Genomic DNA, 116,092 nt, shown 5'->3' with positions numbered 1-116,092 from the left:
GTGCTAATGACATCTGAGCAAGGGCAGCCTCCAGGTGGCTCCTCACCAGGGTCCTTAGCAGGATCAATGCTTGAGCAGCACAAACTCACATAGCCCAGTAAAGAACTATCCTCATCTATCGCAGAGATAGCACAGAAAGGTTAATTAACTTCCCCCAAGCCACACAGATAGAATACAGAGTCAAGATTTGAACCCATGTTGTTGGAAACCAAAACCAGCCTCTTAAAAGGAAGATTATAATGTCTGCCCCATAAGAAATTATTCGTAAAGAAAATAGAACTGTGGGCCTCCATCAGAAAGGTGAGCTGACAGAAGGTGAGTGGAAGTAATTCTGACTGTGGGTTGCCCCATAGCTACTCCAGGGAAGAATGAGTTTAGGTGGACCAGGGGAGCCTCCTCCCCCAATCTCCATCTCATTTTCTGGGAATGTAGGGAAGGGAGGGTAGCTGCCCACTGTCCAGTAGAATGCTGACTTGGAGAACCTAGAGGAACAAGAAAGACAGTTCTGGAAATAAGCTAGTCATAGGCAAGAGTGGTCAGTAGAGGGGACCCTAGAGAAAGGATATGGAGCTAAGTTATGGGTCCCCAAAGCACTGGGTATTTGGGATGTGAGTCAATTTAGGAATGTGCTTCCATTCACACTGACCCATATAGAATTAATGTTTGGGCCCTCTAGGTCTGTTTCTTCACTCATGGAGTAGAGAAGGAAAACCCTGATTGGGAGAAAGCATCCTGATCAAGGTCGTGGGACTGACCTGACGAGCTCTGAGCTCAGGCAGAAACCTACCATGGAGGGTAATGTGTTGACAGGTCCATCACTTGGCCCACAAGGACCCTTCCACAATAAAGTGAACTCCTGGTCCCTGTCAGGAACCAGCAAGGGCCCCACAGCTGACCAGGGGAAGCTATGCCCCCTTGCTTGCTCTGTGAAAATCCACCAGTCTCTCACCATTCCTTCGACTAGGTCAGAGATGTCCCTGATGACTGGAGCCCCTGCTCCTGCAGGACCCTGTCTCCCAGGCTTGCCTGACCATTCATTGAAAACAACCCCCCAGCCACCCTTCCCCCTCCAGGCGGCAGCTTTTCTGCAGGCCCTGGTCTCTCTGGCCTGGCCTGCTGCCCACTAGCCGGCTGCACTGTCCCCTGAGCCTCCCTCCGTGAGAAAGTTCCTCTGGGAGGATTTGGCATCTTTTGTTCTCGGCTGCACTTGCTGTCGTGAGCTGAGTGCTCAAGCAGTCTTTCCCAGTGGCGACCAAGGCTAAGACAGCCTGCTTAGTCTAGGACCCATGGGGTCATGGTAGAGTAGGGCCTGGGAGGGGGATGGCAGGCTGCAGCTCCGCCCTTGGGAACTAGGATGCCCCACACCTCCTCTGCCTCTGCCTCCCCACCCCCAGCTGACAGTAGCTGAGAGCACAGTGATAAGTGCTTTGCTGAGGCCACCAGGCTCCATATGTTCTGGAGTCTGGAGTTCCCTATCTAATTGTGAGCCCTGACCATGAGGTCCCAGGATCATGGCTCTCAGGTGAATGCCCCAAACATTTGGATCAGGAGTAAAGCGTTTCCTTGCTGGCAACCTCTGGAGTGGACCAATTCCATATGGGCACAGGTCAGATGTGAGCAGGCCATAGCACATCGGTACTTCAGGCCAGTGCTGTCATGTCCCTGTGACTCTCATGCCACTAGCCATGTCTTCCTTGTAAACCCACCAGAGTGCCCACCTTTCAGACAAGCAGACAGCAAGCTGAGGACTGGCTAAGTGTCCAGATGTGAGGACACTTGGAGATGTGGGGGTTATTCATTCCTTTACTATATATATTTTATTAGGTTTTGCCTATATGTATGCCTGTGTGAGGGTGCTGGATCCTGGGGTTACAGACAGTTGTGAGCTGTCATGTAGGTGCTGGGAATTGAACCCGGGTCCTCTGGAAGATCGGTCAGTGCTCTAAATCACTGGACCATCTCTCCAGCCCCTCTTTGCTATATTTTATCAACTGCTTATAGAGGTAGGCAAGTGCTCTACCACTGGGCTACACTCCCAGCCTGAGATTATAAAAGTATTGAGGTTACATGAGAATATGCTGACCTTTTTAGGGAAGACCTAGCACAGGAATTTTACTTAGTAACTGGTATGGATATGGACATCCCAGCCACATTCACTGCTTAACAAACATCCTGGAGCTTAGCAACTGTAACAGTGGCAACATCTCTTGTGTTCTCAAATCTGCTTGGTTATAGTGTGTGTGAGGGGGGAGCACTCCACTTATGCCACATGGCATTTTTGGGGGTAATATGAAGGCTAGAGGCTGGAATTGTCTGAGAGATTGCTCATTCACCTGTCTGGGAATCAGTGCTGATTCTCAGTGAGCTGAGATCTTAGCTGGGGCACCCACACATAGGTCCTCTAAACGGCCAGATCTCCCCACTTCCTAAAGCTGTTTTCCAAGCATCCCAGAAGAGCATCAGGAAGGAGCTGTGTCAGCTTTTATGATGGAGCCCTGACAACCAGGTCACATCCTGACCTAGTCACTGTGTCCTGACACTGAACAGCAAGATCCCAGAAAAGAATATGAGGCTGGACATACTGCTTTGGCTATTTTATTCCTTTACATTTGTTTGTTTAGTGTGTGTGTGTGGTGTGTTTGTGTGTGTGTGTGTGTGTGTGTGTGTGTGTGTGTGTGTGTGTGTGTGTGCACGTGCATGTGAAGGCCAGATACCAACACTGGGTGTCTTCCTCAATAGCTCCAAATAATAATAATAATAGTAAGTAAGTAATAATAATAATAGTAAGTAATAATAATATTATTATATTTTTGTTCAAGACAAAGTTTCTCTGCATAACAGCTCTGGCTGCTCTGGAACTCACTTTGTAGATGAGACTGGCCTCCAACTCATAGAGATCCATCTGCCTCCACCTCACCCATGCTGGGATTAAAGGTGTGTACCACCACTACCCTGCTCAACTTATTTTTTCAAACAGTTTCTCACTGAACCTGGAGCTCAACAGTTCAGCTACACTGGCTGGCCAGAAACTCCAAGAACCCACCTGTCTGCACCTGCCAAGTGCTGACTTTTTATGTGGATGCTGGAAACTCAAAGCCAGGTATTGTAACACCAGAACGGCAAGCCCTTTAGCAACAAAGCCATCTCTGTCCCAGATGGCGGACTTTTAAAATAGATGATTGTGTGGCAATTGGTTACCTAGATAGAGAAGACAGAAAATTAAAGCTCCACCTTGATGTGTGTAGAACTGTTTTCCAGGTGGGGTAAGACAGAAACACAAAGGATGCATCTGCAAAGGTTCAGGGTGATGAAGGTACCTGACAAAGAACAGATACCCACAAGGCATGGACTACAGACAGAGGAAGCCATGCAGGAAAAACGCCCAGTGACAGAAGGAAGTTCAGAGCCAATCAGCACTTGGGAAGATAGCTGTCCTCGTTGTCCATGGTGGCAACCACATGGCACACACCAGCAGCAGAGGCACAAGGAGGAGCAAGGGTCTCAAAGCCACCCTCAGCTACTGTGACACAAATTAATAAATGACCCAGAGACTGATATTGGGGTTCAAACTTCAAGCTGAATATCAGAAAAGCAAAGCAGCCGGCCACTAATTCTTACCTCTACCTCAGGCTGAAAGGGCTGACCCACACAGGAGCTCTTCACCAAGTCTCAAACTGCTGCCTCTCCTCAGCGTGGTTGGAGAACGAATGCCTCCTACTGAATACTGAAGACCCTGCTCCTGTCTTATATACCTTTCTACTGCTGGGATTAAAGGTGTGTGACTTTGTGGTTGACTTTGCTTTTGGAGTCCTCAGGCAAGCTTTAATAAATCATAAATAAAAATCACTATAGGCTATACAATGAACTCCAGGCCAGCCTGGGCTACAAGAGACCCTGTCTCAAAAACACAAACAAACAAACTCATACCAAAGTATGATTCTACTTAAGCCTTGCTTTGTGGACCAATAGGTTTATTGGACTTATTTACAGGAGGGGTTGCTGATGGGAGTGTGGGTAACCACCCCAAACAGCTGTATTACAGAAAAGTCCACATTCCAGCGTGGTTGAGGACTTCCCGACCACTGTCTACATGGAGTCCCTTCATCAGGTAACCTTTCATCTCCATGCACTCAGCACCCCAGATACCATGAGCATCAGGTGAAGAGTGACAACCTCTCCACTATCATTTTTTGTAGGGAAAGTCAACAGGCCCAATACTGGGGGCCTCTTGCCAGTACTCACAGCTGCTCCAAAGATGGGAATTGCTGTCATGCTTGAAAGACTGTGTTCCAAAGCAGCAAGGAAATGCCTCAAAGGGACCATAATTTGCCTAATGGGGAGTGTAGTTGGCACAATTGCCTGGGAAAGCATCGTGCCATGATCTAGTGACACGAACTCATGCACATGCCGTGAGCAGCAATTGCAGCAGTGAGCATGTGTAAGCAGCAGCTTTCCATGCATCAAGACATGTGCTACCTGTGGATGGGAAAGTGGCGCAGAGTAAAAGTTCTCAGCTGCAAAATGGATAAACCCCCTGTGCTCACTTCCTACTGTGAGCGTCTCCCAGCAGCAATAAAGCCACACCAGCCACATGCTCCCTCTGTGGCTATCATACACAATGCCAGGTAAAAAGTGGCCCCAGAAGGGCAAAGGATTCAGGGGTTAAGTTCAACCTTAGATGAAACTAAACAAGATATTGTCGAGGAATACTCTCAGTATGCTTGAGGCTGTGTCATGGTGGGATGCAGGGCTCTTACTTCCTGTGGTGTCAGATGGAACCCAGGGCCCTGCTCTCATGCTAGGACAGTGCTCTGCCACTAAGGCACACCCTAACCAAAGCTAAGAAATGAAAATTTTTCTGAGTCTTAACTGATGTACTTGTTCTTAAAAATAATAATTTCTGGCACTGGAGAGATGGTCCTGTGGATGGGAGTACTGGTCACATGAGCATGAAGGCCTTAATTGTGTTCAGTAACCATGGTAAAAGCTCGTGTGTGGAGACAGGATTGTCACTGGGGTTCATTAGACCACCAGCACAGCTCTAGGTTCAGTGAAAGACCCTGTGTCAAGGCAGAGAGTAAAAGCAAAGGACATCCTATATGCCTCTGTCCTTGAGTGCATAGACACACACACACCACACACAAATTCCTATCCTTTGAAATGTATGTGTGTATATTTACATATTCTATAGATTCATATATTTCGTAATAAAAATGGAGTAAAAGTTTGAAAAAAAAATGGCAAGGGGACTGTTTAACCTCAAGAAAAACAAGGAAATTTTCTAAGAACATTCCAGAAGGCATGATGGCTGCTGAGGTGGACAGTGTCAGGAGGCTGATGAGTGGAAACAGGGTTGACCAGAAGAGCTTTACCCTTGCCTCCCGAGGCAGGAGCTAAACCAGGTAAACCCAGGAACCAAAGTGTAAGCACCCTCTGAAAAATGAGGAAATACTCCAAAAGAAACAGCCAAAAGAAAGTGAAGCTTGGTGGCACACACCTGGTACCCCAGCTGTCAGGAAACTGAATGGCTGTGAGTTTGAGGCCAGCCTGAGCTCCAGGGATGTGGGGGAAGAATGTGTTCCAGAAGCTACAGGAGACTAAGCTCTGAGACCATGGCCAGAAGAGAACCTCACAGGAAGATGGCAGTGATGAGGCCACCTGTGGGATCATGGCTACCCTCTGCTCAGGAGTGGGTTCTCAGAGCAGAAGCAGCAGCTGGTGAAGGGGGTGGCCACTTGTACCTCGATCATTTCTGTATCACTGGGACTGTCATGCAAAACTCTGCCCTCACCTCATAGGAAGTAGACAGTTTATTCTGGAGCCGAACATGAGCAGCCATGGCCCTGGAATCCAGACTCAGGTTCCCCTAGTGCCACAGTCCAGTGCAGTAAAAGTCTCGTCAAGTTTAGCAACAGAACAAGGAAAGTTTTAAGTCAAGGTGTTTTTCAGTGCTTTGGTAGTAGAAACACTAGGTAGATGGGTTAAACCAAAGGGCTGCTCTGGAACTCAGAGGCTGAATGATGATGTTCTCAGCTTTTGGGTCACTGGAAGCTAGCGTGGTTTGTTAGTATATACAAAAAGGTCTAACATGGTAGTCACAAGTTAGGTTAGACAGGACATAGGCAAGGAATGACTTAAGGGGACTAAAGACAGCCCAAGTCATTTTGGCTCTGGACCTGTAATGTTCCAATCCTCCACATCTATGTAATTCTAACCAGCCATCAGCCTTATAGGATCTTAGAGGTGTGATATCCCACCCCCCATCCCAGCCTACAGAAGTCTGAATGTAAATGTGAGCCAGGGCTCTTCCCCTATAATGAGAAGGATGACTAACGTATTTGCCATCACAGAGTCTTCATCCAGTAGCTGATGGAAGCAGAAGCAGAGATTCACAGATAAGTGCTGAGATGAACTCCTGGAATCCAACTGCAGAGAGGGAGGAGTGATGAACAAAGGGGTCAAGACCATTTTGGGAAACCTATAGAAACAGCTGACCTGAACAAGGGGGAGCTCATGGACCCCGGGCTGACAGCTGGGAAACCAGCATAGAACTAAACCAGGCCCCCTGAATGTGACGTTAGTTGGGAGGACTGAGCAGTCTATGGGGCCTCTGGTAATGGATCACTATTTATCCCTAGTATATGAATGGACTTTGGGAGCCCATTCCACATGGAGGGATACTCCATCAGCCTAGACACACAGGGAAGGGCGTAGTCCCTGCCCCAAATGATGTGATAGACTTTGATAATCCCCCATGGAAGGGATCACTCTTCCTGGGGAGTAGGAGGAGGATGGGATGGGGGTGTTTGTGGGGGGCATGGAGGATAGAAGGGAGAGGGAACTGGAATTGATATGTAAAATAAGATTGTTTCTAATTTAAATTTAAAAAATAAAATATTTGTTTAAAAGAAAATGAGAGCCTGGATGATACCGAGAATAAACTGGGGTCTGATGATGGCCAGGTGTGACTGGGCCGGGATGTAGCTGGCTTCTGAGTTTAGAATTCCCTGGAAGTTTGGAAGCAGGCAGGATGGAAGAGGGTGTTAGGGGAGGGTTGGTGGGGTATGGGTAGGAGTAGCTCTGGGGCTCTCAGCCTTGCCACATCTCTGCACATTTCCTCAGCTAACCGAGAAGGTGCAGTCTGGACACTGGCCTGGGAACTTTGCTGCTGGTCCCACCTGTACCCCTTCCTCCAGGGACTCTGGGGCAAGCAGAGCAAGGTCAGCGCACTCTGTTTGCATCGTCTTCCTGACGTGGGTCTCTAGCTCCTGTCTTTGCAACTTGTTTACAAGACTACGTCACTGGGAACCTTTCACCTGGTGGGTACAAAAGGTTCCTTTTTTGTAAATCCCTTTTGGGCAGGGATTTACACACACCACCAGGACCCAGGACTCTAACTAACACAGGGCGACACCCGGTGGTGAGTGTAGACATTGCTCATCTGTGGGTCTAGTCTGCAGCAGATATCATTCCTCACACCAGCATGTAAGCCTCACCTATCCACACAAGACAAATCCACAGTCACCTATCCACCTTTCCATACTCCACTCACCCATCCACAAGTCATCCATCTACCTAGAAACACGTAACTCCCTTCACATCTACCCATCCATTCATACCTCCACCTGGATTTTCACCTTTCATGTAGATATTTATCTCCCTAAGGGTTAATAGGGAAGGGGGAGGGGAGGAGGGGCAGTACGAAGGGTGCTTCATCCAAAGCCGACATGTACATGGCCAGACTTGGTGATTCACGGCTTCAATTCTAGTCCGAGGAGGGGGATGACAAGATTCCTGGCCTGATCTACCCAAGAAATTCCAGACCAGCCTGGGCTATATAGTAAAACTCAATCTGAAAATAACCAGATAAGGAAATATTAATCCTCGGTAGCTTTGGCCATCTTGACAGAGTCCTTCAGCCTGCCGTGTCCATATCCTGGATCCCACACTGAGACACACTGTGCTCATTGTTACCTGGTGGCTCCTGTCCTTATGAGAACCACCACAAAGGCCCTGGCTTTGCATTCACACTGAGACACATCAGCCTGGACTTTGGGAGTCAGGGATGGCCAGATTGAGCCACTGAAGCCTTAGGATGGGAAGGAGCAAAAAGAAGAATTTGGACTGGACAAAGCCTTATACTTAGAGCCCAGAGTGTGGAGGGGATAAGGGTGGACAACGCAGATCCTTGAGACCCCCTCAGCTACCACATGGGGCTTGGGCACCAAGGGGCAATGGGTCACTGAGTAACTTGCTACTTGTTTATTTCATGACAGAAGAATGAATTTCTATAGCTTCATTGTAAGAAAAAATACAAATGGGGAAAATATGATTATGAGCCCACCACACAGAAATACTGTCCTTTGTATATACATGTGCAGGGTGATTCTTTCACTTGCCCAAGGCAGAGCCTGAGCTATGCTCCCCTGGGCCACTGTTGGCATGGGTCTTGAACAAGACCTCTGCTCCCAGGCTCACAGATCATATGTCTACTGTGTAGCAGACATCCTGCAGCTGATCAAATCACCATGAACTCGGGTGCCCAGGCCCTTCACCAGCATCCCCAGGGTCAAGTCCTCCAGGCTCACTTTTGTCCTTCTATGCCATTTCCAGTATGGGAAAGCTGGAAATATTATGATGATGATGATGATGATGATGAGGCTAAGGAAATGTGCTGGGAAGTGGTCTGTTGTGGTCTCCACTGTATAAGGTGATATTTCCTTATCAGAATCATTGTCAGCAGAGACAATTCTTGAATCAAAATGTTAAGATACCCTCAGTGATCAGCCTTGTTGAGATTATGCCACCCTGCCCTGTGGGGAGGCCATCTGGTAGTGGCTCTCTCTCTCTCTTCCCCAGGCACAGCACAGGGCCTTCCACCAACCTCCCATCAGATCCCCTAAACCTTCTCCATACAAGGCAGGATGACACACCCACCTTTCCTTCCTCCTGTCCTCCTCCTTCTTACCCACCCCCCTTCTCTTCCTGAGTTGGTCTCATCAGCCCACCACTGTGCAACATCCTCACTTCACCACGTTGCACCTCAAAGCGTGGTTCTCTGGCCTCTGAAGTAGTTACTGGCTTGACTTAGAGAACCCAGTCTGGTCCAGAGCTCAGAGAAAAACATGTGTCTCAGGCCCACTTCTGTCAGCAACACCCACAAGGCAGCAAAATAGTGCCATGGCCAAGACCATTGAGATAGTGGTTGCCATTCATCTTTTCCCCCATTCATTCTACCCTCAGGAGACCCCAAGCCTACCCTCTAAGGTAGGTGACCTTCCTAGTGTCTCTCACTGAATGCCTCAGCATCTGCAGGCAGTTTGCCTTTGTTCACATTCCAAGACCTCAATGCCACTTGAGGTGTACTCTCTCTATCAGGGAGTTGTACAAGTTACCCCATCTAGTTCCAGAACATTTTCATCACTCTAAAAACTACCCTATCTCCATTAGCAAATAGAACATAGTAAACGCTGTCCTTATGTGTTCAGAGATCATGGAGGGATCAACACGGGGTGAATCTAGGCTCAACCCTCACATCAGAGCCAGTGAGCCCACCACATTCCTCACCTCCACACATTCCCACTGGTCCCCTATGGCATCATGCCTTCCTTGCCCCCAGCCCACCCATTCTTCCAAGTGAGTACCAACTACCCCTCTCCCTCCCAACTGCCCACCATCATCTAAGTCACCAGTGGCCAATTGCTTTCTGCCATATTCTCCATCCTTGTCTTGCCCTCCACTCCAATCTATCCTCTTCCTGAAGCTGGAGATGAAATTGCATCTGACAGTGGCCTTGTCAATCTATGCTCCATGGAGAGCAGGCAGGGAAAGCCCACCTTCTGATTGCCTCTGGACCACACCCAGTGTGATCTGGGGGGCACCTGCCTTCCCATCATCACTGCCCTCAGGACCATGTTCCCTATCTCGGCTAGGGTTTCTACTGCTGTGAAGAGACATCATGACCATGGCCACTCAGGAAACATTTAACTGGGGTTGACTTACAGTTTCAGAGGTTTAGTTCATCACTGTCATGGCGGGAAGCATGGTAGCATGTAGGATGACATGGTGCTGGAGCTGAGAGTTCTACATCTGGATCAGCAGACAGCAGGAAGAGAGAGACACACTGGGCCTGGGTTGGGCTTCTGAAACCCCAAAGCCACCTCCAGTGACACACCTCCTCTCACAAGGCTACACATATTCCAACAAGGTCACACTTCCTAATAGTGCCACTCCTTGTGAGCCTATGCAGGCCATTTTTTCCAAACCATCACATTCCCCAACATCCAGCAAACCTTCCCTAGGCATGTGTGTTCATTGGAGTTGGTCTTACTCTACCCTGCTCCTCATTCTCCTCAACTGCTCCTTCAGCCTGTTCAGAGACCATTTATCCTTAAACTGGTCATAATGGTGCTATCCCAGGCTGCCCCATCTTGGATGCCCAAAGACAGCAGAATCTCATTCTAGGTTCAGAGACCCACTTTGAGGCTGTGACCCCTTGAGCACAGCAGCTCTGAAGCTTGGGATGTGAATGGCAAAACTCAGCTGGTTTCCCGGAGTTCATTGGAATGATCTGCCTGAACTGGCATTAGTCAGTTAGGCTTGGAAAGCAAGCAGGGTATGCACCATAGGGCATCACAGCATGGGGATAGGGACACTTGGGGGAGGTGGGGTAGGGTGTCTTCAGGTTTTTTTCAGGCCCTGAACAGCTTTCCTCTGAAACACAGAGGTGTGGTATTCTTTTGCTGCAGCTATTGCCTATGAAACACAAACACTCAGTGATCACATGGAGTTTATTGAAAGAGGGGAGAGAAGGGGGGGGGGTAGCTGGTGGCCAACCGATAGCAGGGGAGAGAGAGAGAGAAGAGAGAAAGAGAAAGAACAAGAGAGAGAGGGAGAGAGAGAGGAAAGGAGGGAGAGAGGGAGAGAGAGAGAGGGAGGCGCACTTGGCGCTCTTGTTTTAAAAGGGAAATTTGCAAACTTGTGCATGCTTAACTGAGTCCCCTGGCAGCCAGGTAAACCTTGAGCAGCCAGGTAAGTCATGACTTAGATAAGACATGGCCATGAGTGTCCCGCCCATCATCAGGGGGCGGGGTCAGCAGACTGCTGGTTCCCAAAAAGGTGTGTGTATGTGGTCTTCAACAGAATGCAGATGGCTTAGACAGCAGTCATGCCTCCCATGTGGAGCCCCAGTTTGCCACAAAGGGCAGCCTTACTCCAGAGCATATGACCTCTGAGCAGGAAGAAACTCCACACAAGCATTCTGGGGCTTGACATTTGACCTTGGGAAGTCCTGAGAATGTTCTATTTGTTCCATTAAGCTTCCAGACATCTAGGAGGTAGGCTGAGAACAGCACATCTGTTCTCAGGATTAGAGTCACCTGGGTCCATAGGTCAGGCCTGTAAGGCTGACAACCATAGGTGGGTCAGGGGAGGAAAGCTGTCTGAGCAATGAACAGGCTCATCTTCAACTGGAAGCCCCAATGTGTTCCCTTCACAGCTGGAGAGCTGGCCTCTTAGGCTTGGGAAAGAGGCACAGGTCCCTGGCTAATAGGCTGGGCTAGAGTCCCAGTCAGCTGTGTACTTGGGCTACTTCATGTCTCAGATTCTTAGCTACCTCATTGAAATAACTGCAGCTAAACCGGATGCCCTGCAGGCTTACATAGGGACCTCCTTTAACCAGATATATCCCTCTGACCATGGTGTCACATTGTACTGTCAGATAAGCTGTACTTGAGGTCCTGTTAGATAACGTCTTTGTCCTAACCACAGTTTTTCTTTATAATATTCCCATTTTAGAGATGAGAAAACTGGGCCAGAACTTACCCCAGGCTGCACAGTCATGTAGAGTAGCTTGGAATCAGTCCTGAAGAATGTCATAGTTTTCTCCCCTGGCCATCAAGCTATTCTGCCTCATCCAAACTCCCTCATCAAAGACAGGGAGTTTAACACAGGGTGTCACTTTCACACTGGAGGGAGGCTGCAGAAACTGAATGGGAGTGGCTGAACTGTGGAAGACTCAGAGCAGCTGAGGCTGGAGAAACCAGAAATGCCACAAGATACAGAGTGAAGGGACATGGCTGACTCTCCTTCCCCTATCCACTGGACCCAGCAGGTCACCAGCAGGCAGGAAGGCGATGGGCCAGAGCTAGGTGTGGGCCTTCTCCACCTGCTGGGAGGGTCAGTCTGAGAGGCCCACTCCGAAGTGCTCAAAGGATACCTATGCCTGGTATCCTGGCCCTCTGGGGTGGTGGCAGAGGGACATGCCTGGGGGTTTTCCATGACTTCTTCCCTGGTTAACTGATTCTGAGTGATTCCTCCTGTCTGTCCTCAGGACCCCAGATGGTACACTTTTCACGTAGGGAGATAGGCCTAAAGGAAGAGTGCTAGCTTTTTGAAAACACTTTACTGTTCTCAAACTTTAGACATACACAGCTTTGAAAAGAACTTTGTAAGGGTGTCCAGGCCCCCACACAGAGGGCTTTGTAAGGACAACTGCGGTGTCTTCTCACACTTCTGCCCAGCCTTCCATCACGGGCTTAGTCCATCTAATTTTTGAATTAAGCCCTTTGTCAGCTAATCTTGGGCTTATGTTAAAAATTCCAAAGGCTCGTGTCACCAAGGCTGCTGACCTGAGTTTGAGCCCAGGTACCCCCAGGGTGGAAGGAGAAAGCCGACTCTAAGTTATCCTTTGACCTCTAAACTTGTGCCTCCCCACACTATCAGGCCCCATCTTCTAAGTGATTTTCCTTCTAACCTTCCAAACAACCAAGAGCCATAGAAGAGCACTTACCATTACCAAGTGCAGTTTCAGGCTTCCGGGATCTCCAGTCATTTGTTTTGAATAAGGAATACTATCACAAGAGGAACTGGTGGGAGTTAGGGTGTGTCTGGTTAACTGCCCTTGTGGGCATTGATACCAAACCAGCTCTGTTTCATAGCAAAAAAGAATTTACTCTGCAGCCAAATATCAGTGGCTATTTATTCCCCCACCCCCAATACAGACTCAGGTTACAACCAAGGGAGTTGGGCTCTGCTGTAAGCTTCAGATGCTATCCGAGGACATTCTTAGCCTTTGGGTTGGTGGAAGTTAGGGGTCTGAACATTCCAAAAAGTATTACTTAACAGTAACAAGAATGTTTCAACAATCACAAATGTGATCAATAAATGGCTGTTTCCTTGGGTAGGGGCACACACCTTTAATCCCAGCACTTGGGAGGCAGAGGCAGGCAGATCTCTGAGTTCTAGGCTAGCTTGGTCTAAAAAGCAAGTTCTAGGACAGGTAGGGTTGCACAGAGAAACCCTGTCTTGAAAAACAAAACAAAAACAAAAACAGAAGTGAGTTTTGAGGGTTAATATTGCTTAAGACAATTTGTCTCTAGCCCTACAGCATTCCAACTCTCCACAGTCACTGAGGTTTCTCAGTCACTGCAGCTTGTGGAATGCTTAACACAGATGTGGCTTTCTTCTATTCACACTGGTTCCTCATGAGAAGGGGTGGTGGTTCAGAACCAAACATGGGAATCAGGGTGGTGGTGAGCACTAATTGGTGGGCTTGCGATGAGCGTATTGAAGAGTTCCTGGTGTGTGTGAGGAGACCCTGTGAGGGCTCTGTGTGTGAGGAGGAGACCCTGTGAGGGCTCTGTGTGTGAGGAGACCCTGTGAGGGTTCTGTGTGTGAGGAGACCCTGTGAGGGCTCTGTGTGTGAGGAGACCCTGTGAGGGTTCTGTGTGTGAGGATGAGACCCTGTGAGGGCTCTGTGTGTGAGGATGAGACCCTGTGAGGGTTCTGTGTGTGAGGATGAGACCCTGTGAGGGCTCTGTGTGTGAGGAGACCCTGTGAGGGTTCTGTGTGTGAGGATGAGACCCTGTGAGGGCTCTGTGTGTGAGGAGACCCTGTGAGGGCTCTGTGTGTGAGGAGACCCTGTGAGGGCTCTGTGTGTGAGGAGACCCTGTGAGGGCTCTGTGTGTGAGGAGACCCTGTGAGGGCTCTGTGTGTGAGGAGACCCTGTGAGGGCTCTGTGTGTGAGGAGACCCTGTGAGGGCTCTGTGTGTGAGGAGACCCTGTGAGGGCTCTGTGTGTGAGGAGACCCTGTGAGGGCTCTGTGTGTGAGGATGAGACCCTGTGAGGGTTCTGTGTGTGAGGATGAGACCCTGTGAGGGTTCTGTGTGTGAGGAGACCCTGTGAGGGCTCTGTGTGTGAGGATGAGACCCTGTGAGGGCTCTGTGTGTGAGGAGACCCTGTGAGGGTTCTGTGTGTGAGGATGAGACCCTGTGAGGGTTCTGTGTGTGAGGATGAGACCCTGTGAGGGCTCTGTGTGTGAGGAGACCCTGTGAGGGCTCTGTGTGTGAGGAGACCCTGTGAGGGTTCTGTGTGTGAGGATGAGACCCTGTGAGGGCTCTGTGTGTGAGGAGACCCTGTGAGGGCTCTGTGTGTGAGGAGACCCTGTGAGGGTTCTGTGTGTGAGGAGACCCTGTGAGGGCTCTGTGTGTGAGGAGACCCTGTGAGGGCTCTGTGTGTGAGGATGAGACCCTGTGAGGGTTCTGTGTGTGAGGATGAGACCCTGTGAGGGCTCTGTGTGTGAGGAGACCCTGTGAGGGCTCTGTGTGTGAGGAGACCCTGTGAGGGCTCTGTGTGTGAGGATGAGACCCTGTGAGGGCTCTGTGTGTGAGGAGACCCTGTGAGGGTTCTGTGTGTGAGGAGACCCTGTGAGTGCTCTGTGTATGAGGAGACCCTGTGAGGGCTCTGTGTGTGAGGAGACCCTGTGAGGGCTCTGTGTGTGAGGAGACCCTGTGAGGGCTCTGTGTGTGAGGAGACCCTGTGAGGGTTCTCGGGAGACTCAGGACAAGTGTGCTGACGCCAGGACTGGCAGCATCCTCCTTTGTTTTCTTCTCTGCGGGTCGCTTATTCTCCTAGATTCCTAAAAGCCAGGTGGTATAAAAGACAACCCATTCCTGAAATATTTGTTTGAGTGGCTGAATTAATATGCACATCTCTTGGTTTGCTGACCCTCAAATCTGGTGTTTTTTTTTTTTTTTTTTTTTTTTTTTTTGTGGGTTGTTCACCTATTCTGACAGAGCGAAGGGAAACTGAGGTCAGAATGTTGGAGATTCTAGACCACAGTGCAAGGGCCTCCTACACCAGGGTACAGGGAGCCACTTGATTCCAAAGCATATTTAATACTCACTGGATAAAAACCCAGCTATGCACAAACCACATGCAGGGCCCACAACACTTCCTGCCTGGCTTCCCCCATGGCAGGACTGCCCTGCAGGGTAGTTCCCTCTGGTGATTCAAGGAGCCCCTACCCAACCAACTCTAGGGGCTGCCTCTGCAATCCTTCCCAGGCCTTCCTGCCTAGGATCTGTCTCTCTACCCAATGGGTGGTGCCAGTGACGTTGAGTAGAGCCAGGAACTAAGGGAGATTATCATTGGCACATTCCTGGCCTATAGATTTAGAAGACTCTAAACTCTCGCCCCAACTCCAAAAAGCCCTAAATATTCTAAGAGCTAGGCTGTTGGCTGTGCCCCAGCTGCAGCAAACGCTTTACGGGTGGGTAGGAGAAACTGGAGGTGGGAGGGATTGCTGCTCTGGACGAACACACCCTGTGTCCGGATTGTAACAACCCAGACTTGGCTCCACTCCTGGCTGGTGTCTTTTGCTCTTTAGCTGTTACAATCCTGCACAGGACTCTGTGCCTGCTGGCCCAGTGTGCCCGGGCCCGCCTCCGGAGCTTTGTGACATCACAGCTCTTGTGAGAATGGTTGCCTTGGCGTTGTAAACTCAGTTCAGGACCAGAAGACTCGAACTGCAGACTGAGGCTTCGGAGCGAGCTGGGTGCGCATGGCTGGTGGGTGCGCGCGGGGTCGGGCCAGAGGGTCCAGGAGGGGTGGCCATGGGCGGGGGCCCAAGATCCAGCACCCTAGCTGGGCCCCTTGCAAGACTGTGCCCCTCTTTGCTCCTTCCCATTTCCTTTAAGACAGGCCTAATTTAAGCACCCACCTGTTCCCTTGTGCATTCTTGCCCCAGGGCATGGTGTGGCAGGGGGACCTCAGGGTCTTAGGAGGTTGGATTCCCTAGTGGGGTTTCCTCTTCTAAAGGGGCTGAGGCAGGGATGGCTCAAACTGCAAGCAACCCTGAGCTCTACTTCCAGTCCTTCCAGAAGATTGTTTGGAACACTGGCTGAGCCTCTGCAAACAGGAGCACTTTCCTGTTTGAAGGATGCCCAGGACACGATCAGGAACTCTGACAGGTGGAATATAGGCCTTGTTTTCATGCAGCTTGCGTTCTGGGAGAAATGCGCAGTAAAAGCCTTTTAAGTGGTAACTATTTGACCCCATAAAAAGAGCTGCACTGGTGCAGGAAGGTCTCCCAGGGTAACACCCTAGCCTGGATTTAAAGGGAGAAGACTCTACCCCACCCCACCCCCAACCTCAGCTAGGTAAGAGGTGGCGGAGAGGGCCCAGGGTGACCAAAGCTGGTGTGTTCCAAGAACAGGAAGATCCTGGCAGCTGAACTTTGCCCGGGAAGGGGACAGTGGATCCCACCAAACCTGGATACAGGGTTGTGTTAGGATAGGCAGTGTTAGCCCACACGGTGGAATTGCAAGCTGCTATCAGCCACTCAGGGTCAAGAAGGGATGTGGGTTTGGGAGACCACCTATTCAAGTACTGTGTCACTCCCCAGGAGAGAATCTCCTTCAGCTAAGGACAAGCTTTGCACACCAGTTGGTCCTCAGCCATGATGTCCAAGGCACATTCCTCTATGTTCGCTGTGAAAGTGGTCCATGACAGTAAGTACTGAGCTGGGTGGGGGCTTCCAGGGGTCAGAAGGAAACCTGGAGCCTGGGACAGTTAGGTGTGTGCTCACTCAAGGGTTTAAGTAGTTCTAAATCCACTCCAAGTATGAGTTCCTTATGGCTGCTGTGATGCAGATCACCAGGGACTGCATACTGTAAACCGTAGAAGCCTATTGCACAGCTTTCTTGGTCATGAGTGACAGGAAAGTATACAGGGCTGGTGCCTTCTGATGTTTGGGGAGTGTCTGCCCCAGTCCTCTCTGACCTTGGCTTTAAGGGTACCTACTACCCATTCTGCCTTCACACTTCCATAGTGTGTGTCTATGCCCCAGTGTCCCTTTTATTAGTACAGTGGACTTAGGCTTATGTTAGATGTTCTCAACTTCAGCAAACATCTGCAATGACATTACTTACAAACAAGGCCACACTCTGAAGTGCTGTGGACACAGGGACTTCAGTGCATGGACTTGAAAGAACACATTGCAGGTGGTGCAGGTCAGGAGAGATGCCACCATAGAAGCAAACATCTCTGCTTTTTTTTCTGCTGTGGGTGCTAGGCTGAGCCTGGAGGAGGGCGGCTGGCTGGTCCCAGTATGGGTGAAATGTCCCTTCCCAGGTCAAATGACATGCCTGCTATCAGGTGCTCACATTGGTGGCATCAGGTGAGGCTGTGAGGTGTACAGTGCTGCCATCCCTGTGTTTGTTAAGAGTTGTTTTTCCCTGCTTGTCTTGTTCCTGAGCTGTGCCAGCCCCCAATAACACACAGAGACACTGTATTAGAATTCTGTTGGCCTGTTATTAGTGTTTCTTATTGGCTAGCTCTGTCTTAAATATTAACCCATTTCTATCAATCTAAGTATTTCCACATGGTCTCATCTTACCAGAGAGAGGGCCCAGACCTCTGTTCTCTCCAGTCTTTACATCTTGACTCCTCCCTACTACTTCCTTGAATCCCTCTTGTCTCCTAGTCCTGCCTATCTTGCTTTCCTATTGGCCAACAGTGCTTTATTCATTAACCAATAAGAGAAACATATTTACAGAATGACATCTCCCATCATCTCCTCTTTTCTGTCTAAAATAAGAACAGTTTTAACCTGGGTATAGCAAAATATATCACACAACAGTTATCAAATAAGAATCACAGTTAACAATATTTAGTTCATTAACATTTAACAAGATTTAAAGAAAATATTTTATCATCTATCTTATCTTTGTGAATCTGAAGTTCTATATGTAACTTATCTTTAATCCTAACTAAGGAAAACTATAACCATAACTATCTTCAACTCCTTCAAAGACCACAGAAGAATAATATATAAATTCTAGAAATGACAGAGACAACTTGCCTGATCAGTCACCCGAAGTTCTTCTGTAATGTTCCATCTTCAACCTAAAGGCCATAGTGTGTCTGGAAGACTTCTCAGCAAAGCAGGAAACTTTAAACTGTCCAACTGTATCTGCAGTTTGTCAGTCACTTTTCTCTGTGTCCTGCAAACTGTCTGGCAGACTCTTCCATGAAGCAGGAACCCTGTAGCAATGTCCATCTTGAATCAGCAGTCACTTTCCTGTGGGTCCTGCATGTCCAATTTATATAGCATAAAGTCAAACAGTCCAGACAAGAGCAGTATCTTGCCCAGATGGCTAGTCTTGCCATATTGAAAGCAAACTCCATAACGACTTTCTTCAAGGTCCATCTTCCTTTCTGATGCAGGTGATATTGCCAGGAGCAGTTGCGCTTCAATGTCAAGAAAATCCCTAAACCATTTTAAATGTCATATTCTGTAGGTCTTTGAAAGGTTTGAAGAATGCCTATTAATCTTAAATACATCTCTGTATATCTAGAAATCCTAACTAACTTAACTATAAGTTTTGACTATCATAGGTAACTATCTAAAATCTGTACTAAATTATACAGTATATTTCTAAATGAGCTATATAAACAAAATACCTAAACAAGAGGAGAAATATACATATCACAGAATTGACCTTAAATTTGTATCAATAAATGAAAATCCATTCCAAAACAAAGTATTCATATCTATATCCCCTTTTTACCTTTAAAGAGATTGGTTGTGATCATTAACCATTTATAACCAACCCCATATAAATGAAAACAAACATTTATAGACAAAATTTGGGCTATGTTGACCCTGTTGCAAAAATCTATCTTAAAAAAGGTAGAGACATTTCATACTTTTGAGCAGATTCAAAATCCCACAGTGTGAGTGGAATGTGCTTTATCGCCAGCTGTCAACAATGGACACTTTATGTATTTCCAAAAAACAAAATGTTATGCATACTTGCTCCCACAAGGATACTTAGCCCTTCCCCCACATTCACTGTCTCTCTCCTCTCTCTTGTCTGAGTGTATTTAAAAATAAAGGCTGAAATAGATGGTATCCCCTCTCAACACAGAAGAGTACAGGAAAACTGCTACCATAAGAAGATGGGAGGGTGTAACCAATCCCCTGTAGAGGGACTCAGAGTGGAGCTGTTTAATGGGGGGGAGGGGAGACACCCTGTAGCACTGAGGCAAAACAGCAGGTGGTAGCCTAAGAAACTTGAGGGTTAGTGAGTGTTTGGGAAAACCAGGCCGGCCAGCCAAACTTGGGATTGGCTTGCCAGCTGTGAGGTCAGAGGGAGCCCAGAGCTGGCCACAGTTTCCTGTAGAGCCTGGGGCTGAAGGACCAGCCTAGTGACTCACAGGACCTCGGCAGTCAGCCTCGGCATAGGTCCCATTCAGGGATATACGGCTGAGGATACCTGACCCTCATGATTGAGGACTTTTACCAAATGGTCAAATTTATTTTTCTGGAAGCCAGGTTGTGGTACAGGCTCATATCTCCTGTAAAGTGTCTCACTCATGGACACCAGGTTGGTATCAGATGGGCAGGCCTTCCCTTTTGGGCAGGGCTGGGGACAATAGCTTCGTGAAGCAGTTCAGAGGAACCTGGTTTTCAGAGAGCTCACTGCATCTTGGGAGCTGCAACATGGCTGTCTCAGAAGGTTTGCTCTGTGATAAGTACCATGACCAAAAGCAAGTCGGGGAGGAAAGGGTTTGTTCCTCTTACAGTTTATAGTTCATCTCCCAGGTAAGTCTGGGCAGAACTCCTGCAGGGCAGGCACCTGGAGGCAGGAATGGATACAGAGGCTTGCCCTTCGTGGCTTGTTCAACCTGCTTTTGTATAGCACCCAGGAACACCTTCCCAGAATGTTATCACTCACAATGATCTGGGCCCTTCCACATCAATAACTAAGAAAATGCCTGATCTCATGGAAGCAATTTCTCAATTGAGGTTCCCTTTTCTCAAGATGTGTCAAGTTGACATAAAATTAGCCAGCTTGCTAACCATCTAAAGCCAGCCCTGTAGCTACCATAGACAAAACTGGCCATCCGCATGTGTAGATCACAATACACTTCTGTCCACATATCCTGTGTACTTCTGTCCACATATCCTGTGCACAGTGGGCAACTGTGAGACCACAGCTGTTTCGTTCATCTGTACTAGGCACCTGCCGGTATCAGCCACTGTGCTAGTGATAGAGGGGAGATGAGACATAGGAGGCACCTCTTAGTTTTGGGGAGGCAGCAATAAGCAGCTCTCCCTCTTTGGGGACCTATTCCTGCTCCACCAATTCTTTTCTATTCCTTATATAGGACAGGAAACCATTCTCCCAATGTCTATTGGATGGTGATGGTGGTGGCACATATCTTTGATCCCAGCACTTGGGAGGCAAAGGCAGGTGGATCTCTGTGAGTTGGAGGACAACCTGATCTACAGAGCAAGTTCCAGGATAGCCAAGGCAACACAGAGAAATCATAAATATAATCATTTCCCTTCCTTTCCTCCCTCCAGTCCCTCCCACGTGCCCCCCATTTCCTCTAATAACAGTGACCTCTTTTTCTTTTACACACACACACACACACACACACACACACACACACACACAAACACACACACACCTTGCTCAGTCTATCTAGTGTGGCTTGTATGTGATTTCAGGGCTGACCACATGATATTGAATAACCAATTAGGAGCTCATTCCTGGTGAAGACTATTTCTCCAGCTCTCGGCATTCCTTAGTTGCCTGTAGTTCTTTGTGTAGGGTTGAGGCCTGGTGAGATTTCCAGCCCTGACGCTTCCATCTTAGCACAGCCACTGGTGGTGTCATTGTTCAGATGTCACTTGTAGGATGTGCAAGCTCGCAGCACCTTTCTCAATATCCGACCCTCAGAGCCCGCCTGCCCCTCCTGCTCTAGGGTCCCTCAGCCTTGAGAGTGCAGTAGTTGTGTTGCAGATGTGTTTAGAGCTGGCCACCCCACTCTCACTTGTTCTCTGCATATGGACTGGCTGTGGTTTCCTGTGGCAAAGAGAAATAAAGACTTTGATGAGGGTGAACCCTGTATTTAGAGTGTGTCTGTTCTTAGGAATTATACTGTTTTAGTGAAGTGTTGGCAGTGGGCTCTCCTCTAAGATCCGTGGTCTCACTAGATGTTTTAGCTAGGGTCACTATTGCTGTGATGAAACACCATGACCAAAGCAACTAGGGAGAAGGGTTTCACTCACAGTTCCATATAATAGTTCATCATCAAAAGTACCAAGGGCAGGAATTCTTAAAGGGCAGGAACCTGGAGGCAGGAGCTGATGCAGAGGCTTCTGGGGAGTGCTGTTCACTGGCTTGCTCTTCATGGAGCTTTCTTACAGAAACCAGGACCATCAGCCTAGGGATAGCACCCCATCAATCACTAATTAAGAAAAAGCCCTACAGGCTTGCCTACAACCTGACTTTATAGAGGTATTTTCTTAATTGAGCCTTCCTCCTTTCTGATTATTCTAGCTTGTGCCAAGGGGACATAAAACTAGCCAGCACAGTTTGAGATTTATAAGAGATGGGGATGAGTGGCAATAAGAGGGACTGAAAGGCGATGAACTTGGATACATGCCCCAGAGGGTTTAAAGGCAGGAATGGGGTTTTAAAAGAAATCACATGGTGTGTGTGTGTGTGTGTGTGTGTGTGTGTGTGTGTGTGTGTGTATTTCTATGTATGAATCATGGTGTGTATGAAGGTCAGATTTCTCCTTCCATTGTGTGGATTCTGGGGATCAAACTCGGGTCATCAGGCCTCCTAGCAAGCATCTAACTGACCTACCTCACCAAGCCTTTGGGACACTTGCCCTAGTTCCCACTTGTGGTACCTTCTTCCTTTGAGACCTTTAGGAATATGGCCATCTATTCACTTTTTGAAGGATTCCTCCATGAGCATCCCATTTTAAAACTCTGAACTCTAGTCAGATGTGTACAGCTTTCCAGGACATAGCATGATGAAGAGGGTGGCTGAGCACTCAACTAAAACTTGGTAAGCAGAGGCAGATGGATCTCTGTGAGTTTCAGGACACCCTGGTCTACAGAGCCAGTTCTGGGATAGCCAAAACTATAGAGAGAAACCCTGAGTTAACCCTCCCCACAGAGAATAAGACCACTACCATAGTTTAAAGACAAACTTGAAGCAAGCTTTAATTAAAATCTGGCCAGGTGAGTGTGCTCTGGCCAGGTCCATACCCAGGTTCCCAGAAAATGGCCCAGAATCAAGTATGGCAAGTGTTTAAGAAGGAAAATCCGTTATTCATTGTGTTTCCCATCAGGTCCAATCAGGAGGCAAGCACACATCCTGATCTATTTCCTGCCTATGAATCACATGTGATCAGGTATATCTGGTACAGATGAGTCAAAAAAAATAATAAAAGGCTTGTTTTGGGGAATGAAAAACAAATGGCTTATTATCTCCCATAAACAACAGCCTCCAGAATTTTAGGAGCCATCTGTCCTTGGGCAAGGGGCTTGCAGATCAGAGGCATTTTTGTTTCATGGAGCTCTAAGGCATAGTAACTAAAACTTAAAATATAACTTTGGCTCCCATATTCCTTCTTTGAGTGGTATCCCAGTCAACCTGTTTATATTGGGATCAAATAACCATCAGCTTAATGGTACCCAGACAGGAATTATCATTTAGCCAAGGCATCAATGATGCAAGAGCCAATAGCAATTATCAGAAGGAGAATGGCTAAAGGTCCTGTGATGGCTGGCAGAACCACTATTTAAAGGGATAGAAATGAGAATGGGGACCAGTTCATTTCAAGGTTTCATTTTTTGAAAATTTCCCCAAGTACAGCCAGATTATTTCTAATGATTCCTAAATGGTTAAAATAAAAATAACTATTTTCTTTTAAAGCTATACCATAATCTCTGTTTTATATAGAGCAGGCTGAGTGCCCCATCTTACTATTGAACTATTTCAGCTAATGAATATTCCTGTTGATAGATCTGGCTCCACTTGGTTTTAACAGGTGCCTTTCCTGGTCTGCCAATAGACAATATTGTGCCCCCCATGTCAGGAAGTTTCCTTCCAACCTAATTGTTCAGCCTATTGGGGAGAATGGGTGATGCACTCTCTTCTGTGTAACTTCCTGCTGAAAGTAGGGTGGTGTTGTTAGGGCCCAGGAAGGCTGGAATGTTCCTGCAATATTAAAAATAAAGTACTTTTGTTTTAACTTGAAGAGGACGAAAACAGAGCATAACCACAATCTGCATAAGACAAAACCAAGGTCCAATATCTGGGATTCATTCCATTCCAATCTTGAGAGGCTTGGATCACCTCTTTGGCCCAACCCTTGACAGCATATACATACCCTGTCTGCTCCATTTCACTGTGGCTGTTGCTGCTGGTGACTGTCACTTGGCACCAGAGTTTCCAAAACTGCTAAGGTCACCCATTGCAACTGGGAGCTCTTTAGGAACTCTAGCTCTGTGACACATTGGCAAAACTTAGCTGTTCCTCATGATCAGTGACCAGAAAGCTTAGAGATAAATTCTGATCCTTGGCCATAAATGCAGCCATGCCGGACCTGGTGAATGGCTGCTGTCAGCAACAAAGACAGTAAAAATATCTGACCCATTTCTAGCTCAACTCTATGCCTGCAACAAAAGTTATGGACACACCAGAAAATACAGACAAAACTTTCCAACGAAACAGGGAGACAAACTCAAGAAACAGACAGACAAAACTTTCCAGTGAGACAAACAATTCAATAAAACTTATGTACACACCAAAAAAACACAGACAGACAAAACTTTCCAATAAAACAAGCACATACACCTTTCTGGAGAAATAGACAAAATTTTCCAACAAGACAAAACTTTTCCCAGGGAACAAAACTCTTCAACCAGAACAAGATGGGTGGTGACATCTTGCTATATGCCCTGGATGGGAGAATATTGGAGTCCTGTCGAACCCACTCCACATTCCAGAATAGGATCTCACAAAACAACCAAACTATGACTCCATAGATGCTTGTTGCTTTTCTCAGCATGGCAGAACTGAAGCCTTGGAACATCTCCAAGGCACATGGCTCCTTAAGTGGCCCTTCAGTTGTGGAATTCCAGCTTTAGAATTTAGGTGCGTGATCTGAATCTTGCTGGGGCCTCCAGAAAATATTAATCCTGCTGATCAGGAATAAGATCACTACCACAATTTAAAGTCAAATTTGAAGCAAGCTGTAATTAAATACTGGCCAGGTAGATGGGTTATGGCCAGGTCCATACCCAGGTTCCCAGCAAATGGCCCAGAATTAAGTATGGCAAGGGCTTAAGAAGAAAAACCCATAATTCATTGCATTTCCCATCAAGTTCAATCAGGAGCAAGCATACATCCTGACCTATTTCCTGCCTATGTACCTCCCACCCACATGTGATCAAGTACATCTGGTGCAGATGGGTCAAACAAACTTGTTTAGAAGAGTGAAAACATGTAGCTTGTTATCTTACACAAACAATAGCCCCGAGCAGTTCAGGAGCCATCTGTCCTTGGGCAAGGGGCTTGCAGATCAGAGGCATTTTTGTTTCATGAAGCTCTAAGGCATAATAACTAAAACTTAAAATGTAACTTTGGCTCTCACACCTATATCACACACACACACACACACACACACACACACACACACACACACACACACACGTTGTCAATTCCAGGGAGGCTGGTAGCTTGACAGCCTCTGGCAGGATGGCTTAAGTTCCTGATGGAGTGTTATGTGTCAGGGAGGCCAAAGTGTCCTCATCTTCTAGAAGCCTGGGCCAGGTTAATTGCTGACAGAACATCCAATGGCTGAGGGGTTTTACAGGGCAGGTCACTTCCTCAGCTCCACTGGCTCTGTGACTCTCCCTAGACATTGTTGATGTGACACTTTGAAATCTTTGGTAGGGTATTAAAAGTCAGAATTTAGAAAGAACCCCTAAAACTTAACCACAAACCACAAAGAATCCATCCTCAAGTGGGCAAATGAGAGCCACTAAGACATTCACAACAGAGAAGCTAAAGTCAAACTCAATGGGACGCCACTTCACATGCATTAGGCTACTTGCCAATAAATGACAAACGCAGAAGACTGGTGGTGTTGCCAAGGATGACGACTGGGAGTAGTGAAGATATAGCTACAAGAAAGCAGTCTGACAGCTCTTCAAAAGAGCTCAAAATCAAATAACATCTCAAAGCAATTCTAGTCCTAGATACTTCACAAGGGAGATGAGTGAATGAAACAGGGCATGTAATGGTGACAAAGACAGGGAGGCCAGGGTCCTAGTGTCTGACCCTACCCTCATCCCATGTGCTCCAATGACTCAGTTTATCCTGAGTGTTGGACACTTGTTCTGTCTGCACATTACTTCACTATGAGCTGATTGCAGGCATGTTCAGATAACATACAAAATCTGAGCACCAAAGGCTGAGGCACAGCCCAGATTTTGCTGTTATCTAGGGTACCACAACACATCCTATGCATGTGCATTCATGCCCCCCCACACACATGTTCTCATACCCCTGGGATCAACCAAAACAGGGATTGCATGTCAAGGACAAGGCCATTATCTGATAGTATCTTATTACTAAAATTCCTTTCTCAAGAGAGACAAACAATGTTTACTCCCCACTCTCAAGGTCACCAACATCAAACTGTTATGATTCCACAAAAGTTCGCTTGGAACCAGTGAGTTTATGGGTCTTCCTTATAGTTCAGTGGTTCTCAACTTGTGGGTCTTGACCCCCTTGGGGTTATTGAAGACCATAGGAAAATAGATATTTACATTGCAGTTCATAATAGTAGCAAAATTACTGTCATGAAGTAGCAACAACAACAAAAAATTGTGATTGTGGGTCATCACCACATGAGGGACTGTATTAAAGGGTCACAGCATTAGAGAGGATGAAAACCCGTGATAGAGCATGGGCGAGGGTTACTTACAGGAGTGTGGGTCGTTTCTCCAAAGGCCACATGAGAAAGTCTTTACTCAGAAGAGATGATGGCTTTCCTATAGTCACATAGATGAGGCCCTCTCTCCCAAGACCCAAGACTATATACCATTAGGGCAGATTATATAAAGCTGGTAGGGAGGGGTGCCTGGATACTCTGGAGGAGGTCTCATGGCGTTTCCCCTCCCCTTTCTAATATGTTCCAACAGGCTCAGCTATGATGGTCTTTTGACTCAGGATAGTTTTGTACAGCATGTCAGGAGAGGCCCCTACATGATGCCCAAGTTGGTCTGCACTGGTGGACAGCCTGGGATGCAAGGGCTGGGGTGCATCCCGGGAGCACAGGAGTAAGTGGCATCAGCTCCATGAAGAGCTGGTGGCAGCCTGGTCCCTCCCTGAAGCAGCTTTGTGACCCCTCATACCCTCTGGATAGCAAACTGTCTCTGGTCCCATAAGTTTCTTGGCCATGTAGTGGAGAGGGCACCCCAGGAAAATCAGTCACACCTTTTGCTGGTGGAAGGGTGATGATTGAAGTAGGACCCTCCTGATTTTTTTATCTTTGCAAGCTCAGCTACAGAAAGAGAAGGCACAGGCAAGGCATGCAGCCCAGGACACAGCTCAAAGACTAGAGAGGGAAGGATTCAGGTGCTGCAGCTCTCACCCTCAACCATTAGTGTTTGGTGGTTCCTAGAAACTCCTTGTTGCCTGGCTGCAGTTTCTCTTCCCTCTGTTTCAGCCTTTCCCCTGCTTCTATTGTCTGTCGAGGTCTCTGTCCACCCTGCCCAACTTGGAGCTCCTCTCCCCACCTCCAGCCCCCACCCCCACCCCCCCAGCCTTCTGTTACTATTGTGCCAAGCCCAGACACAGGGCACATCCTTGTGTCTAAATCCAGAAAGGGCCTCGTTTGCACAAAAGACTGTGGTGGTTGCACCAATAACTGCTTCCTCTTGACCACCAGTGACTGAGTGAGCAGATCCACAGCAGTGGGTCCTCAGAGCACAGGAGTGTGCAGAGGACAGCCTGGGGCTTTGCAGTGGCGGCAGTGTAAGGGACCTGGCCAATAGTGTTAACTTTGGTGAACCAGAGAACCTATTACAAAGCTGGGAAATGATGAAAGACTGAAGATACTCCCAGGGTCCATGGAGGGGCTGGTTCAGCTAGGTGTGTGTGAGCCACGTGAATGAGCCATGAACTTTAGACATTAACTTGCAGGAAAAGACACATAAAATAGACATTCTTAACCAATTGAGTGCAAGTGCAACTACCCCACTGCTGACCCCATCATCCAGCTCTACTCTTCCTCGTCCAAGACAAATCTGTCTCCCCATTTCCAAGTATCAACGTGAAATGCCTGCTTATGGAAGGAGACTTATGTAGGCGGACTTTTTTTCTCCCTCCAGCCAGTTCCCAAATAACCATCTGAGACTTATTAATTATAAATGCTTGGCCGATAGCTCAGGCTTGTTACTAGTTAATTTTAAAAAATATTTAAAAGTTTTTTTTTCATTTTACATATCAACTACAGTTCCCTCTTCCTCCCCTCCTCCCCCACCCAATCCCCATCCACTCCTCAGTAACAGTAAGACCTTTCACAGGGAATCAACAAAGTCTGCCATATCAAGTTGAGTCAGGACCAAGCTCCTCCCCTTTGTAGTGAGGCAGAGCAAAGTATCCCTCCATAGGGAATGGGCTCTAAAATGTCAGTTCATGCACTAGGGACAAATCCTGGTCCCACTGCCAGTGGTCCCACAGACTGCTCAAGCCACATAACTGTCACCCACATTCAGAGAGCCTAGTTTGGTCCTATGCAGGTTCCCTAGCTATCAGCCCAGAGTTAGTGAGCTCCCACTAGCTCAGGTCAGCTGTCTCTGTGGGTTTCCCCATTATGATCTTGACCCCTTTGCTCATATAATTCCTCTCTTTGGTCTCCAGGAGCTTGGTCCAGTGCTTAGCTGTGGATCTCTTTATCTGCTTTCATCAGTTACTGGATGAGCTATGATGACAATTAGGGTATTCATCAATCTGATTACAAGGGAAGGTCAGTTCAGGCACCCTCTCCACTATTGCTAGGAGTCTTAACTGCTGTTGTCCTTGTGAATTCCTGGGAGTTTCCCTAGTACCAGATTTCTCCTTAACCCCATAATGGCTCCCCCTATCAAGGGTTCTCCTTCCTTGTTACCTAGCTTCTCAAGGGTTATGGATTGTAGCCTGGTTGTCCTTTTCTTTATATCTAATATCCACTAAATATTGTGTTTGTCTTTCTGGGTCTTGGTTACTTCAGTTAGGATGATTTTTTTTCCTAGTTCTGTCCATTTGCCCCAAAATCAAAATGTTTTTTTGCCGTCCCCCTCCTGGCTGAGGAATCCTCCATTGTGTAAATGTACCACATTTTCTCTATGTATTCTTCAGGTGAGGGACATCTAGGTCCTTTACTCACTAACTCATCAGCTACTGCCTCCAGGTTCCTGCCTTGTTCAAGTTCCTGTGCTGACTTTCTTCCTTGATGGACTATGATGTGGAGCTGTGAGTGAAATGAACCTTTTCTTCCAAAGTTACTTTGGTCATGGTGTTTCATCACAGCAAAAGAAACATGACATCCAAATTCTACCATGAAAGCAGTTACATGAACATTTTTGTTTAAGATAGGGTTTTAACTGGCTAGTTTCTCTCTTTGTAGATCAGTCTGGCTCTGAACTGCCTGCCCTTGCCTCCCAAGTGATGGGGACAACAGTGTGTGCCACCATCCCCAGCTCACATGAACATTCTATAGCAAAATGAATCAGAAATCAGTGCAAGGAATAATAACTTGGAAGAGTGTGTAGGGGGTTGCAGTTGTGGGCAGACGAGGAAGTCTGCTATGGGAGTTGGCTGTCTTACATCGTTGTTCACCTTGAGTTGGTGGGTGCTAGAATGTTCCTTAGAAACAAAGATTCAACACAGTTGCTATCCATCTGGAGTACTGATGACAGTTCTGAAGCGATACTGGCACCTGACCTGAATTCATGCCATCCATCATGGAGGCTGGCTACATTTATGACAAGCTTTTCCATTTAGCATCAGGTCCTCAAGATTCAGCTATGCTGCACACACACACACACACACACACACACACACACACACACACACACACACACACACACAGTGAAAAAGCAAGAGGGGTCTGTGCATGCAAAAATATATTTTGCTTTTAAAAATATTTCTTTTATTTATGTATAAATGTTTTTGTCACATGCTTGCAGGTGTCTGGGAGGCCAGAAGAGGGTTTCCCTTAGAGCTGGAGTTACAGGTGGCAAAGGGCAGGGATCTCTGAAATCCTTAAAACATTTTTTTTTAATTCTTTGAGAGGTTTTTTTTTGTTTTGTTTTGGTGTTTTGAGACAGGGTTTCTTTGTATTGTTTTGGAGCCTGTCCTGGAACTCACTCTGTAGATCAGGCTAGCCTCAAATTCAGTGAGATCTGCCTGCCTCTGCCTCCTGAGTGCTGGGATCAAAGGTGTTTGCCACCACCTCCCAGCTAATTCTTTGAGAATTTATGAAGATGTATTTTGATCGTACTCATCTCTGATGTACCCTTCCCTTCTCCTCTCAAAATCATGTACTCTGGAACTGAAAGACCCACGGAGGGCATGGACCCTCACACCCCAACTCTGGAAAGGTGCCCCCCCCAAATCACTCATGAGAAGCGGTCTTGATGCAAAAGCATGAGGTCTTTTATATTCCAGTGCACTGGGGTCCACAGCCATATTCCACATGGAAGTAGGGGACTGGGACCCTGGGTACAGGGTTTAGACAGTTTTTAGAGGGTTACAACAAAGCCCGCACATCATAAGCCAATTATCATAGTGCGGACCAATCAATTTGAACTATCCAAGCCCGCGCTTAGCCCAGGAAGTCTGCTTTCGCTAGGGCTTCTGGGTGGTGGGACAAAGCTCATTTCCTGTTCATTCATTCACAGGTGCTGTTGTAAACAGCCCTGTCGTGTAACAGTCAAGAATGTGACCTTTTGCCTACTCACTGCTAGGGGGCAGAGTCTAGGGAGTGTTAGGCTAAATTTTTTCATCCTTACAGAACATCTTTAAAAACAATTATTTATGTGTTTGGGTATTTTGTGCCCTCAGTGGAACACTAGTGTTACCTAGTTACACCTAGATAAACTAGAGATACAGAACTTGTGAGGCTGAGGCAAGAGGATAATAGGTCTGATGCCATCCTAGGACAGAGACTTTCTCAAGGTGAAAAACATCCTCTGTTGAGCATAAAGAATGGGTGAGGATGGTTCTCATACCACAAAATTGAAAACTTTTGACAATACATGTACCTTTTTAAAAAATTAAGAATGGAGATTTGAAGTACAATTTTGACTTGGTTTTGGTTCTGATCTATTTATTAGACTTTGTTGTGTTTGTGTTTAATTTCTAGTATCTTCTAATTTTTATGATGGGATAATTAAATTTCAGTACCAGGGAAGTTTCGCATAGACTCTAGGGAACAGGATAACTCAGCAGGAGGAAGCTCTGGGAAGCCTAGAATGCCTCACTTCCCAGCTGCCCTACCCTTTGCTTCAGGTTGAGTCTTCCTGAAGACATGCTTTCTGGGCCTCCAGGGCTCTGCTCACCTTTACCCTTCCACCTAGGACTTCCTCCATCCCCGGGGCCCACTGGGGACCACAGCCATCCCTGACTTACTGGCACAGTTCAGTTCTGCTCTCTTCTGGTTCCCCTGCTGGATGGAGTCCTGACTGTCTTGGGAAGGGCCACAAGGCTCTTTCCTGTGGGTGTCAGGTGATAAGGTCAGTAAAGCAGCTGGACTCAATGCCTAAAGTCATCGGAAGAAAGAGGAACCTGCCTCAGGGACCTACCTGGCTGGCCCTTAGATTTCTTGATCACAGGTTAGCAGAACCCTTTTCAGGTGGAAGAGGGTGGGGCTACCCAAGGAATGGGATATTGACATTTCCAATCTGCCATGGGATGAGTCGGGCCTGTTGCTTACAGGGAGATATTAAGGAAGCTAAGGGAAGGGAAGGCTTGAAGCAGCTGCCTCCTTCCACTTCTCAGGGAAGGGATGCTCATGGCCATTTCCTCACACAGTCAAGTCAGCATCCTCATCTCACTTGTAGACCTGGAGGCTCTGAGAGGAGGCTAAGTTGGCACCCTGTGTGTCTGAAGCCCAGCACAATCCTTGCTGTGTGTTCACAGCTCTCAGGGTGGGACAGGTTATTGCTTTTGTGTCTCACCAGGAAGCAGCCTGGAGTTCATAAACAACAGCTCCTCTTCCTTCCTTGAAGACAATAAGAAACATCCAAAGAAAGGTACAGGTAGTTTCCTAAACAGGGTAGGGGCAAAGCCTGGCTCCTTTCCTATGGGTGTGTCCAGCTGGCCTGCAGGGTGGAGAGGTTGTTTCTCTTCCTGTTGGACAGAACTCAACAGAAACACAAGGGGGTTGTAGGGAAAATCCCGAGAAGGCATCTGGGTGACCAGGTCCTAAGTCTTTCTGTCTCACCAGAATTTTCAAATGCAAGATTGTCTGGTGGTCATGGAAGAGCTGGTGTGCTCATCTGTGTCTCATTCAAGGCAGGAAGAAAGGAACCCAAGCAAGCCTGGTGCTCAGGGCACCTTCTCCACTCTTGTTCAGACCAGGTCCCCACCCCAAGGAACAGTGCTGCCCATGGTGGGCTGAGTCTGCCCACATCAACATAATCAAGACAGTCCCCTATAAACACTATAAACACCACCCTCTCATTACCTCAGCCATGAAGGAAAGGGCCATCCCAGGAGCCCATCCGACAGTTCTGGCTCACAGTCCATTGACCAAAACTCTGTGTGGTCATAAATGTGGACCAGAGGTCTTTTAAAGCAGACATAGCTACCCTTCCTCTCCCAGAGCTCTCTAATAGCCGTTACCACACTATCCCCTTGCCTTCCAGAGCTGTCCTAGGGTTTCATGTGATGGGGACCCTGTGTGCTGTTCACACCCTTAACACTAGTTGTCCATGCTAGGACCTGTATCAGTGTAGTACGGAAAGGCATGACCTGAGGTTCACAGAGTAGACCAGCATGAGCCCTAACTCAGAGCCTGCTCCTAGATCCCTAGATGGATTTCTGTCTGTCTCTTTGGGGCCTCCAGGAGTTGGCCTGGCCTGCACCCCACTTCTCCTGTTCAGTACCATCACTTTTGGGGAGGAGGCTCTGACTTCCCTCAGGTGTGAAAGGAGCCTGGCTGGGATTTTCACACCAGGATGGATGCAGATGGATGGGACAGATGCCAATCCCTCCCCAGATTAACCCACAGAGGAAAGTTTATGGGACTTAAGGACCCAGGAGAAGACTTCAAGTGTGGCTAGATAGAGCACTCCAGGGACCCTTGAGACATAGGCTAATTTTTCCTTTTCCAGGGCATGTGTCTATATCTGACCCCTCAAGTAATCCTTTCCACATGTCAGGGGATGTGGATTTCTTCTTGTACAGAGAGCAGGAGCGGAGTAAAGCCATTGCAGTAAGTATCTGGGCCTGGGACAGCCTCTCTTGAGAAGCTTTCCTGCTCTGTTCCTGTCTCAGCTAAATGTTTCCCTCAACTCACTTTCCATCCTGCAGTCATTGGCTCACTTTTCCTACAAACTCCAGTGCAGACCCTGCCTGGCTCTCACTACTGTCCCATGACTCCATTGTCATTGTCTCTGGGCCTTAGTCTGATGGCTTCCGCAGCTGCTGTGGCAATCTACCTCTTCCACTCTCCTGATCGGAATGCTGTTCTCTCCCAGAATTATTCTTGTCCTTCAAGGCCTGTCTCACACCTCACAGGACCTCTCCCCTGGTTGGAATCCCACAGAGAGTGCTCCAAAACCCTGTTTTTTACCTGCACCCCAGCTTGTTGCCTCTTGTTTTAGCCATGTGACCTGGAGCCAGGGCAGCACTGGATCTCGCAGCCCTGGCATAGAACAGCAGAACAAGCCCAGACAATGCAGTCTGCTGCACCCTCCCCCGCCTGCTGCACCCCTCCCCCGCCTACTGCACCCCTCCCCCGCCTGCTGCACCCCTCCCCCGCCTGCTGCACCCCTCCCCAACCTGCTGCACCCCTCCCCAACCTGCTGCACCCTTCTCCTACCTGCTGCACCCCTCCTTTCTTCTGGCCTGACCTGGCCCCATGGCAGCATCAGAGAAGCACTGGGTGAAAGACATCCTTCAGCCTCTGGACCCATGCCCAGGTCCAGAATGATACCTGATAGCTTGGGGCTCTATGCTCAGCCATAGAGAAGGGATGAAGAACCTTCTCTCTGGACTTCACCTGGGGCCTTCCTCTTCTTGAATGCAGTACTTAGCATTTCTATATCCAAGCCTGGCAGTACCTTCTGCAATATGTCCACTACAATTGCATGATGCCCTTTTGCCTTGAGACATCTCTAACTTCCTCCTTGAAGATGTCCAATTTATACCTTCTCCTCCCAGCCACTCTTCCCTACCTAGAGAGTCCCCACATATACATTCTACCCGGAGAGTCCCTACACATATTCTCCCTACACAGTGGGTCCCAGCAGAAAACAAACTGATGAGGAGACCAGTGCAAGGCCACAATGCTAGACAGCACTTGGGTTTGACAGATGCTATAGTCAGGGAGTGTCCCCCCTCCCCTGTCATCCTGGGATGGATCAGTATATCACTGTGAGTAGCACAGAGGTGCAGAGCAGTGGGGACAGCCAGCCACCAGTAATCTTCCAGCCAGGTGATAGGTCATCTTGCAGAAGGAACTGCTAATCTTTTGGAAATAGGATCAAGTTCCCTAAGCCTTTTTGCCAGTTTTAGCAAATCAAATTCTTGGTCTCAGTTAAAGGGGGCTTTGGGTAAAGGGACAGATGGTCATCTTTTACCATGCTGATATTGTTTGTTATCTGGCTGCATATTGAACTGGCACCTGTGTTTGGTATGACTGCCCCTCCCAGGTCCCACCCTCAGGTGGTCATTGTCCTGTTCAACCCTAGAGGTTGTGTGCAAAAGCCCAGTCTCTCTAAGAGCACCAACAGAGTGCTCAGCACAGGTTGTGTGTGCATGTGTGTTTGTGTATGTGTGTCTTCCATATGTGTGGGCCTGACTGGTGACATGCATCTGACAAGAGTCCAGATACCATTGACTGCCTGCCTCCCCTCAACTCCCCCAGGAACGTGAACAAAAGAAGATGCTGAGGGTGCACCAGAAGATGACCTATTCATCCAAGGTGTCTGCCAAGCACACTAGCCTGCGCCGGGAGCTACAGCTAGAAGAGGAAATGGAAGATCAGGAGCTGATAGCCGAGGCCCGGCAGCTGCACACCTTCCGCAACAACACTGCCTGGAAGCTGGCCATGACCCAAGGTACATACAGCACCTTTACCTTGTGCAGAAGCAGGAACAAGAGATGATTAAGAAAGGCCCTCTATGTGTCTGATACCACATACCTTGAAGAGCTCTGTCTTGTTGGGCCACAGTTCCAGGACATGCTGATCATATGGAGACTGCATGGTATGCAGAGGCAGAGGCAAGTTCAGCATGCAGAAGCGTAGGCCCACCCAACAATCAGCTAGTCACAGTCAATAGGCAGTTCAGCTACAGTGAGGAGGCCATATCTGAAATTTGCCTTCTAGATGTTGATCATCTTGGTCACATTGCAGCATTTGATAGGTCATGGCCAGCAATGGACTCCTCTGTGCCAACCTCATGAGTTGTGTGTGTGTGTGTGGGTGGTACTAAAATGAGAGGTCCAAGCTAGACAGTCACCAACCATGAGGAGCCTAGCAGTCACCTCCCAGCATCCCAGGGAACAACTTCCTGGAGCCCCCTTGATATCAGAACCCTCAGTGATGCTCAAATTGTATTTATGCTCCCTTGTATTCTCTAAGTCATCCATAGACTGTACATTGTGGATTCTATGTAGACAGTTGTTTGTAGTGACAAAGGAATACTGTTTGCCTATAATGCAAATGTGATTCTCTTCCACATATTTCTGATCTGATGGTTGAATCCAAGGGAACAGACCCCACAGATACTCCAGCCTCTCTCCCCTACTCACCTTCTGGGTCTTATTGCAGAAAAGAATGTGGAGCCTGAGACATTGAATGACTACATGAAACAGAAGCGAAGCATGTTCCTCCTCCAGGTGGGAATGGTTATATGCAGTTGGTCTGTAGCTTGGCTCTCGCCCAGCCATGTGCCTTCATGCCTGCTCTGCTGGCCCACAGTATGCCGTGGCAATGAAGCGCAATGAAATCCAGCGGCTAGAAATGCTGGCGACCCGGGAGGAGAACAGGCTGGAGAGGGCTGAGAAGTTCCTGGAGAAGGATGCAACATTGTTTGACGAGTTCCTCAGGGAGAATGACCGTAGCTCAGTACAGGCCATGAAACTGTGAGCCTTCAGGCCCTTGTGACCTTGCCAATAAAAACCCATACTCTGGACCAGGTTCAGTCCAAACTTACCCAGACCTGGAACCTTGAGCCCTAGCCAGGCCCTGATCTCAACCTATAGTCATGACCCCTGGCTACCCCACTAGCTACCCACCTGGCCTGTGCCCAAGGCCCAGGCCAGCCTTCATCCATTTCTGATTGATCTTTAATGATCCATGATTGGACTCCTGGTTCCCCCTTTCCCAGGGCGGAGAAAGAGACCAAGATCAAGATGGAGAAGATTATTGAGATCCGGGACCTCACGGCCCAGATCATGAATATCAAAAGGTAGAGTACAGGTAGAATCCTGTCGCTTCACTGGAGCCAAGGGCCACTTAGGACCACCAAGCCTCTCAAGGACGGAACCCCTATGGGAGGCTGTGGTCTGTTTTATGGGTGTTGATGAATCTGAGACTCAGTGACTTTCCTGAGGCCACATCATCAGGACACAGGACCATTGTGGCCCAGGCTGAGAGCAGCAGGCAGACCCCATGGATAAGGACCCTGTAGATCACAGAGGGTCACAACTCAGGAAATCCTGAGTGTTCAAGTCCCTGCAGGGCAAGGTCCTTTCCTAGCTGCTCCCAGCTAGGGCTTGGTGGTGGACACTGTCTAACTTTCTGCATCCCTCCCTGGGCCTAGCGAAATCTCTAAATTTGAAGACACTTTGCAACATTACAAGATCTACAAGGACTTCCTGTATAAGCTGTCACCCAAGGAGTGGCTGGATGAGCAGGAGGAGAAGCGCCTGGCTCTCAGAAAGGCCAAGGAGCCTGGGGAGTTCATCAAGGACAGCAGCATGGCCACCTTACTAGGGGACAGAGGTGGGGCCAAGAGAAGGGTGGGCCCTGATAGTGGTTCAGAGAGCCTGTGCCCAGCTTGAAGGGACCCTGTATGTATGGCACCCGATCTGGTCCTTTCTTTCATGGCCAGCTCCACACATAGAAGTACCCACTTTGAACACCCAGGAGCTCAGCCTGAGCCTTCCCACAGAGGGACATTGGGCTTTCCAGTTGGATCAAGGGCTCTCCTCTCAAGCATCCCTCCCCCCTCCTCCTGGGCTGAGAATTACCACACAGTGGGTACAGCAGTGGTCATATGGGATTCTCTTTTGCTTCCTGTAGGGTCTGGCAACAAGAGCAAGACAGCTTTGCTGTGGAAAGGTATGGCTGCCCCAGGCAGAGGGGACCCACACCTTATGCCAGGGACACACAAACTTTCTCTCTCCCTCCCAGAGGTTCAGAGCTTGAAGAAGCCCTCAAAGGTTTCACGGTTTGGGCAGGCCCCATCCAGCACTCAGAGCCTCCCGCAGGTTGGTCAGGCCAGCCAGCCCAGTCTGTACAGCGAGCTGGACTCCAGGATGTGAGTGGTCTCCAGGGTCTACGGGGAAGCAAAAGCCACTAAAGGAGACAGCCAGGCTGGCAGGGTCACAGGGGAAGGCTAGGAATCTCATGTGGCTCTGGAGCAGGGTGAGAGATGGAAACCAGCTGAGGGTCTGGTTTTTGCCCTGATGTGTGTGACTGAGGTAGTCAGTAGCCCCAGAGCGACAACATAATAAGGAGTGGGGGGGGGGGCTGGAGGGGCTGTTCCTCACTGGCAGACTTGTACAGGGGCAGCCTTTCCTGTCTGTAGGCTATCCTGGGAGGGTCAGCAAGGCCCCACATGTCAGAGCCCCAGAATATTGGGGGGATAAACCCTACAGGCTCACTGCTGGGCCAAGTAGTATCTGTGTTTTAGTGACATTTTCCTGATGACAAATTCCTGTCTTGGCACTGGGTGGCCTGGTTTTCTCATCTTTCTATTGGCTAGTTAGTTCCCTCTGTCAGTCCTCTGTTGGCTTTTCATACACCTTGGTGGTATCCTGACATAACATTTTCAGTATTGCTTTTTGAGAAAAATTTTAATAATGGCGTGTTACCAATCTTTCCACTTATGGCAGGTGCATCTCATACTCTTTCTTGAGAGATCTCTGCTGGCCCTGAAGCACTCTGCTTTTGTGCTGCAAGTGTCAGTGCATTGGTGTGGATGTGGGTATCTGGGATGAGAAATGGGTAGCAATCCCAATCTCTGCTGTCTCTTCCCATGCCCCATCTTTTGTCTTCCCCTGCTCCAGGACCATCTGGACCCCTCCTTGGTTCTGCACACTGTACCCCTTTTCCCAATGTCTGCATAGTATACCCTCAGCTGCTCAACTCCCCAATTATGCTTTTTTGGGCTGTGGGAAACTCCTGTTTTCCCTGCTTGCAAACATCTTTTCTTCTTGTGCATGGTGGTTTTGTGCATCTTGGACTAGCCACCGTCAGTGACATGGATGCATGTTGAGTGGTCATGCTGGCTGGGAGTCTGGTGCAGAGGCTCCAAGAGGTCAGAGTACAATGCCAGCTACCTACCAAGGTCATTTCAGCTCTGAAATCTGTGTTGGGAGAGCTGAGGACACAGCTCCTGACCACACTGGCCTGGCATTGAACCCTGGTCCCTCTCCTTGTCAGCAAGGACAATGCTTCCTCCTTTGACCTCTTACCTGACAAGTTTATATTACTCAGGGTGTATGGTCTATAATCTAGGCACACAGACTGAATGAACACCTACTGATCACAAATCCTAAAGGAATGTAAAGAACTTTTCTGATATACATACACTTTCACCATTAAAAGAAAAGTCAAATTTGCATGAGATGGGTGTGCTTGTTTATAATTACATGAATAATTACATATCTTGGCTGGATAGTTAATACTGCCTGATGCAGAGCGTCTTCAGTATTTTTCAGCTTATCAATTTTTGATTTTATAGTCATTAATGCTGAGAGTACCATTTTGCATAAGCATAGAATGTCAGAGGCATGCTTAGGGCCATCCCAAAGATATAATTTGATGCATGCTGAGGAATGATTATAGGAAAACACTTTTTGCTTTCTGTAATTAAAACATTATGTTTCTATAAGAGCAGAAGCTTTGGATGCACAGTAAAAACCCTGCAGTTTGCAATGTAGTCTTGAGCCTGGACCTCAGATCTGAGCCAAGGTGTTCCAGGCAGCATTATTGGTGGTATACGGTTTAACAGCATGCACAGTGCAAAGTGCACTTGTGTTTGCTCAGAACCAAGTCTGCAGTGAATTCACAATACAACATGGGTGAGCACTGTCCCAAACACCTCAGATTAGTTATACTTTGTTTGTTTGACTTTTAATTAATTTCTGGTCATTGCATGTTAGGAGACTTTTCACTGGTGCTCATTTCCCCCCCTAAATTCTCACATTTAGCTATACAACCCCACATAGGGTTGGGACCCACAGTTTAAGAAGCTGGGAGCCAGCAAGGTGGTGGCACATGCCTTTAATCCCAGCACTCAGGAGGCAGAAGCAGGTGGATCTCGGTGAGTTAGAGGTCAGCCTGGTCTACAGAGAAAATTCCAGGATAGCCAGGACTACACAGAGAAACCCTGCCTCGAAACACAAAACAAAACAAAAAGCTGGGAGTTGGTGAACACAATTGGATGGATTGTGAGCTGCTCAAGGTTACAAGTGAGAAGACCATATCCCTTTGAAGGGTGGATTAAAGGCAGCAGGCTCAGCAGGCTCCCGAAGTACCTTGAGTCAGTGGCTGAGCTGTGCTACCTCCATATTCTGTAACAAGGCCCCAGAAGGTGCAGGCATGAGGCACAGGCAACTTTCTCTGCTCGTAGAGTGCTATTGCACCAGTGTATCTCCATTTCCACCTCAGATTCCTGGGCATCTGGCAGGAAGCTGGCCCCACCTGTCAACTATGTAACACAGCTGGACCTCCTGAGCACAGCCCAGCTGTAGTGGGTGGGGACCACTGGGAAGGGCTGGGAAGCATGTGGAGAAGGGCTCCAACATGTGCTGAGGCCATGCAGCCTCTTTGTACCCCTATGAGCTGTCTCAGGACAGTCGCTGCCCTGTGTGGTGCTGCTTGGAGTCAGCTTGGAAGAGCTTGGTATGTCCAATGGCTGTGAGTGGGGCATATAACCAGACCCAACCCAGGTGACTTCAGAGGGGCTCTCAGTGAATGAATGGTGAGTAGGAAGGTAGGTACAATGGAAGTGAGGGCCTGCACCCAGAGAGAGGGCTGACAAATCAGGTAGAGTAACCTAATGAACCAGGAGAAGGTGGTCTTATTTTAATTGGAGACTGATCACTGAATTTTGAGTGTTTCCTGGATGTGGGACCTTGATGGGGCCTGGTGTTACATCTGGCCAATATGGGGTGGGGAGGGGACACTCCATCCATGTCTTTAGTCCTTTGACCACCCCCACCCTCATCCAGCCATTTGTGGCCTAGACTGGTTCAGGAGCTCTGACCCCACTGTCTGTCCTCAGGTCAAGCTCTACGGTGCCGTCACAAGAAGACACTGACAGCGATGGGGAGGTCTGTGGCTGGGCTCTCTCCCCTCTTATCCCCTCATCTATCAAGTATTCGACACTGCCCACCAGGCCCTGTCCTATACAGCACCCTCTGCCCACCCCTCACAGGATCTGGCACTGTACTTCACTGAGCCCCAGCAGCTCTTGGATGTTTTCACACAACTAGAGGAACAGAACCTGTCGCTGATTCAGAACACACAGGAGATGGAGGAGACCTTGGATGATCTGAATGTCACTCTGAAAAACACTCAGATCCGCATGTAGGTTGCCATGCTGACCCCCTTGGCACTCCAGCCCATTGCACTATCAGCTGTCCCCTTCTGGGTAAATACCAGGACCTTGGAGCCTCCTTCAATCAGAAGGCAGCACTGAAGACCTCCCATTCAGCCCTTCTACCATTAACCCAGGCCCTGGGAAGCCTGCCCTGCCAGGTGGAAGGCCACCATACCAAAGGGCATGGTTTGGAAGGTGCTGGAAGCTGGTCTTCAAGACACTTCAGTTATGGGGAAGTATTAGAGGTCCTCACAACACATCCCTGGCCCCCCAGACTGTGAGGAAAGGAAGACCTGCCTTGTGGGGATCTGCTGCATTCCGGTGGGCACCAAACAGCAGAGGTGCAGCTGTATGGGAAGGCACAGGGCTGCCTGAGAGGCTAGGGCCAGTCTGGGATGGTTGGGGCCTGAGAAGACAGGCTGTCAAAGCCTGGCTAGCACAGCAAAGGACCAGGGGACTCTGGGAATACCCAAAGGAAAGCCAGGGCCCTAGATATAGTCCTCAAGGCAGCAGGGGAGGCAGGAGCCTCATTCTCACCTGGAGCTCACTGGATGCTCAGACCCATAATCCCTGCAATAAGGTGTGGCCACCAGCCATCCCATCCCAGTTTCTTCTGCTGGTCTATTCCAGAGCCCAAGAGGGCTGAGTAGGGAAGACTGGGTACTGGGTGGAGGGCATTGTTTAGGCTCATCCTCCAAGTCCCTAAACTCTGAGCAACTTTTCTGGGTGGGCCCAAGGCCTGCAAGGATCAGGCTGGGCCTGCCCACGGGAGCTTATATTGGATGGCAGTGGATGGCAGACAGACACATATATTGACTGGTAGGAAATGGACATGCTAGGAAGAAGAGAAGGTGAGTAATGTGAGGGGCAGGTGACATCAGTGAGAGGGGCAGGAAAGAAAGCAGTGTGTGGCCCAGGACTCGGCCGGGAAACAGGGATGAGCCAGCTACCCAGAGGCCCAGGGAAGACAGACAGCTCAGACAACAGAAGCAGCCAGGGCATAGGCCTTGAGCCAGCTGAGACTCAGTGTCCAGATAGGGAACCATGTTTCTTATAACTCACCTTACTGATCCAGCATGGCTACCTCCAGAATGAAGTGGAACTACCAGATGTTAAGCAAAACTGTTTTCTGGAAGCCTGGTAAGGGCTGGAGGCACAAGGATACTGTGGAGAGAAGCCAGGAACCTCTCAGAATCCTAGAGGACCTGCTCTCCCTCAGCAAGCCATCCATGCACCTAGCTGGACACAGGTGACAGGCAACAGCTGTCCCCAGGAATACCCACATGTGGTTTCCTAGTCAAAGCCCATGAACTCAGCTATCCTTTCCTAGGAAAAGAAAATCAGAAAACAGCTTGTGAGAAAGAGAAAATGATTAAAGGAATTGAATGGATAATACATTTAGCAAAAGAGCCTTAGATCCAGCTGGATGACAGATAACTCTACAGAACATTTAAAGGGTCAAGGGGATGGCTTAGTAAAGTGGCACCTTGCAAGGAGGAGGACCTGTGTTTGATTCCCAGAACTCTCTCCCTCCTCCCCATATATGTATGTACATTGGCTATATATATATGCTGTTTATGCTAGGCATCATGGTTTGCATTTATAACTATGGTTTTGGGAAGGAAAGGGCAGGGGATTTCTGGGACTTGCTGGCCAGCAGGCCTAGCTCATTGACAAGCCCCAGGCAGTGAGAGACCCCTGTCTCAAATAGACAAACACAGCATACAGTCACACATTTAAGGGAGAAATGACGACACTCCTCAGCCATCTCCAAAAGACAGAAGAGGAGGGATGGTCCAGCATGGCCTTGATGCCCAGCCAGCCAGCCAGCTCAGGAGAGAGGGGTCCAAAACAGGGTGTTTTATCACTGTAGATACAAAGACCTCAAGGAGAGGAAAACAAGTTGGAACTCCAATCCTGTGTAAAATGACAACGTGGGTCACAAATTAGGAATAGAAAGGAACATCACAAGATCCAAATAGCTAATGATGCTGAGGGCAAGACACTAATTAGTGGTTTTTCCACTGGCATCAGGTGCCAAGGGTGGGAGACTGGAGTCCCACCGCTGTGGGCAGAGCCTCCACTCTCTAGGCCTGTGTCCTCAGGACAGGGCTCTGCCTACTGGGTCTTGCCTAGTGAGAGCCCGGGTGCTGAGGGAACCATCTGACCCTGCAGGGACAGGGAGGTCAACATGCTGAAGCAGTGGATCTCCACCATAATGATGTCAATCTCCAAGGAGGAGGAGTCAGCCGCAGAGCTGCAGCTCAAAGCCCGAGTCTTCCACTTCGGGGAGTATAAGGGTGACCAGCAGGTAGGGCCAAGAGCTCAGCACACAAACACAGGCATCTGATTTCCTCACTCAGCTTTTAGTTCTTCCCAGTACTTCCCGGTGCCTTGTGTGACAGACTCCAGGCCAGTGGCCTGCCTGGTCCAGCTACTGGGCACTGGCCAGGCCTTTTCATCTGCTGCTGATCATTAATACCTACTCAACAACCACACAGCAGTTGCTGCCTGCTTTCTGAGTGTCAGGTAGACTCAGAGAGGGGTGAAGTCATCTATCCTGGGTCTCACAGAATGTGGTCCCTCAAACAGGGGACTGGGCTTCAATGGGCTTGCTAGGGAAGCTGGGGGAAGGGCTGGGACATGAGATGTCAGGCTTGACCATAGGAGCACCAGGGCTATTCTGGCTAAGAAAATCAGGTACCATTGCTCCACCCCAATCTCTTAAGTCCACACTGTGGTTGGTCCATTCTGGCTGGTAAGGTGTAGGCAGGTGATCATGTAAGGGTGAGCAGGGGCCTGCTGCCATGCCACACCACTGGCCGACTGTCCCCAGGACATGCTGCTGGAGAGCCTGAACCACAAGGTCCTGGATGTGTACCGGAAGTGTGTGGGCACACAGCAGGAGGCCAACCTGGGCACAGTGCAGATGCTGACTGTGGTGGAGCACCAGCTGGACGAGCTGCTAGAGAATCTGGAGCGGGTACCCCAGGTCAAGATTGAGCAGGCTGAGAAGGCTAAGGAGAGGGAGCGGCGCATGAGGTGAGTCACCGTGCCCAACCTCCTGTGACTGTAGCCCTGGCTTGTGTGCAAAGCACTCTAGTCAGTATCCAGCCTCATGAGTCTCCTGACCAGAGATAGGCTTAGGACTCTGTGATGTGAGGTCAGGCCTCTGTGGGTTCTAGAGGACAGGGGTCATGGGACACAACTATCTGCCAAGTCTGTCTGTCCTAAGCATGGGGCTATCTCCTCTGAGGCCCCAGCACCTGCTCTAAGACTAATGTCCTAGCTGGATGCCAGGGTGTAGGACTGTGGGTACAGAGATTGAAGACACAAGTGTGGATCCAGAAAGGCATGCTTCCTGGGGGGGGGGTCTGAACCTTAGGTCACCCTCAAGGCCAGCAGGGTGTCTACATAGCCCTATCTGCCTTTCCCTGTAAGTTTTGGAAGGGCAGAGGGGGCATTTTCTACATGTGGGAGGGCATGAGCTGACCTGGAGCCTGGGTGGGAAAAGGAGAGATTCCTTCTCAGGCTCTGGTCCCTGTAAACCACCTCTTGTCTCCAGGATTCGTGAAGAGAAGGTCAGGATGCAGAAGGAGCTACAGGAGGAGCGACTGCAACGGGCTCGAGCCAGGGCCCAAGCTGAAATAAAAAAGAAGGTGAGGGGTGGGCTCAGGGCCACTCCAGGGTGCACCTCCTAAGCTCTCTAGCCTGAGCTCCAAGGCTTCCGTGAAGGCAAATCACTGTGCTGAAGAAGCAGACAGTTGCTTGCAGTGCCAAGCTGGAGTGGAGCAGTCTCCAAAGCCAGGCACTTCTAGTGCCCCTGCCCTAGAGCTGTCCTTTGAGATGTGCTATTCACAACACACCCACCAAGTGCAGTCAGCCACAGAACTCACACCAATACCCAGTCTCAGGATCCTGTTGTTTTGTCCAGCCACCAAATAGCCCCCCCTAGGTCAGACAACTGTCTGTTGTTAGGTCTGTGTCTTCTGGGTCTCAAGCCCTCACCTCACAGAAAATGGACTGTGACAGCCATGTGCCTTTTGAATATGACAGAATAAAGTCTAGCCCTGAAAGCAGGCCTGGAGCCAAGCACGGCTCCTGAGAGACAGAGAAGCTAGGTGTCTATGATACATGGCTGGCCATTTGACTGCTTGGGAAAGGAGCTCTGTTGATAATAAGACACTTCTAAATAGCCCAGTACCTAGTCCAGAAACAAAGCTGACACATAATGGCTTTCAGAAGATGCAGCTCATTAGGAGAAAGGGCTTCCAGGCCATGATCTGGACTTAGATGGCAGGCAGAGCATTAGACACAAACAGGACAATATATGGAGGTCTAAACCTAACAGGGTTTTAGTGGGGAGGGGAGGCTTTTCTTTCTTGGAGTGGAGCTTCATTAAGAGGAGGGGTTGAGGGGCAGAGTTGAAGGGAGAGAGAACCTCCCTAAGCAAATCCAAGAACAAAGGAAATAGCTAAGTTTGGGGGGGGGGGAGCTGGCAGAAAGTTTTGTATCACACGATTTAGTTCAACATGTTGTCTGTGACAAAGAGCATGCAGGAGCTAGGTATTGGTTAGGACTATCAGTCAAGGACTGTTGTTGGACACAGAACAGACAGCTTAAATCTGTCACGAAAAGATCAATTAAGAATGATCACTGACTTTCAGAGGCCTATGTCTAATGTGTTCTGTCACATTGCAGGGTCTCCTGTAGAAACTCTGAGCTGGGAAATATTTTAGCTCTTGCCCTTCAAAAAATGTGCTCCGTGGAGCTGAAATGGTGACTGCTAGGCTGATCTATACTCCAGGTCCCTTTAGTCAGTACCACCCTTGAGTGGCTGATCTGCCTGACCAGGCTTTGCTGGCCACTTCTTAACCCTTATAGCAGGAAATGTGGACAGCATGGCATCTACATAGCCAGCACTGGCTTATCATGTTTATTGCCCCTACAGAGAGGCAGGAGATTGATATGCCGCTCCCGTCCACCAGTCATCAAAATAAAGGAGGAGTCTGAGCACACGATGATGGACAAAGACAAGGAGGAGATGCTCTTCTTCTTCACTTAGCAACAGAATGGCTGAGGGCTCAGGAAGAGGTCAGTAGTTAGTCAAGATAGACACTGTGAGCATCTCATGCTCTCCTGTCAGCCTCCTTACTCACAGGAAATAAATCATGTCTCTTGGGAGTCTGAATAACCTTTCGAAGGAAGCCTCTTGGAATCCCTCTTTTGTCATTTCACAAAAAGCATGTGTTTGAGGGTCAAAACACCATACTGGTTGTCATCAGAAATAGCTGCTAGGAGAGAAACTCAAGGGTGTTGTTGGCCCTTGAAGACAAAAGAACTGGTAGCCAGCTGGGTAGAAGGGGCAAGAATCTCAACAGCATGAATATACCTTGAATGAAACCAGGGCAAAACCTTTGGTACATGACATACAAACACTTTTATTCATTTGTACTAAGAGTTGGGCCCATGGCAGCAGGAAGCTCCAGTGCTCAGAACGTGACAGCCCATCCTATCACTTGGCAGACACACACTGGAGGCTGTGGGAGAAGGAAACTTCTCTGTGAAGTGGGCTCTTCAGGCGGATGACAGTGGCACCAAGCTGCCCATGGAGTGGGGAGAGCCCTGATGACAAGTGGGCAAGTTCAGCTCTGAAACTTTGGCCTGTGATGCAGGAGAGACCTTGGAAAGGAACTTCTCAAATAGGATTTATAATCCCCTTGTAGGGAGCAGCACCTAGGCAGATGACACCACAGAGCCATCCAGAGAGGACTCATGCACAAACTCAGGGCCCTCCCCGAATCCAAGAAACAAAGAAACTCAGGTGGGGCAGAACCAAAACACTATCTGAATAAGCATACACTCCAAAAGGCCCAAGAAAAATGTATTTCTGAGTGACCCTGTATCCAGTCTTAACTAACAAATAAATATGTGCAAGGCAACCATCTTTTCTGGGAAGACAGAATCACTCTGTGAAAACACACAAGGCCAAGGCCACATAATATACTTATCTTTAACCTCAACCGTAGAACATGCCTATCATTCCTGCCCTACACATAACATACAGCATTCAGAACCTCACTATGGAGATTGAAGATGAGTTACATTTACCAAGAATCCTAAATACAGAATTTAGAAAAATGACTTTAAAAGTCTCAACTCTTCATTGCCAAACTATGAGCCACATTTTCAGTCTAGGAAGAGGGCCTTCTAGAAGGCCACTAGTGGGTGCCAGGCCACCCCAATCATCTTTCAGACTAGCTGCCTGTGTAACCTGAATTTCGCTTCACCATGGCATACAGTGTAGTGAAACCAACACATCCACTAACACCATTCCAGGAGGTGAGATGCAGTCTGTCACACAAGCTCTCAGAAAAGAACCAGATTTCTAGATGCTAACACACTGCAATCAAAGGCCCTGTCCAGACTTAATACAGCGATGACCTGAGCAGGGAGCCATGCACAACCCACTTCCTGCAGGGATCTTTTAATGTAACAAGTGCTACCCAGCTCAGATCCAAGGGGACCTGCAAAGGACTGGAATGCACCCACATGACATGGATATGGTGCCTATCTCACAGAGGGCACACTGTGGAAGAAGTGTCAAAGAGCACAGCCCAAATTAGCTCTTGCTGGAATAGAATGAAAAACACTTTGAATAAATGTACACCAAAGTCTCAAAAAACTAGGCTCAACTGCTGAGTAGAAGTCAAGTAAGGTCTCCCTGCCCACACCACAGTCATCTGAGGTCTTGAAATGCAGCCTGGAACATGTTTCTTGTTTGCTCAGCTGCTGTCACTGAAGGTCCTGCAGGTTGATAGTGCTTCCTGGTGCCTGTGCAGCCTCTAGTCCAGCAGAACCTCCAGATGCTGGAAGCACCTCCTGCAAAACCAAGCAGAAAAGTGAGGAGGGGTGGAGTGCAAACAGAAGGGGAAGGCACAGCAGAGACCTATTTCACATCCTATGCCCCTTTAGAGAACAATGTGCTAGGTATGGTGGCTCATTCTTTTGATCCCAGCACAGGAAGACAGAGATAGGCAGATTTCTGTGAGTTCCAGGCCAGTCAGTCAGTCGGGGCTACATAGGGAGACCCTGTCTCAAGAAAAAAGAAAAAAAAAAAAAAAAAAAAAAAAAAAAAGGAACCATTGTTTTTCAAGATTTTCCCCCTAGGTCCTAGGTGTAAACACATTCAAGCACCCATGTACTTTACTGTAAAAAACAAAACAAAACCCAAGACCATCTCTTCTTTTACCCCACCAGGGAGATGGCCATGGTAGTGCCCATCACTCTCTTGCTAGGGTTAAGCACGCCTACTTTGGTATTGCAGACCCCATGCTGAAGTGGGCAGGTCTCAGGTCACCAGTAGTTTGTAACTCACCTTCCCTCCCTCATTGCCTCTTGCTCTATTCCTCACCACCCCATATCTTCCCTCCTTTTCTGTGTTTTTTTATAGACAGATTCTTGCTATGTGGTCCAAGTGGCCTCAAATTTGCAGTTCTCCAAACTCTGTCTCCTGATAACTGGGTGTCACCTATGTCTGTCACATCTGGCTCAGATTTCCTTTCTTTAGGAACAGTCTTCTGAGGGGCTTAGGACAGCAGAATTGACATTTCTGAGGTAGGCTGGCAGCCTGACAAGTGACTTTCTTTCACACCTAGAGCTACATTGGTGGCTACCTACTCTGAGCTTAACCACTCACCTACACAGCTATTGAATTCATCTGGGTACAGATCATTCATGGAGAATTTAGAACTGGAGTGTGCAGTGGTCACAGGCACACTAGGTTTCATCCGGTCTACAAGCAGACACTGCAGTGTCAACCAAAACTTATTTAAAGCTGTTACCCTGACTAACTTTTCAAAAAGTACATGGTAGCTCGCCTGATCACCAACCCAATGTGCCTCCAGGGCAGGTCTATGGCAGCTGCTAACCCACGCCATAGCCTTCTGACATGGGAAACCTGTGATGAAATTTAATGAGAGGAGCAAGAGCAGTAGGCACCCAGACCTGGAGGACGTAGACAGGCAGATCCACGGTGAAATAGGGGTGGAAGGCAGAGCGCTGCGGGCTGAGGGCCAGTGGCAAGCCTCCTTCACCTGAGGTGTCATCCTAGGGAGACAACATCAAGAACCATCACACACTGGTAATCAGGAAGCAGGGGCACTGGCCCCTCCATCTCTCTCACTTCAAACCCAGCTCAAGATTCTGCTTAGTCTGGAATCTTTTGCTGCCTGACTCCCTATGTTTACTATTTCAACACTCAAAAACTGTCCTGAGTCCCAACAGCACCTTTCTTCCTACACTGTCCTAAATTCTGCATGGATGCCCTAGTACTTTCTCAAGCCCTCGGGGAGGCCTTCTCTCTGCTCCTATGGGCTGAACAAGAGGCCCAAGAGCAGACAGCTCCCCGAGAAGAGGAGGCTGCCAGGTCCCAGAAGCAAGCCGGGGAATAATGGTTTATCCTTCTCATGTGCACAATCAGTTACAGCTGCCTACCACCCCCAAATTGAGCACGCTGTGCTTATGCACTTCATCCTTCCACTGCCCCAAGGGCCTTCTAAGTGCTACTGTTTCCATCTCATGACGACAAAACTGAAGCTGTAGGCTAAAGCCACTTGCCCGAGACAACACTAGCTGTCAACGGACAGGTGAAAGATTTATATCCAGGTGCATGTTCTTTCCAGTGGCCTCTTTTTCTGCCTGTGGTGGCAGCTTTCTGGAGTGCCTTCTGCAAGCTGACCTGCACACTGTGGCTGTGCTTCTTTGGGACAAACCCCCCCACTTCTTTCACTGTCCCTATCTCTAGGGAGTCCTTGATCTCTTCCACAGTTTCAAACTGTTCTACCATTGGGTCAAAGAAGGAAGAAGGAGCATGATTTTAAGACCATTTTACACATAAGTCCAAGTCTCCGCCCATCAAACCCTCAACATCTTTTTTGGTCTAGAACCCTTTCACTGCCTATTTCCCAGGTCAGCCTTTGCCAACCTCACGCCCTCATTTATCTGCGTGCAGGCCCTTTGCAAGCCTTCTATCCTGGTCCCACCTCTTTCCTTCATGGTGAACCTTGCCTGTCTCTAAGTTCTCTGAAGTAACAGGGACAGCTCCACCCTCAGTCTCTGACATCTAGGTTTGCACTGGCATCTTGAAGTTTTATCTGTAGCCCTGAGTGGTATGCAACATGTAGGTGTGTGTGTGACTGGGTCAGAATACAGTCAGATTCCCTCAGCTTCCAAACCCCTTCTTTCCCCATTCTACCTCCTCAGAGGTCATCCTGGGAGTGCAGGTATGTATGGGATTGCTGAGGGACTTAGAAGTGAGCTCCCATAGATGGTTGTCAAATATAGGTCTGCCGAGCCTCCAAACAGGTGGCAGAACCCAAAGAGAAAGCAGAAAATTCAGGAGGCCCCACCACTTTCACATGAGAGCCTGCAGCAGCTGGTGTGCGGGAGTGGTGCCCAGAAGCTTGGGCAGATCAGTCTAAGGAGAGCTTATGGGAGAGTCTGGGTAGAGGTGGGGCAGCATGGATAAAACAGCAGCTGTGAGGCTTACACAGGGTCAGTCTGGGAGTCTCAGATGCCTCTAGCCTGCACATAATGGTCCCAAGCAGGCCTTGGCAGGACGGGGCACAAGCCATGTGCACCTCCAAGGGATGTGGGGAAGATGGACCAGGTTGAGGGGACTAGACACAGGGTAACACAGTGCCACAAACCTGATACGTCAGTCCTAACAAAGGCAAGGGCTTGCACAGATGCAGTGAGACAGGCTGGGAAGAAGAGAGAGGCTGGGGTTATTAAGATGGCTGGGACAGGATATGGGACTTGGGGCAGTTTACTGAGAGGGCAGTGGCCACCCCTCCACCATCCTGCCCCTGCAGACCTCAATATCTGCATGGTTCCTACCTGCAGAACAGGGATCTGGACACACTGCAGCCCAGCTGCAGGGGCTGGTGCTGGCAGACTGCCACTGGGCACCATAAGGTTTCCACAAAAACAACTGTGTTGGTCTGAGTGGACATGAGCAGGGTTGACCACATCACCTTTCAGTTTTCCATGAGCAGACTCAGAGGCTCCTAAAACAAAGCAGATAAAAACAGCACATTTAACACATGCTTCCCTGGCTGGGCTCTGGCCCTGACTGAGGACTCGTGAGGAAGAACCTTCAGGGTTCCCATTATCCAATACAGCAATACAGCTTCACTGACTTGAAAATTGTTTCAAAGGAATTTTCATGAGGCAAGAGGTAAAACAGACAAACTCACCAGATTTTTAGTGGAAAACTTACCAAACCTATTGTAATATTTCTGCCTGGCAGAACCTGAATCAAGGTACTCCTTCTCTGAGGTCCAAGTCCCTAAACTCCCACAGCTCCTGGCAGGTAAAGGACTCAAAAGCTTTAGTACTCTGCACACAAAGGTGTGTCATAGTAGCTAGCTTTGCCAACCAGCCCAGCCTTCTAGTTGCTCCAAGTTTTCTTTTTCTTTTCTTTTCTAACATGGAAGCTTGGTAGTAGTGGCACACACCTTTAATCTTAGAACTTAGGAGGCAGAGGCAGGTGGACTTCTGTGAGTTTGAGGACAGCCTGGTCTACAAAGTAAGTTCCAGGACAGCCAGAGTTGTTACAGAGAAACCCTGGCTTGAAAAGCCAAACCAAACCAAACCAAACTAACCCAACCCAACCCAACCCAAAAAGCCCATGGCCCTATGCAAGGCCCATGCTCCTATGGACCTGCTTACCTCACTCTGGAAGGTCACCAGCATCTTATGAAAGGGGTATCCTGAGTGTGCTGTGTTCATGTTTGTGGCTGGTATGCCACCTGGAGCCACAGGCACAGGGCTTCACTTTGCTTCTCCCACAGCATGCTTTCTTGGTGGGGCAGGCAGGACTAAGGAATCCTTTTTTCCTTCCTTTTTTTTTTTTTTTTTTTTTTTTTTTGAGACAGGGTTTCTCCACCTGTCCCAGTACTTGCTGTGTAGACCAGGCTGGCCTTGAACTCACATAGATCCGTCTGCTCTGCTTCCCAATTGCTGGGATTAAAGGTGCTTGACACCACTGCCCATTGAGAAACCCTTTTTTAAATAAAGTGCAATATTAACCAGGCTGATGGACAAGGTAAAGAGAGTCAATTTTGGAAGAAACTATCCCTCATTGCAGGGTAAGGTGGTTCCACTACAATTTTAACTTATCTGCTAGGGTCTCTGTCCAAAGTCCCTAATGGTTTATGTACACTTTTCCTGCCTATATTTTCTCTCTGATCTTAGCAAGTCAGGGATGGGGCTGGGCCCATCTCAGCAAAAAGCTTCCTATCACCACTTCTTTAACATGTACACTATCTCACTCAGCATAGAACTATACACAAGAACTATACACAACTTCTATGCTTTTAAGTTTCTTACTAACATAGCATGCTTCCTTGACATAAAAATATGGACATGGCTGAGTGTGTGTACTCTACACTGCATGCATTAAGGTTCGCTTGGCTGTTTTTCAGTGCAGTAGTTGCAAGGGAAAGAGTGTAAGGAATCCATGTTTCCAGCCAATCCTAGTGATGCTGGACACACACCTTGTTAAGCCAGGTGCTCACACTGGCTTACCCTTTCCTTTGCCCACCTATCTGTCTTCATTATTTATCCTTCCCAATGAACTTAAAATTGACAGGTGGATTTTTAACTTTTTGGTTGTTGGATTTTGAGATTTTTAAAGAAACTGAATAAAATATACCAATCAATATGACTTGAATGATTCCTGCCAAAAATCTGGCAGGCTTTACCCTGCTTGAGCTTATTACTATTGGCCCTGGAATAGCTAGCTTCTGTTTTTATTGTTACAATCTTATTGTTTTTCCACTATCCTCTTCCTGTTTAACAGAAAAGCAATGAGCTGAGTGATCCATCACAGTGCCACTAATTTTCACACGCTTCTTCAGACTACTCATGCTTTGCATTAAAGCCTATATGGGCTTTCCAAGTTCAGTGTCAACATCATGCTACCAATCACCATATCTCCCTTCACCAATAATGATAACCATTATTATTAGGAGGACCTCTTGGGCTGTCAGCTGATTAAGGCCTGAAAGACTATGACTGCTACCAATTGCTTTTCCAGTCTTTGATGTGGCCAATCATGCTGGCAGTTGCCTAACTAACCAGGAGTCCCTTGAAGCTCTAGGTGAGCCTTACCTACTCCCCACAGTCCACTTCACCTGAGGGAGGGCAGAGAGAAATCCTGGGGCCAGTCTACCTTACGTTCTAGTCCTAGTATTGATCTTTGTTAGCTATTACTGTTCCATGTTCCAAAATCATCCTCCAGAAATGGGGTAACAGGCCCTATACCTCTGAGTTTTAGAGAGGGCTAGGGTTGGCTAATAGACATGACACAATGGCTCAGAACCAGGCCAAGTGCACAGAAAGCCTTAGATATTATACCTCTGTCAGGCTTAATATGAGAGGTATTTTATATGTGCAACAAATATAACTATTTGAAATGTATTCCTTGGCTAATGATCTGTGTATATTTTATTACTCATTTAGCAGGTATTTCCTGCATCTTCATCATGTACTACAGTGACATGTCCCCTAGAGCTCTCAATGAATGGCTCACAAACCTATCATCAAAATGCAATGGTAGCTGACAGTGCTTCATATTAGACACAGAATATAAGAGCAGGATAGTCTGGGATCAGCCTGAGCTACATAATGAGACCCTTTACAAAATATGCTGCTCCCACCACTCCAGCAGTGTGGAGACAACAACGAGGACAAAGACGACTTTGAAGAATGATCACAACTGAAGGCAGCATTTCAGGCAGCCACTTGAGCTCAGTAGCACTAATTACTGAGAAGCAAACATCCAGAGTGATAATAGCAGCAATGGACTATCTCCTACCAAAGGGACCAGGAAAACTGGTGTCACCAGAGTCTAGAAGAGAAACAGGTCAGAGACAGACAATGGAGATAGCTCCTGCCATACAACAGAGGTTTGACTGGTTCCCAACCTCATGTTTGTGATCTCAGGATCAGGTTCCAGGTGCTACTCAGGGAGCCTGGGTAGTAGTCTCTAAGGACATGAAGGTCAAAGGTCTTGACTACAAGGCCTGGGCATAAGTGAGCACTCTGTCAGTGAGGTCAGTGGCTGTTGCACCACACAACCAGAGCCCTATTTTGCTCCAGCAAAAAAGTTAAAATGGATGTGAACAGAATATACATTTAAACCTATTCCAGCACCTTTCAGTCTGTGCTCAACTGTTTTACAATAATTCCTGTAGAAATATCACACTCATCCTATGAAGCCAGGACTCCTCACACAGAAAGAAACTATCTCAGATGGTGCGCCCCAACCACACCTACCTTTGGAACTATGCAGAGTTGGCAAGGGGCACCCCTTGGCTCTATCAATTGTCTCCCTGATAAGATAATGTATGTGGCAAAGATGGTGCTGTTTTTAGGTTAAGGTTGGTAATCTGTCATCAAGGGCTGCTTTCATCCCCAATCACTAAGAGCACGAAAGGGAGACGAGAACAAAGTGATCCTGCAGAGGACATTTGAACTGGGGTACAGACTGTCCCAGCAGGGAATCAGCCTAAACTAAAAAAGCACAAACATGAATAGAAATGAAAATGACAGACTAATGAAGCTAAAGGAGATTCCTGCAGTCAGGACTATGGGCTCACCTCTAGCACTGTGGAAGAGTTCAGTGCTACTTACTGTCTTTCCCTGTCTTAAAAAAATCTACCATGAAGCCACCCACCAAAACAAAAGTTGTACTCAGGAGAGTGAAAGCATTCACACTTATAACAGAGATGACCAGAGCCCACCCAAGATAATTTATAGCCAGGGTTCTATAGAGAGCAACCATTCCACAGCCCTCAAAGGCCACTGACTGAAGGAGCTTTACCAACCTTGGACACACAGTCTAGGTACAGCTGGAGTAGAGGCTCCTGGGCGAATGGACAGACTATATGGTGACAGTGTAAAGTTCACACTCTGCTTTGATTCCCAAAAGCCACCTCAACCATAGGCCTGTATGATCTAAGTGTATGTGTGTGCGTGGCCCTTAAGGTGGGATAAAGTTCCTAGAGCTAAATGACATCCCCATGAAATACAAACCCAATTAGTGCTTTATACTTAAATTTCCAGGGAATTGTATAGATGTCACCAAATTCTCTCCTAGAAAGAGAAGTAATAGTAATGTGACTCCTGTGGCTGACAGCAAACCTCTTCAAGGAGGTTTCTACGCATGATGACAGCCAAAGGAAGAGTGAAGGAAATCTGTGGTATATATGCCCAAAGATACTTGTTTTAAAGTGAAGAAATTACTATGAAGATGAGATTACTGACTCAAGTAACTCAGCCAGTAACTCACTTGAGCATTTTAGCTACATGCACACACCACAGCCACATAGTTCTCTGGCCATAGGTTAGGCTTTGCTGGGGGGGTACCAAAACAATGGAGTGGAAAGCACATGCCCCCCTTAGCTTCTTTCTCCTGCCTCTCTGGGAATGGAATCACACATCTCCATGTACTAGTGACACTAGAGAGTCCAGGAAAGCTTTACAAGCTACCCAGGAAAAATGGCTACTCTACTGCTTGCTATTTTAATGTGACAGTTTTAACTTCAGTTTTAAAAATTACAAAATTGATGTATTCTCAAAAACAAAATATAGAAATGACCACAATAAAATATTCACAATCTTCACACCTACGATTGGGGGGAGACTATCCATGCATGGGCATGTCTTACCTAACTTCTATGTAAGTATATACACAATCGTGTCTATCCACACACCTACCGTTTCTTACAGACTGACTTACCAAAAACATTCGCAAAGTGTACAGCTTTTTTGATATACATTTGAGTTATAAATATTCTATAAACAATTCTGGTAGAACAGTAGCTGGCAGACGGTTCCTTTACACAGACTCCGGGTTATCTTCACAAGCTAAACACAGTAAGGGGCAGCTGCACATGGAATCATTGCCCAGTTTTGGGTTTTTCTTCTTGGAACCATCACCTAATGACTCTGTAGACACATGAGGTCCTACCCAGCTGCTGGTAGTCTTCTGCAAACACTTACTCATGGTGGTGCTCATCTGCCTCCTCACCTTCAGTTCCCATCAGATGTGGCCTCTGGTCAAATCTGCTGCAAGGTTTGCTTACCAAGCTCTGTTCATTGGGTCTCCTGCCAGCACATGTATAACATGTGAAGGATTTACTTCCTGCCTGGCCTGCCAAGGTGACTGTGAAAACCAAACAAGTTCTTCTATTACAGCAGGTAGAACAGAGTGTAGTTAAGTGCTGGCTGTTAGAGCTTTTCAAAAGCCCTAAACCATTTGAAATCCACAAAGGACAGCATTGGGTCACCTCTGCCACCATGCAAGGATGGACCAGGCCCTAGCTGTTTCTGTGTCCTGTGCTCTGGCTTGTGACTCTGACCATGATACACCAGCATTCTTTTCCTGCTGGGCCATTGTGGTGAACATGTGACAGGCTTGAGCATCTATAGTGTAGTCTCTAGACATTTCCTAAAGTTTTCTTGAGCATTCTCACCTGGGGGTTCATTCTGTCTTCAAACCTTCTTGGACTTTCAAGTGAAAAAGTGTCACCATTTTGTGGAGCCTGTAACATTCCTTTTCCTCACACCCAATTCTAAGGGCCCCTACTTCAAGACAAGGCCCAAATCCCTCTCACTATTTAGCTACCACTGACCCCAGACACTCTTGCTTCAGCAGGATGGCCATAGAAGTCCCTAGCTGTTCTTGTTTCCTCCCATTCATGACATCAAGAGCAGATGGAATGGCCTTTTAAGATATCATGTCCCTGTTTTTCCCTCTCAGTGAAGACCCGAGGTGTGAACATGGCTTTCAAGGAGTAACAGCTGGGTCACCTTAGTGCCTCTGTTCTCCCTCTGCCCAGTTAAACCCCAGTGAGGTCAGCCTGATTTCTCTTTGGACAGGACAACCACATTGCAGACTCAGGCTCTTCCTAGACTGTCAACCACCTGTTTCCATCCCTGTGGTTTTATTTTTCCTGATGCCTTCCTGCCTCCCCTATTGAGAACTACAACCCTTTTCTGATCCCTTCCTGGTTCATTAATTTCATTGATTTATTCAGGCTTTGTTCATCAGGTACTTCCATTCCACTCAATAGACTAGGTATCTGCTGTTCACCTTTCCCTGGTGTATGGGAGGGAAGAGGCCACATGACTAGGGAGAAAACCTTCTCTGCCTTTCAGCTAACTTCTGTTGTCTTTTCCATGTAGGAGAATTCCTGCCTGCTTGTGAAATTTCCTCCTGTGGAGCTGCTGTGATCCTGCAAGCATATTTCCTTACTGCCTATTGCTGCCCTTTAGAGAACTCCAGAGGGCAGATATTTCTTTATTAACTAGACACTAAATATCTCCTTTTACTAATTTTTTAGCTGAATGTCTTGGGCTTCACCAACAGTGAAGTCATCTATAAATTACCACATCTCCTCCAAAGGATCCACCTTAGTTCTATTTTTGGTTTATTTCCAAGGCAAGACCCTCCAGAAGAACATGAACACCTATGACAAGAACAGGAATAGGAGTGAGTCCCAAATGATCTGGGCACACCTGTAGGATGCCCTTGGAGCACAGCAGTGAGTGGGTGCTGGCTGCTGGTCTCAAACTCACCAGTGAGCTGGGCTCTGAACCCCTATCCCCACTTGAGTACTGGTTATGACAGGTGTGACCTACACTCAACAAAACTCATTATGAAATTTCTATGTTTACCAGTAATGCCTATTAATTTTTAAAGAAATGCAACTTAAGATCTGTTGAGGGTTGGAGAGATGACTCAGTGGTTAGAAGTGCTTGCTATTTAACTCTAGAATATAAGTTTGCAATCCCAAAGCCAACATTAACAAGCTGGGCGTTGCTGAGCATGCCTGTAACCCTAGAAATGGTAGTAGAGGAAGGCACAGAAACAGAATTGCTGGGCCTAGCTAGAAGACAGACTGCTAGCTTCAGGTTCAATGAGGCCCTGTCTCAGGAAATAAGGGAGTAATAAGTGTGAGACAGCTGATGTTCCCTCCTCTGGCCTTGCACACACATACCTATGGAGAAAACAGTAGGGCTCTTCACTGGCCTCTGATTATGATTGACTCATTAACAAATCTACCATTAGGTAGTTTCTGACCCTGTTTAGTCAGAATATAGTTAATACAAGACGTTCAGGATGCTGGTCAATACATGATATCTATTATTTTTAAGGAAGCTTCTATGGCCATTCTGTGTGGTGACAACCCTTGTTGTCCATATCCTAGGTAGAGTAAGGTATGTAGAAAATAGCACGATAGACTGACACATATAATTTTTCCATGTTACAGTGTTCACATTTGTCTTTTAGAATGGTATGCTGTTGCAGGTTCTATATTACCAGTGTATGTGACATGTTTATTTCTGTTTCCGCTGATGGTGCAACTTTCTTTTGCTATTTGTCCTTGGTTCAAGTGCCTCAGCAGAAAAGGAAACCAAAAGCCTGGATAGCTGTGTGCATTTAAGGATATGCTTTGTTCCACCCAAGCCAAAAGTTCCAACCTGAACAGCTGGTTACACAGGACTGGTTATTATATGCTTGTTTTCTCATCTTGTGCTTTCTGTTCCTAAGAGGAGGCTGCTGTGCACATATCTGTGTTTTCAGTCACATCCCTGGTTCATATGCACCAAGCCATCATTAGCCTATACTTCAAGTGTTCTATGGCTGTAGTCTCATTTAATCTCCACAAGAGACCCAAGCAAGTGCTGCTACTGTTAAAGGGTTCAAACTAGAAACTCCACAGCTATCACTTTTTGTTGCAATAAGGCGGTTTTTTTCCCCTTCTGCTACCTAACTGCTCAGCAGGCTTTATTTTGGCTTCCAAGTGAATTTTACTTTGTAATTTTTACAAATGGTTAGAAAACAGTCCTGCCAAGACTTTTTCCCTATGAAGAAATGAGTTGTAATTTTCTTCATTCCTCATTCCTTGTATTATTTCTACAAACACTGGATATGGATTAGAATCTAGTAAATTTACTTCATTAATCCCATGAATAAACCTCTTTCACAACTTCAATGTTTCTGCTTGGTCTGTAGCAAACAAGCTAAGTGAGTCATTTTCAATACTGCTGGGCCTTTATTCACTCCCCTCCCTCCAGGTTTCTATCAGATTTCATCTTATATTACTTGAGATCTAAGCTTTCGAAATAAATGTTCTTTAACTCTGCTATGGACCACACGTGGACAACCTCTCCTTGCTTTGGAGTTTGTTTCGAGTCATTGCTTGCCTTCCCAAACATTTCCCTAAGGATGTGCTTTACTTAGATGAATTCAATCTTTGTCTCCTGGCACTGCACTTAAGAGTTGTTTATGCTTTTACAGTGACACAGATGCCCCTGGGTTTTGGTCACACACATCTTGTTGTTTACTGCTCCGTCTAATTAGCACCATGCCTTCTTTCCTTTCCCTACCCTTAAAGCCATTGATCACTGCTTATTATGTGTAAGGACCTAAATTCAATCTCTAGTAATGACCTTCCCTCTCCAAAGGTATTCTCACACTGAGAATTCTTACATTGATGATTCTGTTAGAAGCAGCTAAATGCCTGAGCTGAAGATGCAGGCAGTGCTCTTGTATGCACTCTCAACAGCAGCACACTGGGAGCAGCCTTGGATTTTAGACCACACATTTTCTGAGATTGCACATGCCTAACATTTATAGCACCAACATCTTTATGTTTGTTAAAGCCTGGATTGCACAACAGTGTAGTCACACTGGGACTTCTGTGCTCAGAATTAAATGCAATTCATAATTTCTGATCACAATGTCAAAATGCAGACACCCAAGAAACCTAAATTTCCCCCTCAGACTTGGTGCCACAATACTAGCCCAACCCTACCTAAGTCACCTAGAGGAATATTTCACTAATAAATACCAAGGTAGTAACAAGGAGTGTGAAATACTACATACATACTCCCCAAAACAAAACAACCTCATAACATTCTGCATAGAGATCTCAGCTCAGACTGATGAACATATTTACAAATATTTCCTAGCACTGGCCTCTGAGAACCCAGTGCATAAAGCTCATCAGTAGCCAGCACAGCCTTGGGCCCACACCATGGTTGTAAATAACAGTCTCCAGTAAAGGAACCAGTGCTCTCTGGAGAATCACACAGGACAAGATGAGTTCAGGATAGGGTGGATAGGGTATATTGGGGGCACAAGAATCCACTTGCAGGGTCTCCTAATGGATACTCAGAGCAACAAAATCAATGCTAGTCATATACTATAACTTGATATTGGGAATAGCCTAAGTCATAATCCTCTGAGTCTATGCTGAGACTGATGGAGTACACCAGTGAGAGGGAAAAAAGAGCTAATTTCTGTAGAAAACACTAATTTTTAAATACAGGAAATACAAATCGCCCATACAATGTCAGAGTTATACTATTATAATCAAAACTTACTGTCTAGTGTTAAATCTATGAAAACCATGAGAAACAGGGAATCTGCAGTGTATGGTAAACAATTAGCCTTGTTGACCTCCTGGAAGATAACCTAGGGGCCCTAGAATGCCTTGCCTGTTTGCATGTTCTTGCTTCCTGGATAGAAAAATAGCTCTGTAGTTAAAAAGCACAGGCAGCTCTTGCAGAGGACCAAGGTTTGATTCCTAGTACCCATGTGCCACCTCATAACCACCTGTAACTTTAGTTCCAGGCCATCTAATGCCTTCTTTTGACCTCTGAGGGTAGCAGGCATAGGCATGGTACATGAACATACATATAAGCCAAGAACCACTACCCTCCCAGATTAAAAATAAGAATATTCTTGTTTTCCTTGGGTCCTTAAGCCACTTCAGAGAGCCAATGCTGTACAGGTTAGTTCTGGGTCACAAACTGCCAGCCCTACATCTAGGGGGACTGGGTCTTACATAATCGAGTCCCAATAAGCAATGTAGATGGCATGCTTCAGGTGAGTTCTTCTGGTCATCAGCACTGCAAAAAGTTCACACTATCCTCATCAGATGATCCTGCTCTTGGTCTGACCATGTCCTTTCACTGCATAACACTGAGTACCAGAGCTTTCAGTGGGCTGTGAGCTCCAGAGAATGACTGAAGCTAAAAGCATACTTGGGAGCACACAATTATAAAATATCTATGTCAAATTAAATATTTACAACCATAAGGGAAAAAAATAGGACATTTATAGAAAGTAGAAAGCTGATCAACAGCACCTTTGCTAGTAATCCATGTCAATACATTTGTACCCAGAATAATACTCAAAGAGGGCACATTACATTAGCTCTAAAAGACCTGAACCTCAACTTAATCAAAAGGAAGCTTCAGGAAATGCACATGGAAAGTCTACAAGGTGAGGATCTGTATTCTCAAAAGCATTATGATAGGTATGGGAGGGCCGAGGTCCTGACATGGCTGGAGACAGGGAAGACCTGACAACAGAGTCCAGGTGGGAGTCTGGTTTGGCCCAGGCAGAGAAGGGACCTGGTGAACACCTGCTAAGAGTGAACCTCCCATGACTGTGACTGCAGAAGTTGCCAGTAACAGATTCATCAGGGCTATGAAGAGGCTATAAGGAGTAGCCGCGTGACATGTTACAAATGTGAACACAATGGTGACACTATGTATTGTGCACAGACACCTGAAGCAGAAAGGATCTGTAAGTCTGAAAGATGTTAGGAGAAGCACGGTTGGCTCCAAGCACTATTTAAAGGCAGGAACTGTACATGAATCTCTCCTGGCTGGTCACAGGATTTCAAGAGTGTTTTTTAAGAAAGACAGGTAGGTGGCTGAAGGTAATCCTTCACCCTGGCAGGGACATTTTTTTTCTTCTCACCCACAAAAGCCAGATACCTTGCAGATGCCACAATTCTATTTCCCTTCAAAGTAAAGTCTATAAAACATTTAAAATGAGTACATGAGATGCTGTGGTCATCACAGAAGATGGCCAGAAACTACTCACAGCAACCTGGTGCAGACTTAAGCACCCTGACTTTCTCCTATCAATTATACCTCAGGGTGAAGGACAAGAAGCTTCTCTAGACAAATGCCCTAGCTAATAAGAGGAAGGTAGAACTATTATCACCATCTCTGCAGACCCCAGGGATCTATCTAATGGTGCTAGGTGCTAGTCATTAATGATTAAGTTGCTATGAAACAGTTCAAGGGACTCCACAAAGAACCCAGCACCACCTCAAAGAGCTTTACTAACCCTCCTCTCCCCAAAAGAATCAATCAGATCAAGTCTCAAGATGTGATTGCTAATTTAGGGAAGCACACAACAATGAGAAGTGCTCAACTACACCAATGAAGCAAGCTGCACAGCCACCTGAGCACACAGGACAGACAGAACATTCTGCCCAACATAGGAAAGAGTGGGAGAGAGCACTATGGCTCTAAACCAGAAGGATAGCTGGCTGCCAAGAACAGCCTTTGACTTCTCTGTGGATTCTGATGCCAACAGGTAGCAGCTGCAGGTATAACATTTAGATAACTGAAAATCTCAACATTTGCCAAATACCGATATTAAGGAAAAACTGTCAGTTTTAAAAGAGACTTTTAATGTGTCTTTAATTTTTAAAATGTCATACTTAAAATGATAACCAAGTAACTATCTCTGTAGATATTGTCTCAGTGTGGCGAGTGCAATAAACTTTGTATGTACCAGAAGTCTGAAGCACTCCTTTTCCTCCAACACAATTACTGCTGGGTTCAATAAAGGCATCTGACTTAAGGAATCTGGCTTATACGAAGTAATTTTTTTCTACATCACTCCACTTCCCCTTTCTTTTATTTTCCCTGCAAATTTTAACTACAAGTTTCAGATCCTTGAGGCACAGAACTGTCCTTTCTCTAAGTCACAAATGACACTGACAAGTACATAGGGAAACATCTGCTTGAAGAAAACTGCTATTTTAAATCGCAGATATAACATAAGAACATAAGGACTAAAATTGAGCCAAGTAAGTTTAAGTGAATGTAAAGATGAATGATACCTGAAATCACCAAAGAGCCCTGCTGACATTAACAGGATTTGCCAGTCTCCTTTCAGCACTGGATCTTCAATCCCACAGACTTAACTGGCCCATGGGATACTGTTTTGTTTCATCATCTCATTCAAGTGAGCTGCTGCTCTTAAAGGTTCAGGCTGATTCAACCAGACACTTCTGTGCACATACTGCCTTCACATAGCTGTCCTACAGACAACAGCTGCCCTATCCCATGATTTCCACCACAAGACCAGGCCTAACTCAGCATCCAACTACCCTCCTGCTTTCTTGACACCTGACCAGCTTGGCTCATTTATTCAGTAGCCTTCCAGAACTGACACTGTGTTTGAACCCTTGACTTCCCTAGAGCCTCTTTAGGCCTGTCAAGCATGTTCAGACATGCTGAGGATTTGGTTACAACCTGTTTCCTAAGTTTACATAAAGCTAAGGAATTGATATAAGGGCGTTTTGAACATAGAAGACAAAGAACACAGAAACAACTGTTCTGTGTGCTTCCTCTGCCTGTGACTGTGACACAAGAGACCTTAGTCCCTTGTCCACCAGCACTGCAGCACACTCGGCCTCACCTTCATCGCTCCCAGTTCCTTTCTGCTTTTTTTTCTTGACTAGTTGAATGGCTCGGTAATCAGTTCTTGCTGAGCCCCCACTTTCCTGGGACCAAAGAAAAGTGTGTCAGTTGCTTGATCTAAATAGCAGAGGAAGGGTAGCAAGGGGACTGGAGAACCATCCTAAGCCTGCCTTGGGAATGTATCAGAGCTCCAGGAATCAGTCACCAGCAAGGCACTCGGGAAATCACACGCTCGACTGTTAGCACAGGAAAATGCACATAGCTTCATCATCTGGAAAAGTGAAGGTCATTCCTCCAAGGTCTAAACACACTTTAAATATCTGTACACTGCCCTGTTCCCTAAAACACAAGTCTTCTTGATGCCAGAGCTATCTCACAGCACCCCTGAGTAGTGTTGGCAGTAAGTGCCACACTGCCATATGCCAATATAGAAAGTGTCACTGAATTCAGCAAACGAAACAGTATTCAAATAGGATATTTAAAAATTTGTGAACACTTAATAAAAAAAAGTTTCATTCTTAAAACTACAAGGAGCAAAGGAAACCAGCCTCTACAGCTCATGGCATGCAGAAACCCATTCATAACACCACTCCCACTAAGAGAAGCAAGGGAGCCCAATGCCACACAGCCAGCAAGAGAACAAACCAACCAGGGGCAAGCCCAAGCTCTTCCACCTCCACCCACAGCTAGGCTGAGACACAGGAAGGCACGGAGTGTCAGAGACAGGCTTCCCAAGCACTCTGAGCTGTGGTTACCTCTAGTCCCTGTCTAGTCACCTGCTGCTCTTAGCAACTGCTGTGACAGCCTAAACAGATACTGGCAAGTGTAGCTCTGCTACCAACAAGCCAGGCACCAGAAATGGAAAGATTGTGCTGTTCTCACATTGAGAGAAATACAAGTCAGCTCCAGTAGGTTGGTTACTAGGAACCCTCATACTTGTAGTAAGGTAAGATGCATGAATCTTAATAAATGTCAAAACAAAATTCAACCAGCATTACAGAGAAACCTGTATGATCATTTCCATCATAGACTGAGGAAAGTCAGACTCTCTTTAGGAATCTTTAAGTTACTTTAAATTAGATTATATTAAAGGTATAATTGATATAAATATAGAATACAATAACTGTCCAGCCTCAAAATTGGAGAATTGTTATAATCCTTCATGAATGAAGGCTCAGGAACCACTGTTTAATTCTAATAAAAATATCCTGTCATAGCTTTTAAGTTCTCACTGAACTGTTAAGATGACAACATTGCTCTTCTAGGACTTGTCACTACGTGAAAAGCATGAATGTGAACATTTCAATAGTAGGAAATGCCTCAAGTTTTCTCAAGAAAACTATAAAAACACAGAACTCAAAAGAACCTTAGAAACCATGTAGCCCAAACCCCTTATTTCAGAAATAACTGAGGATTTAAGGCTCAGATAGGTTAAGTGATTTGCACAAAGTTGCAAGAATGTCAATTCCAGAATCAAGGTCAAAGTTAGGCTTCCAGACTATTGCCCAGGCTCCATCTGTCCTTCTGTACACCAGAAAGAATCGTCTGCATAGACAGGATTCATCCCAAACATGATCCAAAGTGCATTAGGGGAGTGAGCTAGTGGTGGTGACGGAACAGAGTGCTTCATACCAAGTAGAGGCTGCTGGTGCCAGACCTGAGCTCTGAGTCCTTGTGAGCCCCTGGCCTCTCTGCAGAGCTGGACAGCATAGACTGGGATGGCTTGTGACTTTCTTCCTGCCTCTGGACCACATCTGGGACAGGAGGCAAGTCTTGTTCCACCTTTATTGGAACTAGCAGATCTGGGACTCTGGCAGTGCCTGAAGAGGTTGGTGTGGTGTCAGGTGCTGTCAAGTTACTGCTGGGTGTCAAAGCTGGTGGGTCTTGACCCAAGTTCCTCACAGGCAGAGCTACCAGACAGCCTACTGCTCCTGTGCTCATGGCCTGAGAATCATCTGTACTGAAGCTACCTGGCTGGAGAACTGTGGTTGATGTCCCAAGAACAAGAGGACTGTCCAAACTTGGAGGCATATCACTGTGGGCCACCAGAACCAGGGGGTCCATGGGCCCTAAGGAGTTATTATTAGAAGGGAGATTCCCTCCAAGAGAGGAGCTCACAGAAGTGACATCAATGGTAAGGATCCCAGAGTTCAGTGCTTCATCTGACCCAGCTGTCGAATTGCCACTGTTAGCAGGCGTGTCAGAGAAAAGTGCTGCTAGATCTATGTTGGTGAGCTCACTTTGGCCCGGGCTACTCAATTCACTGCTGGGTGTGAGAGAAGTTGGAGCTTCCAGCTGAGATACAACATCTGCAAAAGCAATGGATAGTTCAGTTATTCTCTTGCCAGACTGAGAAATCTTCTCTCTGCTTGAGATACTATCAGGCACTCCTTGAAACAACACTGACTACCCTTTCACTAGACCTTTCCACCAGGGTAAAGAAAGGCCTAATGTAGGCATACAGTGAATAGCAGACACCAAAGGAAGGGCTAGCTTGACATCAGCACTTCATCTAATACTTCATGTCCTCAAGTTGTCTTTGGGTTCCAAAGTCTCTGCTCTTCCTCCTGTGCTGCACTAGCCAAGGTTTTAATCTATCACATAGCATAAAGTCTCCATAAATCAGCTGTGATACCAACTCTGACTCTGGGTTATTTTTGAAATTAGTGTCAGTCATCTCTAGCCATGTCAAACTCTGTGCCCTGCTTCACATCTACTGTCATCCACAAAATGGTTTGAGTCCTCTGTGGTTAATCAAGGAGTAAAACTGGCTGTCTGGGCTGGGTTGAAAACTTAGGTTTAGGCAGATGCATGGAGTTCTACAGATTTTAATTGCCCCAGTGCCTGAAGCAGATGAAGCTGCTCTCAGCTCTGTTTCTTTCACATGAACTACTTGTTAACCATAAATGCATACTTACTATGTCAGAGTACCATGTCAGAGTACATACTCCACTTTTTTGAGACAGAGTTTCTCTGCATAGCAGACTAGTCTGGCCTCAAACTCACTGAGATCCACCTGTTTCTGGCTCCCAAGTGCTAGGATTAAAGGCATGCACCATCACGCATTTTTAACTCAAGCCTACAAAAGACATCTAGTCTAGACATAAGAACAGAAACCAAAGCCAGAATCTCTCTTTAGTTGATATAGCAGAAAGTTTCTTCAACAGAATCTTAGTACCAATGCAACATTCTGAGAGGAAATGTGAGTGATTCTTTCTAGAAAGTGAAAATTAAAAACAAGCAAACAAACATACATCTTGATGACTATGTTCTTTGTGGAGAGTAATTTTGATGGAAGAAAGGTGTCAACTTATTCAAAAATCTCCCATCTAACATTGTTTTAATTCCACAAATGTCAACCATAGAATTGGTGTAAATGGATAAAGAGAAAAATCACTGACTAAACACAAGACCATAATGCTAATGGTTAGGACTGTGGCTTTGGAAGACAAATCCTAGAAAAGATCCTGGCTTGGGTACTTCCTCTTGGTGTGACCTTGACAAGTCTTTCTGCAGCAGCAGGACCATTGTGAAGTGAACTGAAACACAAGCTGGCAGCCATCAGGCAGCCCTGAGTGCCTGGTCCTCTACTGACAACGGGCAGGATGAATGGTGCATGAGTCAGTCAATGTATACCATAAACATATGCCTGCTAAGATGGCCTCTCACCCAGCCAGAGTTTAGGGAAAACTCCTGTGAAATAATCTGAATTAGTTAGCTTAGGTAAAGGGAGATACAGTTTAAAAGGGAATGTCAGGCTGAGGCCTGAGATCACACAGAGCTGAAGAGAGGGATAGTGGTTGACAGCCTTTAGGAAGAAAGATGACACTCCCTAACATTAAGTAGGAGATACACTCTGCTTGTCCTTAGGAACTCATCACACTAGCAGGAGGGCAACTGCTTTTACAATGCAGAGTAGCAACTGTTGTGTTGTGAGGTCACAGTGCCTGAGATCCAAAAAACAGAGGAAGCAACCACCTCTCCCAAGAGAAGAAACCAAATAAAGAACACAAAGCATCACCACCAGCTGCTCAGAGCTCTGCAATAGGTGTTTTAACCAAGAGTGGCTCATAGTATTATTTTCCTTCTTTTTCAAAGCTCAGGGAAACAGGGCTCAAAGATCTGTCCAACTGGGAAAATGCTAAATGGTATTGTCTGCTTCACGGGTCACAATGAAGGGGAACTAGTTAGAAACATGTATGGCCTCCACCAAGTTACCTTACCGGGAACAGAATCTATCTTGTCCCAGAAAGAACTGTCTCTGTGAATGAACTACAGAGAAGCAGTCACTGCTGCCTCTCCTACATTCTTGATGTCCTGCAGGTTTCCAAGTGCTGTACCACAGATGCTGAATGTCAGGTCTTACATGCTCAGCCTCCCCTCCACATGCCCTTGACCACTATAATGATGCCTCTCTCATACCCCAGCCCTTTCCTGAGACACAGCTCTGTTCTAAGCTTGGAGGGTTTCCTGCCCACCTTTGGAACACAGTCCTCTGTGTAGAATCTGCTGTCTCCTAAGACCAGGAATAAAAGAGGGGATTCAGTGCTCAGGAACAGTGGACACAGTAAGACAGAGTCAGGATGCCCTGTACGGGCAAAGGGCCCAGCTGCAGACAGACTTAGAGCACATGTGTCAGGGAGGCCTTCAAAATGATGCACATTTGAAGGGAAGAACTACACAGGCAAGGGCAAAACAGGTGCAAAGGGGCTGTGGTAAGATGAGAGCAGCAGGAAAGGAGAGTGCAAAGGTCCCATGACTGTGTGGAAACTCACAGCTCCAATGTCATGGTTTACAAATGATTGAGAGGCACCATCCCTGTTCTCTCATGCTCAGGCATATACATTTTTGCAACTCTCAAGAGCCACAGTCACAGACCTTGGCGTCGGCTGTGCTGCCGCACCATGTGTGCCTTCATGCTGTGTTTAGAGGTGAAGAGCCGGTTGCAGCTGGATATCGGACAGCGGCTTTTCGGAGCACCCACATCTTGAAGGTGTTTCTTAGAATGAATGTACAGACTGCTTCGAGCTGAGAACCTGGCACAGCATCCTGGAATACAGAGGAAAACCAGTTACACCAAAGGATAATCAAAAAATACTTCCTAACAACATCAGAAATGACACTATGAACTGGTAGGACAACTCAAAAGGGAGGTGTTTGCCAACCAAGTCTGGTGACCTGAGTTTGATTTCCAAACTGACATAAAGGTGAAGGGAAGGAAACAACTCTACAAAGTTGTCCTCTGACCTCCACATATACACTGTGACCCACTGTGCCACATGAACTTCTAACCCTCAAAATAGTAATTACAGATCATATGCTGACTAGTTTATACTGACTAGTTCTAGCTTGATACAAGCTAGAAGAATCTGAGAGGAGAGAACCACATGAGAAAATACCTCCATAAGATCAGGCTATAGGTAAGCCTGTCAAGCATTTTAATTAGTGATTGAGGTGGGAGGGCCCAGACCATTGTGGGTGGTATCACTCTGAGCTGGTGATTCTGGGTTCTATAAGATAGCAGGCTGAACAAGCTGTCAGGAGCAAGCCAGTAAACAGCACTCCTATAAGGCCCCTAGGTTCCCACCCAACTTGACCTCTTTCCTTGGCTTCTTTCAATAGACTATAATTCAGGATATATAAGCCAAATAAACCATTTCACCCCCAAGTTGCTTTTGGTCATGGTGTTTCATCACAGTACTAGTAACCATTAACTAAGACAGAAATTAAGTCAATGAGAAATCACAACTCAATACATGCAGGATGACAAAGGCTCAGATCTTTTGAGAATAAAGGTATGGGTCACTTAAGGATTAAAAAAAATTACAACAACAACTAAAACAAGACCTGATGGGGGGAGGAAATACAGAATGGGTAGTAAAGGAAGGCAGCTATAACTACCAACAAAGGCCATGTGACTATTTGTAAAACTGAGGATAATTGACATGTGTTTCTGTCACATTTTGTTAAGAATGTACTGTAAAGATATTTCTGTTTTTTCCTAGATTTCTTTATCATGTTATGTAACACCAATTGAGGTGTCAGTGGTTATCATATATAAGCTACAAAGTACTAAAAGAATGTCCCTCAAGGGACACTGCCACCTGTTCTAAGATATATACTGCATTTGCAGTTTTAGTGGGATAGTTACATCATGTTATGAGTAATTATGGCCTGCTCATTGGTTTCATTTGGAAATGAAACATATCTTAATGACATAAGGAGATATGGTTTGTATTGAGCTTTCAAGAAGTGAATTTGTGGTGGCTAACCTTGTTTGTCAATTTGACTACATCTGGAATAAACTAAATGTTTGTGAGGGATTTTTCTTGATTTTTAAGGTCAGAAGACCCACAGCCTATAAAAAAGGACATGGAAGATGAAAGATTTTGGTTTTTTTTTTTTTTGCTTGCTTGCCCTCATTCTCACTGGCAAGCTTATCGATCCTGCTAAGGCATCCTTCACTGGCATTAGTCTTCTTTGAGATTCCAGTGTATACTGATGCCTAGCTGAGACATCCAGCCTTGTGGACTGAACAATTGGGTTCTTGATCTTATTTGGGAGATAGCCACTGTTGGGACTAGTTGAACTACAGCCTATTAGCCACTCTAATAAACCTCCTTTTAATATACATATACATATACATGTACATATACATTCTAGCAGTTCTGTTCCTCTAGAGAACCATGATAAATACAAAGCATTATGTTCCCAAGCACTGGCCACTGACAAGGGACATATAACAAATACCCTAGGAGAAGCACAAAGGATACATGAAAATGATAAAGGAATATGCAGACCATGAGTTAGTCAGTCTAAGACATGTAACCTAATCAAACTCTGTCTGTTTCTTCCATCCACTACTCAGAGTTGAATCAAAACAACTCCTCCAGTCAAAGTTCAGTTGCAAAAATGTATACTAAACACCTTCTATTAAGCTATTACAAAAAAAAGAAAAGAAAAAAAAAAAAAAAAAAAAAAAAGAAAGAAAGGAAGGAAGGGAGAAAGAAAGAAATCCTATAGTTCTAGGGATTGGAACTATCTCAACACATGGCCAAAGATAACTCCACCCATTTCACCTCTGTGCAGGCCAGAAACTGAGCCAATGTCTCTAGGTCATAGGTAGAGGTGGAGCCAGAGACAGAAATTCCCAGCTTATACACTCAACTGACTTACACATCAGATCTAGATTCATGTGCTGAAGGACACATACATTTGTAATGCCTTCCCTTCACCTCTGACTGTCTGTCATGTTGGCCCCCTGCCCTTCACAGAAGGGGAGGCAGAGTTGAGTGCAGAGGCTTGTGAGTTGGCTGAGCATGTAGGTAGTAAGTTAGAATAAAAGGCAGAACAAGATCAGTGCTGAAACAATGAATGCTGTAGAAACAGCTTCTGGGAAGACTGAGACACAGGTGCCTCAGCAAGAGACAATAGGTGACTCTGTCCCTGCTGAGTGATGGGACCAGGCCTTGGAGCAGAAGGGTGTAAAAATCCAGGGAGTTACCCAGCTAAGGCTGTATGCATGCAAACCTCTTTTGTGATATGGCCACAGATAAGGTTCTGACCCTTCACAGAGCAGCTTTTCCTTTCTGTAAAATGAGATGCATGTGGTCAAGATAAAGAACAGACTTAGAGCTTAGCTAGATATATGTTTGAAGTTTCATGTGAGAATGAAGTTAAGTCTCAAACTGCAGATACAGCCAGGGCCCTTTCTCATATGGCTCTATTTTTTCCTTAAATAGCCCACTTGGAGGCCTGGGCACTGGCATTCTCAACACAGGGCCTGGCTTCACTTAGTCCAGCAAGAAAGGGTTCTGTAGTCTCTGCACCAGTCTCCACTGCCTTGTGCAAAGGCCTTGATCAAACCCTGCCACTCTTTACTCAGCTGAGGCTCATTATCTTAATGGCTCAAAGCTTCTTGAGAACTTCAAAAACAAATACTCTCCCTTTAACAACGAACTTCTGCCCTTCTACCAATCACCTTGAAAAGAGCTGTGAAAATAAGCAGTCCTCTGCCTCCTGCTCAGCAACTCTGCCTAAGTTACCCTATCAAAACTTGCCAACTAACACCAAACCACACAAACAGGCTTCAGCATTTTGAGTTTGTTCTCCACAGACATCCTTCTGGCTCAGCACCCTGCCTTTATACCTCCCACCAGGGCAGCCTTGCCACTGTTTTACCCCCTATGTGGCTCTCCACCTAGGCTTAGAAAATAAAAAACAAAACCCCACCTAATAGCAACCACTACAGTCATAAGAACTGACAACTATCAATACTTTTACAACATTTAAAATTTTTAATTAGTTAAGAATCCTATGAGATTTTATTTATTTTATGGATAATGAAAAGAAGCAAAGAGCTTAACCTGCTCCATGTAGTCTCAGGACTTGAATCCAGAATTCACACTTTCAATTGCTTGTAGGGTTTAAGCAAGGACCTGCATGGCACCTGTTTCACTTGTAGTCCAGCCTGTTCTTTAAGCAGACACACAGTCTACTTTCTAAGTACCTTAAGTCAAGTTGAAGGTACATTTTATGGGCTAAATGACCAAACTCTTCACCATTCCAATCTCAGTGAGACACTGATTCAACCACTGTGCCTCCCTCACCCAGGTCCAAGTCATTACAGCTTGCTGCTCTGACTTCTATCTTTGCTGCTGATGGGATTCTCTTCCTTTGTGCTGTCAGTCCCCAGCCTCTCCAAAGTCCAAGTTAACTGCTCTCGCCCTGGGATTCTCTCTGCTGGTCTTTCTGCTTCCAACAGCCATTCTTTAATGTCTGGTTATCTTTGCCTCCTTAAGCTGACCAGGACATTCACACTCTCCCAAGAGCAATATGGCTGAAGTCCAGACATCTTACAGCAACTTGTATGTTCCTATTTACTTAACCACACTTATAGCTGGTATGCTGATAAGAACTGGCGTTGGCATTGAGTTATCCTTCTCCAGCTAAGATAACTAAAGTCCACAAATTTAGCTGAGGCCATCAATTTAGGGCCCATCTGACTTACCCTGGACCACTCTTTCCTTAGTGAACAGCAGATTGACATAAATGGGCCATACACATTTTTGGCAAATAAATTACACTTTTAACATTTTAAGAAAAAAAGTCTGTGATTTTATGTCAACTTGATACAAGCTAGAGTCTTTTTGAAAGAGGAAACTTCAATTAAGAAAAATGACTCTGTAAGACTGGTCTGTGGACATACCTATGAGACATTTTCTTGACTAATGTGGCAAGGCCAAACTCATTGTGGGTGGTGGTAATACTGGGGCTGTGGTCCTGGGTGCTCTAAGAAAGCCAGATGAGCAAGCCATGGAAACAAGCCAGTAACCAGAAATCCCCATGGCCTCTACATCAACTTCTGCCTCCAAGTCTTTTCCTTGAGTTCCTGCCCTAGCTTTATTTGATGATGGACTATAACATAGAAGTATAAGCTGAAATACAATCTATGTTGCTTTTAGTCATAGTGTTTTATCACAGCAATAGAAACCCTAATTAAGACAAAGCCTCAAGAATACCCTTATAAAGAAATAAGACAAGACTTCATTCTGTCTAAGTACAATAAGATTATTTACTTGGCATTTAGTGAGCCCAAGCTATGTGCCAGACCACACAAAAAGCATTCTTTTCCTCACTTCACCTGTTCCTCATCATCCCCAAGTGAAACAGATGGTGGAACTAGAGCCTCAAATTGAGTGGCAGGGCAGAAGGCAACCCTGTACTTCCTCCAATACACTCCTAAGACAGTGTGCATGTACTTTCAACCAACCAATGCTGTAGTGCTTCTGCAACTTAAACTTATAGCTAAACTTGAGTGTTGGTGTGGCATTTTGTCTACAGCTAAAGCAACATTTTAAATGGTACCTTCCACAGGGCACTCAAATGGCTTTGTCCCCAGGTGAGTGATACTGTGGCCCTTCAGATGCTCTGCTCTGGTGAATGACTTGCCACAGCCTTCCACAGGGCAGGTAAACCTCCGGTCATCATCATGCTTCCTGGAACAAAAATGAAAAAACAATCACCACTCACAGATTCACAGGCATGAGGCTTTAGACATAGAAACAACATGCTCTCTCCATTCCAAACAATCAATACATTCAGAATGTCCACACATAATCAGAAATTCTACTTTGATAAATTAAGGCGGCCCCAGAGCCAGACACAGAACAATTAGTGCCACAATAATCTAGGAACAGGTGAGTCTCAAAGGATCGAGTGAAACAATCTAAATTATTTATAAGTATCTATGGTCAATGTGCTTTCCAAGACACACACACACACACACACACACACCCCGACAGAGAGCTAGGCAGCAGTGGGAGTGGGAAAGAATCCTCTGAAGTCAACTTATAAAGACTGTGGTTTTCTAAGTAATGTTTTCATTCTGAGCACCTCAGACCCCAGTTATGCACAGGCCACCCAGCCCCTCAGTCTGTATAATACCAATACTGGAGCTATAACCAAGATGGAATGACATAACATGTTGGATATCATGGGTACACAGACCCCAAGTTGTCATTATCACTACTGAAAGTTTGTAAAAACATGCAGTATTTCTACAACATCTAAAAGAAAACAAAAAACAAAAATGTAATTGTATTGACAGTGTACTAAGTAAACCAAACCAAACTTAACAGGAAATAACTGTTGTCAAGTGAGGAGGAGATTCTTAGTGCTTTTCTTACAGTTTTCTGATTTTCTAAGACATTGACACTGGGCTCCATTTTAAACAGCCTGAAATCACAGAACACATACTTCTGTGTTCTGTGACACATACTTCATGAACTTTAAGAACCTAAATAACAAAATGTAAGGTTTACCTTTTGTGCCTTAGAAGTTTGGACATACTAGTGAAGGTCCAGCCACAACTGTCTGAGTCACAAATAAACGGTCTTTCACCTTGTAAAAGAAAAAAAAATGACACAGTCTAACTATGAGCACAATAGTCACCACAATGCATGGGTCCACATTGTGGTACACCCTCCGGCCCATACCTGTATGACTTCGCAGGTGAATTTTCAGCCGACAGGCTTTGTCATATTGTTTATTGCATCCAGGAAAGGAGCAGGAAAAGAGCTCTTGTTCTCTGAAGTGGGCTCGGTTATGGGAAAATAGGGCACTCACTGTGATGAATGTCTTCTCACAGCCTGATTGAAGAAAGTACAAACTCAGCTCATAGGACAACAAAAGCACATAGTGCAGCTTACACTGTCCACAGCCCAAGGCATGCTCACAATGAGCAGACAAGGAAAGACATGACTCATGACTGGGAAACTCTCTTTCCAAACCCTGTCCACCATTATTTAGCACACACAGGCCATGTGCTGCAGTGTGATGTGGAGATGGCACACACGATTAAGAGATGTACTCCAATTCTGCATTAACTAGATGTGTCTTCCACAAACGCAGCTGGCAATGCTGTCTGAGTGAAACCCAGGAAAGAAGCAGATCAAAAGCCCCAGTGATCAAGAGTTAGTCTCATATAACTTTGCAGGGCTGCAACAATCCCACTCGTAAGATTTTTAATTCCAATGCAGGGTACTGCATCCCTCACACCTCAATTTCCTCTAACCTCTGCAATTGGCAGCCCTATAGCTTATCTATTTCTCTTTTCTTTTACCCATTTCCTAAGGTTCTTGTCAGCTTCACCTCCATCGTTATAGCCCTACCCCATCAGCCCCAACAACCCACACCTCAGCAATTCCTACATCAACACTTTTTTGACAAAAATGTTCCATGCTCAAACAGGGAGGAAAACAAAAAGCTGAACGATGTTTAGGAGCTATCTTTGTTGCAGCTCTTCCCCAGAGTCCCTAAAATGCTGTCACTATGAATGTGAAACACTGCACAATCATGAATTAAAAGTAGCAGCCCAGGGAATCTCTGCCCCATTCAAAAGTCCTCTTCCTTAGTTAGCTTCCTTTGCTACTTAGGATGTAACTTATTCAGTTAATCTGAACATTAGCACTCTCTGCCTTAGCAACAGTCCTCATCATCACCCCCTACCTCTTTCATCCTGCTTCTGTGGATCTTTTACCTGACTCCACCATTCCCACTGCCACTTCCTGGCTCACATTGTCAAAAGAATCCCTCTTTGACTGGATACTTAAAGTGCTCCCCTGGTTCCTCTCCCAGCTTTAATGGAAGCCCAAATGATCAGCCAACACAAGACCCTCAGGAGCACCTCATTCCTTGAAGTGAATCTCTGTCCTTCCCAATACAACACACAGAATGATGCTACCTTTACCAGGGTAAGGCCTGCAGCCACCATTCTCACATCAGGAAATGACTGTAGAAGGTTTTCAATCAGGCTGCATTAGATAATCTGTGGGCATGTAATAATACAGTACTAGAATCTGTTGCTAAACCCTACATATGAACATACTCTATATGCATAGAGAACAGAGTGTGTATACATGTTAATGAAAAGAACAGACATGATCCCAGAAACTAAGAAGTCTGACAAAAATAAAGTACAGAAGACACAAAAACAAATGTGCCGCACACCTGAGGGTGGCGCAGAGGCTCACCCTGGTGAAGGAGCATCACTCTGTTTAAGACTGAGAAGGACAGAGGTCTTATTCAAAGCATGAGGTATCCCTGGGGGCTCTGTGTCCGCTAATCCGTGGAGTTTCCATAGAGGCTGGAAAAGGAGCAGAGAGGCACTAATGTGTAGTCATCCCCTCAGCAATTTAAAATGGCATATTTGGCCATATGAATTTTGGATCTCTGGTCTAATAAACTTGAATGGATTGAGAAAAATAAAGTCCCAAGTCAACTCTGAGAAATGGTCGCTTTCAGAGGAAGCATCTTAACAAAGCTTTTGTGGCCTCCCTGATAGCTGCGACAATGCATGCCACTTCGCGGTAGGAACCCGAGGCTTCACATCTAACTACCAGAAAGAAACGTGAACACAGACACAGGGGTGTTTCTTTGGACGCTTCCCTTAGATTAGGGCATCCCGGGTAAACCCTGCCTGCACGAACAGTGACACAGAGCTTGGCCCCTGGTCCAGGCACCGCCGGGCATGGCCGCCACGACAGGTCCGCAACTCGCGCTCACCTGGGAAATCACACTTGTAGGGGCGCTCCGGCTCGAAGTGGCTGCGCTGGTGGGAGTTGAGCTTGGCGTGTGTAGGGAAGCGCTCGGCGCACACCTCGCACTTGAACAGGCTCTCCTGCTCGTGGCCCTTCATGTGCGCCTTGAGGTTGTACACTGTGGTGAACTTCTTGCCGCAGCCGCTCACCGGGCAGCCAAAGGGTCGCAGCTTGTCATGCGACTGCAGGTGTCGTTTCAGCTTGTAGGAGGTGGTGAAGGCCCAGCCGCAGCCATCCAGCGGGCACTTGAAGGGCCGCCGGCCCTGGAGGCTGCCGTGCGTCAGCAGGTGCACCTTCAACTGGTGCTTCTTGGCGAAGCTCAGCGCGCACTGAGGCTCTGGACAGCGGTAGACTGGAGAGCCAGCGCTAGTGGCCACCGGCCCGCGGCGGGACACAGAAGCGCTCGAGGGCTCCGGGCCCGCGCTGGTTGCGGGGTGCAGGCTCGGGGAAGCGGGCGCGGGCGAGGGCGCGGGCGCGGCGGCCAGGGTGAAGACGCCGCGGTCGAAGCGCACCAGGAGGTCCTGGTTGTGGATGGTGACGGTGCCCGCCAGAGCCGCGCCGGGGGCGGTGGCTGGGACCTGATCCGGGGGGCTCGCGCACGGGCCGGGTTCGGCCTCCTCCTGCCCGTGAGCGTCGGCCGCGCGTGGCACTTCCAGCAGTACCACGAAGGAATCGCTGCCGTCCTCGGAGGGCGGCGGGCTCGGCCCCGGGGCCTCCTCCTGTCGCGGCCCGGACCCGCCATCTTCCGGGCCCCTCAGCAGCAGCAGGCGGCGGCGCCCGGGACCCGCGCCGAGGGACGGCCCCGCGCCGCGGCGGAGTCGGCTTGGACCACCGCCATGTTGGTCTCCGCGCGCGACCGGGGCGGCGAGCACGGCCGGGATGTCCATCTTAGGCCCAGCCGAGGCGTCCGAGCCACAGCCTCCGGAGAAGAGCGGCCCGGCCCTGCCAGGCATGCGCGCGACACCGAAGGTCCGCCCCAGCACCCCTCAGGGAGGCTCTGTCAAAGCTCAGCGTTGAGTACAGCCCAGAGCCGCATCTCGAGCTGCGCGTGCGCAAGAGCCGTGGGCGTGGCGCGCGAGGGCTGCCGGGACTGTAGTCACGAGGGCGCCAGGGGGTGGGGCAGGGGCGGGGCCTCCAACTTCCGTGTACTTTAGTTTGAGTCCTAGCTTGAGGAAAGAGGTTCTTGAGCTTTTGACTCTTCCTTTTGCACCTGGGTAGCGCAAAGGAATGAAAGCGAATCCACCTTGGAAGAGTTCCTCGTGCCCTCTGTGCTTTGGAAATATGAACTAATTCAATCCGTGATTGCCGGGTGTGAGGAAACTGATGTCAAGTTTATTTGGGTGGCCAGGGACTTGCAGTCAGGCATTGAATCTCTCCACTTTGCTTGACATCTTCTGTGTGCCCTCGCTGAAGTGCACATCTACTTGGTACTTCTGGACTACAGCCCAGGCTTGCCCCGTAGCATGATCCCTGCCTACGCCACCAAGTTTTCTTGACACAACGTCAGCTTACTAAGTTACTATCTGTTCCCGGGACTCTGTTGCCCCACTTCTCCTATAGGGGTTTGTGTGAAGTCCCTCCATTTTTGTCATCACCACCCAAATTCAAACCTATTTCACTCCTAGATTCACAAATAACTAAAGAGCGAGTCCTCAGCCACCCTTCACCCAACTGCCTCCCACCCAGCCTGTTTTCTGCAGGCCAGGCTTTAGTCTTCTGAAAGTGCAAATGCTATTAAAATCTTGCTAACCTGCCCTTTGCACCCACACTGATTTACTCCCATTTCCCACCAACCTGCCCCTTAATATGAAAGGCTATGTTCCTCCCCCTATATCTACTCCAAGAGGGATGGGAATACGTCCACATAAACTACATGAATATTCATAGTAGCTTTAGTTACAACTCCCCAGTGGATATAACCCAATTTTCATCATCAGGTGAATGTGTGTTCATACAGCAGAATATTTTTGAACAATAACATAAAATATTGCAAGTTATAACATGCCCACACCTATGAAAAACTTGTGAAAGAAGATGTGTTGTAATAATGCCATGTCTATGAAATGTCCAGGAGAGCTAAATCTATCAAACAGTAGATTAGTGGCCCCTAGTGGCTGCAGGGAGATGGGGAATCAGGACTAGCTTCTAACAGTGATGGTTCTCTGTGGAGCAAAAGGTTTTGCATTATAGGTGCTGATTAGACAGCACATCTGATACACAAAAACTACAAATAACAGACTTGACAACAATGACTCTTATGTATGTTTCAATTAAAAAATGATTAAAAGTCATCACAGAAATCGGAAGATCCCATCTGTATGAATGAACATTGAATGTCTGTGCATGAGTTTCATACTCTAAAAAAAAAATTCTAGAAAGATTCCTAATGTGACTTCCGTGGTGGACTTGAGAAAGAGGCTTTGAGTACACTTTAGGTTCCCCTTGGCACTACTGAGTTTATTATTAGGGGGTCAGAGGACAACTTACAGCAGTCAGTTCACTCCCTCCATCATGTAGGGAACTCAAGTTATTAGGCTTGGTAGCAGGTGCCTTTAAGCATTGATCCATCTCAACGGCCTTAGTCAATTTGTTTTAAATCATAAACAAGTATTTTGGAAAATAAATTCTAGATTTATAAATTATTTTTGTACTATGGAAAAATATTTTGATAGTTTCTTTAAAAACATAGAATTATCATGTGATCCTATAGTTAGAATTCTAGGTGCAGACCCAAAAGAGCTGAAAGCAAGGCCTTGAAGACACATGCACACCTGTGCTCACAGCAACATTCACGGCAGGCCACAAGTCCTTCAGTGGCTGAATGGTTAAGCAAATGTGGTCCACTATGCAGTGCAGTCTCTCAGCCTTAGCATGGAAGGGCATTCTGCTACATGCAGCCACATGGATAGGCCAAGGACATGTCCCTGGGTGAGCAAGCCAGTCTCAGAAGGGCAAGCACTGTGTAACTCTGCATCTGCAAGACCTCTGGAGCATACAGTACATAGGAAGACAATGGGCTGACAGATGCTAGGGGACAGCAACAGCTTGGTATGATGAAAAGCTCCTAAACCTGGGTGGTGGGGACTGCTGCATTGCCTCATGGGGTGCTTCAGATCACTGTGCTGCACCCTGGGAAGGGGTTGGGCCAGTAAAGTTTGTTATGTGTGTTTTACTACAATAAAAGAAAATGTGTTGGAAAGGAGTAGATAGCATGTATCTCAGTAATTTTTAGACATTTTTTATGGGGGTGGATTCAGCCTCCTGGGTTTATAAAGATTCATCTTGCAGATCCTGCACTGATTGCTGTCCTCTGGTTTCTCTAACCCTCCTGACCTAGGTTTTCTTCTACCTTCTGCTGGACTTCAAAGTCTTTTCTGCTATCCCTTCTGGGTTGGGGTGCTCAGGTCATGACTCCAGCAAGGATCAGGGAAGCCACTGTGGTTTTCAGGCAGAGGTATGTATGACATGCTGGTGTTACACTTTGTAAGAATGTCCCCAGGAGTACAGAACTGAATAGAAAATTCTCAATAGAGGAAATCAAAAAGGCTGAAAGACACTTAAGAAAGTGCTCAACATCCTTAGCCATCAGGGAAATGCGAATCAAAAACAACTCTGAGATACCATCACTCCTGCCAGAATGGCTAAAATCAGAAACACCAATGACAGCTTATGCTAGAGAGGATGTGGAGAAAGGGGAACATTCCTCTACTGCTGGTGGGAGTGCAAACTTGTACAGCCATTTTGGAAATCAGTATGGCGGTTCCTCAGGAAAATGGGAATTAGTCTACCACAGGACCCGGCAATCCCCCTCTTAGACGTATACCCAAATGATCCTCATCCACACAACAAAGGCATGTGTTCAACTACGTTTGTAGCAGCATTATTTGTAATGGCAAGAACCTGGGAGCAACCTAGGTGCCCCTCAACTGAAGAATGGCTAAAGAAGATGTGGCACATCTACACAATGGAATACTCTGCAGGGGGTGGGAGAGCAATGGAATCTTGAAATTCACAAGCAAATGAATAGAACTTGAAGAAACCATCCTGAGTGTGGTAACTCAGTCACAAAAAAAAAGGAATATGGTATGTATTCACTCATATATGTATGACATAGACATAAAGCAAAGGATCACCAGCCCACAATTCACACTGCCAGAGAAACTAGGATACAATGAAGAACCTAAGAGACTCATACAAAGTCCCTCACAGAAAGGGAAAGGGACAAGATTTCCTGAGCATATTGGGAGTGGGGAAGCAGTGAATGGAGAGAGAGTCAGGAAAAAAGAAGGGGAGGAGAGGAGAACATGTGGGACCAGGAACATTGAGTCAGGGGGCAAATAGACTAGAGCAAAAAAGGAGATACCATAATAGAGGGAGCCATTATAGGTTTGAAGAGAAAACTGACTCTACAGAAATGTTCAGAGACCTACAAGGATGGCCTCAACTAACAATATGAACAACAGTGGAGAGGCTACCTTAAATTCCCTTCCATGCATGATAATGAGATTGATAACTAACTTATATACCATCCTAGAATCTTCATGTAGTAGCTGTTGGAAACAGAAGCAGACACCCACAGCTAAACACTGAGCCAAACTCCTGGAATCCAGTTTCAGAGAGGGAGGGGTGATAAGAAAAGGGGTCAAGACCAGGCTACAGAAACCCATATAGACAGCTGACCTGAACAAGGGAGACTGATAGCTGGGAAACCAGCACTGGACAGACTCAGACCCCCTGAACATGGGTCTCAGTTAGAAGGCCTGGGCAGTCTAAGGGACCTCTGACAGTAGAACCATGATGTATCCCTGGTGCACGAAAGGACTCTGGGAGTCTGGGATACTCCCTTAGCCTAGAGACAGGAGGGAGGGCCTAGACACTATTCCAAATTTTGACAGATTTTTATGATTCCTCCTGGAAGGCATTAACCTTCCTATGGAGTGGGTGGGAAATGGGACAGGAGGGGGTGGTGGGTATGGGAGGAGGGAGAGGGAACTGGGATCGATATGTAAAATAAGAAAAAGAAGAAGAAGAAGAAGAAGAAGAAGAAGAAGAAGAAGAAGAAGAAGAAGAAGAAGAAGAAGAAGAAGGAAAGAAAGAAAGAAAGAAAGAAAGAAAGAAAGAAAGAAAGAAAGAAAGAAAGAAAGTCCCCAGGAGTACCATTAAGCTGAGAAGGGAGGGAACCTATGTAAAGGGTACTGAGGAATCTGAGCAAAACTGGCCTCATAGGCAACAGAGGAGGTTAGCCAGAACTGGGCTCATTCCACACTGCTGAGCCCTGACTATCCATATTGCTGTGCTGCTGGACACATTTCAATATCTCGCCACAGATGATGGCTTGTTGTTTTTGAATGCTACTGCTACTATGTGTATTTATATGTGTATATACTGTGTGTGTTCTAAGTATGTGTTCTACCATTGAGCCTCCCCAAGAATCTTGAAAGGTTTGCATTTTTATAAATAAACATGTTCTTGGCTTTTAGGGGAAAAAAATAGAATAGGCACAGCCTAAACCATGTATGTAATTATATCATTATATTTCAGTTACACTTATATGAAATAGAACTAAATATATTTTAAATGAATTAAAATGTCAAAATTTACAATTCAATTTCCTGGTCACACTAGCCACATCTGAATACTCCACATATGGTATCCATTCTACCGGAAGACAAGGGCTAGCAGCTTGTGTTGACTGTTGCCAGTGCAGGAGTTTCTCTACAGGGAATGGCTAGGGCTCCACATAACAACAGTGCACACACAGGGTATGAGTGTGGAGGGGGCTGCTCCAGTGCCAATCTCTGCCTGATCCCCTGCTGTGATACTACATAGAGAATAAAGAAAAACCAAGTTACCTCTTCACAGAGATCCAGGTATCGTGCTCTGTTGGTCATATTTGGAAACTGAGGCACAGAGGCCCTGGCCCCTCGCTGAAGGATGTCTGGCTTCACACCTACTTTTTGACTTAAGAAAATTCTTATTTTATGCAAGACACACAGACCAAGATACCAGAAAGCAAGTTTTGACTTCTGCTATGGCTCGGCTTATTCAAAAGGTGTATTGGGAAGTGGTGGGACATTTAGAGGTAGAGGTAGTAGAAGGTCTTTAGGTTATTGGCAACATGACCTTGAGGGATTGTAGGACTTGGGTTCAAACTTCCCCTCTTTGCTTCCTGGCTCACAGTATAAGCATTTTGTTCTGCCATATGCTCCCTACCATTGCCGTTTGGCACTGTTGCCAGAGGCCCAAAGCAATATGATTTTTTGATCTTGGGTTGGGACATCCGGACTGTAAGCCCCCAACCCCTTTGTATATAAATTGCCTTGGGTATTTGGTTATAGTAACATCACAATAAAGCATCCTTTTGTTTTGTACCAAAGGCAATGACATTTTCCCAAGGCTCAGTATCTCCTTAAGTCTAAATAACTGCACAGTAAAGATCATTGGTTGCTCGTGTGACAGTGAAGTAGGACTATCCACACCCAAATCCCTCAGCCCTGCTCCCACAGCAGGGCATCATGGTCTATCCTGGATAGGGGCTTTCTGGAGGACCCTCATGCCCTCCCTATGGCACTCTGGGGAAGACAAAGGGTTCCTTCTGTCTGGTCCTAGGCCAGTATGAGCCAAAGATGCCAGATGCTCTCTCAGCAGCACAACTTCTCTGTGGCCAGTGGTCTCAGAGTTCCTTCTCTTCCTTTTCTCTCATCCACCTTTGGGTTTTCCTTTTAGCTCTGGCTCAGCTTAGGGGACAACAATCAAGAGAGCTGGCTTGGTAAAGACTGAAGAGAGAGCACAGGGCAACAGGATAGTGATGGTGGTGGGGGGCTCAAGGCTGAGAGTTGGTGGGTAGGAGGCACTATAAAGTAGCAGCAAATTCCAGAGGAAGGCCCAAGAAGCACAGCTACCCAATTCTCTTTGTCAGAGCCTCTGCTCCAGAGGCCAACCTGGTGTAGATCTGGTTGGTTGGTCTGGGAAGGGTGTAAGATCCCACTTTAGGCCAATGCAACTCCTGCAGGATTCCAGATCCCAAAGAGACACCCAGAGATCTCAGGAAGTTGTTGATTCTATTTTTCAGGTTCACACAGCTGACCTGGAAAGTGTCTTCTCTCCACATGACCCAGCACCTGGCCACTTTGCCTCAGACACTGTGCTACCCGCTCCTGCTAGCTCAATTAATGCCATGTACTTGCCTCTACTTTATTCTTTATTTCCTGTCTGTCCTCCTCTCCATACTCCTCAGCATCAAGGACCTGGTGTGGGCACTTAGTGTTCTCTGAGGAACCAGAAGTGATGGCATAGACAAGGGATGGAAGGGTAGCGAGGACAGTAGTGTGGGGACGGAGAATGAATAGCACTTTGAGAAGGTAACACAGAATCCTAGGAAGATGGTGCCAGCTTGGCCAGCACTCAAGGTTCCTTCCCATCCAAGCTGGAGTCCACTCTGCTGCAGGCTTAAGGACCTGCCCACAAACAAGATGTGTCCTACCCTCTCAGGGCTCCCAACCCAGTGGACAAGTGCTTCCTCCTTGACAGGCCTCTGTGGTTTGCTGTGGGGGATACTAGGGGAGCTATGTAGGGGTGCATTGTGGGAGGCAAGTGGTGATCTGGGAGGGTCTGGCAGTGGGAAGGAGGGGATCAAGCTCTTCTCAGGGCCTCAGGGCCTGCTGTATCACTCGTTCATCTGCCACCTCATGGGGAAGAGTCACCACCAGGCCACTGTCCTCCTGCATTGTCTGGCAGATGATCTCATAGGCCTTGGGGTTCCCAGCCCAGCAGCGCCGTGCCACCTGCACAAGACAAGCACACGGTATTGGTATCAACATCACTGGGCTCTTCATGTGGTACCCTGGCTCCCAAACTCTAAGTCCTCTTCTACTTGGGGATTTGAGAGCCTCCTTTGTGTCTTTCAGGCTCAGAATCCCTCTCTCTTACCTGGAGCATGTAGCTGACTTAGCCTCTTTTCCATCTGAAACCAGTTATTATTGTACCCAGCCCTATTCCATCTCTAAGAATGAACTAGATACAGCAAGCTCATCCCTAGCACCCATTCTTTCCCCTTTCAGAATCCTCGTCATCAGCTATACAATCCCTTCCTAGCCCACTTCCTCTCTTTTTACCTGATCATGACTCATGACCATGACTCAACCTCTCCATCTAGTTGCCACTCCTCATCTCCAAGCCTCCCTGGACTATATCCACACCATTGCTAGTGAGGTCTCCTGGGAGGAAACCCTGTGTTGGCTCACTCTAACTCCTAGTGCCAGGATGTAGACCCTGCTCCCTCCTGCCGAAGTGCTAAATTGTAGTGGTTCCTGGTGAGTGGCCCTACCAGAGGGCTCTCCTTTCTCCCTGCCTCTGGGCACAACCTCAGTCATCCAGAGCTACTGTCTTCACTCTGGTCCTTTGCTCTGGAATCCCTCTTTGGTTTGCTTACACCCTGACCTCCAACCTCTAGTTGACCCTTCTGGGCTGCCTGTGATGTGATTTAGGAGAGGAATATGTCCCCTTTCCCTCTCAGTGTCCTCGCTGCAGGATGAAAGGCCCATCTAGCTTCTGAAATGTGCTCTTTGACTGCCTTCGAAGGGGGCAGTGAGGGGGTATTGTACCTGGCTGACGTGGACAAAGGCCACCCAGTACAGCAAAAAAAGAACAGCAACACAAAGAGGGGAAGGATGAGCCTTAAAAGGGAGATCTTGAGGCCAGGGCATAGCAAAATGACAGAGGTCAACATGCCTGAAGCCCTGGGTTTTCCATCCCAGCCCCCAAAGAGTGAGGCCTCAACACCAGGGCAGGGGTGCTTCAGGAGGAAGGGTTGAGCCTGCCAGGGTCCATCTACATTTACAGGAGCTAGACTGCAGGGCGAGGCCAGAGACAAGGAGACCCAAAGGAAAGTACAGAAATACTTGGGAAGGGGTGGTGAAAAGGGAGGCCTGGGGCCTGGAGAGATTGTTCAGCAGTTAAGAGCATTAGCTGCTCTTCCAGAGAACCTAGGTTCAGTTCCCAGCAGCCACATGGTGGCTCACAGCCATATGTATCTCCAGTTCCAAGGGATTTGATGCCTTCTTATGACCTCTGAGGGAATCATGCACACACAGTGCACATACATGCAGGCAAAACACTCATACATATAAAATCAGATAAAAATCAATCAATCAATCAGTCAATCAATACTTAAAAAATGAGGGAGCCCTGGAAGGCCTTGGAAGGTAGTAGAAGTCCTTACTGTGGAGGGGTCAGGATTATAGCCCAGACTTCTAACCTGGATAGGCAGAGCCATTGAGGAGAGGGGGGTAATGAGAAGCTGAAGAGTTCTGGAGGACTTACACCATTGGAGACATCCCAGGCCAGCATCATCCTGGCCTTTTGCTCAGCCTGTGAGGTCCCATCTAGTACAAGGCCAAATCCCCCATTGATCACCTCACCCCTGTAAGAGACAAAGAAGTTCCTAGATCACTCCCTGTATTGACTTGCTTGGATCAGGCATCATTCAACGCTTCAGGCATTGGCTTGAGAAGATATCACATTGGCCTCTATATCACAGAGACATATGGTCAGCAGAACAGAGGGACAACATCCTGGCTTCTCAGTCAGTTATGCTTCTGAGCTGGTCTTGTCCACTTCATGTATACTTCCAAGACTCTTCTCTATATCACTGATGCCTGTTTGTTCACCAGAATGGGAAGCAATCTTTTTTAGGTACCCAGGGTTTTGTACATGCTAGACAAGTACTCTAGTACTGAGCTACACCCTGGTCTGGGAAAGTGCTACCAGAAGGGAGTGAGGTTGCTTCTTAGGGCCCTCTCAAGTGGCCATACAGAGTGGATGGGCACACAGCACACAGGAAAGCTGCATGGTACACAAGATGCCATGCCCCAGGTGGGCTACTAGTTGTCCAGATGTACTGACTGCCCCCAGGCTGCCTGCATTGACTTACCTAGTCTCTAAAATGGTCCTGTGACACATGAAGTCTACTGCTTGCAATCCTTTCCTATAGAAATAGCCTGAGAAGTCTTTGCTAAGGTACAATCTCTCCTACTCAGTGACTTAGTCAAATGGCTCTGTCCTGCAGACACAGCCTGGAGCACATGGAACTTCAGCCAACTGGTGCTCTCACTAAGCATGACCAGTGGACACACAACACAAAAGCAGTCACTAAGTAGACACTCCAAAAGAGGGACAGTGAGGAGGTCAAGGTCATGGAGTGCACTACAATTGACATATGGCTATGTGTGGTGACCTTGCAGAGCCTTTCCATAGGGCACTGGCAGTCAGTCCAGGAAGTGAAGAATCAAGTCAAAAAGCCGGAGGACAAATAGCTCAGAAACAGATTCCTGTCAAATGAGGAAGAAACTAAAGCCACAGAACTGGGTGTGGCTTGTCCTTGGAGAAGCAACAGTGGTGAGCCAGGTCCCTCCACCCTTTCTGCAATAGTGCTAGAATTCAGGGCTTCCCACATCCTCCCTACTGAATCCCTAGCCTGTCTGCTGCTTTCTTGTCTTGTGAGGCTCTGAAAAAACTTCAGCCTCTTTTATAGTCGGTTGTCCCCTGCGAGGCATTCCATATCCAGGGAGCTCTTGTCTGTGTGCTCTTCTCCAGCTAGGACATGCACTATGGTCACATTTTCCATTAATTAAAGCCACCTGACAGGGCTGCAGCTTGGAATTCTAGCCTTGGTAGGCATGAGGCCAAGCCAGTCATATGAATGCTCTGGGAAGCTAGTTAATGGAAGGATTTGGCTCTTTGGGACAGAGGCTTGCCTGGATCCAGCCTACACTTCTTCAGAGACTGCTCAAAGAAGCTAGAGCTCCAGATTTGGCTGACTCTGGGGACCCCAGACAAGAAACTTCCCCAACAAAGGCAAATCCTCTGTGCCTCAGTTTCCTCATCTGTAAAGCCTATGCTCTTTCTTTGGTTCTGGGAATGGGAAGATTGGAAGGGGTCAGTGAGAGTTGCTGCATAGTCTGCATCTGATGAATCTGAGTTAATACCTTAGCATCAGAGGAATGGCCAATGCCAACCAGAATGAAACCCTATAGTTTGGAATTTAGATATTCTCTTGAGGGAGGTGGTGGCACTTTTAAGGAGTGAGGCCTTTCCCTGTCATGGATGAATGGTTCTTTCTGCACTGCTAGAGGCTCCTGTCATGCTACACTGCCTAAAAACAGTGAATCCTGCAACCTGTGAATCCATGAAGCAGATAACCTTTTCCTCTATACAGACTGGAGAGCTCTATTGTTACAGGAACAGAAAGATGACTAACACAGAGGTCATCATAGAGGCCTTAATGACCCTGCCCTGGTGCTGACTGGAAAGTGACCTGTGTGGACACAGCTGTAGGCTGGGGAGAGTGGGGAGCCTGCTGTCCTGGCAATTATGGGCTTCCACTCCTTCAAGAGAGATAGTTATGGTGGGAATGGGAATGTGGAAACAAACATGGTTCTCGTGTCCTCTATGATAGGTAGAGGCCAAACTGCTGGAGTTGCTTTATGGAAGCCTCCCTCTCTGTGTTCCTTTGTCCTCCACACCTCAACATACTGACCAGCTGGTTCCCAGTTCACATGAGGAACGCATTGGCATAAAGTTCTTCATAGAACAACTCCAGGGATCTAAGTCCAAGAACCTCAGGCCCCTGGAACTGTCCCTGTACCAAGAGGATTCCAGGGCCTCCATCCACATCAGCCTACAGCCTGCTCTCTGCTGCCTTCTTACCAGCCTACACCCCCTCCATTGTGAAGTGCAACCCAGGTGGCACCACGACAGGCATCTCCCACGAAGTTCTGCACGGCCATGTCTGCAGAAACAGAGCAAGCACGATCCATCATTCCTTGCACTTGGTGGTCTGAGCACCAGATAGGCTCAGGCTGCTTCTTGGGACTCAAGATCCCAAGTGGGAAAGTGGGGAACAGAGAAAGGGGAGTCTAGGACTTCCCTACAGTCACACTCTCTGGTACTGAATGCCCATTCATGCCTAGGGCAGGGGTTTCAAATGAATGATGCTTCTTGACTCCATCAGAGAAGTGAGGCCCCCATGTTGGCCGCTGGACAGGTATTTGAGAGGCTATCACCCCTACACAGTGGTGTATTGTCTCTTTAAATTCAGTAGTACTTTTGCTTCTGATAAGGCTCTCCAGAGAAGCCCAGAAGTCATCCTGGCTCAGCCCTTTAGATGACTTAGAGAAAAAATTGCTTATTATCACACTCTACATAGGAGGTATTCCTACCCAGCATTTTATTTCTAAATGGGCAATGTATGAAGCTGCACAAGCTCCATCTGAGCATGCTCAGTTATGAGGTGTCTTCCTATATTAACATGTATGAGTTTCCCCAATGAAGAGTCTCTGGTGTTCTTTGGTGGGTATGGTGCTTTGGCCACAGTGCCAGTGCTTCCCCATTGGCTACAAATAATTAGTCTTCACTATTTCAGCCCTAGTTTTGGTTTTCCAAGGTTGCTTTGCTGCACTAGAGATGAGCTCATCATTACAGGGCAGCCATGTATATAAAAAACTATGGGGCCAGGCACCTATGAGGAAGCAGAGCCCCAGATAGTTGCCTTCCAAGCATCTAACATGTTGAGGGACAAGTGTGAGTAGGTCTGTGGCTTTTGCCACTTCGCTACCCTGGAGTCACAGGTATAAGTCTGCTGCTTCCTCTTGTAACTATCCACCACCACCACCACCACCACCCCATGCCAAATCTCACAGAGATCAGGGAACTTGACCCTCCCTGGGTGAGGAAGAGGAGGAGGAAGAAGAGGAAGAAGAGGAGGAGGGAGAGGAGGAGCAAGAGGAGGGAGAGAGCCTGCAGCCCAGAATCTAGAAGACAGAATCTCCTTCCTCCCTTTGAGATGAAGTCTATCTGTGTTACCCAGGCTGCTTCTAATTCTTAATCTCAATTCCCCGTCCCACTCAGCTGTCAGAGGTACTGAGACTATGGATGTGCATCTCCTCAGCTGGTTAATATTAAGTGACAAAAATCCTTTCATTTTTCCTCACCTGCGCAGAAGGCAGAACCATCATAAATATTAGAAGTCTCCCTGAAGGGGCTGTCAGTGCCACTCACATCATGGTGGTCACGGCTCAGGACCACTGGTGCCTGTGGGGGACAGAGAAGGGTGTGTAAGTCATAAGTGTCTACCAGGCTTGCTGGTATGAAGTGGATGATGAGAGTGGGCTAAGCCACATGCCATTTGGATCTTTTCCCCTTGGATTTCTGTATATGATACAAATTTAGGGTTATTTTTGTTATAACGTACTGTATATATTTTAAAGGCATTGTACCTATACAGTTCATTTAAAAATGTAATGTAAAGTTCTAGTTCTTGAAAGCTATTATCACAAACTATTTAGGATAATAGAGAAATACAGGTTAGTAGTCAGTTCATCTATAACAGCCAAACTTGTAGTCATGTTAGGCATATTTTCAAGGTCAGACAGAGACATATTTTTAGATAGATAGGAGGTCTTCAAACACTTCAGAGACCTATAGATCATGACATTTAATATGTCTTAATAACATAAGACTTTTCATGATAGTGAGACACGTTTGCTCCTGACAGCACCAATCTACTTCAGAGAAGACAATGGGCATCAAAGATCTCTACGTGGAGTTTGCTTTCATTTGTGGCAAAGTTTGCCACATGGGCAAGAAACTGCCCTTGCCCTGACTGCTCAAATAGAACAACAAGGCACAAAAGAAGGTGAGTGCAAAACTTTGCTAAGACAAGGTAGGACAGCCCTTCAAAATTCCTGCAGCACAGGAAAGTCTGTCAGACATTCTAGGCCTGTAGGCCAAAGATGGATGCTTCAATATTGCAGAGTAACCTTGGGTGATGTCCAGGCAACCAAGTGTCTCTATAGAAATATAGTTTTGGAAATTGTTGACTCCATACTTCCTGTTTACTCAGGTAATATAATATCCTTCTCAGTTATAGTTTTACAGTTTTCCTTGTTACCAAATTCAAAAAAGAAACCTACAAAAGAGATGTAAAGTTTATTAAGGTTGAAAGATAAAACAGCTTAAGTTGTTTATCTAAGAAAAATTTTAAGGCCTAAAAGAATACATTTAGGTTGGTAATGTAAATTATGACAGAAAGTGGTTTAAGTATAAAACTTTGTACCAACCAAGATAAGATAGATAATAGAATACTTTCTCGAAAATTGTCAAATACACATGGACTGGACATTGTGAATGTAATTTTTACCTGATAATTGTTCTTATTGTTTATAGTTTTACTGTTTTAAAATTAAAACCTTTCCTTTTTATTAGACAAAAGGTGGAAATGTTGTGGAATAATCTTTTTGTACACCTTCCGATTGGTTTAACAAAGAGCTGAATGACCAATAGGTAGGGAGGAGAGGATAGGTAGGGCTTCTGGGCAGGAGCAGGAACTCTGGGAAGAATCTGAGAGGCGTGGACTCACCAGCCAGACACAGAGGAAGTGGGGTGCAAGTATAGAGCAGAGGTAATGAGTCACATGGCAGAACAACATAAACAGGTCAATTTAAATTTTAAGACTTAGTTGGAAACAAGTCGAAGCTAAGGCCAAGCTTTCATAATTAATAAGAAATCTCCATGTCATTATCTGGGAACTGAAGTCCAAAGAAAGTCCTGCTACACATTCTACACACTCTAGCAAGAAGCACCTGAAGTTGCTAGTGGGTTCCTGTGTGTCAGGTGGCACCAGAGCACAGGTCTTCACCAAAACCCGACCCAGATAGCAGGACTGCTAACATGTTCATTTCACAGGCAAGCCACAGAGGCACAGAAGGCCTAAGGGTCTTGGCCTACACCAAAGAGCTTGAATGTCAGTGAGCTGGGGTGTAAACATGTACATGCTATATCAAGTCGGGGTTCCACCCTTGGGAAGTGTGAGTTTTGAGCCTTTGCAGTGAGGGAAGGGGCTAGAAGACAGCTTTAGTTGTGTAGGTGTAGGTGTGGGTAGGCACAACTAGGAAGTGCCCTTTAGTGACATGGGAAGCAGGGATATGGACAAAGCTCCCAGTGTGATGTTAAGCAGGTCACCCTCCTTCCCTGGGCCTTGATTATCTAGACTAGGTGATTGATGGGACCCTTTTCATGCTGCCAGTGTCTGTGAGGACAAAGACCACATGGTGAATTCAGTCACACATTTGCAAATAGTGTTCCCTTGAATTTAAAGATTTCAGGGCCCCTGGGAATCCAGTAGACACAGTGGGTGACTCTCTGTACCCATGTGGTGGAGTGCCACTGACCCTGGAGATGCAACAGGTGTGGCTGAGAACAGGTAAGCTCAGGTCACCCCAGGGGACTGCCACGTGGCTCCAATGAGGAAATGCTGTTCCTACCCAGGCCCAGGCATCTTCCTCACAGTGTACAATGAAGGAGGCTACAGGGCTCCGTGGGACTCAGAGACCCCCAGCTGCCCTTGCCTTCCTTGAACAGGCCATGCTGTGCCTATGACTTGAACTCTGCAGTGAAACTGCTCTCTGGCACCTCTAGTTATTCAGGGTTCAGTTTTATGACAGCACAGTTTGAACAAGATAACTTTGAAAAAAGATGTGTGGCATTACTTTTGTGGACTATGACTCATTTGGACTTCAATCCTACATTTGGGGTTTCAGCATACTATTCTTTTCACAGAATAGAGAAACTCAGGGTCAGAGTGACCCAGTTTGCCCAAGTCACAGCAAGAGATACTGTTGGAACTTGTGTTTGAGCAAGCCTGCTCATGCTTTGTGTCTGGTTCTCCCACCACAGTGACATATGCTCAGGGTTGGGGTCTTGGGGGCATGATAGGCCCTCCATTCTGTCCTTCCCTCCCCCTTGCCTCTCAAGCAGAGCAGCTCTTCTCTAGGCCTCTCTGCCTATCTGCTCCACAGAGTCCAAGGCCTTCAGGGAACCCAGCCAGGGGAGGGTGAAAGCTCCCTGATACTGGGTCAGGGTGCTGGTGGGAGAGGTGGGGAGTCTAGGCTGGAGTGTGAACAGGGAATCATAGCTGGGAAGCCCCAAGCAGGGCCTGTGTGATAAGGTATCTATGAAGGCACCTTGAAGAACTACAGGCTATATCACCTTGATCTTCCCACTGGCGATGGCCTGGTTAATGGCCACAGCAATGGCCACTCGTCCTTTTTGGTCTGAGTACAGGATCCTTGCCTGGGAGCCCACCACCTGCAGAGGAGAGAACGAGAAAGCCCCTCAGCCAAAAGCAAGCATCCAAGAACTAGTGATGTGAGAGAGATGCGAGTGACACTACAGCCATGTGACCTGGCCAGCTGCAGCCTGCTGGCCCTGAGATGCATGGCAACTCTAAAGTATGGGCTTCTGGGGGCTCCTCTCTCATTAGATACTACACAGGTGGACAATGCATGCCCACAAGTGGACTTTTCATGAGGCCTGGACCATCTCATTCCATTCTATGCCCTTTCCTTAGTTCATCCCTGAAGGACCTCCAGAGACTGGCTCTATGTGAACCATGGAGGTTTCCTATTGAGGGTCCTGCCTCTGAGCCTTTTTCGCATCAGTACCACCAATGTGAGACTTGATCAAGCCTGGCTTACTAAGAGTACTCTCCCCACAGTTCACAGCTGCATCTCCAGGAAGATACTACAAGCTTGATCACAGAGGTAGGAAACAGGCCCAGACAGAGGGGTAACCTCCCTTTAGGTTGGTACTTGGAGCTCATGTTCTTGTGTTGCACCTCTGGAAGGGAATGCTGGTGAGCTTTCAGAAATGAAAATGTGTCATGGTTCTCCACCAGTTTGCTACTTGTGATGGCTGCAGATAATGTTGTTGTGTGGACCACAACCATCTACAGACTTCCGGGGTATAGATGTGTGCATATCCATGAGTATGGCGCATCGTCCACAAGAGTGAGAGGTGGACACACACAGGTGTCCAGTAGCTGAAGTGTGGACAGAGAAAAGGTGGTCTATCCATGTGACAGAATACAGCCTGTACCTCCAGCTCGGCCCCTTCAGAATCAACTGGCTACTGATCAAATATGTTCTGGGTGTGACATACCCTTCACCCCAGTACTCAGGAATCAGAGGCAAGTGGATTTCTGGGAGTTTGAGATTAATCTAGGCTACATAGTTAGTTCTAGGACAACCAGGTTACATAGTAAGACCCCATCTTTTAAAAAGTTCAGGAAAAGGGTTAGTAGGGGAGATACTTTGGTACATAAAATGTTCTTCATGAAAGTATAAGGTTCAGAGTTCAGATCCCCAGTACCTACCTACCTAAAATCTGGGCATGCAGGGCAGCCCACCTATAATCTCAGTGCTCAGTGGGCTGAGATGGGATCCCTGGAGCAGAGTTCTGAGTTCAACAGAGACCCTGCCTCAGTAAATAAAAAGTGGAGAGTAATCAAGGAAGACACTCATTGTCAATATCTGGCCTCAAACACAGACATACATGCACATGAATCAGCACACACATATGCCCTACACATGCAAACATGCATACACACATACATGCCACACATAAACACATGAAAAAAAAAAAGAACATTCGGGGGTGGGGGGGACTCACCTATATTGAATGTGCATAGGGTTTTTTTCTTGTGAATATTTCCTAAGGGGCTCAATATTTAATGTTTGTGTTGCTTCTACCTTGTCTTAGGTCTAACAGGTCACCCAGAAGCGATGTAAGGTATGTGGAGGGCCTGTGCAGGTTTTGTGCTGACACAAGGTCATGTGTATTAAGGATATGAGTGGGCTCTGATATCTGGAAGCCAACCCCCCACCTCAGATATAGAGGGAAAGCTAACATTATGGCCTTGGGAAGATTTTGACTCATGGGGCACAGAAAGACCTTGAGACATGCCAGCTGGAGCCAGCCAGTAGGGATAGAAACACTGGAAAAGGATCGCAAAGGGACGTGGACAGCACTGAATGTGCTCTACACTCTAGAGCTGTACCCTGGAAAGACTTAAAATGAGGATCATAAGGTTTATGCATATTTATATATATCTTACTGCAATTTAAAAAAAGGCTTCTTCCCAAATGTTGGTAGTGTCGGGGCTGAAAAACTGAAAAAACCAGTTTCTCTAAAGAAGGTACAGCATGTTGTCCCTCCTGCCTAGGGAGACAGCCAAAACTGCAAAAGGGGACAAGGACAGGTGACAGGGACACTGACGTCTTACTAGGCTCAGAGTTGGCGTGGGCAGTGGTCTAGCAAATGGCTTTAGTTACTACACTGTAAGTTCACTGTAAGTGTGAATCGGTGCTGTGGGGTGTTCAGATTTCTTGGGGGGGATGAGGGAGAACTGACATAAAATGGTTTGTGGCAGTTAATCTTCATTGCGAATCTGACTGGATTTAGAATGGCTGTGGGAATGCATCTGTGATACACTAAGAAGAGTTTTAGGAAAGGCTAACTGGAGAGGGAAGACTCCTAATGTGGGCAGCACCATCTCCAGGGCTGAGCTCCTTGACTATGAGAAGCAGAAAGCAAGCTGAGCACCAGCGTTCGTCTCCCTGGATGTAGTGTGACCAGATGCCTCGCATCCCTGTGGCGGTGCCTTCCCAGATGTGATGGACTGCTCCCTTAAACCACATTCGTAATGAATGTTCTCCTTCTTGTCAGGTATTTGGTCACACACTGAGGAAAGCGAACACAACTACCATGCTTGTCAAGAATGTTACATATAAAAGGAATGGCCAGCTTCTAAGAGAAAGTCATCTTGAAGTAGGGTGAGCGAGCTTCTGATCCCTTCCACTCAAAGGTGGAAGTGCCTCCTGCTTGCTGGCCCTGTGGCATGTGCAGCTGGCTTTGAACCCACTCCTGGTTGCATCCCTGCTGCCAGCTCTGCTTCTCCTCCCTATACCTCACTGGATGCCCTGTGTATTCTGACTGCAGCACCTCATCTACCCTGTCCCCAACCCCAGGTGCCCTGGCTTAGACTTGGGTCATAGAGACTGTCATAGGCACATAGGGGATTATGGGGACACACATGGAAAATATGGCCCTAGGATGGGCTGGGCCATGATGGTGACAGTTCCCTCCTGGCCCTGAGATCTCTGGCCAGGGATCTGCTGGCTAGCATAGTCATGTGTGAACCAAATGTTTCTTCTTTATTTAATCTCTAGTCAGGGCCTGGTGGCTGCCCTCTGTCATCAGACACCTTTTCTGCCTGGCAGAGAAGTGTGTCCAGGGAAGGTCACAGAGACCCATTGCATGATCCAGCGCCACTGCCTCAGTGGCATAGATGGAGGCTGAGCACTCACCTAGGGCATTCATCTAAGAGTACTTCAGAGCCAGCTAAGGTGCCCAAGGCTCACCTCTCACAGGAATTCCAGAGGCTATTTGTGGAGTGACTGGAAGAAGGAGTGCCTTGTTTGCTGCTTCAGAACCCCAAGCCACCCTCTATGTAATTCATTAAAAGAAAATCAGTGAAATACACTGTCCTGGCTAGTTTTTATGCCAGCTTGACACAAGCTAGAACTACCTGAAAGGAGGGATTCTCAACTGACAAATGCCTCCATAAAATACAGATGTAGGGCATTTTCTTAGTGACTGATGGAGGAGGGCCTAATGTGGATGGTACAATCTCTGGTCTGGTGGTCCTGAGTTCTACGAGAAAAAAGTCTGAACAAGCCATGATGAGCAAGCCAAGAAGTAGCACCTCTCCATGGCCTCTGCATCAGCTCCTGCCTCCAGGTTCCTGTCCTCCCCAGCCCTTGCACACACCCTGCTACTTCCCTGTTTATGGCTTGCCCACTCTAGGAGCTGCATGGCAGGTGGCAGTGATTAGCAAAGTACCCTTTCTTGTTGCTTTGTAAGGAGAGACATTTTGTTGATCCATTTGTCTGCCAAGAGCCATTAGATTGCATTGGCATTTTAGCTACAGTACCTATAACACCCTGAAATCAGTTCCAATCCTATTACTCTACAGCCAGCATGGGATAATTAGATTGCATTGCTTTATACTCCCACCAACATTGTCTAAGGTTTCCAGTTTCTCCATGTGCTATCCAGACACCCTTCATAAGCCCTTTGCTGGATAAGGTGGCCACCATAGCGCTGCTGTCAACAGTCACATGGATGCAGGTTCTGCATCTTCTCAGGGCATTACAAAATGAGTGCTGGGACTGTGCTGGGACCTCTATGCCTGCTCCTTGTTTCTGGGCAGTTTCTTGACAGCTCAGCCTCCTTCATGACTCTGCAGTACCCATCTTCCCCCAAGCCAAGCTCTTACCAGCTGGTGCTTGGCAGCCTCCCGGATCCAGCGGATGTTGTCCATGTACTGTAGCTTAACAGATGCCTTCACTGAAGAGAGAAAGGGGAGGGGTATCTCAGGCCCTGGAAGCTGCTGCCAGGGGCCCCAGCTTTCTTTTCTGCTGGCTGTTTGCCATAGATACTGGGAGACCTTGGATGATGCCTCCTACACTATCTGTCCTGAATCTGGGAACCAATACAACAATACCACAAATTAATGTGTGGGCTTCGGCAGCTCATCATTGCATTCATTCCCTCAAAGAATATTGAGTACCTATTGTGTACCAGACACTGAGGCAGGCACAGAAACAAAAACTACACTTTTTGGCTATGAAGAGGTGTGTAGTGAGCTGGTTACAGGTTGATGCATTAAGGGCATAAAGTCTCCCCAAGAAAGGGAAGGTCAGAGTCCTCAAGGCTGAGAAGCCATGTGGGAACAGAACTACAGAGGAAGTGGGGATGATTGGTCTATCCCAGGAGGAGGCAAGAGGAGGATGGGGGCCATGTTGACAGCGGATCTGAGCAGCTCACAAGAACAGACTGGTAATGCGAGAGCTGGGACTCCATGGACAGCACAGAGAACATGGATAGAGTGAAGGTGCGCTTGAACTCATCACTGCTTGTTACTCTATAGTCCTGTACTATGCCCTGTGCTCTGGAGGTCCTCAGCATCTGTCTGCTCTGCCTGGTTGAAATACCTCAGGTTGCAGTGTTCCTGCTTGGCAAGGGCAGGTCACATTGTAGCTGGACGCTGGCTGTGCTGGGAATTCTTAGCCACCACATCTGTAGGCACTCAGATTCTTTGCCAAGCACTGGGTGGTAGCTACACAGCTGACACCCAGCTGTGCCTGCTTAGGACCAGGCAGTTGTTGCAGGCTAGAGAAGCTAGGAAGGCAATGGACCAGATTTCCCAATGTAAAACCCCAGCTACTTCCTTCAACTTGGACTGGCCTTCTCTTTGCACTTGACCGACAATGTCAAGTACATTACAAAGGACATTGTGCTTCAAGAAAGCTGCAAGGACATGTAGCCACAGGAAGACCACAGTCACTCAGCTAAGGGGCAGAACCAAACCTCTGCATCTATGATCAAGATGAACTCAGGGGCCCAATGCTCAGAGAACTTGAGCATCAGGTGGGTGCCAACTGGGCCTGGCATGGAGGTGTCATGCTCACACACAAGGAAGCTGAAGTGAATGAGAAGCGCTCTTGGAATGCATCAAACAAGCCCAATGCTCAAGTGACTTCCACTTGTCTCCTGGGGAATGGGCCCTGCAGGAAAGCAGCTGGGTCAGAGAGGGCCAGCACATATGAATACCCAGGAACCCCCTGCAATTGTGGGGCTGGGTGCCGGGCAGTGGCACTATTGGAGGATGAAGAAGTGGGAGGAAGTGAGATCATTGGGGGTGTAGCCTTGAAGGAGATGTTGGAGCCACTCCTCCCTTTGGCTCCCAGGGGTGTTCCACTCTAAAATAATGGAGCCAACTGAGCACTGAAGCCAAGCCAACTGAGCACTTGAAGCCAAGAGGCAGAAGAAACCTCCCCAATTTAAGAGGAAGGCTGGCTCACTCAGGTGTTTTTTTTTTTTTTTTTTTTTTTTGTAGTGACAGATAGCTGACTGACTTAAAGTTCTTTGTGCCTTGCAACCAGCAGGGACAGAGGCAGAAGTGAGCTCAGAGCTGGAGGGCAGAGCCTGAGGTGTGGATGGGCATCATGCTCTCAACAGCTTTGAGAGAGCAAGGTCTGAAAGTGCTCGAGATCCCTTGTGCAGCAGCGTGTAGTCCTGAGACCCATGCAGAGTATAATACTAGGTACCAGGTGTCCTACAGAGGCAGGGCATTTGGGAGACCAACCACTCCTGAGTACCACCCACCCAGAAGTACCACCTCCATCAGCAATGGCTTTCTCCAGCACAGATGTGGCCAGATGATCAGTGACAGCCAGGTCCTGAGGGTCCCCCGACGTGCATACCCAGCGGAAGGGCCCAAAGCCCTGGGAGAATATGTCCCTGCAAGGACAAATGTCTCCTTAGCCCCAACCTCCTGGGCTGCCTGCACCTTCTTGCTGAGCTGGAGATAGGCATGTAGGCATGCCTAGGAAAGAGGGGCAGCATCCAGAATGAGCTCAAAACTGTTGCCTCTAAGCAATAAGTCTTAGAGGACCCTCCTTGCTCCTCTGTTTCTTCCTCAGCCTCTGCTCCCATCTCTAAACTTGTACCACTTCACTTCTCCAGTGGCAGGAGCAGGGAAATGTGACAAAGGCACACAGATGTTTCCTCAAGTTACTCTTAGAAAGGCTGCATGAAAACCAGTCATCTATGTGTAGACCGGCCTGGCTTTCCCTGGTGACTCAGCTTCTGTGGCAGCTGAAGTGGGGCAGAGGGATGCTATAGCCATGGGCCATAATAGCTCCACACTTGCCAGGCATGGCTGAGTATGTCCCTGCTATCTCTTTTCTACTTATCTTCCTTAGGGAAAACCCAGCCTCTGTACTCCAGTGTCCCAGCCCACCCTTGACCCTGCTTCCACCCACAGCAGTAAAGCTCAGAAGGCAACTTCTGCCTCTCTGGACTCCATCCTGAGATATCTTACAGCCGTCTCTGACCCCTCTGAGCACTGAGACCTGTGATTCTGAAAGTCCAGATTCCTTGACTGGCCTCCCATGGCCCTGGTTCCTGTCGGGTTCCCCTACTTCCCTATTCCTCTTGGGCTTCTGGCCCTTCTCAGACCTGCTCTGAGCAGCCAGATGGCACAAGGACTTCAAGCCACTGTATATCTCGGTCTTTAGGAATGAATTGTCATGCAAAGGACAGCTTCCTGACCATATCACTTAGGAAAATGAGTGGGTATGTGGCAGGGTGGTGTGCACAGGGAGTGACCTTGCTGGCAGACCCTTGGTTCCTCATTTTCTCACTGAGGATCCGTAGAAGCCTCCTCTGCACTAGTGTGTTATGTGGAAATGCTGTGACCACTGCTTGGCTACTTCTCGGCTGGTTGAGGTCTCAGCACACAGCTCTGTGGTGATCAGTGTTAGAGGCTCTTCCAGCCAGAAAGGCTGGGTCCTAAGTCCTGAGAGGAGCAGAAAAGGTAGACACCCCAAAACGGAGCTTCACTCACCCCATAATGTGCTGGACGTAGGAGGGGTAGCGGAACTCCATCTTGTTGGCTCCTTTCTTCTCCACATCTGCTCCTGTGGAGTTACCCATCTGTGTGATCACCCATGACCACAGACAGTGACTTAAAGATGGGGCCCTGGGAAAGGCTTAGAACAGAGTCTCAAGATTTTTCCTCAGGCAAAATAAGAGTAGAAAAAGCAGAGTGCAGCCCTGGGTGGTATACTGCCATCTGTGTGGTCAAGGTGTAGGGCACACTTATCGGCCCACAGACTCAGCATCAACCCCAGGGCACCACCCAGAGCACCCATCCTACTAAGTGTGCAAATGGACATGAAGAAGACCCAGAAGGAAACAATCTCTCGTGGACTTTTATATTTTTAAAATGTAAGGGGAAGTTGAGGCCCAGAGAGGCCTGGATGCTTCAAGAAGGTAAAACTGGGTAAAGGCACATTTAGATCTCCCAGGTAGTCACTGGGTGATCATGCCACTGAGCTATGGGTATGAAAGGGGGAGGAAAGAGTGTACCCAGGTATGCTCACACAGGCCCCAGATACCACTTGTCCAGCTCCGCCCCCCTCTGCCTACCTGCTCGCTGAGCCTCCAAGAGGAAGGCATTACCATAGTCCCAAAAGAAGAACTTCTTCTGGGCCAACCTGTTGATGGCTGAGACATGCCTCCTCAGGCTGCAACAAACAGGTGATCAACCCTTGACCTGTCCTCCAGCTCCGCAGCCCCACCCCATCAAGCTTCCCAAGGCCTTCTAAACCCAGTGTCAGGAAGTCTCCTTTGAGAACCAGCGCCTCTGGCTCACTGTAACTGCTCCCAATGTGGCTGATTCTCATGTCTAATTAAAACCCCGAACCTCTCAACACCTACTGTCTTGTACTATGCCCACAATCATCATTCCATCAGAATCTGAGGTCCAATGTACCAGACAAGGGTACTAGGTGTCCCAGTGTATACCAGCACAGACATGTCAGCTGTCCTAGGGACTTGACAAATATCAATTTACTTTATCCCATTATCTTCAAAAGTACTGTGCCCATGACAATCCCCCATGAAAGAAAGAAGCTGAGGCTCAGAAAGTCTAGGCTCCTGAAGGCTCTGCTGTCCTGCCCTGGGCGGCCCTTTCTTGTCACCCACCTTTCCTGCACTAGGTGCTTGAAGGCAGCTGGGTTGGAGGACATGAGGCTCTGGGCCTCTGAGAAGCTGAGCTGCACAGGGTAGTAGCCGCCATTGAATGGGTTGTGACAGGATGTCTGGTCTGACCCGAGATCCACCAAGAGCTCCCCAGTAGTGTCCAGTTCATGGACCAGGCGCTCCCTGGAGAAGTGGTGGGGTGGTCAGAGTAGGACAGGTATGCATTGGTTGGAGAAGAGCCAGCCAGCAGAGACTGCAGCCCACATCTCCACCCACACACCCTGTAGGTAGTGTCCACTTTCTCCTTTGCAAAATGCATGGACAGAAAAGCTGTGTGGGTCTAGGTGAGAATGTTGCCTTCCCAGGAAGGACAGAGCTGAGGCTCAGAGCTTAGGGCTTGGAAGCACTTGGTTAGCACCCCTGATGTACCCAAGCCACTGATTTCCACTTACCAAAGGTCCACCACGTTGCCATGATAGCCAAGGCTGAGCACTTCCTTCTTTTTTCTTGCTTCCCTAGAAGGACATAAGAGCAGAACGGATGACCTGCACCTGTCTTCAGATGCCCTTGGATGCAGCTGCTCTGCCTACATGCAGGATGTTCAATGCTGGCCAAATGTGACAGACATAGGAGGTCACACTTGTGTGTGAGAGTGGGACTGTGTGAAAGTAAACTTATGTGAGTATGTGTGACTGGATGTATGAGTGTGAGCATCTGTGACTATGGGCCTGTGTGTAACTGTAAGCCTATGTGTGACTATTGGCCTATATGAGTTTGTACTTGGATGAATGCAGGCTGGAATGCACAAAATTGGTTGAGATGAGCCACAGTGCTTACTAGGAAACAGGTACCTCAACCCTAATAGGCTCTTCATAGAATTCACATATGGGGTGGGGCAAAGAAGTGGTAGGATTTACTAATGATGATTCCAAAATTATTTGGAGAAATAGAAATAGATAAGCGGGTAATAATAGAAATAGATGAAATAAGAAGTAGATAAGAAACAGAAAGAGATAAGCCATGCATGGTAACACACATCTGCAATCCAGTACTTGGGAGAGGAATGTAGGAGAATTTCAGGTTCAGAGACCATGGCTGCCCACAAGCCAGCAGCAATAATCCCTGGGCAATGGACTCTCTATAGACCCTTCCCATGATGCTTTCAAAGTAGAACCTCTAGATGACACCTGTGGCTGGACATCAGGCACTGGACAGCCCCAGCCACACTTTATCCCCTGCTTCCAATGCCCAGACTCAATCGCTCTGAGTCCCACTCAGTAAACTGTACCTGAGTCTCACAATGCAATGGTCCAAGCTGTCAGTCACTTCCATCAGCCAGCCTTGCCTGTGGCGTTTTACAAGTGCAGATTTGTCAACCTGAGGTCATGAGACACAGGCCATTCATTACACATCTCCCCTGAACAACTTCTTGAGAGGTGCTACCCTATGCACCCCACCCTACTTTCATGATACAGCTTCAGGGAAGTCATTACAACCAATGGGAAAAAAGAAAAGGCCTTTGAGATATGATTCCCTGCTGAGATAGCCAGCCAGAGGGAATATGTCTCTTTTCATTTCTTTCTGATTTTTATCTTTATGGAAAAAAGTCCAGAAGAATCTAGAGAGCCAGCAGTGACGTCAATGAGCTGCTAAACCAATACCAGTGAGAAAAATAAAACTCTTATTTATGTAAGTTGCTACAGATGCCCTGTGACCTGCAGCCCAACACAGTCCTAGCAAAGTTCAGGCATGCAAGACACAACTAAGCCAAATTACACGGTGTGTCCCCTAGACTTAGCTCAAAGCTCCTCACTGCTGCTGTCCCCTGCTTCCCTCCTTGACCTTGACATCTTCCACACAGATGTGAGAGGCATTAGGGCAAGCCCCCCTTTGTACACCTCTGTAAAGGAGCAGCTTGTCTGCTGCTAAAGCTGGGGGAAGGGTGCTCATACTAATTTAATTCACAAATATTTATTCTTTGTCATCTAGGTTCCTCATCTAATGAGACAGACACAGGAAGCAATGGCTGGACATACACCATTACAGCTTCATGGGCTGGAAGTTAACAGGCATGGAGGGTGGTGGACACTGCACAAGCAGGACCCATGTGTTGCCATAGGGACCCATGTGGTGAGGTAGCACAAGGCTTTATGGAGGAGGTCGGGGGCTTGGTGAAAGAAATCAAGAAGAGAGTGGAGTGTGGGGAGAGTGGAAAGGTAAGGTATGGCAGGCAGAGAAGGAAAGGATAAAAGGCAAGGGAGAAGGAGGAAAGCAAGCAGGGGAGTGAACAATGGATCAGGGAGTTTTGAAGGGACAGGCAGAAGCTCCCCATCTTACCTCTGCAATCACCCCAATGCATCCAACAATGGCTGCGGCCTTGGCTTGAGCCCCACTCATCCCACCGAGCCCAGAGGTGACAAAGACCTTCCCTGTCAAGTCCTCAATGCCCAGGTACCGCCGACCAGCATTCAGCACAGTGAGCTGTAGGCAGGGGAGGTAGGGTGCTTATTGCCCACTCCCAACAAATCCCTCTGCAGGGCCCCGCCACTTATGTGTGCCCGTCTCTCACCACCGTGCCATGGACGATTCCCTGGGGACCAATGTAGCAGTAGCTGCCTGCTGTCATCTGGCCATACCTGAGCAGAGAAGAAAGGGGCAACACTTAGGAGCTTTAGACTAAACCTTTAACCACTCTCAAAGGCTCCCCTGCATTGTCCTTTGTTATAACAAGTGGGCAGAATCAGAGACTATTATGTTAACCAGAATAAGCCAGAGTCAGAGAGACAAACATCACATACTTTCACTTGTGTGTGTGTGTGTGTGTGTGTGTGTGTGTTTGAGAGACAGAGATGGGGAGAGAGAGAGAGAGAGAGAGAGAGGAGAAGGAGGAAGAGGAGGAAGAGGAAGGAAGACTATGAGAGGGGAGAAGGAGATCTAAAAGGGAATAAACAAGAATGCACGTGTCATGAAAGCAGAAGGGGGACTACTTAGGGAGGAAAGGGGACCAGCAAGAGGGACAGACAAGCATCAGTGAATAGTTGTGATGATGAATAAGAAGTAACAATAATGGGGCTGGAGAGAGAGCTCAGTGGTTAAGAACTGGCTGTTCTTGCAGAGGACCCAGGTCTGGTTCCCAGTACCCACATGGCAGCTTACAGTTGCCCAAAGTTCCAGTTTCAGGGGATTGCTTACCCTCTTCTTATCTCCTTGGGCACTGCATTCATGTGGTGCAGAGACACACACAGGCAAAACACTCATACACATAAAATAAAAATAAAACTTAAAAATTACAATAATGCTGTACATGTATAAAACGGACACAATGAAACCCACTTCTCCATATTCTAAGCAAAATATTTAAAAAGTTAAAGCAAAAAGGTAAGGGTATAGTAAGCTAGAGCCTCCTGTCCCCTCCTGCCTCCTAGGTATTTTACAAATAGATTTTATTTTCCTAAAATCTGTCATACAATTGAGTTTTAAAACTCAGCATGGAGATGGTTGGGTTAGGTGGAGCAAGGCTGAACATGGCATAGCATGCCCATACTACATGCTAATGTCTAACCGGACACTCACAAAGACATTCAGAGCAAATTTATCAACAGTGGCCAACATCTGAAGCCATCAAAATGTCCACACATGGAGGGAAGAGAGAAAGGAACTGGGACATAAGAACAGGATGACAAAATAGGATAAGATGTGTCCCTGCCACACTCGACTCAGTGAAGGTGTCTGGCATAGGAAAGCATGTTCTGTAAGATTCCATTCAGGTGACATCCAGTAGGCTTAACTGTGAGGCATCTTCATACTGGAGCTGGAGCCCGGGTGTGCCACTGAACACATGGCAAGGTGGTAGCATCAAACATACACACCAGATCCACGGCTGGCATGCTCAGAGATGTCTGCTGTTGGGTTCTTGGTTGAGGGTGGGGCTCTATTCCAAATGTGTTGCTTTAATAGCTTGTCTCCCACACCCTGCTCTTGGGTCCTTTCCCCATCAGCACAGGCATTCCTGGTCATGGCTAAACAGCAGATGATATTCAAAGCTATGGTGCTCTCCATCCTTCTGTTGGCTCTGATTTTCTATGTGAAAGAGTGAATAGTTGCAGTGGGGTGACCTCCAGTCACCTCCTTCTACCTGTGAGCTGTGTCCATAGGGCAGAAAGCAGGCAGGAAGGCTGTGAGGTCATAAGACAGGGATATTAATAGATGCCATCGAATTTCCAGTGTTGTCTCCAGTACTGCCTGAGTGCAGCCATTGCCATCACTGGATAATTAGCAAACACTGTTTTTGGCAGTGTAATTGGGACAATAGCATATGCTGCTAGCCTAATTGCACTCTTTGCTAAGACTAGGAGCCTCTCAAGTTCTCTGTGCTGCTTGTTTTTTCAATACCAAGTTCACTATCTCTTCTATTAGATTCCTGCCTCTCAGTGACTTTCCCCAACCCCTTCTCTTCTGGTTGGAGAATGTGTTGTCACAAGCCTGTGAATGAATACCAAGTCTACCACACAATACACCTGACCACCCAGAACATTTGTTTTCTCTTCTAAAAATGGAGATATGCAGGCATGGTACACACCGATAGTCTCAGCACTCAGATGTCTGAGGCAGAAAGATCATGAATACTTGCTTTTAGCAAGACACTGTGTGAAAAAGATAAACAAACAAAAAGAAGGCCATGTCACTTATCTCAAAAGACTAAGTATCATAAATATAAGAGGACAGAGTTAGTATAAAAGAAGTCATCTGGAGATGGTGCAACCCACTATGAGCCCCATGAGGTCAGCTCTCTGTGGAGTTCTGGCATTATGCGAATATCCCAGTCCTGCAGATTGTGCCTCTGTCATTTGATAATTCTCACAGGTCCACTTTGACAGAACCTATGGATGTCCCCTCTGTCTAGATGAGGTCCTAAGAGTGCACAAGACACAGGCCCAGGAGTGTGCAGTTCCTGGTCTTTGGAGCTCAACTAGAATGCCACATGTCACTCCCAAGGCAACTTACAGCATAAAGTTACAGCTGGACCAGCTTTCAGCAACTGATGCAGGTGCCAACCACTTAAGCCAAAACCTGAGCCTGTTCCCCCACCATCCCACATGGGATGTTCCCTGCATTCCTATCCATGCCACCCTGATGGCAGGAAGGTTTTGGTCTCCAGGTCTTCGCAACTTCTGTACACAATGAACCTTGTCCCATCTCTGCTGCAGCTCCTACCTTTGTTCTATACTAAGGATTGAACCCAGGACCTTATGCATGCCAGGAAGGGTACTACTATGGAGCTGCAACCCCAGATTTTCTTCGAAAAAAATTTTCCTCACTAAGTGAGAAAAAAAACAAACAAACAAGCTCAGGCTATCATATTTGAACTCATCCTGTATCCCAGCCAGGCCTTAGGGTCCCCCTGCCTCAGCCTCCCAAGGGACTGGGATGATAGGCTATCACCAGGCTTGATTTCTGTCCTTTGGCAGTCAGTGTCCCCGCATCTCCCTGTGGCAAACCCTCAGTACCACAGCCAGACAAGGCCTGACATCTGTAGCTCTGCCATTTTTGGTCTCTAGTCCTCACCTATGAAATAGAAGTGTAGGGACAATCCCAGAGCCACAGTGAGGGAGTAGGGAACCAACGTGTGTTTCCTCAGCTCTATTACCCCAGGCTGTTTCCATTGGAGCAGAAAAAGATGCTAGGCCCAATAACATCTGCAAGTATAACACAGAGGTTACTTATAGCCAGCAACAGAGCACCTAGTTTTTCTGAGACCCTGTTTTTCCTCTGCTAAAGGGGTTTGTTTCAGAAGCCTGACAAATCCAGGGCATATCATGGTGGTGTGGGGGTGGGATACTGTGCTACACTTACACTATGAACTGTCAGTCGCTGGTTCCCCATTCTTCAGAGTCCATTTTATGTGTTGTTTCTCTGAGGGATGATTCCAGAGGTCCATGAAGACCCTCTGTGTCATGGTAAAGACTGGAAACTCTTGCAAGAAGGGTCATGGTGTCACTGAATAGCATGTGCTTCACAAACAGACTTCATGCTGTATTGTCAACTGGTAAAGGCAAGGTGCAGAGGCTACTACAGTGGTCTTGACCCCTAGCCATGTCCATGTCCATGCATGAAGAATGTTTGGAAGGATATAGGAGACACGGTCCCCTGGGGTCCCATGTGAGACAGACTTTCCTTGTTCAGTGCGGCTCCTTCCATGACAATGGATAAAACCTTTAGAGCCTGAATTAGCTTTAGAGCACATGGGAAGTTTCTGCTCCCTATCAGTGTTCAGGAAGCTCTTTAGATTGCTTAAAGGGCCCTGTACCCGATGAGCCAAGTCACATAGTCGCACAGTTCATCATAGCACATTTTTCAGGGCATGTGTCTAGTGGGAGAATCATCCATCAGAATCCTTTCCAGGTGCAGGTTCCAAGACACCACCCCCTTAGCAGACACCTAAATCCTTTGACATGCAAATCCTGCCTGTCAAACAGCCTATGTGTGCACAGAACTTGTGTAGTTCATGTCACATAATGCTGTGTAGGTGGCTATGGTAACAGTACTTGCTGTTCAAGGGACAACAGCAAGAAAATGCCTGCATTCTGTCAGTGTGGAATTGGATTTCAAACATTTTCAAACAGCAGTTTGACTGTACATGCAGATATCACTTATAAAAAAGAAGCCAAAACAAAGATCAAATCCCAGCCAGCAATATCTTCAACAAACTGAATGGATGGATGGATCAACAGGCAGACAGACAGACAGACATGCAAAGCAGGAAGCTATATTTTTTGGGTTTGTTTGTTTTGATATGGGGTCTCTCTCTATTATTTAGCTCTTGTTGTTCTGGAACTTATTATGGTAGATGAGGCTGACCTTGAACTCACAGATATCCACATGCCTTTGCCTTTGTGAGTGAAGAAATTGAAGGCACGTGCCGCCATGCCTTTTACCACAGGATTTGGCGGTATTCCCTGAAACTGGTTTTCAATTTTTCTATTTCATTAATAAAATCATCTTATTCTAAACATACAGAAGTTCTTTGAGCTGCATAATCCAGAACTGGGCAAGTGTTTGTGTGTCTTCCTCAAGCCACTGTATGATGTTTTATTTATGATCCAATTTTTTGTATGTCTGAGATTACTCATAAAATCTTTTGAAACAATGGAATCTAAATTTGTATTCTTTGGTTATATGTCTATAAAAAAAAACCACAGTAAGCATTTAAGCAAAGCTACCAAGGGGCAGCTGTGTGAAAATGAAACTATTTTGTCACAGAGTACTAAGTATTCCCTGAAATCAGGCCTAACACAGTCATGTTGTCTTATCGTGAAATGCAACTAAAGACAGATGCCATAGCAGTGAGCTGACACTGTAACTTACATGGTCACCCCCAAAGCAAACATCTTCTCATACTCTGCCCTGGAGGAATAGTTGGGAATGACCTAGAAAAGAGGAAGGAACCAAGTGTGAAAGTGTGAGTGGTGTAGCGCTGCCTGGATCTCCTCCTCATCCACAATGCCCCCTTTCCAAGCCCAGCCCTTCGTAGGCCCCATGCCTGCTGCCTCAGACTCACCATCCCGTTGGTGATGACTAGCCGTGGGGCACCAGGGCTGCTGGGGAAGAGGCCCAGCGGGTGTCCACTGTACATGACCAGAGTCTGTTCCTCAGTCATCTTAGACAAGTAGGACATGGTCAGCCAGAACTGGAAGGACAGTGCACATGTGTGAACTGGCATCCACGTAGACCCAGGGATTCCTGCAGGTCTCAGCTGGTCCATCCTAATGGCCTATTCCCCTAGATCCTCTTTAATCTCCAGGGTCTCCTGGAGTCTCCTCCCATAATGCCACTCTAGCCCTTTTATAAGTGAAGCATCTTCAGGTGACCTGAAGCAAAGTTTCAGGTGACCTGAAGCATCAGGCAGAGCCATGGACCGCTGAGTGCCTTCCAGGATACCATACCTGAGCCCAGTTGCTGAACACCTGCCCGTTTCCTCCATAGGTCACCAGCTCCTGTGGAAACTGGAGAAGATGTGGCATCATATGAGAAGGGACTGTGGACAGAGAGAAGCAGGGCCCCTGCCTGCAGCTATATTCAAAGGAGCAATGACATAAGGGCAAGGCAAGAAGCCTAAAGGGACACACAGCCATGTGGGCTACTGAGCATGGCTAACCAAGGGAAATATATCCTCCACATCAAGATTCTGTGTAAAAGGAGATGTAAGGGATCTCATTAATAATGTTAAGACACCCCATGAAAAACTGTTGTTAAATCTTTTTATTTTCTGGTGGCCATTAGAAATCTAAAATTTATATAAATTTATATAAATACGTTGTTACATGCTATTGTTATTTTAAATTTATTTCCTGCTTTTGATTTTGCCTTATAGCTACAGAGAAAGGTCCAGGGAGTGTCTTATGCCAGCTTTGTAGGCTGAGACTTGACTACCAGGCTTGTTAGCATTACTCAGGATCTCAGGTCATGTTTTTCTGGGCTATGGTGGCCTCTGTTCTCCTGCCGTTACCTGTGCCACAGCGGGGTCCAGGTTGTTCATGATCATATGCATGATGGCTGCAGCTGCTCGTGTCCGGCATGGGTACTGATCAATTGGGTAGGCCCTACAAGCAGAAGTCCAGCATCAGGTAACGAGGGACCCTCAGATCTCCCATCCCACTGAGATGCTGCCCTGGCCAAGCTGACAAGGACCTGAGAGAAGTCCTTAGAAGCACAGGGAAGTGGAGCACCAGATCCATCAGGTGCCGGGTGGCTTGGGTTTCCACACGCCCAGAGCAGGGAGTCCAGTCCACGCCAATCAGTATCCTCCCTACTTCAACTCTCAGAGGACTTTCCAGAACTCTCTACCTTTGGTCAGTTTGATCATCAAACACCTGGGCAGCAATTCCATGGCAGGTGGCAACAGGTACAGGGGGGAGAAGGGCAATGGCTCCTGTCTCATGGGGACACAGACTCCCTGGGCCATTCAGAACAAGTCTGGGTTTCTGGTATGTTCAGAACAATGGCTCTCTATGACACAAACTGCACCATCCAAAATGCAGATTCTCAGCTTTGCTTCAGGGCAGCTGAGCCCTAAGTCCAGTGAGGCCCAGCATTCTGTACTGTGACAAAGCTTCCCATGATGCTGTGCATGCCATGGTGTAAGAACTTCAATGAAGAGCATGACAGATTTGAAGTCATTGACATCCATTCTCCACCCCATCCTACTCTTACCAGCTCTTTCCTACATAGCAAAAGACATGGTGTCCCAGAGAGACTTAGTGTCCCGGAGTCAATGGGACTGAATGCAGCACAGGGGTGGAGGCCACAGACCTATCTGATAAAGACCCATCCTCTGGCCTGGCAGGTCAGTGCCAGATACCCCCAAAAGACAACTCACTACCTACTTTCTCTGCACAAGGGTGTCAATTCACTGTGCTACCTCCATAGGTCCTCCAGCTCAGACAGACTGATCCCCTCTTTAGCCATGGATTTCCTGAGGCTCCAGACTTCTGCCCAGACTTATCTGAAGCCAAACCCACAGGGCTCACCTCATCTCAATGCTGGGGCAGAACCGGTACATGTAGATATGTCCAAACTGTCGTAGCTCCTGGGCAAACTCGTGAGCCAATAGCTTCTGGACATCAGGTGGGAAGTAGCGCAGGGCATTCCTCAGAGCCAGCTGGGGAGGAGAGGGGGAGAGAGGCTGGGTTAAGGCCCCCGAGGCCCTCTGTGTAGTCTATCTTCCCTCTCCACCTGGATTGCCTCTGCTCCATTCAGAAACTGGTTGAGTCACTCTGAGAACACCTGCTTTGTCTTCTGGAAGGCATTCCCTGATGGCAGCTGGCCCCCATTATGAAGGCAGACCTTAAGCTTACTCCTCCAGTCCCATCTGCCCCTGGGGCTGCAAACTCAGAGGAGGAAAGCAGAAGCCACTGCAAGGCCAGCGGGGCACCTGGCTTAATAAATGGTACAGAGGCTGTGTTCTGAGACGGGAAGACTGGGGCAGAATGCATAGCTGATATGGTAGCTGCAGTAATGTCCTCATTCTTGTCCACAAACTTGCATGTTTGCCTTACAATGTAAAAGACAGTTTATACAAATAATTTGCTTAAGGATCTTGGGACTGTTCTAGAATATCCAAGCGAAAAGCCCCATAAGCATGAAGGTCCTTGTAAGAGGACAAGGGACAGCTAGTATCAGGAGAGATGTGAGGACCAAGCTGAGTGTCATGTGGCATGATGTGGATTTGAAGATGCAGTGTTTTAAGGGATATAGCTGTATGTACAGGGGATTTTCCCAACAGCACCCATGTGCCCTCCTTGTCCTTTACTGTCTGTGTCTGGAAGGTGGGAGTGATATTAGAGCCCACCTCCTAGGTACTAATGAACTGACATGGCTAGTATGTTGTTGAACTCACCTATGGGCCCTGTGAGTGCTAGAGCACAGAACTGTCACCTGCCACACTCATGGACCTCTGCCTGCCCTGTGCTGCCCAGAGTCTCTACAAAAATGCTTATACAATCCTGGCACGGGAGGAGTCTTTTTAAGCACCAATCCATACCCCTGCTCAAAAACCTTCACAGGTCCCCACTGTCTATCTGGTGACACCCACAAGTGGCCTTGGTATTCTGATTCTTCTCCAGGCATGCTTCATCCGACTCCCAAGCTCTGCTCCCAGCTCTACTTGCATGGAGTCTCCCCCAACTTCCACATTTTAGAAGGTCTATCTCTGCCTTTCTAGGAACTGCTTCTCTTGTCTCCAAATACACCTCATTTCCCTTCTAGAAACTTTGTCTAAGCTGCCACAACCACCTCTGCAAAAAAGTCCTCCTAGGTCCATTGTAGGATATGGGGCTGACTTCTTAATAACTGTTCTTGTCCATGGATTCAACCAGCACATGCTGGTGTTGCTGGAACCTAGATATCATCTCAAGGGAGCCCCACCCTCAAGTTCAAGATGGTGTGTTGGCAAAGACAGGTATGCAGACCCACGGAGGGAAAGGGCTCTCAGGATAGCATGTTAACAGAGACAGACATCCGGGCCCACCATAGTGAAGGGCTCAGCTGTGGCATTTAATGCCCAACACAGTGCAGAGGATGAGGCAGGATTTGGGGGAGGCCACTAAGAGGGACTGCACACAGGGGAGGGAGTATACAAGAAGGTGCTTCTAACAGAAGAACCGATCATATTGTGGAACACACTTTGAAGGTTGAACAAGCCTTACTGAGTGTACACTTACTAAAGTGTAATAGGCAGCACTCCTTACTTAAATAGAAAGCTGTCAAAGAAAATTAGGCACCAAAGCCCCCAGTCTACCCAAACAATGAAAGAGTGGAGTAGTATGTAGCAGTGGAAACAAGGGAGAAACACACACAACCACACACACAGACATGTGGACTTGCACACACACACACACACACACACACACACGAACACACACAAGAACACACAAATACACAGGCACATACACACACATAGAAATCAAGTCAATGAAAGAGAAGCTGTTACTGATTTGGGCACTCCATCCCAGAGGGAAGACTTAGCCCTTCCCAACTCTAACTCCCCAGTCCCGCAAGGCCCCTTTCCTTTAAGGATCCTTCAAACACAGGGTGACATACAGGAATGACACTGAAGGGGCCCAGTCTCTCAGTTCCTGGCTGCTGTTCTGCTACCACAAAACACCCTGGAGGCTGATCACCAGCCACTAGGTGTCAGCAGGGGCCCTCAGGTGGCAGAGTCTTCCCAGCTTTTGGGGCTGAGTGTCAAAGCACTGGTGCCTAGCAGGGAGGTAACTGAGTGGAGTGGGGAGGCGGGGACATTAACCACAATAGAGATATGAGCTCAGTAGAATCAGACAAGTCAAGTGGAAAGGCAGGGTGCCCCACCCACTTTGTCCTCCCTCTCTGTAGCACCAGCCCTGACTTGCCTGACACCACCCCATTTTCCAGGACCCTTTGCTTTGGGTGAGGGTAGGGCTCCTCATTTAGCCTTCATACTTCTGTGTCTTTCAGAAAACAAGTCCCCATGACTCGGAGACTCATTTCAGTTGGAAAGTTCTTGGGCCTAAATCCTTTGGGCAAAGTGAGCCACCAGGTGAGGCCCTACCTAAGGTGCCATGTCTCCCAGCCCTGTGTGTCCTTGATGGTGACCGCACAGCTGTAGGCACAGGGAGGTTTTGGGGAGGGACAAAGGGAAAGCTGGTGCAGAGGACATGAGAGTCACTCAGTGTTTGGGCCAGGGCAAGGTTCATGTGAAGCTGCTGAGCTAGGGCCACTTCACACCCTGCCTCTTCCTCTTCCACACTAGAGGTGGCCAAAGCACCACCATGCACTGTTTGGATGACCTTGAGCCCCAGTGTCCTCACTGGGAAGTGGGAGCCCAATTCCAAGCCTAAGGTAACTCCAGGGTGTCTTCAGCTGAGGAATATCTGGTGACAGACCCTAACACATGGTGGGGACAGGGTGGGCAGCTGAGGTGTGGAGAGAAGGGGTACCCAGACACGATGACCATCCAAAAGACACCAAAGAGCCCCAGAGCCCCTGAGGACAGGGTAGCAGCTGTTACCTGCTCTTCTGAAGGGCTGAGGTCGGGAGTCCTGACTGGAGCATGTGGCACCCCAGCCCACCGTCCCCGGTTCTCAGGGAGGGGTCGTAGGGACAGGCCAGAGCACAGTTCCTGGAGGCTGGACATGGCTGCAGAGACTGAGGTGGAGGCCAGCACGAAGTGACTGGGCACTCAGGGACCAGCAGGGTGGGGACAGACAGCCCCAAGGCCACCTCCTCCAGCCCCTCATTGGGTCCAGAGAGGGCACAAAGGGCAGGTCATTTGGATCACTGGTGGGTAGGCAGGGCTGCCTGAGTGTTACTGGGAGAAGAAGCTCCTGGCAGGGCAGACTCAGGTTAGAGGGAGTTTGAGAGTTTGAGCTCTGAGACTGAGGTTTCCTGCTTAGAGGATGTCACGCAGGTGGCAATGTTGGAATTATGTGTCTAGATGATGGGGAGTTATGTGACATTGAACCTAACTCAAATTCTACAGAACTGAGTCCCTTGTACCCACTCTCCCCTGATGTTTGAGCAGGAAGGGGCCAGATGGTAGGTGTGTTAACAGCTTTCCACACCCCCAGCATTCCCTAATCATTAACAGCTCAGCAAGAAAGCTGTCCTCATCATCCTGGCCTCAGACCAGAAGCCAATGCTGGGTGTCACTCCCCTCCTCCCTAGCCAGGAAGGGCCCACCATTGAGTTCCCGTGGTCTTGGTAGGTAACCATTCCTGGCCAACCTTGTGGCCTTTGCTCTGTCCCTTTGTACACAGGTGGGTGGCGACCAACTCCTCCCTCTGCAGAAAAAGGTCATGACACCCAGTTCACAGCAGAGTGGAATGTGACCCACAGCTAGTTTGAGCAGCGCCAAAGTGGCTGACCCTTGCAATAGTTCTCAGAGCTTAAAGCCCATTTCACTGATAAAGAAACTGAGGTTAGAGGGGCAAGGAGACTTCACTGAAGTGCTGTAGCTAGTCATGAGTGAAGCTCAGATTGGAGCCCTGGGACCCTACATTTAGATGGAGACACCATTGAACTGGTTCCAGCTCTTGAGACCAGTGTACAGGACAGGGTGGGGTGGGATGCTAACAAGATATTATATAGCATAATGAGAAAAACAGATTGATCTCTGAAGCTCTTGTGGCCAGGGACCCCAGGGGACTCTTGCCTCTAGTGATGTTCGACTTCTAGTTCACAAATCTTGTGTAATTCCAGGGTGATGAGGGTATTTTTATACCAGTATTCTAGAGAGCTGGCCTTGTGGCTCCTGGACAGCCCCAGAAGCCATTTATTTACCAGGAAAACTTTCTACTTCTGGACCCAGGAAGGGGAGGGAAAAGAGATTGATCACCATTGACCAATGCCAACCGTCACAACTGTGTTTAAATAATCCCTCAAAGTCCCCAAGGAAGGATTCACAGGGTTCCTACCAAGACATCAGAGGCCCTTGGAAATCCCTGAATCTCATGCTAGAATAAGTTAGCTAGTCAGAAAATAAACATTGCAAACATTTTAAAAGAATGAAGGGTTCACATAGGCTGAACATGGTAGTGTGCTAGGCTTGAGCCACAACCAACCTGCTCACTAGCTGTGTGTCACTGGGCAAGTTTCTTGGCCTCTCTACATCTCCATAAGTGAAAGGATGGTTGGCCCTTAGGATCCACATCTGAAGATATTTCTAAAATTGTACCTGTATGAACCTGTGCATATGTTTGTCCTGACTATGGGTCCTCCAGCAATACAGTCTAAAGACTATTTACACAACGATGGTGTTGTATTAGATATGAGGCATCCAGGGATGACTGGAGGTAAATGGAAGAACTTCACAGGTTACACACCACTTTATAACATGTAAGGTATCTGCAGGTTCCAGCACCATGGACACCAAGGGATGACCCTAATAACACTAATATCTCATAGATGTGGCTGGGGATGGAATGACATCCATATCTGAAGGGTTCTGAAGATGCCCCACATGTAATCAGCACCATATGAGATGTGGGCATTTTTCTCATTGAAACCAGCACTGAAGAATTTCATGTCCAGAGACAGCTTTGGCCTCTTGCTAGTCTCCCTACCCTGATCAACAGGGGACCCTTGAGGCACAACCCACATCCAGAAGTCTGAGCTGTCAGATTTGCCCTATCTAGACTCACCCACTGGAGGATATGGGGAGCTGTCCCATCTCTCACTTCACCCCTCCACTAGCATAGCACTGGCCCCAGAGCCTCCTTACTGCTCCTTTAATATGCAGAGACAGAATAAAATCAGCTCTTCAAATACCCAGGCATGTCTCTGTGTGAGGCAGTGATCCAGTCCAGCCTCAGTGTTTCTAGGTCAGAGACAGGCCACCTGGTCATGTTCTGTGGTCCCAAGGTTCTAGGCCCCTGTGTAAGTACAGCCACATATGTCATGTGTGATCATGAAGCCATCAAATATGTTGCCCAGCAGACTTCCAGCCAATGGCCATCTCAGTTGCTATCTGACTGGAGTAGCATGGGAGCCCTGGGGGAGCATACTACCCGGACCCTTCCCCAGTTCTTCATCCACAGCACTGAAGACTTGTGGAGGCTGCTATTTGTTACTTGGCTATAATTGACACTCACTAAGGGTCTTTGTAGCAGGCAGAAGGAAGCTTCTCTGGAGAGCTACCAGGGACCCAGGTCTAGAGGCAAGTCTGTAGGTTCCAAGACTTCAAATCTTCCTGGTGGCCTCCAGGGACTCCCATCTCTAGGGACAATACTGGGCTGATTTGTTCTCAATTTGGTCACTAGGTGGCAACGTAGAAGGCCAAAACACTGAAGATTGGAAGAATATCCCAGGTTCTGTGGGAATGAACATTTGTGTATCTCTGTGAGTTTGGGTGAGATTTGGGCAGATAATTATTGTGGGTGATCCAGAATCTTTGGGTTCTGGGCTGGGTTGGAAGGAAGCAGGAGCTCCTAGAGGATGGGTAATCCTGAGAAGGATGAAGTTTTAGTGTGAGCTGGGTTCCCACCCAGCAAGGTAGAACCTGTGTTTGAAACTGTGTAGCTGTTGTTAATTTCATAGTCTTTATTAATAGATAATAAATCATAAGAGACAGCAATTAGAATTATTGAATACTAATATCAAGTCTAACACTTGCTGCACTGGCCACTGTTAAAAACCCTCTGCTTCTCATTTAACCTCCATAACACAGTGGGGTTTAATATCACCTCTATTGTACAGGAATTGAGATACAGACAGCAGGTAAGACTCTAGTGTTGGGTGCACCCTACACACTCAAGGCTAAGTGCTG

At 47.3% G+C, this 116,092-nt stretch overlaps 3 protein-coding genes across 4 annotated transcripts; 1 reads left to right on the top strand and 2 right to left on the bottom strand.

Annotated features, from left to right (window-relative positions):
* Window positions 1–32,465: 32,465 nt before the first annotated feature.
* Cfap100 (cilia and flagella associated protein 100) lies at window positions 32,466–58,224 on the top strand. The gene is made up of 15 exons (XM_051203433.1): window positions 32,466–32,586; window positions 34,243–34,435; window positions 35,149–35,216; window positions 35,299–35,462; window positions 35,708–35,788; window positions 36,143–36,324; window positions 36,625–36,663; window positions 36,736–36,862; window positions 39,836–39,884; window positions 39,989–40,140; window positions 42,329–42,464; window positions 42,990–43,195; window positions 43,719–43,812; window positions 45,105–45,247; window positions 56,411–58,224. Exons 1-14 carry the CDS (start codon window positions 32,527–32,529, stop codon window positions 45,216–45,218), a joined length of 1,665 nt encoding a protein of 554 aa, XP_051059390.1. The 5' UTR covers window positions 32,466–32,526; the 3' UTR covers window positions 45,219–45,247; window positions 56,411–58,224.
* Window positions 45,570–76,857, bottom strand: Zxdc (ZXD family zinc finger C). Of its 2 annotated transcripts, XM_051203431.1 has the most exons (11): window positions 75,812–76,857; window positions 73,744–73,896; window positions 73,570–73,648; window positions 72,614–72,744; window positions 67,625–67,795; window positions 64,379–65,055; window positions 62,745–62,829; window positions 50,054–50,223; window positions 49,864–49,917; window positions 48,161–48,262; window positions 45,570–47,035 (listed from the first exon to the last, which is right to left on the bottom strand). In XM_051203431.1, the coding sequence occupies exons 1-11, from the start codon at window positions 76,797–76,799 to the stop codon at window positions 46,949–46,951; spliced, it is 2,697 nt and encodes an 898-aa protein (XP_051059388.1). In that variant the 5' UTR covers window positions 76,800–76,857; the 3' UTR covers window positions 45,570–46,948. The 2 variants fall into 2 exon arrangements, with proteins under 2 accessions (XP_051059388.1, XP_051059389.1); XM_051203432.1 differs by lacking the exon at window positions 49,864–49,917.
* A 6,031-nt stretch (window positions 76,858–82,888) lies between these two features.
* On the bottom strand, window positions 82,889–113,005 carry Uroc1 (urocanate hydratase 1). Its single transcript, XM_051203426.1, has 20 exons — window positions 112,838–113,005; window positions 109,821–109,951; window positions 108,800–108,893; window positions 108,237–108,296; window positions 107,852–107,980; window positions 107,659–107,720; window positions 102,863–102,929; window positions 102,631–102,774; window positions 101,582–101,670; window positions 100,746–100,808; window positions 100,297–100,476; window positions 99,739–99,836; window positions 99,155–99,227; window positions 97,925–98,046; window positions 96,020–96,090; window positions 91,891–91,989; window positions 88,836–88,935; window positions 87,553–87,634; window positions 85,168–85,267; window positions 82,889–83,630 (listed from the first exon to the last, which is right to left on the bottom strand). Exons 1-20 carry the CDS (start codon window positions 112,961–112,963, stop codon window positions 83,490–83,492), a joined length of 2,031 nt encoding a protein of 676 aa, XP_051059383.1. The 5' UTR covers window positions 112,964–113,005; the 3' UTR covers window positions 82,889–83,489.
* Window positions 113,006–116,092: the final 3,087 nt, after the last annotated feature.

This window comes from Phodopus roborovskii, unplaced genomic scaffold, assembly GCF_943737965.1.
Source record: "Phodopus roborovskii unplaced genomic scaffold, PHOROB, whole genome shotgun sequence".
Lineage (NCBI taxonomy): Eukaryota > Metazoa > Chordata > Mammalia > Rodentia > Cricetidae > Phodopus > Phodopus roborovskii.
Note: the sequence above shows the minus strand (reverse complement) of the source record. Positions and strands in the feature narration are given on the sequence as shown.

What these genes read in the sequence shown, in the direction of transcription:
- Cfap100 (XM_051203433.1), top strand. Translation starts at nt 32,527, where the DNA reads ATGTCAGGGGATGTGGATTTCTTCTTGTACAGAGAGCAGGAGCGGAGT. An exon ending in AGCGGAGTAAAGCCATTGCA is followed by an intron (nt 32,587 to 34,242) that starts GTAAGTATCTGG and finishes CAACTCCCCCAG; the next exon opens with GAACGTGAACAAAAGAAGAT. An exon ending in AGTATAAGGGTGACCAGCAG is followed by an intron (nt 42,465 to 42,989) that starts GTAGGGCCAAGA and finishes GACTGTCCCCAG; the next exon opens with GACATGCTGCTGGAGAGCCT.
- Zxdc (XM_051203431.1), bottom strand. Translation starts at nt 76,799, where the DNA reads ATGCCTGGCAGGGCCGGGCCGCTCTTCTCCGGAGGCTGTGGCTCGGAC. An exon ending in AGGAACTGGGAGCGATGAAG is followed by an intron (nt 50,224 to 62,744) that starts GTGAGGCCGAGT and finishes GCTTTGTTTTAG; the next exon opens with GAGCCTCTGAGTCTGCTCAT. An exon ending in TGTTAGGACTGACGTATCAG is followed by an intron (nt 48,263 to 49,863) that starts GTTTGTGGCACT and finishes TTGTCTCCCTAG; the next exon opens with GATGACACCTCAGGTGAAGG.
- Uroc1 (XM_051203426.1), bottom strand. Translation starts at nt 112,963, where the DNA reads ATGTCCAGCCTCCAGGAACTGTGCTCTGGCCTGTCCCTACGACCCCTC. An exon ending in TACGTCCAGCACATTATGGG is followed by an intron (nt 98,047 to 99,154) that starts GTGAGTGAAGCT and finishes TTGTCCTTGCAG; the next exon opens with GGACATATTCTCCCAGGGCT. An exon ending in AATGGAGGGGGTGTAGGCTG is followed by an intron (nt 85,268 to 87,552) that starts GTAAGAAGGCAG and finishes TGTCTCTTACAG; the next exon opens with GGGTGAGGTGATCAATGGGG.